This window comes from Notechis scutatus, chromosome 6 (assembly GCF_049901735.1).
Source record: "Notechis scutatus isolate UNSWTSFEM ecotype Mainland chromosome 6, rNotScu1.2, whole genome shotgun sequence".
NCBI lineage: Eukaryota > Metazoa > Chordata > Lepidosauria > Squamata > Elapidae > Notechis > Notechis scutatus.
In genome coordinates this window covers 51,293,340-51,437,518 of record NC_142014.1, presented here as the reverse complement: position 1 = coordinate 51,437,518, position 144,179 = coordinate 51,293,340, and the positions used below count along the sequence as shown (strand labels likewise).

At 38.1% G+C, this 144,179-nt stretch overlaps 3 protein-coding genes across 12 annotated transcripts in view; 2 read left to right on the top strand and 1 right to left on the bottom strand.

Moving 5' to 3' along the window:
* L3MBTL2 (L3MBTL histone methyl-lysine binding protein 2) overlaps positions 1–42,870 on the top strand; it is a 49,086-nt gene extending 6,216 nt beyond the window's left edge. Inside the window, exons 1-17 of one of the 2 annotated variants that reach the window (XM_087968272.1) lie at positions 6,753–6,876; positions 9,743–10,001; positions 12,433–12,566; positions 14,401–14,524; positions 15,941–16,020; positions 16,472–16,589; positions 21,982–22,116; positions 23,050–23,138; positions 27,405–27,636; positions 28,170–28,246; positions 29,646–29,750; positions 30,610–30,757; positions 32,841–32,923; positions 33,569–33,803; positions 37,685–37,750; positions 40,296–40,487; positions 41,461–42,870. In XM_087968272.1, the coding sequence (XP_087824398.1) occupies positions 9,785–10,001; positions 12,433–12,566; positions 14,401–14,524; positions 15,941–16,020; positions 16,472–16,589; positions 21,982–22,116; positions 23,050–23,138; positions 27,405–27,636; positions 28,170–28,246; positions 29,646–29,750; positions 30,610–30,757; positions 32,841–32,923; positions 33,569–33,803; positions 37,685–37,750; positions 40,296–40,487; positions 41,461–41,840 (2,415 nt within the window). In that variant the 5' untranslated portion in view covers positions 6,753–6,876; positions 9,743–9,784 and the 3' untranslated portion in view covers positions 41,841–42,870. Of the gene's footprint in view, positions 1–6,752; positions 6,877–9,742; positions 10,002–12,432; positions 12,567–14,400; positions 14,525–15,940; positions 16,021–16,471; positions 16,590–21,981; positions 22,117–23,049; positions 23,139–27,404; positions 27,637–28,169; positions 28,247–29,645; positions 29,751–30,609; positions 30,758–32,840; positions 32,924–33,568; positions 33,804–37,684; positions 37,751–40,295; positions 40,488–41,460 lie in introns of those variants that run through there. The other variant, XM_026694813.2, reaches the window with a different exon arrangement.
* A 19,416-nt stretch (positions 42,871–62,286) lies between these two features.
* RANGAP1 (Ran GTPase activating protein 1) lies at positions 62,287–81,022 on the bottom strand. 3 transcript variants are annotated; one of them, XM_026694805.2, is made up of 16 exons: positions 80,921–81,022; positions 78,509–78,664; positions 77,829–77,956; positions 77,277–77,336; positions 75,968–76,147; positions 75,385–75,519; positions 73,895–74,053; positions 73,279–73,392; positions 71,916–72,015; positions 71,008–71,092; positions 69,780–69,957; positions 68,541–68,660; positions 67,377–67,479; positions 66,658–66,746; positions 64,943–65,064; positions 62,287–63,078 (listed from the first exon to the last, which is right to left on the bottom strand). In XM_026694805.2, the coding sequence occupies exons 2-16, from the start codon at positions 78,618–78,620 to the stop codon at positions 63,009–63,011; spliced, it is 1,755 nt and encodes a 584-aa protein (XP_026550590.2). In that variant the 5' UTR covers positions 78,621–78,664; positions 80,921–81,022; the 3' UTR covers positions 62,287–63,008. The 3 variants fall into 3 exon arrangements, with proteins under 3 accessions (XP_026550590.2, XP_087824397.1, XP_026550592.2); XM_087968271.1 differs by lacking the exon at positions 80,921–81,022 and adding an exon at positions 80,430–80,917; XM_026694807.2 differs by lacking the exon at positions 80,921–81,022 and adding an exon at positions 80,488–80,616.
* On the top strand, positions 81,012–141,279 carry ZC3H7B (zinc finger CCCH-type containing 7B). 7 transcript variants are annotated; one of them, XM_087968270.1, is made up of 23 exons: positions 81,012–81,121; positions 97,400–97,459; positions 98,268–98,301; positions 100,714–100,911; positions 105,825–105,983; positions 110,742–110,822; positions 111,098–111,154; positions 113,192–113,228; positions 113,931–114,190; positions 115,848–116,196; positions 117,141–117,199; positions 118,046–118,211; positions 118,288–118,449; positions 119,962–120,167; positions 121,601–121,701; positions 122,514–122,695; positions 123,804–123,889; positions 131,013–131,146; positions 131,536–131,641; positions 136,289–136,397; positions 137,310–137,440; positions 138,473–138,636; positions 139,437–141,279. In XM_087968270.1, exons 2-23 carry the CDS (start codon positions 97,407–97,409, stop codon positions 139,627–139,629), a joined length of 3,027 nt encoding a protein of 1,008 aa, XP_087824396.1. In that variant the 5' UTR covers positions 81,012–81,121; positions 97,400–97,406; the 3' UTR covers positions 139,630–141,279. The 7 variants fall into 7 exon arrangements, with proteins under 7 accessions (XP_087824396.1, XP_087824393.1, XP_087824390.1 ...); XM_087968267.1 differs by lacking the exon at positions 81,012–81,121 and adding an exon at positions 81,158–81,224 and having other exon boundaries at positions 114,075–114,190; XM_087968264.1 differs by lacking the exon at positions 81,012–81,121 and adding an exon at positions 81,158–81,224.
* Positions 141,280–144,179: the final 2,900 nt, after the last annotated feature.

The window sequence follows — 144,179 nt, the reverse complement described above, 5'->3', positions numbered from 1 at the left end:
TCAAATCTTTTTATCTATAATAGTTTAAATCTTTCTTTCAGTTGTTCATATGTAAACCAATGGCAAATGAGGCCTTCTAATTCAAGCTCTTCCCTCGACTTTAGGGTAGGCTTCACCACCATTTCTTCTCTTTAAAAAAGAAGCTTCCTGAGGAGACACCCAAAGAGGCAACTTTGAGGAGAACTTATTTTATATTTATTCCAAACTCTTAATATGGCACGTCTAGCAAAGTTATTATTGAAATCAAAGTTGACGTTATTTTGTTGTACCATAGATAACCATGCTATCCAAAACTTTATAGCCCTCTAAATCAAGTAGCCTGGAGGTTCACCCACTCTTTTAACCAGGCCAGACAGCATGCATCAAAATACAATTTCAAATCTGGGAAACCCAAACCCCCTCTTTCCTTAGCATCTTGCAGTAACTTGTATCTAATTGTATCTAATGACATTTTGTTAGATGGGGCACAGTTTTCAAGTCTCTCAAGATCCTTTTGGATCGTGACCCTATTTTCTGAGGTGTTGGCTATTTCTGCCAGGTTGTTGTCACCTGCAAATTTGATGAATTCCCCCTTTATTCCCTCATCTAAATCATTTATGAAGAGTATTGGACCTAAAACAGAACCTTGGAGTGCCTCACTGCTTACTTCCCTCCATGTAGTTCCATTAAAGATTGCATGTTGAGTGGGGTTTGTCAGCCAGTTACAAAGCCATCTGGTGGTGGTGCTGTCTATCCCACATTTTCTAATTTACTAAGACGTATATTGTGGTCTACTTGTTAGATGCCTTACTGAATTCCAAGTACACTATGTCCACAGCATTTCACTGGTCTACTAATTTAGCCACTTTGTCAAAGATGAACTAAGTTTTGTTTGGCATGATCTGCTTTTGATAAATCCATGTTTGGCTTCTGGTTATAATTTTGCTTGCTTCTAGGTGTTCACAGATCTGTTGTTTGATTTCCAGGATCTTCCCAGGTATTGATGTCAGGCTAATTGGTCTGTAATTTCTCCCTTGTAAGGCTAAGACAGGTCAGGAGTGGGTGTTGCTCTTGTCCTATCTGCTTGGACTGAGTCTGTCTAAAAGTCAGTTATTAGCCTAACTCCACCCACTCATCCCAGCTTTTGACTCAGTCCTCAGCCAGGATGGACGCAAGTCACTGCCTCTCCTGCCTTTGGTTTTCCAAAGGCAGCCTTCCTCTATTCAATAGAAAAAAAGCCTTGAAAAGTGTGCTTTTTGAATCTTCGTGGCTCTACTTCTCAGCTGTTTTTTGGAGCCGTGCAACAGCTGAGAGCTACTCTGGGGGTTTGGAGCAGCCTGCAGAGGGCTGTGGGGCTGTTTGCGGCCCTCCGTGGCGAAGGGGAGGCCGTCATTCTACCAGACAGCCATTTTCGAGGGCGGGGGCTTCTGCCCTCTCTAACAAAGCCGCAAGGCCATTTTGGAGCCTCAAGGGCAAAGAAGGAAGCCGTGCTTCAAGTGGCCTTCCCAGGAGCTGCCCCTGCCATCCAGGGGCAAGTGAAAGACCAAGGCTCTCTCCTCAGGGCTCCCTGGTGAAGCAGGGAGCCTCATGGCCAGAAGCGGACATTTTGGAAGACCTCATGGCCGGGTGGCCATTTTGAAGACTTCCCAGGTTGGAGGTGGCCATTTTGAAGAGGCTCGGCCTGCTCCTCCAACCACCCCTGCACCTTGCCAGCACTAAGCCACTGGTCTATTGATGTTGCTGGCCAGAAGACACCGAAGGGTAGGCATTTTTAAATCAATTTTAATTCCGGTGAGGGGTTGGTTTCCCTGTCCTGAAGTAGACCAGTGCCTCCAGGCTCCAGGCTGGGCCTGGTCTATATTTGATAGCCTTATTAAGCCCAGGATGGTATGAGTCCCAGTAAGAAGTGTTAAAACATCCTACTGAAGATTGCATAGGGCTGAAGAAGAGTGGTTGTTGGAGGTCGGGGATTGGAAGGAAGATTTCCCCTGAAGTTCATATATAAATCCCTTCATGTGTTTCTCCTCCTTGCATAGGATTTCAGTCCAGAAAAGGCCTTTCTGCTTTTAAGATGGCTGAAGCCCCTAGGGACACCAGAGCACCTAGTGCAGCTAAATCTCACAGGGCAGCTCCTGCTGCTTCAAGTAACAAAGGAAAGCAGCCTGCTATGAAGGCCTTTAAGGCAGAGGAGAGAGATGCTTCCAGGCACCATCAGGCTTTAGAGAAGCATATTGCTAAGGTACAAAAAGCTCTACAAGCAGATCTCCAGAAAGAGACTCTTCTCCTGCTCTGCATGGATCTTCAGGAACTTGGACCTTTGAGGTGGATCTTCAGGAACTTGGACCTTCCTCCAGGGCCATTTTCCAAACTTGGTCCCCAGATGCAGCCGGAAGACAGGCCTCCCCTCATCTCTCAGAGGAGGGAAGTCATCAAGGTGACACCCATGGTAGAGTCAGGGCTGTACCTTGGCAGGAGCATGTGTGCAGTAGGCCTGGGGTGGAAGCCTCCTTTACCCCTACTGCAGCAGGACAAAGACCTGCTGAGCCTTCTGACCCAGATGCCCCAGTCAACTTGCAACTCTTGACTGACAAGGCCATCAGGAAGGGTATCTTTGAAGGTATGCAGAGATTTGCCCAACATTCTTCGGCAGCTTCTGAGATTTCAAAGAGAAAGTCCCTGGTTCAGGAACCAGTTTCTGTTTCTGCTTCAGCCTATGCGCCTGCAGTTGCTGCTGAGCAAGCCCTGGATGGTGAACCTGATAAGAGGGAATCTGATATGTCAGAAGATGAAGGGCCTTCCCATGAGATTCCAGTGTTCACGGGGTGTTTTAAGCATGCCGTATTCTCTCCCTTGGTGTACAAAGCAAGAAACATGGCCAACCTGAGGGATGCAGATGATGAAGAAGCAGCTGCCCAGCCTCCTGTGGAGTCGGATATCCTCTTCAACGAACCAGAGGTGAGGAAGGAAGTGGTTCCATCTCCCAGGCTCTTTCTGAAAGTTCGAAAACAGCTGGAGTCACCTGCCTCAGGGCCCAATCCCCTGTCTTCAGACCACAGGTTCTTCAATGTTGGCCCCGAGCTCACCAAGAGCCTTCAGGTGCCCTCGGTGGATGCACCAGTGGCAACTTTGGCCTCCACCTCTTCAGCCCCTTCAGATCCAGATGAGGTCCTCAAGGCAGAGGAAAAGTGAATCGAGCAATCACTCCAAAGGTCTCACCACATGGCTGCCTGGGCAGTCAAAGCTTCTACTGCAGCTTTGTTCTTCATCAGAACGTCGCTTAAATGGCTTAAACAATTGCAGGACAGGATCCCAACTACAGATATCTGGGCCCATCAGGACCTCAATAAAATTGTGGCTACAACAGAGTTCACGGCTGATGACACCCTTCATGGGGCTAGGTTTGCCACCAAAGCTATTGCTTCTTCTGTGGTGGCCAGACGCATGTGCTGGTTGTGCAATTGGCAGGCTGATGAAGAAGGAAGTGGAAGCTGGCCTCTACTCCAGTTCTAGGAGACAAGCCTTGGAACCATTCCTGGTCGAAACCAAAGATAAGAGGAAGGTGCTTCCATCCCTGGTCAAGGCACTGCACCCTTCGTTTAGAGGGGAATCCAGTTCCAGCTTCCAGCGCCCAGCCAAGGCCCCTTACCAGTGTCCTAAGTCTCCTCCAGATCGTTCAGGTAAGGGCAGACAGGCCAACAGCCTTTTCGAGGAGGAGGAAGTCGCCTGTACCATTGCCAACACTAGCATTGCCCATTGGAGGTCGCTTAGCGTGGTTTGCCGACAAATGGGGAGAGATTACTTCTGATGTCTGTGAGATCGGGTCTTTCACTTGAGTTCTATTCCACTCCTTCAAGGTTTTTCATCTCCTGCCTGGTTTCTAGGGATTTAGGGAGAAGAAGGCTCATGGAGTCAGCTATCCAGCACCTGCTGGAACTCAGAGCCATCCAAAAGGTCCCTCTTAACCAACAAGACGGGGTTTTACTCCAGGAGGGGTGGAGAACAATTCTTGACCTGAAATGACTCAATAAGTTTATTGTTTACAGGTGTTTTAAAACGCATTCCCTCCAGACCATTCTGGAGGGTGTTAGGCAGGGGGACTTCTTCACATCCATTGATTTGATGGAAGCTTACTTACACATTCACATCTGTTTCTCCCATGGGAAGTTCTTAAGGTTTTGTTATCAGGGACAACACTATCAATATAGAGCTCTCCCCTTTGGTTTATCTTCCACCCCTAGAGTTTTCACCAAAGTTTTGGCTCCCCTAGCAGTGCATCTTAGTTCCTTTCGGTGCGACTGCTATGTTATTTAGATCAGGGGTCCCCAACCACCGGTCCGCGGACCGGTCCCGGTCCGTGGAACAACTCCTACCGGGCCACGGCTTGCTGGGCGCCGCCATCTTTTTTCATGAAAAAGTGCTTCCGGTGAGCTTTTCCGGGTAGAAAGCTCACCGGAAGCACATTTTCATCAAAAAGATGGCGGCGCTAGCGCTTCCGTGAGCTTTTCCGGTAGAAAGCTCACCAGAAGCACGCTTTCATCAAAAAAGATGGCGGCGCCCAGCTGATGCCGGTACCGGGCCGCGGCGTCAAAAAGGTTGGGGATCACTGATTTAGATGACATTTTGATACTGTCTTCTTCTTTTCAAAGGGCTCAGTGGGACTTGCAGGCCACTCTCTCAGTGCTGCAGGATCTTGGTTTCTCTATTAACATTAAAAAGAGCCAGTTCACTCCGTCAACTCATCTACTTCATTTGGTGGCCCTCATTGACACGGGAGTGTGTCAGGTTTTCCTTTCTCAAGAAAGGCAGAACAGCCTGCAGGGGTTGGCCAAGAGCTTTCATAGTAGGGGTTCTATTCCTCTAGCTCATCTCTCCCAACTGTTGGTAAGATGATTTCTTGCATTGGTATTGTTCCCTGGGCCAGGCTTCATGCCAGGGCCCTTCAGTGGTTTTTATTGCCTCACCAGAAGACTGGTAAGAGTCATTCTTTAATAAAGGTGAGGTTGCTCAAGCAAGTATTACTTTCCTTTCATTGGTGGCTCTCCAGTGTCATCTCCAAGAGCCAGTCCTTCAGGTTGGAAGACAGGCTCATCCTCACGTTTGATGCCTCTTTATCAGGTTGGGGAGCTCACCTAGAGTCCCACATGACCCAAGGCTTATGGTCTGCTGAGGAACAGGTTCATAACATTAATTGGTTGGAGCTAAGAATGGTTCATTTAGCCCTTTCACATCTGGTCTCTGGCATGCATGTTCTTGTCATGACTGACAATCTGGCCACAAAAGCCCATATTAACAGATAGGGGGGGCACCAGGTCCAAATCCCTTATGGCAGAAGTGGAGGATTTGGGCAGATGGGCAGAGCGGCATCTTCTTCCATCCAAGCTGAACATATCTCTGGCTCGGATAATGTACAGGCAGACTGGCTCAGTCGAGCTACCATAGACCACACGGAATAGAGCCTGCATCCTTCGCTATTTACTCAGATTACTCAGAGGTTTGGGCTCTGTAGTAGATTTATCTGCTATTCCTCTCAATGCCCAGTTACCCAGATTCTTTACTAGATTTGCCACCCCTGGGGCGGAGGGGACCAATGCCTTTGGCCTCTGGGTTTGTTGTACGCTTTCTCTCCATTGCCTTTACTAGCGGCTGTGGTTCAAAAATTTTTGATGGAAAAAGCTGAAGTGGTATTAGTGGCCCCTTATTGGTCCCGGCACCCTTGGCTTGCTATTTTAATGGGTCTCTCAGTTGCCCAACCTTGGCGAATTCCTGAAGAGTATGTCTCTCTCCTTCAGGGGTCCCTTAAGCATCTGGAGCCCCAGTGGCTACATCTGACAGTTTGGCGATTGAGTGGGGCATGCTAAAACGTGCCCATCTCTCCAACAAAGTAATCAGGACCATTCAGGAGACCCTTGACCATCTGTATCTATGATGCTACATGACAAGCTTTTTCTAGCTAACATTCAACCCTTACAGGCCTCTGTGCCAAACGTTTTGGAATTTTTACAGGCAGGTCTGGATAGAGGCCTGTCCCCCAACACCCTTCGCTTGCAGGTGGCGGCTATTTCTTCGGTGTTGGCTTGTGGCAAAATGGAAACCTTAACTCGGCATCCTACAGTCTGTAGGTTTCTCAGAGGGGCGGCCAACCTTTGTCCTCCAGTGGTTCACAGATACCCTACATGGGATCTGTCCAGGGTTTTGCAGTCCCTTACGAAGGCTCCATTTGAGCCTCTTCGCCAGGCTAGTCTGCACCTTCTTACCCTGAAAGTGGCCTTCTTGGTGGCAGTCACTTCAGCCAGAAGAGTTTTGAAGTTGGTCACCCTCTCAGTTCGCCTGATCTCTGTATCTTACAACCTCTTCAGGTAATTTTGCGGTTGGACCCGGCATTTATCCCCAAGATCAATACTTTGTTCCACAGGTCTCAAGAGCTGGTTCTTCCAGATTTTTGTCCCCATCCAGTCCATGATTTGGAAAAGTCTTGGCACACCTTGGATGTGCGCAGGGCTCTGAAGGTATACATTAAACGGGCATCTGAATTCCATAGGACAGAATCCCTTTTTTGTTCCTTCCAACCTTCCTCGTTGGGTGACTCCTTCCACAGTCAGCAGGTAGATCAAGGCATGTATAGCCAGGGCTTATCGAGTCGGTTCCTCCTGGTACCCAGAGGCATTACGGCGCACTCCACTCGCAGCACTACGACGACCAGCCTGGGCAACACAAGCATCAGTGGAAGAGGTTTGCAAAGCATCCACGTGGACATCCCCATCGCCTTTCATTCACCACAACTAGCTGGACACCTTTGCTTCAGCAGATGCGGCGTTGGCAGACGGATCCTGCAACAAGTAGTCACGGAATGTGGGGACCAGGACCAATCTTAACCCTCCTGAGGACAACCCAGCTTTGGTATGTCCTACTCCTGACCTGTTGCAGCCTTACAAGGGAGAATGGGTGTTGGTTTACCTGAACACCTGTTCTCCTTGTAGGCCCTGCCCTGATGGAACTGGTCCTTCCAGGGGCCTATGGGAGAGGGGAACCGATAACAGTCTCTTTTGATTTTGTTTTTCTCAGAGGCAGTCCTGTCTGTCGTGATGACTTCGCAGAAAGCTGGGAGGAGCTACCCAAAGTGGGTGGAGCTAGGCTAATAAGCCTTTTAGACAGACTCAGTCCAAGCAGCTAAGACAAGAGCAACACCCATTCCTGACCTGTCTTGCTTACAAGGAGAACAGGTGTTCAGATAAACCAACACCCATTCCTAGATCCATTTTTCCTTTTTTTGAAGACAGGAACCACATCAGTTATTTTCCAGTCCTCAGGTAGTTCCCTGGTGTTCCAGGTTCTTTGAAAGATATGGTTCTGTGGTTCCAAGATCATGTTTGCCAACTCCTTCAGAACTCTGGGGTGCAATCCATCTGGTCCTGATAATCTGAACTCACCTAGAGTGGACACATGTTCTCTTGTAATTTTCTTGTCTATTTTAATTTGTATCCCTAGTCTACCTTTTATGGTTCTGTTTTTGGTAGGTTTGGGCTATTTTTTTCCTTTTGCATGAAAACTGAACACAAATAATACAAACATAATACATATAATTCTAGATACAAAAAAGGAAAAAAAATACAAATATTACAGTGCACCCTCACCCCCCCGAATCCATTTTACTTATATTTTTTCTTCTATAACAACTAAAAGATATACAATATATTCCAATTGTGCCCTTATCCCCTCTAAAACAACATATATTCTTGAATAGGTTTATTCCCTTTGCTTTCCACCAACACTGTTTTTATAAAATCTCACCATATTTCATTATAATTGTTTACTTTAATTATCCCTTTTTAAAATTTGATTTCTGTTGTTAATTTATAATTTGTTGCCATACTCCAGATTTCATTATAGCACTCATTTCTTTGAATATCCCAATTTTGTCCCCAATATTTAGCCATCACTAATCTAGCTGCCATTATCAAGTTTACAATCAATTCCTTTTTTGCTTCATTTATATCCTGTTTTTCCACCAGCAACAATAATGCAATCCTCGGTGACATATCTAAATTTACATTCAAAAGTGTTCAAATTTCTCTAAACACCATATCCCATATTTTTTGTGCACTATCACAATCCCACCACATATGTTTAGATGTTCCAACCTCTTTCTCACACCTCCAACAAATATTTGCATATTTAACATCTATTTGTTTTAATTTATGTGGTATTAGGTACCACCTCCATATCACTTTATATCCATTTTCCTTAACTCTAACTGACCTATTCTTATATACTCTTCTATTCCAAATATTTTTCCAATCATTATCTTTTATTTCTCCTAAATCTGATTCCCAGATTAATTTTAAACCTTTTGCCTGAGCTTCTAATTCAGTTAATATTCTATATATTTTCCCAATTCTTCCTTTACCTATATATTCTTCATTCACTTCACATTCTTATATGATCATTTCAAATTTTGTTAACTGTCTATCTTTCTCCTCAATTCTTTCCCCCATTTTTATCCATTTGTCTTAATTGTATTAAATTCAATCAATTTAATTTAATATCTGATAAAACATTTTTAGTTGTGTTATATTCTTTATCTTGTTTTTCCAGTGTTCCAATTTATATATCTGATTTTCTTTTAATTTACTAACCATTCTTTCAATTCAAGCTTAGGGAATTTCTCCATTTCCAGAAAGATTCATCTCTTGATACTAACCTATCCTGATCTAGAAACATTGATTAGCAATTATGTCTACCTTTGTGCCATTGATCTTTGCACAAAGCTTCTGATGTTTCTACTAACTTCTGTTATTTTTAGGCCCATGATTGACTAATCATAGATAATCATAATTATCTAACCTAATCATTATCTACTAATTTCAGGCAGTCAAATGCCTTCTTGTAATCCAACAATGCTTCATTCAAGTTGGTTTTCCTTCTCCTGCAGTTTTCCAAAATCATCTTATCAATTAGGAACTGATATTTTGTTCCTTTGATGTTTGAGCAATTTCCTTTCTAGAAAGAGCTTGTTTACAATTAGATGCTATTGGACTGTATCAGCTATAATATCAGTTAGTTGAACATTGTTAATAAGCAGATAATTGGTTTGTAGTTGCCCAGTATTGCCTCTTTTGTTCAATCTTTCATTATCAGTTAAGTTTTGCTAGATATTAACCAATTTTGGTGTCATCTCTTTGCAATATGTTGTTAAACTGCTTGGCAATGAGTGGATGTGGGCCAGTCAGATGTTTCAACAAAAACCATATAGTTCATTTTCACCTGACGCTAACCAATTCTTGATTTTCCTAATCCTTTTCTCGACCAATTTCTGCTATTACTTTATTGGGATGATATATAAAGTTTAATAAAATAATATTTTCACTGTCTACTTTTCTGTACACTATTTTTCTTTATTTCATGTCATGATTATCAATTGAAAGTAATTTTGTAATATGATATGTGTATTTATGTTTTTGTGTATGAGTGAATGAAAGAATGATCCACTTGGAGTTTCAAATTTATTAGGTGCACTACTGAAATATACTAATTTCTCCTTCTCCTCACCCTATGTTAGTTAGAAAATATCCATTTGTGATATATTTAATATATAGCTGGTTAGTGAAAAGTGAATACCCAACACTGGAAATTAATGTTGAGACTGTACTGTTCTTCTACAATCAGCAACAACTAGTGGAATAAAATACACAGGGACTTCTTTAACCTCCTCTAATCTGTCCTACCCTATGAATTATTTGTGATACTCTTGTCTGTTTTGTGATAGTTGGAATATCCAATCCACTGCAAGTCTTCATCTTTGGATCAGATGGCTGAGGAAGAAGAGGCAGATGACTTTGATCTGTATGGGGATTATGATAGCTTTCCACAATATAGCAGCAGTGATGAAAGTAGCAGCACTTCCTATCTAGATGATTCTAGTGAGAATGAAGTAGCAGATCATGAAGTTGGGGAAGTACCTTCATCCCCTTCACAGATCCAGACCCCCAGCATCCACATGCCAGATGATAATGGATCTGAGCCAGGTACCATAATTCTCTTCTGTTCCTATGGAAGGGTTCGTCTCATGGGACTTGAAGCAGCTCTCTTGTTGAATGCAGATGAAAACTGATGATAGAGAATGAGTTAAAAATATTTTTCCATTAGGGGGAAAAAGAGGAAAAAGTTCCACATTCTTGTAAAAATGATTTTACCAAGGCTGATGCATTTCAGAAATGAATTCCTTTCATTTCTTTCAAGGGCATCCAAAAAAACGAACACAGAAAAAAGGACAGTTTGTTACAAATGTTTTAAAACAGACAAAAAAACCAATATTACTAAAAATTGTTATTTTTCTGTTCAGCTTAATTACCACAAACAAGAATGCAAGAGGCACAAAAATATGAACCTTCCTAAAACACATTGCATGAATTTACTTCCAATGCATATAGACACAGTGAAAAGGCTTCCACAAAGTCAAAACGAGGCACTAAAATTGTTTTACCTTCTAAAATGTCTGTAAACTGATTGTTTACTATACTGTACAAAACTAAATGAGATTAAGAACAGTTACTGTAATTTATAGTGGAAAAGAATTTGGAGGGCAACGTTCTTAAAGGGAAAGACCCACTCTAAATGTAAATAAAAGTAGACACTGAAAGTTTCCATTAAGTATGAAACTATTTAGAAACAAACACTTTTAATAGTAAAACAGTCTCATTTTCACCTCATTGGTGTTCTAAGACCTACACAAACTAATTTGAGATGCAGTGTTTCTTATTTAAAAGTGTTTTTTTTAAGGGGATCTTATTCTGTACTTTCTTATATTACCTAAGTCAGGGGACCCTAATCCCCGGGCTGTGGCCTATTTGGAACAGGGCCGTGTGAGCAGCTGACTTACGCACATGCGCATGTGCACAACTGAATTTGCACATGTGGCGGGCCAGTTCTTCTCTCCCCCCTCCCACCGGGCGGCCAAGCTGTAAAGGATGGTGACCGCTGGCCTAAGCATTTTCTAATTCTAATCCTAAAATTTCTAATAGTTGTCCCCATATATGTTTTAGGATAGAGATCCTGTATTGCATATACAACATGAATGCTAGTAGAAGTAGTGAACATTTGCAGGAGTTACCTCTGTCCATTTTCAGGATTGGTGAAAAAAGTCCTTTTATGTATATATTTATAGCAAGTCTAATGGCCACAGTCGAGCCATGGCTGTTTCAGTAGTTAATGAATCAGGGTATTGAAACAGTTTAATTGAAATGACTAGATATTATATATCATTTTATATACTAATATTTGTAGTCTTTAAAGTGTCCTTGAATTAATAATTCATTTCCAAAATGTTCAGTTTCAGGAACAACTACCATAAAATTGTTTGATTAGCACTTGGATTCCTCACTTTTTCCTTTGGCATTATTTTCTATTTAGGGAAATACCTTCTGTGTCAAAAGAGGAAGGAGGGATAGAGATAAGAGAATGTGGCTGCTCTGCTGTATTCATGTAGGAGATAATATATACATAAATATATAGTTTGTATTTTTGTTTAGAAAACATTGGCACAAGTACTTTATGGAAAATTGTATACAGAAGAGGATTTCTATGCAATTATGTAATATGTGCTGTTTGCATAACTATTTTATAATAACTGAAATTGATACTGTGCATATGAACTTTTTAGTGTTATGACATTAGAGAAGTGTATTTATTGAGATCCATATTCTGGGGAGTAGAGCAATCTGATTAAAAATTCTGATATATAAGCAGTTAGATTAAATTCTACTCGAATCTTTACTTTAGATTATACATATATGGACTAGAGTATTTATTGCATTATATCTAACAGTTTCTCACAATCTGTAGTTCCAAAAAAAGCAATTTAATGCTAGTGGTATAGAGCTGGACTCATCATCATACATCCAGTTAATGCAAAATCCTGCACTTAATTAATCCCCACTTTTTAAAGGTAGAGTGGGTGGTCATAGAAACATTTCCTGATTCACTAGGTTGCAATTTGAATATCAACAATGCATCTAGGTTTAACTCCCCACAAAGGATGCTCTACTTAGCATTTTTGAATTGGTTATCTTCGGAGTAAATATTCATAAGCTAGTGTCTTCTTGGAACAACATTATGTAGAATTTTTTGAAATGAAGTAGAATGTTTTTGAGAAGCTTTTATGATAAAAATGACCCTAAGCCTCATTGCTAATTCATACTAGTGTGGTTTTTATTAGCAATAAGAGCAGAAACTTTTGTTTTCCTCCATGTTATTTGCCTCAGTTTTTAATCCTACTTAATAGTAGTATTAGGCCTAATTAAAATAATGGAAATTATGTGTTATAATGTGTATGTTTTTCATAGCTTTGTGAAGGATATTGTCATTAATTTATTTTAATATTCCCAGAATGTAGCCTTGTTTTTTCTTGATTAAACTAATTTCCTGCCATTGAATCTTACTGTATTTCTGTTTTCTCAGCTGTCTGTGAGATGTGTGGTATTGTGGGCACAAAAGATACCTTCTTCTCCAAGACCAAACGTTTCTGCAGTGTCTCGTGCTCCAGGAGTTACTCCTCAAATTCCAAGAAGGCTAGCATTCTGGCAAGGCTGCAGGTGATCAATAGCCTCTTAGTAGGACCACTAAATTAGATACCACTAAATATAAGGAAAACATTGGAAAGTGCTTTTTTCTGCAAACGCTAACTTTATTTGGATAGTTTATTTGGATAGTTTAGTGCCACCAATTTGGGAGGCACTAAAGGAGATTCAATAAATTCATGGAGGATAAGGCTACCAATGGTTACTAGTTATAATAGCTATCTATAACTTCTGAAACATAAATAATATTTCTCTATGAGAAATTCCATGAGTGTATGAGTGGAAACTATTATGACCATGTCCTATTGGCCTCTGATTGGCCACTAAGGGAACAAAATGCTAAGGTTAGATCTGAAACAGAATAACTATTATCCTCAGCAGTGTTCTCCTTCAAATGCCAACAAATGCACAATAAAAGGCCACACTTGATTCTTATAAATAAGTGAGAGTATATTTTGTTAGATAAAAAACAAAACAAAAAAAAAAAAACACACCCCCCCCCCCCCCCCCCCCCCCCCCCCCCCCCCCCCCCCCCCCCCCCCCCAACTAAAAGTTAGATACAGGAAGTTAAGGCTGAAAAACACTTGATCTCCCTTCACAATTATACCCTCATATGTATCAGTGCTAATTTCATATAGAAGAGCTGCCCTATTACTACAGATTCATATTTTATATCATATGGAACTTGTTTTTTCTGATCTTGTTCATGCTTTAATGGATAAATTTATAAAATCTGTTTTCTGTTATCTGAGCAGCATTGGGGAAACTAGGAGTAATCTCTATGCCAATTTGACTAAACAAATATAGGGGCATAACAGTAATCCATAATCAATCCATATTCGTTTATTTGACTCATACCCATGTTAGAAATGCTATATATATGCAGTCTCATTTGTTTTATTTTAAAATTAGAATAGAGAAAGGATGTAATATACACATTTCACTTACATTAGCATTTGAAAGAGATGATAAAGTTAGTAGGAAAATAATGAATCTATAATTTTCCCCTTCTCTCTTTTTTCTTTCTCTTTGGTTCCCCCGGAGATTGGGAGGGGTTCCTCCCCCCCCCCCCCCCGGTTCGTGGGGCCCCGCCGCCCCCCCCCCCCCCCCCCCCCCCGTTGAAAGAGGACAGTTTTAATTGCATTGTATAACTCAAGAATTGCCATATAGATATGAGAAGCATTTTTCCTTGCTAGAAGGATCATATAAAAGTATAATCATGAATAATTGTTCTACTGTTATTAATAGTTTTCTGTGTAATGATATGAGACATACTGTTGAAGAAGAGGATTCAACTTTTTTCTCTTGCTAACTAAAATCTTGCCACCCTTTCTGAAGTCATGGGTAGGAAAAACAAGTGCTGTTCTTCCTCTTATAAATGTAATAAGATCTGTATTGTATACATTTTATTGCCTAAGAGCTCCCGGGAGCTTTATACAATTTGCAAAGTTATTGTAATATTAACTTCTCATGGGCAGAAACAACATTGCCAGATCTATTAAAGCCCTAGCTCATAGGAATTCTACCTCTCTGGTTCATCTTATCAAATACTTCTAATAAAGTGACTTATAACTTTAGAAACCTATAACAAGACTGAATCCACATATTGTTCTAAACCATTGTTTGCTAACTCTGTTTCATTAAATGAACATAACAAATTATATCACACACTAAGCCAAAATCAAACATAAATGTTCATGATGAGATATTTACAATATAGCAAAGAATTACTCTTTAAGAAATGGTTCTTTTGATTTGATATCTTTACTGGATAAAGTCCCAAGGAAGAACTGGAAATCTACATGTTCTTTTGTGTGTGTGTATGTCTTGTTTTGATACATTTTCACAGGGTAAACCACCAACAAAAAAAGCTAAAGTCCTGCACAAAGCCGCCTGGTCTGCTAAAATTGGAGCATTTCTCCACATTCAGGGGACAGGGCAACTGGCAGATGGAACATCAACAGGTCAAGATGGTAAGTGAGATCAGCAGTTGGAGGAACTAAGATTGTAATTACTCCAAAATAAATAAGCATTCATCAGAGTTCTTGCAAAATACTCATGGATGAGCAACTTTTACCCAAAATCAGGCAAATCAGGCAGGCAGATCGAGTTGCTTGCAGAATCACAGATTCACTCACAGATCTACCTTTCTGCAATCTGCTGCCTGAGTCTGTGCTGAAAAATAGAAGCTTCGGTCCTAAGGAATGTTCAACTCTGCTCTCAGGCTACTCCTTCCCCCCCAACCCCCCGAATACCACCCTTGACTGGGCCTCAGGGAAGCCTCCTGGGTAAAGGCAAAGCAGTACAACAGCGATTTAGATTAGCTAGAAAGCAAGAAATCCAACAATTTCCTGCTTTCTAGCTAATCTAAATTGCGGGGCACAGCTGATAGTTGGGACAGCTGATTGTCAGGGAAAAAAAGGAAAAATAGCAACTTACCAAAAATTAGGTGAAGGCCACAATGCAGGCAAGTTGGATGGCATGCATGCGAGATAAGGAGTGACTGGGCGGGGCAGGGAGGGGCAGGTGGGGAGGGGAGGGGAGGGGCCAGCCAGTGGCATGATTTGCGAACTACACAGAATCGTCACAACTGGTTCTATAGAACCTCTATAGAAACTTCTATGATCCAGTCCGAACTGGTAGAATCCCAACCTTAGATGAGGAGTATGGGCTAAGTAAAGAGGAAACATGTCATCAAAATTAAACGCAATATGAAACGAATGACTGGATAGAAGAATCACCAACTCCTTTTTGTTTTTAGATTATTTCAAACTGAATATATTTCAAACTGAATATAGTTAACAAACTTTCTAATGTGTTCGACTCTACTTTCTCTCATGCTCTCAGTCTATACCCTGTTTGAGTATTTCAAGATAAGTTTATATAGGGAAGAAATTCGTCCTTCAGGATTGGACTTAAAAAACTTTGAATTACATTGCAGGTTTGGCTGATATTTATTTAAGCAATTATTGATGTTCCCCTGCATGAGAGAGATTACCTTGGTTTACTGATCTCATGTTCTTTGAGAGTGGAGCACAAATGTCTTGGGTGCATAGTATATGGACATTTGCTGTGTCGGTCTATTTTTGGAGCAATGAAGTTGGAGTAGAGAACCTCTTCTAATAGTTTACTTACATGTGTGTGATTGTTTGATGGGAGAAACAGACCCAGCAGTTTTCCTTTTTAGAATCTTTTTACACATTTGAAAATAGTTAGGATTGGAGTTAGTTTCTATAATTTGAGAACCTGCTTGCTTTTATGGAGCATAAAGCTGTGTCTGTGAACTTTATTGCCAAATCTTTTTGTTTACCTGTTGTGCTGCATCCGTTTTCCATCCTTAGGTTTCTCTATACTTAGAGAACCTGGTATCTCTTATTTTGCATTCCTAGCTCTCAATGTAGGCTTTGACTGGGGAACATATCTTGAGGACCATGAATATAAAGCTGCACCTGTTAGCAGTTTCAAACATGTGAGTACTCTGTTTTTTTCAACAAGTGTGTTACATTGTGGGAAGTCATGGGAGATAGTCCATTCCTCTAGAGCAGGGGTGTCAAACTCACGATGACACATTGTAGTCACGCGATGTGTTGCAACTTTTTTCCCCTTCACTAAACTGGGTGTGGGAGTGGCCAGCACATGATGCATCCGGCCCGTGAGTTTGACACCCCTGCTCTAAAGCAAGGATGGGAAAATGAAGGTGTATTTGGCAATCAGTTATATCTGGATATGTGTAGCTATGGGACATAGGGAAAAATTGATATCTAAGATAGACATTACACCACATCACATCACATTACATTACATTACATGTGCATACACCAACATAGATACATACAAACACAAATGAACATATATTTTTTTCTCTTCCCTGCTTTGCCATCAGTTATCTTATCTTGCTTCCACTCCCATTCTATTTGCAGGTTCCCCTTTATGATCAATGGGAAGATGTGATAAAAGGGCTGAAGGTTGAAGTATTGAACAGTGATGCTGTGCTTCCCAGTCGTGTGTATTGGATTGCTTCTGTTGTTAAGATTGCAGGTAGATTCTTTGAGGAGGAACATAGAAAAGATTATGAATTTTCATTAATTTTTTAAAATGTGTACTACTTCCGTCCAAAAAGTTGATATAAACAAGATAAAGTGTTAAACTAGTTACCCAGAAGTGGTGCCTTGCCCTCATTAGATATATTCAAATGGAAGTTGGAAACAAAACATGTCGCAAATTCTTTGTTTTAGCTTCCTACACCTGGCAGGTAATTAGACATGATGGCCTAAATGGCTGTCTTCAGTTGTATGTTAGTGTGCTTTTCTTTTTTATAAATATTTTATTTGGGTTTTCACAAAACATAATACAAGTAAAATTTCTTTTTTTTTTTAGAATAGCATGGTCCCGGGTTATCACTTTTCCATACAGACACAAATTCAATTTCATATTCATCTTTGTGTTCTATTCCATATCTTATTACTATTTTAACATTTTCTCAAAAATTTTCCCTTTCCTTAGTTTTCTCAGTCTTACTTTTAATTATCTCATTCCTTTCTAAATTCAATTATATATATCTTTTTCTAAGTTTCAATACCTTTCTAGTCATCATATTTATACTTTTGTCTGTCCTGTTTCAATTTCATATTTTCTTTTCTCATTAAACAAAATTTTCCCTGTAGTTACTAATTGGAGTATGACACCTTAGTATCTTTTAATTTTTATCCATTCAGCTCTTATTTAAACTTCAATTTATGCCTTTACAATTATAACATTCAATATAACACATAACTTCCAGTCGAATTCTGCTTGGTACATTCTTAAAATACGCACTAACTTTTTAAAGAGAATATATTTATATAACAATAATAAATAAAATACTTATTCTATTCCAATTCAGCTCTATCATTAATGTTAGTTATAATCTTTGACATCTTTAACATTTCTTTTCAATAGGATATCATACTTCTAGGAACACTTATAATATTTCCATATTTTTTCATGTTTCTTTCATATTCCTCTTCACTTAAATTTTTATAACACATTTATAATAATTAAAATGTTCCCCTCCTTTCCTAATTTCATTCTCTCATTCTCTTTATTTCATTTATTTATTAAACATTCCATTACATTACAATGAGTATTTTATCTATCATTTTAATCACATTTGTTTCATATTTTCCAAGTCCATTTCTATTTCTAATGTAACAATACTATCTTATGTACCCTTGCAGAATCCCCCTTTCAATTAAGTTTTCACCCATTATCTCTGTGTCTTGTACGTTTTCCCTGTTTCTCTATGTCCTGTTTCTGTCCTTTATAATTTCTTTTCCTTTCCCTCTTCTCCTTCTTCTTCTCCCTTCCCTTTTTGACCCCTTCTCTCTCTAATTCTGATTTTCTCTTCTGTAATCCTCTCTTCTGTTTCTTCCTAATGTTGTAATTACTTTTCAAATTATTCTTTTTTTGAGTTGTTTTTTCAGATCTTAAATTTTTCACTCTCTTTCCCCCCCCCTTTCCTTTCTTTTCCCCACATAGAAATCCTTGGTCATTGAAGATGGCTTCTTCTTTGTCCCGCCCTTCTTGTTCTACAGGCATTTCTTCTTGTTTCTCATAGTTCAGGATCTCCATTTCTAAAAATTGAAATATGAAGCCAAGAGAACCTCTTCCTTCTTGTGCATCTTCTTTCTGTTTTTTAAGTTCCACTCTCAATTCTTCCAGCTGTGATACCATTTTAAAAACTTTTAAACAACCACCCGATTAATTTTAGTCCTTTAAATCCAATAGCCAAAAATCCAAAAATCACCAAGTAATCCAAATAATCCAAAGCTGTTTTTTCTTGCTTCTTTTTTCCACTTTCTCTTCCTGGGGTTCTCTTATCTTGTTACAAAGTTTCAGTTAAAATGTATCTTTTAGGAATCTTGTTAAAGTTTCACTGTTAATTCCTTTCACTTCCAGGTGGTCTCCTCCATTTTTCCAGATCCCACCCTTTTGTTTTTTTTCCTTTTAAAAGTTTTTGAGAATCCAGAAATCTTTATTACCCCTTTGACATTTTATTTTCAGCTTAAATACCTGTTAATGTCAAAGTGGATTTTTGCCGTTTCTTGCTTAAATCTCTTAGTTGTCAATATAGGGAAGAAAAGAAAAAAAACCCAAATCCTTTCCCTTCCCTCTCTCATTCACTGCTTCAAAGTCTTCTTTGGGAACAATGTTGTTCTTTATAATTCAAATTCCAGGGTACCTTGTATTGTTGTTTTTCCAGTTCGACCTGGTCAGCTAAAACGTTTTCTTCTTATCTTGCTCCTGCACATTCTTTTCCAGTTGAGTTCTTCTTTGAGGTGGCCATTTCTGACCACCGCTGCAACCGCCTTCAGGAAAGGGAGTAAGGCCAGCTGGGGAGGAGAGATGCGACTCTCCTCGACCCTGCTGGCAGTCTCCCCCCTCTTCACCACCTCTACGGGGTGGCTTAGCCCTGAAACCATCTGGCTCGTGGTGCTCCAGCGGTGAGCACAGATCGAAACTCTGCATGATGTCAGATTTCAGTCTGTCGCCGAAGAAGCTCAAACCGGAAGTCTGTTAGTGTGTTTTTCTGACACTATCTAACCAACACAATAATGATATCTACCAGATCATCCCGTTAGACAAGTCAATATTCCACAGTTGATTATAAGATGGGCAATTATATAAATGTTATAAATGAATGAATGAATAAATAAATAAATAAATAAATAATCCACTTATACTTCTACTATAAGCACACTTTTTCATCCATTCATTCTCACAGTTCGGTTTAAAAATAGACCCTTTCCAAAGAATCTTTTCCTCTTTTTCTTGGAATGATAACCTGCTAAATGAAAATGTAGGAGTAACTAGAAACTGGGATGCTGCCATCGGAAGCGTAGTCTTCCATCAATGACTTTTCCGTGGGAGTGGGGTTGGTTGGTGGGTTGATTGGTTGGTGGAGTCGTTCAATTTGAAGGAGGCTTTACCATTTTTTAAAAATATTGTTGTAAATCTGTATATTGTCTTGGTTTTAAAATGGGAGCCAGAAACCTGAACATCTACAATTTTTATCCAGTGATACTAGATCTGGTCTAAGCATTAATTTAACCTCTGCCTTCATATCCCTATCCCAAATTTAAAAAATTCAGGACTTCTAAGAAATTCCCAATTAATCTTGAAAAAGAAACAATTCCCATAATTTTGTGACAACCCCTCAGCCAGAACTTTTGTACATTCTCTGCTATGTAGTATGTATTATGAATCTGCCTTATTCCATTCCTTGTAAAGCTTCAGCCAAAAAAGTTTTGATGAACTTTCCCACGTTTCCAAGATCAGGCTGTTAGCAGGAGATAGTTAACTAAGAACTGAAAAACAGTACTGAACTGACATCTCATAATCTATACCTATTAGAATTTCAGGTTGAATAGTGAAGTTAGTGTCAGGATTCCAGCAGTTACTCAATTAAATCATGAGCCTCTAGCCACACTCCCAAAACTAAAAAGGATTTATTAGAAATTAACATTCCAGCATTAGCCTGGGCATAGCCAACTCTGAGATACGTATTTCACTGTCACCCTTGATCCTGCCTTTCCCCCCATCCCTCTGGGTGTATCATCCAACAAAACACCTCCATAGCCAAGAGTCATCAATCTTGCTTCCAATTAAATTTTTGAGGGACAGAAGCTTCAGCCATCTAATCAGTCTCTGAAGAAAATATGAATGGAATGTACTTTTGATTCCACACTGCTGCCTGCTCTTTGAAACTCCCCCCACTTCTTTCTGTTGACAATTATAAATTGTGTATACAAACTGCTTTATGAGTTGACAGTTAGCACTGGTGATTAGATACAGGAAAACTATAAAAGTTGTTGGGTATCAGTTCATCAAACTATTTCAAAAGACAAAGTTCATTGGATATTTAATTGTTTCCATAACTGGTGGGAGCTCTGTGATCTAATGGTGCATACAACCTGAATGAATGGAGGTGATCTACAGGAACAACTGGTTAAGATAAATTATCATTGTTTAAAGATTTAATGATAGCTACATTGATAGGACAATGTGTATAGAGTGGAGAGCTCTCTTTCTCTCTCTCTGGTTCACTGTGGTGGCAGTTGTGGTGCTTGAGTGTCTGGGCCAACGGGGCACTCAGGTAAGCCGGTGCAGGGCATGGGGGGCAGCTTCGCACTCCCCACCTTGCTTTGTCCTCCACGGCCTCACTTTGTGGCCACCGCATCAGTGTGTTGCTCAGCCTTCTGCTCCATTACTGTGGCAAGCAAGGAGAAGAAGTGGCTAAGAACTAAGAATAAAGTGAGGCGGGGGTGTGTGGAGGACGAAGCAAGGCAGCGGATGTGGAGCTGTCCCACCCACCCTGCCCTGGTTTACCTGAGCGCCCTTCAGCCAGGCCACCAATGCCAACCCCTCTCCCCCTTCCCCAGGGCAGCCACATCCCCTCACTAACCTCTTTCCAGTTCCGTTCGCCACTGCCGCATGCAGGGCAACTAAAGTAGTCTGTGAGATTAAGGTAAAAAAAAAAGTTCAGACCTTTCAACTTCCCATGAAAAAAAATATCTCGAAGGTCTGAACTATTTTTTTTTACATTAGTCTCACAGACTACTTTAGTTGCCCTGCACATGGCGACAGAAAACTGGGCCTGTTAACAGCTGCAAGGATTTCGTACGCACAACTCTGGAAAGAAAAAGGGGTTCCACCAGAAGGCATGGTTATAAAAAAAATAATAGATTGTATAGAGATGGACAGGCTAATGATGAAAATAAATAACAGAGAAGATTCAATTTACTATAGGGCCTGGGATGCCTGGGATGAGTGGTTTAGAAAAATAAAATAAAATGGCAATTAGGAAAAGAATGAGGGAATATGTAAATATACCATAGAGAAGATTGATGTGTAAGGATAAAAGATATTGATTTATAGCAAGAGTAAGATGTAATGGTAAAGGAATAAGTAAATACATATACTGAAAAATGTGAGGAGATACAAAAGATGTCCTGATGTTGATAACAATGCATAAAGTTTTATTTTATGTCTTTTTTAAATTTGAAAACTTAATAAAATTTATTTTTTTTAAAAAAAGAAAAATGGGCCTGTACACACGCACGCATGCTGAGATGGCATGGGCTGGGCCAAAGAGATGCAGGCCGGCCCCTTACATTTTCCAGGATGGCCATGCAGGCCAGATCCGGCCTCATTGCAGACTGAATCTGGCCTGTGGTCCTTGAGTTTGACACCACTACTCTAGACCATGGTCACTAAACCCCGAAACCCAACAATATCCAGCAGATACTAGCCATGAAAGCCTATATCAATATTTTGTTGCTAGTAATTCCTGAGAATTCCAGATACACCCTGGAATCTCCAAAGACAATAATCTGTATTTTTGAGGGTGAGGATTGTTCTGTTCCTGTTTTCAAAACTTCAATTTTGGCAGGTTACAAGGCACTGCTGCGTTATGAAGGCTTTGAAAATGATTCCAGTCATGACTTCTGGGTCAACTTAGGTACTATGGAAGTGCATCCGGTTGGTTGGTGTGCCATTAACAGCAAAATTCTGGTGCCACCCCAAAGTAAGTATCTTAATTCTTGGTCAGCTATAGAACTTTACAAATGACAATTTCCTTTTCTTCTCTTATCTAAGAAAGTTACTTTATATGTATTTATGCTAGTGATTTATACTACTGTGGAACAAATTAGGCAAATTGAAAGCATCAATGTAGAATATTTAAGTTGCATGTTCTCTGGAGAATTTAAGGGAAAGACAAAAAATGGATATGGAGGTTGTATAGATAGCATGGAAATTTTCTTGGCCTGTACACTTACTGAAATCTGTTCAATACCATTATCTCATCCAAACCTTTTCCAATACTTCTTTTATAGCTATTTGTTTTAACTAACAATTTATATTTTTACAATACTGTTCCATTTTCATTTTTAGAGTCATTTGAAGGTGCTTTCTGAATATGTTGAACAACAACTTAATTTTGTCTGGATATTACAGGAGTTGTAATTCAGCACATGTGAAAAGCAGTGGTTTTAAGAAGATTGATTTATATGGTGTTTTGATCATCAAACAATGCAGTAATACTGCTAACATTTCTCTTGATACTTTAATCCCTTTTATGCTTTGTGAAAATTCTACCAAATAAATATAAAAATTTTGAAGCACCTTCTTGCTTGATCTGTTTTTCCACTTAACTAGCACAATGGGGAAAAGTGACAGTATATAATACTTTGCAATACAGTATATATTAAGATTGAAACAATTATCTGTTTAGAGAGATAATACCATTCTTGGAAAATTGAATACAGCAAGGTGTTGATGCTTAATCATTATTTTTAGACCCTCTGTTCATCGCTTTCTGTACTGATTCCAGAAAAATGTTCAACAGGGCAAATATAACCAAAAAGAATCTAACTAAGAAGGAGCTTGATTCAGTTCTATGTACTTCCACAGATACAAAAGGCATATTGCACTGACTTTCTTAAATCTTTCTATACAGCTATCCATTCAAAGTTTACAAACTGGAGAGGGTACCTTATGAAAAAATTGGTGGGGGCTCGGACAATCCCAGTTGATTTTCATTTAAAGGTAAGGACAACTACAAAATTATTCAACTAATCTAGTTTTCCAGTAGTTCATTCAAATAAGGTATAAGTGGCAAGTAACTTAATTCCCAGAGCTAATGCTTCATAGAATACTTGGAGAGAAGATTTATAACCAACATAGTGGTGAAAGAAGACCAGTCTAATGTAGTATGTATTTTAATATTGTTTAAGAGTAGCATATCATAATTAAAATTTTTATGAATATCTTATGCATCTAGTAGTTAAAACATGTCTTTAGTCTCTGAAGTTCATGCACTCTCTGAATACAGATAATCCTTGATTTATGACTATTCATTCATGAACTGTTGAAATTATGACAATGGTGAAAAAATGAACTTTTTTCTTTTTGGTGAGGGAGGCTGGGGCCAAATTATAGCAGTTACAGTGCAGTACAGTCATGTGACCAAAATTTGAAGGCTTGGCAACCCACCTGTCAAACTCAAAAAACCAAGAAATCTCTGCCAAACAGATTTCTTTATTGTACTACATCTGTAGACAGAATCTTGCCAAACTGAAGCAGACTACTACTTACATGAAGCGGATACGGTGGGAACCATTAGAAAGGGGCTGTCTTCACTCTTTTTCACTCACACAAGATATTTGAACTGAGTTGACTTTTACTCCTCTGGAATGCACCCCTTCCTCTTGTGAATCCAGCCCACTGCATTCCATCAAACTGCCGGCACTTGTGAACACAGGAGTGCTGCAACTTCCCCATCTGCCTATATTTCCCCCCCCCATTTAGCAAGCCTCAACAATCAGCAGCATTTGCTCAAACCCCAGCCTTCAAAAAAGGGCACTTATTCTAATAAAACATATTTTAAATCAAACAGTATATGTAAATTTATTTTTAAAAGACAATTCAGTTTCCATATTTTTCACATCAGTGTGAAAGATTGTGCATTAAGTTGTACTATTTGTACAGTGAACGTTAATGATCAAAATAATGGATAAAAGTGAGTTTTTGAAAAATAAACCTAAAGACCAGATTTCTGAAATAAAGGATTATCCTTTATAGTAAAGGGCATATGGTCACTATAACAAAACCTCTATCTGTCATTTTGCTACCTTGCTGCATTTGCTGCAGGAACAAGAAATTTTCCCCTGCTGGTGATCCTTGTGAAAGTATATTTTACCCCTCCAAAAAAGTTATTTCTTTGTAATCAATATGAAGTAATGAAATGCTGAATTTAAGGAAGAATTTTTGTGTTTAAATTTCTCAGTTGAAAATAAGATATGATCATTTTAAGGACTTACTGCTCAAAAAGTTTTATTTCAGTATAGTATAGCTATCAATTAAATCAGTTTATGTTCTCTAATGATATTAAATAATGTTATTATTCATTGAGAAGAGATAGGAGGACAACAATTTTTCTTTATGTTATTTCTCTTATATATTAAGATAACTATACTTTCATAGCCCTATTACTAGTTGAGAAATTCTAGAGTAAAATAAAGCAGAATTGGTCTTAAAACTGGGGGGAAAACAGTAAATTCTGCCCCACCTATGAAGAATTTAAACGAACTTGCAAGTATGTCATTATTATCCCATCATCTCAATTCAGTGCAGAAATAGTGAAACCAGCTGGCAACAAACTGTTTAGGGAGCTCATGATAGTTATTGCAGCACTTCCTGATTTGCAGATTATTACTAAATAACTCAATCCATAAATATGAATAGTGTTTACTTTTTCAGATTACACTGTGATCTAGTCCTGAATCCTGACTATTGTAGACATGAAGGGGAAACTTTAATTCCACTTTCACTCCCATTACCGTATATACTCGAGTATAAGTCGACCCGAATATAAGCCGAGGCACCTAATTTTACCACAGAAAACTGGGAAAACTTATTGACTCGAGTATAAGCCGAGGTGGGAAATGCAGCAGCTACTGGTAAATTTCAAAAATAAAAATAGATACCAATAAAAACTTTCACTAGGACAGTTGAGAATAAGTTTGATGTTCACAATTTCCTCTTTGAAAGAGACCAGTAAATAGGGAACAAGAAGATGAAGAAAAAGAAGTGTGTTTTTCACACTTTTCATACTGCAGTGAACAAAAATGGCATCGTAGGAACAGGCTTATTCTCAGTCCAAAGGTTTTTTGTGATTTCTTCCTGATTTAAGGAAATTTGGGAAACGATCTCACTATCATGAAAGGTTTAATTGATTCACTAACCCAAAAGAAGATGATAATGACAATGGGAGGCAGGAGTCACTCTCTCCCTTGCAAGAAAGAAGCAGCCATTCTTATGATCTCTCTCTCTCTCTCGTAATACAGTCAAGCCCTTTCCAGCACGCGCGATCTGCCGCCAGCTTTGTACCTTGCAAATGCAAAATCCCGGGTTTTTGCATTTGCAAGGCAAAGCGGCAGGGGCGGATCGCGCATGCTGGAAAGGGCTTGACTGTATTATGGGGAGAGAGAGAGATCATAAGAACGGCTCTTACTTTTTCGTGCAAGGGAGAGTGACCTGCCTCCCACTGTCATCAACATCTTCTTCTTTTGGGTTAGTGAATCAATTAATTTGGGAAATGATCTCACTATCATGAAAGTCAGTGTTCTCTGCCCGTGGGCGTTTGGAAGAAACGCCCTGCGGCATATCCACGCGCGTGTAAGGGGAATCAGAAATCCCCGCGTTCAACGCCTAGCACGCAGCTGTGAGCAAATACTGGGAAAACCTGATTGATCAGAAGGAAGGATGCAAAAGAGGGAGGGGTGGTGGTGGACGGAGGTCCCACTGGTATTTGTGAAACACTTGGTCGGCAGCGCTTAAAGTCAACGTCCTGGCTCCCACCCACCCACCCACCCAAAGCCACGCAGGTCCCCCAATCGCGCAGCCCAGAATCGCCTCCCCCTCGGGGCAGCAACGACGCCCGGTGTTTCCCGAGACAAGAAGCTCCGCCGTGCAATGAAAGCACCCTGGCTCTAGGCTCTAGGCTCAGAAAACAACGCGAGCCGAGGTCACTTCGGCTCCGCTCAACCGTTTCCTCAGCCCCAGCTGCTTTCAGTCCGCTCGGGGGAGGGGGAGGAGGTGGTGGCGGCGGCTCACGTTGTTTCTGAGCTCTGAGCTCGCGGGCTCATAAAACAGCGCGAGCCGAGGTCGCCCGGCTCCGCTCAGCTTCATTTCCTCAGCCCCAGCTGCTTTCAGTCCGCTCGGGAGGAGGAGGAGGAACGAAGCTGAGCGGGCAGCCGGCGACATCGGCTCGCGTTGTTTTCTGAGCCTGAGCCTAGAGCTTAGAGCCAGGGTGCTTTCATTGCACGGCGAAGCTTCTTGTCTCGGAAACACCGGGCGTCGTTGCTGCCCGAGGAGGGCGATTCTGGGCTGCGCGATTGGGGGACTTCGTGGCTTTGGGTGGGTGGGTGGGTGGAGTCAGGACGGACGGAGTCCGTGAAGTGGGGCTTGCCTGCCCTTGCTGGCTGCCTCTGCTTCCTTAGGGGTGGGGAAGGGGCTCATCTGGACCAAGGGTGAGTCTCCCCTCAGTTTCCCTGAAGGATCTTCCGTAGCTTTTGCCTTCTCCCTACATCTTCCCTCTGTTAAAAATCCCCTACACACACACACACTTATTTTCGGCGGATAGATTTCGTGTCTGAGCATTCTCACATGGCGGTGGGTCTTCCCCCCAAAAACAGTTAAAAAAGAAAAACAATATATCCTCATGCAAGAACTTTTCTGCTTCCGATTACCCCCATGCTTAAAAGTTGCAAAGGAAACACGGAAGCAGGGAAGCGGCTGCCCAACTCCGGAGCTCCACACCATTTTTTTTCAGAGGGGAATCTGACTCGAGTATAAGCTGAGGGGGTTTTTTCAGCACAAAAAATGGGCTGAAAAACTCGGCTTATACTTGAGTATATACGGTATTTAATAACATTTCTTTTCTTCTGCTGTTTTTTAAAATAATTGCAGCTGAAAAAGAATGGCTAACCCATAAGCCTAAGGGAAAAAATTAAGTTTCCTACTTTCTGCATCCAGTGGTTCTATTCCAGATCACTTCCCTATGTGTTTACTCTGAAGAAATAGAAGATGGTGGCATAACTTCACAATATGTACTTTTTTTAAATGACTAGGTTAGATCTTGGTTTTGGGATATAGTAATGTGCCAGTGTTTCCATTTTGCAGAGTGGTGGGGTTTTAATTCCTTTAATGGAAATTAATTTTTAAAACTCTGGTTTTGGCTCTGGAGTTGTGGCGTTTCCCAAAGAAAATAATAGATCATCCACCTCCATGTCCACTTTCTGGTTTACTCAGATGACTGAGAGCATGAAGTATCCTTTCCGCCAAGGCATGAGGGTAGAAGTAGTGAACAAGGCCTGCATTTCCCAAACACGAATGGCCATTGTGGATACTGTAATTGGTGGCCGGCTGAGGCTTCTCTATGAGGATGGAGACAGTGATGATGATTTCTGGTGCCATATGTGGAGTCCTCTAATCCATCCAATAGGCTGGTCCAGAAGGGTTGGCCATAGCATAAAAAAGACAGGTGAGTTTTCATATTGGATGCAAACAGCAATCAGTCAGGATTTTCAGGGATTAAAGCCAGAAGTTTATATTTACCAATTAGATAGCAGTGGCAATCCTTTCTTAGTACTTGTGAGCAAACCAGACAATTCTTACCTACTTTGGCTCACTGGATTTTGTCCTAAAACAATAGTTTCCAACCTTTTCAGATAGACAGGCAGACAGACAACCAAAGGACATATATATGTAAGTGTGTGTGTGTGTGTGTAAATTTATTTTTAAAAATAAATTTACTATAAATTAATATATTATAATATATTAATTTAATAAATTATTATATTATTATTAATTTAATAAATTAATATATTATATACACACACACAACACACACACACACACACACATTTATTGCATTATTTTGAAATTAGAAATAATTTAAGATTGCTAATGTCTGATTGTACTGTACTATTTTTCCCTTTTAAAGATTATGAATAGCTAGAAATTCCCTCTCCCCCAATTCTCACTGCTGTCTTTATATGTCTTTCCTAATGGAAGAAAATAATAATGATATGGCAAACCATCCTACCTTCCGGAAGATATACTGCGATGCTGTTCCATATCTCTTCAAAAAGGTAGGAAAGAGTCTGGTTCATAGTGCTGTCTTGAAGAGTTGGCTAAAAAGAATTTAAAAAATGTAATTTGGATATATTCTGTGAAACTATTGAAATCTTTCTTATGCAGTACAGGGAGATGGATTTGGTAATGTCTAAGAAACACAGTGTAAGAATTTGGCTGATGTAGGGTAAAGAAATTAATCTCTGGGAGCTAAAGGGAAGACTAAACAGAATAAACTTTTTCCAGAGAGACAGAACTGGCTTCTAATGATTAAGAAAAGAATCACTCTAAGACTAAGCCAGCCTTCCTCTGCTTCTCCAGGCCTGAGGGTGGCCTCCCAGGTCAAGTGCAACCCTTCTGCACAGCTGATTATTTTCCCCATCATTATCAAATATTCATACCATCATGCTTCTTTCCAACTTCTCCCATATCTGAGGAGAGAGAGAGAGGGAGGGAGGGAGGGAGGGAAAGAGAGACAGAGAGATATTGAAATTTGGGAAATAATTGAGATATAAGTAGATGTGCTCATAGAGTGGTGTGGTGCTCTAGTGGTGAAGACACTCACCTCCCACTTGGAAGGTTGACAGTTCAATCCTAGGTAGCGGCAGATATTTCTCTCCTAGGGGGCAAAGAAAAAATATCTGCTGCAAACTCCATGTGGCGTCACAAAGGGCATTAAGTAAACACTTAACTCCATCCAGTCACCCTGACTCTACCCCGAATTAAGGGATTACAGGTTCATAAAAAGGGAGTATAAGGAGATGAGATCATATTGTGTGTTAAATCTTTACATTAATTGTAAAAAATGATAATTCACTGAGATTTCATTTTCATCCCCACCCATTTTTAAAATAACTTTATATAATTCTATCCCACTTTTGCAGTTCCTAGCATACTATTTAGGGTATGAACTTGATATCTTGATATCTTGTTGAAATTCTCATTAGCCACAGCCAGAGTAACCCAACATGGCTTGGGATAACAGAAGAAAATGTGGTTAGAATTTAACATCTCAGGAACTGAGACAATATTCCTTCCTAATCATCCTCAGTAAGAGCCCTTCTTTTTATGTGCCAACTTTAGATCCAAATAGAAACATGACGAGTGATAGAAAATGTGAACTAAATGTGTATTTTTATATATATTTCCAGCTGAAATTATTCAACCTTTTGCATGTTTATTCTGTAGGCTTTTGCACTGTATTGTGATATTAAAGTGATCACTCTCATCTAATATCTAAGAAGTCAGAATGATAAGGGAGCAGCTTGATCAAAGATAATCAGTAAGCTTTATTTGAAAAGCAATTAAAACGTCCATTGGACTGAGTTGTTGATGAGTCCACTAATCTCAGCATCTTCCTATAGACATTCACATCTTTGATTTCCATTTATCACTTTCTTCTATCATCTATTATAGGTACTTGCTGTCTATCCAGCAGGCGGCTGGTTTGAAGAAGGCATGAAATTGGAAGCTATTGATCCTCTGAATCCTGGCAACATTTGTGTGGCTACCATCTGTAAGGTATTGTGAAGAAGCAAAAGTGACTGTAGTAATACAAATATTCCTCTTGCTATCCTTGGTCCTGATGGAATTGGGAATTACGTGCTTGCTGATAAAGCTTTTATTAGCTAATCAGCGTTATTGAGATATAGGTCATCCTTATATTTTACCTGGGAGAGAAAGAAAGACTGACCTTCCTCCTATGTTGTCATATAGCTTTTTCTGCTTTTTCATTTCTGGAAAAAAATATACTTGAATGAATAAAAAATGGATTAGCTCCACTATGGCTTTTTATTGATAGCTCTTGAGCCTTCTTTCTGGTTGCATTATTAGACTTCCAATTTATAATTCAGTAGAAGGAATGCAATATAACTCTGGTTATTTAAACTGTAGGGTGCACCAGACTTTGCCCCTTGACATGTGTAAGTAACCAAAATGTAACTGCAGTTAGTAAATCAAGCAAAACTGAGACAGGAGACTTTGGGGGATGTAAAAAGGGGTGCTGAGATTGTTGAACTCACCGCAAGAGAACTAACTTGTCTTGTTTTTGCAGTGAATTTTAGACACATTTTAATAGGTATTTAGAAGTCCAGGATTTTGTGTGTGTGTGTGTCAGAGAGAGAGAGGGAGAGGGAGAGAGAGGGGGGGGGACTAGGGAATCAATATTTTTAAAGTAGGCTTTAAAGTAAATTCTTCATTAAATTCTTTTGTTTTCGCCATGGAAGAAAAGCGAAGAATCAATTTCTATAAAATAAATGGGATCACATGGTAAGCTATCTAGCTTTGGCCTTTCCAATTATATGTCTGCTTCAGATTTCATTTGACTTTGGTGAGGTTGGGAATTGCTACCATAAAGTATGTCTTTATCTAATGTCTTTAGGTCCTTTTAGATGGTTATCTTATGCTTGGCATTGATGGCACAGCTTCTGAAAGTGATTCTGAATGGTTCTGCTATCATGGGTCCCTACATTCCATTTTCCCTGCTGGCTTCTGTAAGAACAACAATATAGAGCTGACTCCACCAAAAGGTGAGGTCCCTGATTTGCTTTTTCTTAGTTTGCTTCTATGGCAAAATCGACACAGTTCCTTTTTACAAGATAGTTTGGGGGGGGGGGAACCAGTGGTGATATTCTACTGGTTTGGCCCGGTTCTGCTGAGCCGGTAGCGGCAATGAGCAGCAGAGACCAAACCTGTTCACTCCGACACTCTGCAGTTGGGCCCACCTGCCCACCCGGGCTCCCATACTAACCTTTATGTCCTGCTTTTGAAGCGCAGCTGCTTTGCGTGGCAAGCAGATTGTTGCGCGGCAGCTGCTGAAGCAACAGGGAGAGGGCAGGATTGCAGGAGGTGAGTTGGAAAGCCTCCATGCATGTGCAAAGTGCACATTTGGCACCATGTGCACATGCAAAGTGTGTGTGTGCGCGCAAAGCACACCCACCAAGCCACACCCACCAAACCAGTGATAAAAAATTTTTGAAACGAACCACCGGGAAAAATCCTTGTCACATTGGACCAGCCTGTCTTAACCTAGTGTTTTTCATGGCAGAATTAGAGTCCCAACTTATTTGAATAGCAGAAGATTGGACAAGGCTGTTTCACATTTTATTTGGGGTTTTCTCCTTTTTGCATTAAAAACAGAATATGATGAGCTGCTCCTGTCCTTTCTTCTTGGAAGGTCAGGTTTGGTCAGAATCCTCTTCTTGTCTGTCCTCTGGTTGTTCTGAAGAAGAAATTTTCTTTTTTTTCTTTTCACCACTTTTTTATTGGAGATGGTTATGTAAATGCTTATGTTCATATTAATATTTCTCTTTGCTCTTTTAAATTATTATTTATTATTTAAAATTATAATATTTTAAATGAAAAATTTCACATATTAGAATATTTTATAAAATTATTTATAAATAAAATAATTTATTTTTTAAAACTTTATTAAATTTATTGACTACCCATCTTAGCACAAGGTAACTCTGGGAGGTTTCCAATATTAAAAAGAGAAAATAATACAAAATGTATACACAATAAAAAGTTAAATACTGAACCCTACCTAAAGGATGGGGAATGAGGGAGTAGGATGAGTGGGCAGGGGGTAGGTGCGATCCATTATTAATCTGTCCACATCCCCCTATTGGATCCCTAAGCCAGGGGAGCCGCAGCAGAGGGCTGAAAGAGCCGCATGTGGCTCCAGAGCTGCAGGTTGCAGACCCCTGCCCTAAGCCAACTGGCACAGCCAGATCTTTAAGCTTTTGCGGAAAGTCAGGAGGATTGGAACCAATCTCATTCCAAGGAGCAAGATATTCCAAAGGGCAGGCGCAATGGCATAGAAGGCTCTTCTCCTAGACACCATCCACCAGAATACCCAGTCCAATGGGACCCGCAGCATGCCTCCTCTGCTGGCACAGGTGGGGTGGGGCAAACTCATTGGGATGACACATCCCAGTAAATAGCTTCGACCCATGCTACAAAGGGCTTTAAAGGTGATTACCAACATCTTGAATTGCACCCAGAAACAAACCAGCAGTCAGTGTAGCTTGCGGACAAGGATATTAAATGGGCCACTCTTGGGACCCCCAAAATTGCCCATACCACCACACTCTGCACCAGCTGCAGCTTCCGAATGCTGTTCAAGGGTAACCCCATGTAGTGAGCATTGCAAACATGAGATGAATAACTGAGTGCAGGGATTCCTGATCCAGGTGATGCCGCAACTGGTGCACAATCTGAAGTTGTATAGTTACAAGTCCTAGGTGTGACTGCACCTGCTCTTTGAACAGGATTTGTGAGTCCAGAAGAACCCTCAAGTTGTGGACTGATCCATCTGGGCAGTTCCACCCCATCTAGAGCTAAAAATATCAAAGTTCTCGATCTTAGGGTTCCATATAATAAATTCCACAATTATTATTGTTAATATGTATTTTACAAAAACAGTTTACTCTATATTCCAACAGATTGTGTGTGGGTTTTTTTTTTGTCAATCATACCTATGAGGATGAAGCATTAATCTTGAAGGTTGCCACTATGTCTTCTTATAATGTCCATCTTATTTTGTTTTTGGTGGTATTAGTTTTTCCTTCTTCTTTCTCATGTCAGAAAACTCCCAATTTTATATTTTAGGATATGATGCTAAAATCTTCAGTTGGGCAAGCTATCTAGACAAGACTAAGTCAAAATCAGCACCTGCACGTCTTTTCAATGTGGTGAGTACCGTGTTCAGAGGAAAGGTGATAAAAACAAATCAGTCTCTATCCTGATAAATAGCAGATAATATTTAATAGAAAAATTTGTGTTACATCCCATCCCCTCATCCCACTTCTTTCTTTTTTTCATGCTGGATTCCATTTTAATTCACAGTACTAGTCCTTGTGAAGAAAAGTGAAATCAATAGTAATCAATTAAATACAAAATATAATTCATATTCTGTCACGAATGAGCCTCTATAGCAGGGCTGTCAAACTCGTGGCCCGTGGGCCAGATGTGCCACGTGCTGGCCATGCCCATGCCTAGTTTAGTGAAGGGGGAAAAAGTCACGATATATCACATGACAATGCCATGATGACGCAAGTGACACCCCTGCTCTATAGGATCTAGATAGATACAACTACTTCATGATCAAAATGTTTCCTGTTTAAACTTGAGCTCTGGAATTAGTGCGTGCCTATATTTGCATTTTAATTCTTCCTTTGATTCATTGAATATTTTGTGCCTAAACCATTTTATACTTTCCAAATCTCTTGATAAATTTTCACAATAAAATTTAATATAGAAACATTTTCACAAGGATTTAGATTGCCAGATTTAAATAAAGTATAACATGTATTATGTATTTGCTTTTTTCTTTTTAGGATTGTCCAAATCATGGGTTCAAAGTGGGTGCTAAAATAGAAGCAGTAGACCTGATGGAGCCAAGACTTATCTGTGTGGCAACAGTAAAAAGGATAGTCCATCGTCTCCTCAGAATTCACTTTGATGGCTGGGACAGTGAATATGACCAGTGGGTAGACTGTGAATCGCCAGATATTTATCCTGTGGGTTGGTGTGAATTGATAGGTTACCAGCTGCAGCCACCAGTGACTACAGGTGAGAAAAATAAATAGTTGCACTACTGGACAGGAGAGAGAAGCTTCAGCCCAATCCAAACCATATTCTTACTCTTCGTAAAAACTTTGATCCATATTGAGGGCCAAAGAGGTAGTTTAAGAGGAGCTGATGTTGGCAATCATTTTAATAGGAGCTTCCTTTGGGGTGGGGTGGATCCTTAACATTTTAATCCATAAACTCTGCTGCACCATCTCTATTTTGCCATGTATGCCAGGGCTTTGAATCCAATGTTATTTCCCAAACTTAATAAAAATGGCAGCGTGTTCTCTCCCCAGTGGAGCTACATTTAGTAGGGCCAGGAGGCTGTCCAGACAACCTGCTAAGGGGAGGGTGCCTGTTTCACCTTCAGTCATTTGTGTCCGTTCAACTAGGTAGACCAGACCAAGAAATCAACTCCAAGGAGGCTAAAACTACTTTTACTGTGATTGACAATATTAATAGAATATTGGAATTCTGGGCTCCACAAGACTATTTTTTTTCTTTACTTTTGTATGTCATTAGTTACCACTGTGCATTCAAGTAGGATGGTGTCATGTCCTACAAGTAGAGTGGTAGAGTCTCATGGTTTTTGGGCTTCTGGGTAACAGTTCAAAGCGGTGCTATCCTGTAAAATCAGCAGGGATTTATCCTGTTAAATCTTATATCTCTTTGATTCATTACAAGTTGTTTACCTGGACATCAATTTTCATCAGTTATTAACTTTCCAGTCTAAAATAAGTTAGATGCAAGTATCGGATAAAGAATTTGGCATTCTCCACATTCCAGAAAGTGGAATAATTTTGTGCATAATTTTTAAATTTAAGCAGTGTTTGTAGAAAAATACAATGGACTCTGGTTGGACTACAAGAGAGGTTGAGAGCAATATGTGCTTTTGCATCCTGATGCTCAAATGGTAATTTAATGGAAACTGCTGACTTTTTCCTTAGACTGTTTACTATTCTCTATAAATACTTCAGAAGAAATCTTATTACATCCACAGAATACTGCCCAGTGGTCCTGTTTAGGGTCACCCGGACTCTCCTCAGGAAGGGAAGTCCAGAGGCCCATCTACAGGGCAGTGTGGAGGAATTTCCCATGCATTTGGAGGACAAAATTGGTCAGATCTGTTCCCAGTTGGATAGCAAGCATAGTGCAAGTTCTGTAGAAATGCCAGAGGAGTGGACTTACCCAGTTATCAGGGAATGGCTTGATTTTGTTGGATCTGAGAAAGTAGATAGGCTCCCTACAAAATGTAAATGCCACCACCTGTGCATTAGATCCAGGCCCCTCTTGGCTAGTTAAGGCTGCCTGGGGGTGTGTGGGTGAGATGTGGATGGGTCCAAGCAGGGGTGGGATTCAAATTTTTTAACAACCGGTTCTGTGGGCGTGGCTGTTGGTGGACATGGCTTGGTGGTCATGTTATTGGCTGGGCGTGGCCAACTCAATATCACTCACATCGAGGCACGCATCTCCTCGCCTAGCCTCTCATGACTGTGGGGATGCTGCAACAGTCGTAAGTGTGAAAAATGGTCATAAGTCACTTTTTTCAGTGCCATTGTAACTTTGAATGGTCACTCCACACAAGCAAAGTACCAGCAAAGGAGTGGGGGGAAACTCCAGAGACGTTTCTGTAAGCAACACCAAAATGTTTCCTTCCTGCCTTCCTGACAGGATTAGGCCAGTAATTTCTTCTAACAACCGGTTCTCCGAACTGCTTAGAATGTTAACAACCGGTTCTAGCGAACAGGTGCAAACTGGTAGAATCCCACCCCTGGGTCGAAGCAATGGTGAATTCATCCTTGTTCGGGTGTATGTGTTTGTTTCAGGTTCCTTTTAAAGAAGTACTAATATGCCCCTACTCAAGACGCCATCATTGACCTCTATCGTTTTGGATAACTTTCCTCAGTCTCCCATCTCCCCTTTTAGGGAAGGTGGCTCAGAAAACATGGCATTGCAACTCCAGAGAATCACAGAATAAATTAATAGATTAACTGCACCCTTTTCAATCAGGTTTCATTGTGGATCATACAGGGCCAAAACAGCATTCAGTTCCACTCATGAATGATCCCTGGCAGGAGTGGGGTGGAGGTGGTGCATTCATCCTTGTTCTTCTTGACCTCCCGGCAGCTTTTGATACCATCAACCATGTTTTGGGATAACATAGAGAATTGGGGTGGGTGGTACATTTTTGTGCTGGTTTACCTCCTTCCACCAAAGCCAGTCCCAGTCAGTGTTAATAGAGAGAGGAAGAACTGTCCACTCACGGCCTCTGCTCTGTTCAGTGCTGTCTTTGCTCTTTTTTAACATCTGCATGAAACCACTTGGTGAGATCATCCATTGCCACAGGATGAGGTATCACTATTATACTGATGATATCCAGTTATACATCTCCATCCTGGGTGCAACAGTAGACTTCAGCTGAATCCTAGTATGACAGAGTAGCTGTGGGAGGGCCCCTCTGTATCCAGGAGTTTATAATCTTTGATCTTGAATGGGGTTATACTACCCCAGACAGACCAGATGTGTAACCTGGGGGCTCTTCTTGACTCATGGCTCATTCAAAGAGCAAGAGGCACCTATGGCACAGAGGGCCTTTGCTGGATTTCATGTTATGCAACACTTACGCCCTTTTCCTGGATGGGGAGACTCTCTATTCAGTCACTCATGACCTGGTCATCTCCTGTCTGGACTATAGCAATGCACTCTACAGGGAGTTACCCTTGAAAAATATCTAGAAGCTTCAACTGGTGCAGAATACAGCCACATGAACAATTCTAGGTATTCAAAGAAGAATAACACCTTTGCTCCGCAAACTATTGGGTGCCAATTTGTTTCTGGGTCCAATTCAAGATAGTGGTTGTGACCTATAAAGCCCTACATGATGTGTACATGACATGGAGCCAGGCTACCTATGGAATTGTTTTCATTCCATTACATCGGCCCATTCTACCCAGTCAGAGAGGAAAGATATGTTATAGATCCTGTCAGTTAAAGAATTCCAACTGGCAGACTATCACCCTGAGGAATATGCTACCTCTGGAGGTCAGGCCCCCACTCTCCCGGCCTTCCAAAAAGGAGTTAAAACATGGCTCTACAGCCTTGCATGGGGACCCAGAGGAATATGCAGCTATGGGGCTGGTTGCACCATGAGAGCCAGAGGTGGTATTCAGCAGGTTCTGACCACTTCTGGAGAACCCGTAGCGGAACTTTTGAGTAGTTTGGAGAACCAACAAATACCACCTCTGACTGGCCCCACCCCCATCTATTCTCTGCCTCCCAAGTCACAGCTGATTGGCTGGGTCTTCTTTTGTTGCCCTGCATAGGAGAATGGAGCTGGAAAGCAGGTTAATGGGGTGGGGAGGGAATGGGATTTTGCAGTAGCCTTCCCCCTGGAGTGGGAGGGAATGGAGTTTTTACAGTATCCTTCCTCTGCCATGCCCACCAAGCCACGCCCACCAAACCACACCTGCCAAGCCAAGCCAAGCCATGCTCACAGAACCGGTAGTAAAAAAAAATTGAATCCCACCACTGCCCTCCTTTTGCCTTTTAAACTAATTTTTAACAGAGAGGGAGGAGGGGGAAGGGAGAGGGAGGGGGAGACGGAGAGAGAGAGATATTAAAATCAAATTTAGTATACCAGATTTCAGAATGAAAATACACAAAGGAAGCAACTCTGGGCTATGACACAAAATAATACAGAAGCCTGTTCCTATTCTTCTCCCACAAGCTATTAAGTTCTTACACAAGTTCCAAACCCATTAAGTTGGGGCCTGATCCTAGTGATACAAGTGGTAGCTGTGTCTTTATATTTAGTTGCTGCTTCTTGCTTCTTGCATCCTGTACAACATATCATTCTGGATTTCTTCTTCTCTTGATAATAGAACCTGAATCGCCTGCATTTGCCAAGGAGGTTTCAAAAAAAAAGAGAAAACCATATGGAAAGAAAAGTAAGAAGCACGTTCACAAAGTATCTCTGTTTCATCTTAATAACAAGGCAAAATTTGTTAATTTGTTCTGCTGAATAGAGCAGGGACTGAAAGGAAAAACAAGAATCTACCTCAAGATAAATAAGATGGAATATTTCCCTGGGTCAATTTCTCTCTGTGTGATATTCATTGCAACATTAGTCAGTCAGGAAGTATTTAGCAGGATCTGGGATGCAATGCCTTGCAATTATAGTGAAGCCTTGTAAACTAAAGAGGAAAAGGGGCATGCATTAAAGTCCAGTGTCTATTAAAAGGCAAGAAGGGTTTTCAAGCCCAGAAATAATCAAACATGAGAAGAAAAGGAATTTGAACTGCTATGGAGCAATAGGCAGTGCAAGCTACATAAGTACTATGCTGAAATTGATGGCAAATTCAGCAACTGCAAGCAAGTCAAGTCAAAGCACTTAAAAAACCAAAGCTAAAAGGCCACATGGGGATTAAGGAACAAAATCGGGGGGGTACCAGTGCCAGAAAGTTCCCCTAGTTATATGGACTCATCCAGTCCAGGACTCAGAGGAATTGGTGGTAGACGTGAGCAGTGAACTGGGCACCAGGCAGTTGTGCCATCTAGTGCCTAGTCTGTTGTTTGAATCCACACTATGGATCCAGATTTGTCTATCAAATCTAAAGTAAGATAAACCAAGGTCTATTAGATCAAAGGTTTATTTTATCCAGGCTAATAACCTAACTAAGCCAAAAACATGCTTTTTTTCTGCCATGTCCTCATGATGTTGCCTTTATCTCATCCCCAGTCTATACCTGTTATAGTTAAAAGCTACCAGTCCCTATATTTAACTTACCCAGTAAATCACAAGTATGGACATTCCCACTTGTTGGTCTTATTTCTGTGGCAGGTTAAGGATTGTAAATGGAGGGGTTGAAGGATTGATGAATATCACTTGAACTCAGCCATGAGGCACAGTCTTTATATGTTTTTGTGAACCTTCTTAATGATTTTCTGAATCAAATTCCAAATTGGAAGGACTGTGTGTGTAAAGGGGTTTTTTCCCCATTCGTGGGGAGGCAGTGAGAGATGTACATGTTTTGCAGGCAAAGACTTCATGTTGAAACTTTGATATATCCAACTGATAGGAAAATTTCTGTAAGAAATTCTGGAAAAGAACTCAGGGTACCTGAACCATACCTGTTCTCATGCACATATTGCTAAACCACAATTCTTAACTTACCATGAACAATGGAGAGAGATGCTGAAAAAAATTAAGTACCATCCAAAATGCTATGCATTGGTCCCACTACTGATTCTGAACTTAATGTCAGACTTAGTGTGAAGCATTTTCTTATGCTATTCATCAGGATTCTTTTTGTAATTAGACTGAGAAATGTTTAAGTCACAAATTGCCTGTCATATAATAATTTATCCCTTCCACTACAGTTGTTACAGCAGCTTTGCTATTTGATAGACAATATCAAATTATATATTAATTGAGGTCTGCTAAAACTTTGTTGCTAAATTGATACTATGTGTAGCTTGGTTAGGTGGGAAATATGCATTCAAGATTGAAAGCATTTTTGTTCTGCAAGAGCATGCTAATTGCTTAACAACCACATATCAATGAGCATAAAATTATCAAGCTTTTCTCTGCAGTCTGATAACATTCACAAGATGCTTTACTATGACTCTTTCATGCTTAATTTTCTGATGGTCTTTGCTTTCAACTTGTGCATGTGTATCCTATGTCATGGCTAACTAGTTAATTTGTCTCTATCCCTCCCCATCAGCATACAAAGTGTCGGCTGGGAATGATATCTAGAAGAAAGAACCTTATTTCTTACAGCTGTAGATGCCACAAATTAAGTCCGGATCCTTATAGGTGTAAATGATAATTACTGTTTTACTATTATAATGTGCACTAGTTTTACATGCTTAAAGCCTCAGGTTGCTCCCACTCAAGAAGTATTTTAACTAAGCTACCTAGAGTCACCTTGTTGTAGGGGAAATGGATGCATAGAAATTTATGAACAAACAAACAAGTTGGAAGGACCTTGTACCCAAATTATAAGAGACATCTCCAAGGCAGTTGATAATATTGATGCTTCTGTTGAGTTACCCAGGCAGGTATATTAAATATACAGTATGTGTCAGTTTCTAGTAATTATAATTTTAAAATGACCTTCAATAAGATTTGTATCAATGTGATTAGTTTGGATGTATGATTACCTTAATACACCTGCTTCATTTGTCTCATAGCTGAGTTTAGATTATTAATCCTTATTGAGGTAATCAACCAGGATCTCATCTGTATCATTTCAGCTGCATTTTTGGGATCACTTCACATTGTTTGCTTAATATTTTTCCCCAAAACTGTACATTAGTTAGCCATGAAAAACAACCATGTTTTATGTGCAGATGTTTTACAGAAAAAAAATTGATATAAGTATCCTCACCCTGTATACAATTGTACAGCCCTGATACAAGTGAGCTGCTATGAGGCCTTTGGCAGAGTTGTGAGGTGGATATATGACTGTTTTTATTCCATTTGCTAAGGAAAAAAGATGACTGCTAAAGCCCGCTCCATCAAGGAGGCATCTAAGAAAGTGATCACTCCGAAAACAAAGGAAGAAAAAAAAGTTACCAAAAAGCTGCCTACTTCAAAATCAAAGGAGGGAACACCAACTGTTTCAAAAATGGAGGCAAGACAAGCTAAATCCAAGATTTCTTCAAAAGTACTGCCTGAAAGTAAGGAAAAGGATATAGTGCTTCATTTCTCCAATTTGTAAACATGAGCAGGAAGAGCGTAGTCTTAAGAAATTTGCTAACATGCACATTTTAACCTGCTTAACTGCATTTTTGAAAGATTTTCATGGACAGGTTTGCAATGTAACTTGTAAGAGCTACCATAATATAGATAGTTCTCAATTTATGATCGGTCACTTGGTAACTTCAAAATTACTACAGACCCTGATAATGGGATTTACGACCTAGATTCAAAGTTATGATATCCACCCTGCCCAGTGATCATGTGACTGCATTTTGGGTGATCAGCAACCAACCCACATTTATGGCCATTTGCAGGACCCTGTGGTCACATGACCATGACTTACAATACTTTTGCCAGAAACTGCTGTTTACTTCCAGTTTCCTGCAAAAAATGCCCCATAGCAAAGAATGGGCTTCCTTAACAATTGCAATGTTAGCTTAATGACTACAGCATTCACTTAATAACTACCACAAAAGAGTTCATAAAATGAAGAGCAGTCAATAGTGACTTCTTTTATGACTGTCAATAATAACTCCAAAATGCCTTCACTTTAAAGATTTACCTTGATTTCCTTATATGTGGACAATTTTGAAACCTGCGCTGTTGCAAAAATACAATTGCAAAAAAAATAAAACTTTCAATGTAGACTTTGAAAATAGACAGTATTACTTTAAAAGCAGCAGTTTGCTAAAACTTTTTGAAGAAAATATTGAAATCTTGTGGGGAGTTACTCATGGCATGATCTATAATTTTGTTTCTCTGGATAAATTGATAAACAATAAAATGTGAATCTAGAAATATTTTTGTTTGGTTTTTAATTTTCCTTATCCATATGTGAACAGTGACTATTCTTTTTAGGAATATAGGTTATCACTAGCATTTTGCTCACGTGTAAGACCTTTTAGATTTTTATTCTGTAATTGAACAATAGCCTTTTTCTGTGTTTCCCAGCCTTTGTTGCTGTGCAAGTGAAAGAAGTGCTTGAAGACCCAAAGGTGAGGCTTGAAACTCCACAACATTCAGTGCCAGTGAAGGATGAGGACATGGATCAAGAAGCTCCAGCACACTCTGTGATAATTGGCTGCCTAAAGGATGAAGGCATGGAATTAGAATCCCCAGAAATCTCTATAGCAGATGAGCAGGATGGCAGCATGGACGTTGAAGCTGCAACAAGCCTTGATACACAATGCTGCTTAAAGGATGGAGTTAAGGAACCAGTAACCCCAACAAACTCTATTGCAATTGCCTGCTTAAAAGAGGGGGACATGAAAACAGAAGCAACCGTGAGCCCAGTGCTCATTAGCTGTTTAAAAGATGAGGATGTGGACTAGAAGGTCAAGCAGCATAAATATCAATGATTCTGCACAGCACTCCTTCACGAATCAAGGAAGGTGAATTGCTGACCTCTTTGACTGTACTCTAGCTTTTTATGTGATGTGATCGGCCTATGAAACAATTATTAGAACATATATTCTATCCATCATGCAAAAAGGCAGGTCTACAATGCTGCTCTGCATACTACTATGAATGAATTTCTGCATTATAAAACTCTGTGGAAAGGCAGTGACATGTTACAGGGCATTTGAAATTTATCTGACCACGGTAATCATCACTATTTCAGTCAACCATGGACTGCCTTCGAAGCAAGTTATTGGGCTGGTACTCAAGAAAAGTTTTCTGCTGAAATAAATGGCAGATCAGGAAAATGGGTAAGAAAGCTGAGGAGCTCAGTGCCTTACTATGAAAGGGCATTTTTCCAGTAATGCATATTTAATATGAAAGGGGCCACATAGTTCACAATGTCTATCTCTGGGGAAAAGATCCACTAATCCCATTCAGGGGCAGGATTGTGTAGTGGAAAACTCTAAAAAGTATCAAGATTCAATAATTGATTTATTGTTTCAACAGTTGAAATAGCAGGATACAGCAATGGTCTCTTATGACCAGATTAGCCATGGGCAAATTTACCTAGAACTCACACAGAAGACAGTTTAAGCATGCACATCTATAAGGCCCCGACCCAGTAGACCCACTTTACATCTGATAAGGACACTAGATAAGATGGGTATCATTCAAAAGGCGATGATACTACCAGTAACATCCATTGAAATGTATTATCATGGCTTTGATATACAAGTGCCAAGAAATGAATTGTTATTCTAACAAGCCGGCCGTACATTTAATTGTGGAAGGAGAAAAAATAAGAAGTCAATCATTTTACATCCTTAAGCCTGAAATGTCAACAGCAGCATAAATTCTGAAAGTATTTGGGAACATGTACAAATAATTTATATAACTACAAAAAATTTTAAAATCCTACCATCTAATTGAATGAGTCATAAATACTCATCAACTCATAAATATTTGAGGCAGTGTTTTTTATTTCCTGAATGGAGGAGAGTTTCCCAAGACAAAATGGGGAGATCTTAACGACCGTCAACAGAAGAAGTTCTATGATGCCTCAAATTGTTTGGAAGAGTTTTTATGAGGCCATAATTTTAGTTTCACCACTCTGTGCTCTAGCCCTTTGATAATATTGCTTGCCTTTTCCTGTATTATTTCAGCTTTGCAATATGATATTTGTAGTGTTGTGACCAGAGCTATAGGTAACATTCCAATTTGGTTGTAGCATAGATTTACCCAAAGCATCATTCTTCTACACCGAAAAGAATCAGTTTCTGTGCTTGCTAGGGATTTTGGGAGTTGTAGTCTCAACATATCTAATTGGTACCCACTTGGAGAACAAGGCACAATTCAGAAACAGTATAAATACAGCACAAACTTCACGATTTTAATTGGTAAATCAGGTGTTTTTTTTAAAGCAAACATATGGAAAACATGTTTAAATCTTGCTTTCCAAATGGACTGGTCAATTTGTATTGCCCTACAATTACTGTAGCTAAATACTATATATAAAGGAAAATAAATGTACATATTTTCCAAATTATAATAGTTTATAGACAATAACTATACTATGCATAATTTTGAATGTACTTTGTTTTTCACATTACGGATTGATCATTGTAACTAGACAAATAATGTAGATCAACAGATAAAAGCATATACCAAGGTCTTCCTTTTCAAATTTCTTATCATTATGAGAAACTGAAAGTATGTTTACATCAAGGGACTTCTCATTCATGCTTTACTTTTCTTGTTTTCCTTCACTCCTGAACTCGGCACCTGCATCCCTCATTTGGAACGAGTTCCATCCCTGATTTCAGATACAGTTAAGCTGGCTTGTTTGACCTTCTGTATATTCCACCCTGGGCAACTTTGGAAGATGGTGACAAGCTTCACTTTTTGGCTATATACATTTGGTGGAGAGCCACAAGTAGCCCCTACTCTCAGATTCAAGTTATCAAGCCACCTGGAAAATACAGGAAAAGAAGAAACCTTATAATTTCACCAGATCTGAATCTATTTAAAGGTGGAGTTTTTGCAGGGGGAGGGGGTTGTGGGCATTTTTTTGTATGGTTTCACATTTGAGATATTAAGAAACTGTTCATTTGTGAAAACGGGAGCAGGAAAAATGCTGCTTGTTTATGATGTTTCCAAATATATTCTCAGTACAGAATTACTGTTTTCTAGGAAAAATGTGAACTATAGTTGATCAGCTTTACAACAGAAGGTTCATCCATCAAGTATAATCACTATTTGGCAATCAAAGTTTAGCCTAGGCTAACATTTTAGCATTTAAGATCTGTAATTCCTTCACTGAGAAAAGTAAATCAGAAGTCAGTTGTTAACAAGAAGCGATTGATGCATATTTGTAGTTTGATTTGCTATTCCATTTCTTCTCCCACCATCTACATTTTGCAGGAAAAAAAGTCAGTTAATAGCAATAGCACTTAGACTTACATACCGCTTTATAGTGCTCTACAGCCCTCTCTAAGAGGTTTACAGAGTCAGCATATTGCCCCCAACAATCTGGGTCCTCATTTTACCCACCTCAGAAGGATGGAAGGCTGAGTCAAGCTTGAGCCTGTGAGATTCGATCTGCCAAATTGCAGATAGCTGGCTGTAGCAGAAGTAGCTTGCAGTACTGCACTGCGTCACCAAGGCTCTTTTTAAATTTAAATCTTGAGATTTCTCTTTGGTATTGCTAGCCCAAACCAATTTTTCATTGTTCATGGCTATGAGATAAAATCCAGGTAAACAATCCCAGGTTTTCTGTTGTCTCAGCAAGGATATTGTACCACACCATCCAGTTATTATATTTATTCCAGCCATTCTACATACACAAACATTTGAAATTATATGCAACACAAAATTAAAATACACATTTAAAAACAATTATTCATATCACTAAAAGTCACAATTAAATTTGTATTTATTAGATTAATGAAATATATGTACTTTTAGTATTTTGGGGGGGGGGCAAAATATGTTTCTATGAGGGAACATTCTGTGACCTGATAATTACAAATAAGAATTATTCTGTTTACCAGATAGATAAGACTCTGGCAGGAGAGGCATCTTCAGTAGTCTGTTGTTGTAATTGAGGTGGGCTGACAGGCTCTAAGATGTTTTATATCTAGTACCTGAATAAAATCTGGTCTTTATTACAATCAAAGATCAGCATAAGAATGGAGTACAAAATATTAAAAAGTATAAAATAATTTTTAAAAATTAAAAGGGGTAAGAACATTAAATGGGTGGAGAAGAGCATGACAAATTAGACTTATCAAAAAACAGAGCAGCCCAGAATGGCAAACTTGGTGCTAATCAAAACTGGTTTATGGTACAAGTCATCTTCGGGTGGATTTTTAAGTGTTGCTGCATAGAACCTGACAACATGGCTCTGTAATATTGCCCCCAAATCCAAATTCAGCTGAACAAAAAAATAATAATGATCAATACTATCAAGTCACTAGAAAACCTGAATAACATAGTTGCAGTAATATCATTCAGTACTTAAGATACATCATCAAAAGATGAATAAAACTCTTTTAGTGCCATAGTTTGAGCCAAATCCCAACTGAAATCAATCTTGTCATCCAAATAAACTTGAAAATAGGAGGCCATCCCCTTCTCAATTATCTTACCACAAAATGAGTATTTGTGACTAAACTATAATTACGAAGATCTCAGTTCTTATAACTATTCCCTTTGAATACATACACATTCAATCATCAAGGATCTCTTTATCATGAAGCCATTTTTTTCTGTACCATATATTGCCAAACTGGTGGTCATTTTTCTCTGATTACCCTACCAGTTTCTCAAATTCCATGTAAACAAGAAAAAAATGATACTATCATGATTATTTACTTGGGACCTGCCCCAATACTGAATTATTCTTGGCTTCCTAATAAATCAAGGTATTAAGAAGGAAAAGAATATTTAGGATTATCCTCTAGATGAACTGGGACTACACCTGCAAATCACTAACCAGCATGTCAGAATTAAATTAGCAAAGTTGCAGACCAGCACATCTGGAGAGATTAGATTAGGGAAGATCTCAAATCAGGTGCAAATTCAATTGCTCAATCTAATTCTTCCAAACCTTTTGAGTTAACCCCTCCCCACCTCTACTTTTAAAAAGTTATTGATTTTAGAAAAATAATCTATTTAACAGAGATCTGATCACCAAGCACTTGTGTGATTTGTGCCAATAGTCTTGAATAATATATATTAATTACCATTTAGCTGATTCTGTATGAAAGTGCTAATAGGTGGTCATTAATATCTTTTCTTCATTCCAGCCTATATGAAAAAGGACAAATTTTCTATTTTAGAAGAGGAGTACTGGGAATTAATGACTTACTTGCATAATGGGAGAAGTCAACAATCACAGGAGAAAGGGATATCATTCAAGTTGATTATCTCCAGAGCAGTGAAGCCATGTAAATTAGGTAAATTGTACATTCTATTTTTCTCCAGATACAGACTTTTAATATTTGGACCCAACCAAGTGAAGGCACCAGGAGAAACCTGCCAACACAAGATGGTAATGATAAGTGCAGAAGGAATTTACAATTATCCCAATCTTCTGTTTCCACTGACACATTGTACAGTATGTGTCCAATATTTGTAAGAAAATTAGAGTATTTATAATAAATGGAGTGTATTTATAATAAAAACAGTCAACATTCTTGTTTAATTAAACAAAACTTACAGTTGAAGTATAAAACATTTATCAGAGCTGACTATAATCAGCCTCTATCGAAAGTATAGCTCAAAGTCTGCATACAGTCTCCAGATTCTTAAATGCAGCCACCTCAGCTGAACTAAATGTACCTGTAATACTTTTAATTGTCACTTGTAATATGTTTTCAGAAAGAAATTATTAAATACCCAGAGTATTTAATACCCAAATTCTAAGGACAGGATGTGACCTTTTAGGACATAATAGGATTAATCCACTATCATTAGAATAGCAAAAGATACCAGGCTCACTACATTGCACAACCCCCTGAGGCATTTCAAACAAAAAAAAAACCAGAAACCTATAAAGATCCATCCACTCATTCAGCCATTTTGTTGACTGTCCCAGAACTGCAGGCTGTGGTCGTACTCATCAATAAACAGATCCCTTCTTTCCAATCTGCCTCCATTTTATTTCCAGCCCCTTTCTCCTGGATTGGAACTGAACCAGATGGATTTTTCTTCCAACATTATAAATCAAGACAGAGAAATATGGCTACTTCTAGAAAAGCTTGGCAAAAGAGTGTATCAAAGTTGTATACTCTCCCTTTATTTTTTTTATTTTTCAGGCTAGAAGTTGAATCTATATCAAAGTAAATTGGATTTGAAGAAGATGAGCATGATTTTAAAAGTAGAGTAAGAAACCTCAATTATCTATACTATTCTGATAATATTACTCTGATAGCTGGAAATTCAAAGCAGCCTCGAGTAACACAAATCATGGATCACAGTGAAAAATGGGACTAAGTTTAAATATAAAGAAGATCAAACTAATGAAAACAGGTACAGCAAAGCAACTTTAGAATTCTAAGTTATCTTAGAATTAACAAATTAACACTTAAAGTAGTGAAAAGTGTTTGCCTTTAGAATCAACTATTAATATAAAAGGAACCATCAGTCAAGAAAAAGCTACAGATTAGCAGTTGGTGGAATAGCAATGAACTCCTTGGAAAAGATACTTCAATGCCATAAAGCCATGATGACCTATGGCACGCAGAGCCATTTGTGCAGGCACACGAGCCCCAGGCAAACTTATCTCACTGTGCATGCACGCACCTCCCAGCTGATTTTTTTGGCCTGTTTGAGGCCTTTTTTGGCCTCCCAAAAGCTTGAGGGAAGCCTCTGCAGCCTTTAGAGCAGTGGTCCCCAACCTTTTTGTACCAGGGACCGGTTTCAAGCAGAAACATTTTTCAAGGACCGGGGGGAGAGAGAATCCGAGTTTGGTAGTTGCTTGCAGACGTTTCATTACCTGACTAGGTAACATCTGATGTTGTTACCTAGTCGGGTAATAAACGCTCTGCCAGCAAACCACCAAGTTCAGGAGCGCCTCAGCCCTGCCTCCCTCAGCCCCATCCCTCAGGTGTCTCCTCCCTCCCTCCTCAGGTGTCTGCCTCGTTTCCTCTCTCAGTCACTCTATCGCTCCTCCAGCAGCCCAAGCCGGGGTGGCTTTTCCTATCGCCACAGCTTCCGGCGCCCGTTTCACCCCACACTTCGCCGCCATCGCCAGCGGCAGTTCAATCCACAGTGCTCTGTTTACCTGCCTGCCTGCCTGCCTTCTTCGCTTTCGGAGCAGCTTCGGCTGATAAAAAGAGGCGAATAGTTATTATTCTCAGCCGGCTGCTCCTAAACAACCAGACAGGCAGGCAGGCAGAACGGAGCACTGTGGATTGAACCGCGAGCGGCGGGCGGGTGGGGGTGAAACGGGCGCTCGGGAAGCTGCGGCGACAGGAAAGCCACTCCCCGGCTTCTTTTGAAGCAGTTTCTTCCTGGGCTGGTGGAGGAGCGAGAAAGCGACTGAGAGAGCTGAGCCAGAGAGCAGGACAGGCTTGGTTGCTTCCTCCCTCCCCTTCTTTCATTTGTGTCCTTGATCCCGATCCCAGCAGCATTCACCACAAGGCGAAGAAAGCCGCCATTTTTTTAATTTTTTTTCTTTGCGGCCCGGTAAAGAGTGCTCCACGTCCGGTACCGTCCGCGGCCCGGTGGTTGGGGACCCTGCTTTAGAGGGTCAAATCAAATCCTGTTCGCTGGATTTTTGGCCCATCATAGTTGTTCCTCAAAGTTTTATTTTTAATGGAAAATCAGGAAATTATGCTGTCACTCACCAAGACTGCTATGAGATAGATCATTTTTTAAAATGGTTTGTAATTAATCTACATTGCCAGGTAGTTGCTGGATATTAGAATTAAAAATTGTTTAAATCTTAATAGATTTTGGAAGCAGACAAACCAGCTAATACAAAGCAATTGCAAAATAGATTGAAGTAATTGTTCCGTTTGGTGTCATAGACTCACCTGAGGGATATTAACAGGCAGCTTAGTCAGATTCCTGTCTGAGCAAATGACTTGATGCTTGATGCTATGACAGGTACAGATTTGTGGGCAGTGATCAGCAATCAGACTTTCTGTAATCAAGGCGATCAGGAGAAAGTAATCAGGAGAAACTTGGCAGAAGTCCACATCCTGGAAAGGAAAAGACTTGGGAAAAGAAAGCTGTTCATTGGACTACATACAGGTTTTTCCCTACATACAAGGTTGAGCAATAGCAAACTTAAATTTCTGTAGTGTTTTAACAGCTTTCTACACACAGAACAGCAGTTCGAAGAAGTGTGAAAAAGGGAATACATAAGCGATAGAAAAAAGCAAAATCAGGTAACAAACAGCTTTTCTCGCATCTTTATTAGTTGCTATTTTAATATCAATACGTTGATTCGTTACCATTGAAAAAGTATTTTTCATATTTCCCACATTTTTGCCTTAAATTATAAGCAAAATTGGCAAACATAAAAGCAGTGGTGATAATTAAAGGCCAATGGTCAAAAGAAAAAGGAAGACAGAGTTACATTCTAAATGACCATATCTTTTGTCGCAAGCAATTTTTGGAGTTCTGTTTTTTTTTCCTATAAGTTCTATTAACTGTGTTTCAGTATAATATGTGTAGCTTGATTTTGGTTTGGAGTGTTCTAGGAATCTAGCCAATTGTAGTTTATTTAACAGACTAAGATTCCACACAGGCATGGGTAAGCAGATGTTTTTTCCCCACTACTAATTAGATGTTACAATTTCCTGCCATCTAAAGTTAGGAAATGCTAAAACATTGAAAGTTTTCAGTTGTTCAAAACTGAAAACAATAGCAAAACAATAACTCCTTCCTTTACTGAAATCAAGGGGAAAATGCATATCAGGGGCCCTCAGTGCTTGAGCTTGTTTTTTTTTTGTTGCAGAGGTTTCATTACCCAAACTATTTTATTTATTTATTTTTATTTGTCAATTGCTTACAAGATAATAGGTATAAGTAAAAACATAGTTATGAATACATGGATACATATAAGAAAAATAAATATATATATATATAAAAGAAACAATAGGACAGGGACGTAGGCACGTTGGTGCGCTTATGCACGCCCCCTACAGACCTCTTAGGAAAGGGGTGAGGTCAACAGTAGACAGTCTTTGGGGTTTGGGGAAGAAACCAGAGTCAGGTAGAGTATTCCAGACATTGACCACTCTGTTGCTGAAGTCGTATTTCCTGCAATCAAGTTGCGATTAACCTTGAGTTTGTATCTATTGTTTGCTCTTGTGTTGTTATGGTTGAAGCTGAAGTATTCATTGACAGGTAGAACATTGCAATGTATGATTTTATATACTATACTTAGATCGGACTGAAGGCAGCGTAGTTCTAGATTTTCTAGGTCTAGAATTTAGAGTCTGGTGGCATAAGGTATTCTGCAATGAGTAGAGGAGTGGATAACTCTTCTTGTGAAATATTTCTGGACTTTCTCAACTGTGTTAATATCAGATACGTAATGTGGGTTCCACACTGATGAGCTGTATTCGAGTATTGGTCCAGAAAATGTTTTGTATACTCTAGTTATTAATGTAATATTACCAGAGAAAAAGGTACGTAAAATTAGGTTAACAACTCTTAACGCCTTTTTGGCTATGTAGTTACAGTGGGCTCTAGCACTTAGGTCATTTGAGATGAGTACTCCACGATCCTTGACAGAATTTGGATCATCAACAAGGTCTCTAGGTAATATCATCAGTGTTATCCCAAAGATACTGGATGAATGACCTGTATGATTGAGAATCTCTACAGACTATCATCAATGCTAGTCATCCATATCCTTGTTTGACCCATTCTGCATCATAGATTCAACTAGTAACCTGAAAGTATTGATGCCCTGGCCATCAAATAAGTTTCATATAATGCACAAGCCTAGCACATTATATTTATTTACTCTATAACCACAGTGAGTGACCCCAGTATATTATATGCCAACATCCACCAATCAACCAATAATTTGTCAATTGAGTTAGCCAGTAGTAGCTGAATGGAAAGAATATCAATCAATCATTGCTTATTATTTCTGTCTCAAATTGACTAGTACCTAAATTAACTCTCCTGAGCTTCTGGGGTTCTGTGAATCAACATCAGCTTTTACCCCTTTTTTCAAAACAAGAAAAATATGTTTCCAGCATCTCCTTTACCTTACAGGAGGTAATGTAATACAGGTGGATATACTCTATATTCTTAATAAGCAACTCTTTAGATTGGACAATGGCAGTGCACTTTCTCAGATCTTGGATGGCAGGCCTACACTTGCATACAATCAACCACAAATTGATGCAGATTCTCACAAGGCTCACAGCAGGATCAATGCTAACATAGGAATCAGATCTTGCAACAACTGTCTTCTTTGCTCCCATCTAGCACTATTACAGTTCCCAAAAAGTAGATACACAAAGTTATAGGTAACTTCTCATGGTCTTCCTTTAATGTGATATATGCTATCATCCACCAGCAATGTCCCTTTGAGTGCTACGTAGGATAAGCAAGACAAACAAGATCAATGAACACAAGTTTGATATCAGGATTCAAAACATGGGCAAAGTAATATAAGAGCACTGCAACTTCCAGGACAATGCATGGAAGACCTCAGAATGTGGGTTTTGGAAAAAATGGACTTTAACAGCACCATTAATGAAGTGATTGCTGAACTCACATCAAAAAGGCAATCTCAGAAGATCTCAACAAATACAATGTTTTTGTTACTTGTAATCTGTCTCATATGTAAACTGCATAACTACAAACATCCTAGCTTCCCCGCAGCTTCACCCTGATTTAAATCTTACATCGATGTAGTCACTTTATATATCTGATGAAGTGAACTGCAACTCTGTAAAACTTGTGCCTTTTAGTAATTTAAATAACCCTAAACAGCATTTAATAGTTTTTCCTCCAAAGAGGCCATTTTATTTACTTTTTCCTAACTTACCTTTGTTCCACTAGGTTAAAGCCTGTAAAGATAAGGTTAAAATAAAGAAAATGCTGCATCAAAAGCTCTTCCCTGCTAGCTCCTAAAGTTATGTGAACTTTCCTGGAGCATTAGCAGAGCTGAATGAGCTCTTGTTCAGCAAGAATATTTTTTCCTCCCTCCCTCATTCCTCCTCCCTCCAATACACATCATCAATTTACTTTGATATCTGTGCCATTATGAAAATGGCACAATTATGTTAGAATCTTTCAGGCTGTCATTCATAGAAGCGTGGAAAGGGAATTTCACGAAGGCAGTAGTGTCACAAAAAACAGGAAAAGCCCAAGGGGAACATCAGGTCAGCTAGAAAACAAACTTACATAGGAAAAGGAATCAAATAAAAAGTATTAAAGAATCCCTATAGACAAAAGCCTAAGTAATTCAGAAAACTAGACAAATAGGAAAAGAAAGTTACACAATTCCAGTTAGCAGTAAATGTTACTTTACACACACATTGAAAACATAATTATGGAGTTTCCGGTTTGTCGGCTTCGCAGCGGTAGGGATTCGCGAAGCTGCGCGATCCCTGCCGCGCTAGCCGTTGTTAGGCTCCGACCGGACGGGTGCGGAGCAAGGCTGCCCTGCAGGGGTAGCTGAAGGTAAGGGGGATCCGGAGGAAGGGTTTGGGGTGTTGCAGACCCTCCCTGGCCGGGCAGAACCCCCTTTACCAGGGACGGTGCAGCGGCGGTCCGTAATGGCCGCCACAAAGAAGTTGACAGCCGGGCAAGTATGCGCAGGAGGAAGAAGAGAAAGTTATTGAAAGTGAAAGTTCTTCTTGGTTGACCCAGGGTTTTGAGATTTATCTAATTTAATTCCTGGAAAAGATGGTTTTTGATGATTTTTTCCACAAGAGAAAAAAAGCGGCTATTTTGAGGTGCTGAAGGGAAAGTTTACTCTCCCTCCCGACGGAATTAAGCCGGAAGGAGAGGATAAAGAAAATATATAAATTTGGATATTGTTGGAGGAGATGCCTTGAAGACTTGAGGACAGAAATATAATCTTAATAAGGCTTTAAAATATAAATTTGGACTCTTTTTTTTTATTTGTTTGATACCACCCCTGGAAGAGGAAGGGGGAATTTTGGCTTGCTTGGATTTATTGAGGATTGTGGATTTTGGGATTGTTTTGCCTTTCTCTCGGAATATTTGGTTGGTGTAAGAAGGAAGAGGAATAAAGAAAAGAAAAGATTTATTTATAATGGCTTTCCTTTTTGAAGACTTGAGGGATGAATATGAGCAAACAAAAGCAGCCTGCAAAGATGGCATGGAAAAAGCTTTTCTATTTCTAGAAATGGCGCTGGTCAATTACCAACAGACAATGGAACAGATGGAAACGGAAGAAGAACAACAAGGAAGAGACGAAGACGCCATCTTCATTGAATCCCAAAACTTATCTAAGGAAGAAGGAAGGAAGAGAGCAAGGAAAATGAAGGACTTAAGATTTAAAAAAACATTTGAGAAAGAGAAAAATATGATGCAAAATAAATATAATGATAACAAACAAGAGAAAAAGGGAACACAGCAGAGAAGGGATCCCAGCAAGGCAGAGGTTAGAAGAAGAAGGGGGGTAGGAAGATTTGGTGGGGGAAGAAAGAAAGGGGAAAGGCGGAGAAAAGCCTCAAAGCTTTAAAATTGGATGGGAGAAGAGGGATTTTTTTTAGAGACAAAGGATGAAATATAAATTTCTGTAAGAAAGATTCTGCTAAGGTACAGAAGATGGTATTGTAACATTTATATTTGAAATAGTAAATTAGAATGGTTTAAGATTTAATAAGAAATTAAAATGTTGAAGTTTAAAATTGAAATGTTGAAGTTTTTTAATAATGATTGATTTAATAATGATTGATTTTTGAAATGTAATAAAATATCGAAGAAAAGGAGGATACAATGTATTTAAACATTTTTGGTGGATAGAATGTACCAAGCAGAACCAAATTGGGTATTTGTTATGTTGAATTTTAATTTTACTAACTTAGGGGGAGGATAGAAAGGCATCATACTCTGATTAGTGATTTCAGGAGAAATTCTTTTTATTATAAGAAGAGATAGAGGGATAATGAATGGGCAAAAGATACAAATTTAATGATTTAATTAAGATGGATTAAATAAGATAGAATTGTGAAGAGTGATATGCGCTATTATTTTAGCCCATGCAAAGAGAGGTAACTGGGGCCAAGGTACTTTACTAAAAGATTTTTTTATGTTTGTTTGTGTTTGTTTGTGTTTTATGAGAATATTGGGGAAATTATTGTAGAAATACAGGGAAAGAATTAATATGTAATGATTTGTTTGTTGTTGAAACTTTTAATAAAACTTGTTTTAAAAAAAAAAGAAAACATAATTATGAATTGTTCACATTGAAAGTAAATAAATCCATGCGAAGAATATAACTTCACAGTATAACTCAAGTATTATGTGCCTGAATAAATATTCAACAAGACACAATTCCTTTTTATGTTCATAAACAGTTTCTGAAATTTTGGACTGATTTTCGTTTTAACAGCCCCATTTATTTTGGGGTGGGGTGGGGTAGCCATATTCATGGGCAAATCTATTTATTTATTTTTATTTATTTGATTTGCCAATTGTTTACAAGATAATAAGTATAAGTATATACATAGTTGTGAATACATGAAATGGGTACATATAAGAAAAATAAAAGAAGAATAAGAGAAACAATAGGACAGGGACGGTAGGCACGTTGGTGCGCTTTATGCACGCCCCCACAGACCTCTTAGGAAAGGGGTGAGGTCAATAGTAGACAGTCTAAGGTTAAAGTTTTTGGGGTTTGGGAAGAAACTACAGAGTCGGGTAGAGTATTCCAGACATTGACCACTCTATTGCTGAAGTCGTATTTCCTGCAATCAAGTTTGGTGCGGTTAACTTTGAGTTTGTATCTATTGTGTGCTCTTGTGTTGTTATGGTTGAAGCTGAAGTATTCATTGACAGGTAGGACATTGCAATGTATGATTTTATATACCATGCTTAAGTCAGACCGAAGACGGCGTAATTCAAGGTTTTCTAGTTCTAGAATTTCAAGTCTGGTGGCATAAGGTAATCCTCCAATATTATTTTCATTTGTGCGTTAAAATGATTAAGATTAGACTAAATTAATAGAAATTGAACTAAATAAATGCGATCTACTATTGCCATGCCTAGATTTTCTAGTTTTTCAGTAAAAGAACTTGACAGACGAAGCTCCTTTCCAGCAACCCTCCTCCCTTCCCCCACCCTGCCTCTAAACTACTTCCTGAGCTAGGAACATGAGATCCTAGCTTCGGAGACAAACAGAAGTATCACGTGACAGATGACCGTGTACGTCGAAAATTAGAAAAGGTGGCTTAATTTGCATACCCATCATACATCTGCATTGTATATGCAGATGTTTGTCCTTAATTTTAAGGTTTTGATTGATATTCTTTGCAGGACAACTGTGATTTTTCACCTCTTCGTCATGATATTACATTTGGCATTTTAGTTTGATATGAAATTGATATTCACTGTCACAAAATGATCTGCTGAATGTTGCCCCCCTCATAGCAAAGCTTCTCCCGGTTTTTTACGGGATGGCACTGAAGCTTATGGATCTCATGTGGATTGTGCCAAGGAGAATTTTACTTGTGGCTAATTTTTACTGTGGTAGAGCTACAATAGGCTTTCCGGAAGTTATCTGGGTGTTCCTACTTGATTGTTGCTTAATAGATAAAAATTTCTGCAGAGCAGTATTTGGGGGGGAAATGCAGTTATAGGTGGTTCTTTTCAATTCAAAGGGTATGAGTACCTTGAAGTGTCTTCTGCTTGATAAAAATTATTTTTAATTTACCATTCATGTTTCCTTAACTAATTTATTTTTCCTATTTTTGTTTTACTATAAAAGACAGGAGAATTCATCAGTTTTTCAAGTCTTTGTTATATTCAATACAACTTAGGACAACTGAGCCCAAAATTTATGTTACTAAATAAGACAGTTAAGTAAATTTTGCCCCATTTTACAACCTTTCTTGCCACAGTTAAATGAATCACTGCAGTTGTTAAGTTAATAATAGTTGTTAAGTGAATCTGGCTTCCCCATTGACTTTCCTTGTCAGGTTGATTGAGGGAAACTACAACCCTCATAAATATGAACCAGTTGCCAAGCACCTGAAATTTTGATCACAATTTTGATGCTCCCCATGGAGTTGTGTGAAAAAAGATCATATGTCACTTTTTTTCAGTGTCGTAACTTTGGTCACTAAATATTAAACTGTTGTAAGTCAAGGACTGCCCATATATTGTTTTTAATTATCAAATTGAATGCAAGCTACAATTCTGGCATCTAGCATCACAAATTACCAGGATTAAACAATAAAAATAATAAAAAAATAATTTGATCAAAACCAAAGAATAATACCAACAACAATTAACACAAGACAACAAAGATTTTGCTTCCTAAACATTTTTGAGTGTATCTTACAGATTTTTTGGCTGAGAGTATTTGCACCAAGACAAATTCCTTGTATGTCCAACCACACTTGGCCAATAAAGAATTCTATTCTATTCTATTCTATTCTATTCTATTCTATTCTATTCTATTCTATTCTATTCTATTCTATTCTATTCTATTCTATTAAAATATCCTGTAATTTTAACCTGTCACATACCTTTTTATAGAAATCTGGTTTTGCAGTTTCTTATCTTTTACGTTTACTAAATTTGCTTGAATTATAGGAAGCTTTGTGTTGCTGATACATGTACTGCACGTATGCATTCAGGGCATGTTGTATAAATTTGTGAAACAAGTAAAATTTGGACATGCCTAGGCATGCTTAGGTAGGATGGGTCCTGGAAAGCAGCTCACATGAACAAATGCTATTCATTTTGTTGATATCAGTTTCCATGTATTTTGGTGATTGTTTCAAGGCATAGCATTGCCAATGTACATATAATTTAAATAACAAGTAACCCAGTTATAGATTTGCTGTAGGATTATTGGTGACAGCAGAAATGTCTTGCTAATGTTGGAAGAGCCATGATACGTTCTGCTACATATGTAGCAAGTACATGGTTAATCCTCAAACATGCATCATGAATAAACTTAAGAAAGCATATGAAGTTGGGTTGTAAGAATGGTAATTAAGAAAAGGTCTGGGCTCCTCTCATTTGTTGCGCAAGATATGTTGTTCAGACTTAGCGCTTGGCTTAGAGGAACTTGGAAGTCAATGCCTCTTTGCTGTCCTGATGATATGGTGGGAACAAAATGATAATATGATAGACTTACTCCTGACTAAAGTTGCGGGTTTCTTTGCTAAAAATCTGAAATCAGTTAAATATCCCAATCTGCCATGAGATCAGTTCCACATGACAATTTGTCACTACCGAAGCCACCAGAGACAAGGGAGCTTACAGATGCTGCAATGCACCAGCCAGGCATGGACAGTTACAGTTATTTGGATTATGAACTGTTGACCCTCATCTCATAACTCATTCAAAATTAAATGACCTGGTCAGAGATTCTAAAGCAAAACTCCTGGGTTCGAACTGCAAAGGTGGGATTTGTTATCAACCAGATACGAAATATATGTCTTTTGAAACTGCCAAGATGATTTAACAAATTTATTTGCGCAAGTTTGACAATTTTGTTTTCTGTACTGACATTTTTTTTCACAGTTTTGCATTATGAGCATGACCCACTAGAATGGCATCTCTTTATTGCTTCATCATTGTTAACCCTCAAGGCTGTCTCATTACACCAGGGGCCAAATTTGGCAACTTTAAGACTTGTGGACTTCAACTCCCAGCATTCTTCAGCCAACTATGCTGGCTGGAGAATGCTGGGAGTTGAAGTCCACAAGTCTTAAAGTTGCCAAGTTTGGAGATCTCTGCATTACACAATGACAATATACAACGTTCAGTACCTGTCGACTATGTGGCACACATGAAAGAAGTATATGAAAACATGGAACTGTTATTGAAGCAGATCCAGTACATTGAGTAAACTGGAATGTAGGTGATCTAAAAGTAATGGCTCTGTTGCTTGAAATGCAGCCCAGATATACCAAGTACAGTTAGTCCTCGACTTACAACCACAATTGAGCCAAAATGTTTTTTGCTCACTGAGACATTTGTTATTTTTGTTCCATTCTACGTCCTTTCACAGTTGTTAAGTGAATCACTGCAGTTTTTAAGCTAGTAATATGTTTGTTAAGTGAATCTGGTTTTGTTGTGGTTCGCCGGCAGCAGGTGCAGACGGCTGAGGACTCGGAGAGCGAGGACTCAGATGATGGGCCTGCGTGTGAGGCAGGGAAGGAGCCAGGACCATCAGGGAGTGGAATGCTGCCTTCAGAGATTGTAGAGGCTGGCAGCAGTGATAAAGAAGTTCCCGAAGAGTCTATGCCCAGTGCGCATGCGCACAAGGCTGCTTGAAGGAAAGAGCAGCTGCAGCAGCACAGGCGACTTGGGAGTAAGGCTGCCCCTCCCTCAAGAGATAAAAGCCAGCTGAGAAACCAGAGTTCTTTGCAGGAAGCAAAAAAGTTTTTGCACTCAAGCCTTGTGGATGTTCAGAATATCTTGGTTGGTATTTGGAAACTCCTTGTGTTTGAAATATTTCTTAGTAAGTTTATCTAGTGTTCTTGGCAGCTGTGCACAACCTTGACAAGGCTCGTTCTTATCAAAGATAATTCATTTGAAACAGTCTTTTAACTGAGAAGGAACAAAATTCGTAAAGAATCATTAAAAGGTTTTGCTGTTACCTCTGTTTCGTGTTTCTTTCCTTGGATCAAGGTTTGGGTCAGAACTGGTTTCCCCATTGACTTTAACAGAGTAACATGAGATGGAAGGGAACTTGGACATCATTGGAGGTTAGTAACTTCTTCTATTCATGAACTGTTTAATTAGGATTAGAATTGGAATTTTTTTATTGGCCAAGTGTGATTGGACCCACAAGGAATTTGTCTTGGTGCAAATGCTCTCAGTATACATCAAAGAAAAGATACATTCATCAAGAATCAAGGTACAACATAAGGTACATACACTTAATGATAGTCATAGGGTACAATAAGCAATCAAATCATACTAGGAAACAGTCAATATAAATTGTAAGGATACAAGCGACAAAGTTACAGTCATACAGTCACAAGTGGGAGGGGATGGGTGATAAGGAGTGATTAGAACATTAATAGTAATAGTAGTGCAGTCTTTGTAAATAGTTGGACAGTATTGAGAGAATTATTTGTTTAGCAGAGTGATGGCATTTGAGAAAAAAACTGTTCTTGTGTCTAGTTGTTCTGGTGTGCAGTGCTCTATAGCGTCGTTTTGAGGGAAGGAGTTGAAACAGTTTATTTCCGGGATGTGAGGGGTCTGTAAATATTTTCACAGCCCTCTTTTTGACTCGTGCAGTATACAGGTCCTCAACTGAAGGCAGGTGGGTAGTAATTGTTTTTTCTGCAGTCCTAATTATCCTCTGAACTCTGCGTCTGTCCTGTTGGGTTGCAGAACTAAACCAGACAGTTAATAGAGGTGCAGATGATAGACTCAATAATTTCTCTGTAGAACTGTATCAGCAGCTCCTTGGGCAGTTTGAGCTTTCTGAGTTGGCGCAGAAAGAACATTCTTTGTTGTGCTTTTTTGATGATGTTTTTGATGTTAGGTGTCCATTTTAGGTCATGTGATATAGTAGAACCTAGAAATTTGAAGGTCTCTACCATTGATACTGTGTTGCCTAGTATTGTAAGAGGTGGTAGTATGGGAGGGTTTCTTCTAAAGTCTACCCACCATTTCTATGGTTTTGAGTGTGTTCAGTTCCAGATTGTTCCGGTTACACCAGGAGGCAAGTTGTACAGCCGACTGTCTGTATGAGGATTCATCTTTGTTTGAAATGGGGGTTGTGGAGATAGGTGGCTGTAGTTTCCTTTCAAACCTGCAGTAAAACACACTCAGGTCATCTGCTAGTTGTTGATTTCCTTCTGCCTGGGAAGGTTTGCTGTAGCCAGTGAGGTTTTTAAGAGTTTTCCACGTTTGCTGGTTCATTTGTTGAGAACTGATTCCTTAACTTTTCAGAGTCGCTTCTTTTTGCTACTCTGATCTCTCGTTAATATGTTTCTGGCCTAATTACATAGCACTCTGTCACCTTTTCTGTAGGCTTCCTTTTTGGAATGATGTAGCTGCTTAAGTTTAGCTGTGAACCAAGGTTTATTGTTACTATATATTTGCAGGTTCCTTGTTGGTACACATAAGTCTTCACAGAAGCTGACATATGATGTTACAGTATATTTATTTATTTATTTATTTATTTATTTGATTTGCCAATTGTTTACAAGATAATAAGTATAAATGTATACATAGTTGTGAATACATGAAATGGTTACATATAAGAAAAATAAAAGAATAAGAGAAACAATAGGACAGGGACGGTAGGCACGTTGGTGCGCTTATGCACGCCCCTATATCTGTGAACTCATCTAGGTCTGCAGAGGTATCTTCAAAAGCATTCCAATCAGTGCAATCAAGGCAAGCCTGGAGCTTCAGCTTTGCCTCATCCGACCAAGTTTTCACTGATTTAATTGTTGGTTTCATGGTTTTGTCTGTAGGCAGGTGCAAGGTGAATCATGCAGTCATCAGAGTGTCCCACAGCTGCTTGTGGTAAAGACCTATAAGTATCTTTTACTGTTGTGTAGCAGTGGTCTAAAGTATTTTTGCCTCTGGTGGGACAATTTACATGCTGGAAATATTTTGGGAGCTCTTTCCTTATATTTATTTGATTGAAATCTCCTAAAATGATGGGAAGGCAATATGGGTGTTTGGCTACAGCCTCCATAATTTGATCAGCTAAAGTTCATAATAGCTTGTTTATACAAGCTTGTGGAGGAACATACACAGCTATTAGGAGAAATGAGAACTCACATGGAGAATAAAATGGCTGGCAATTGATATGTAAAGACTCTAAATTTTCATCACAGAATTTATATATTATAGTTATATCCTGAGACCAGCTGTTGTTGATATATAAACATAATCCTCCACCCTTTGTTTTACCTGGTGTCTCTTCAATTCTGTCTGATCTAAAATGGGTGAGAGATCTAAATATTTAGATCTAAATATCTAAATATGGTATCTGATCTAAATATGGATGGGAGAGGGAAAGAAGCTGTCATATTACTTGAATAGAACAAAGTTTGTTGATTGTAACAATCAGTGAGTAATTTAATGTTTCCATCAAAAGCTAAGTTTATTGTAGATGGGTAATAATAGAAAAATGCCATTGCTGTTTTCTTTTCAATCTATTTGTCTAGCCTAAACCTCTGGAATTATCCTGGTAGACTTCCATTTAAGTATTCAGAATCTCACTTAGCTTTTTCAAGGTTGACTATAGTTGACTAGCTACTGCCATCTAGGTAGGAAACCAAATGTAAACACCAAATGAAAAACAACCATTTTCTCTAACGATAAAAATTACAAATGGAAAGGGAAAAAATTAGAGCATTTTGAAAAATTAGCATTTGCAGTATAGTATATACACCAGTAAACACCATTTATGGAAGTACAATACCTTACTTCCAAATACTCTTATTCAGATAGCCTAGTCAGAACAGGACAACGTGCAAGTTTTCAAGAAATGACCAATAACTGACTAATTTTATTGTTTTCATGGAAATTTGCTTAGAGATTTGTCTTTTAATTTTAATAAGCAAATAAACACCCATTAATCAAGGACAATTTGCAAAATGATCTTCCCTGATCAGGCTTTGAAACAACTCATAAAATAGAAGAACACAAGTGGGGAAATACTATGATTTTGTAATATAAAAAGGAAAAGTCAATGGAGGATAATAGGAGCTTATTAGACTTACAGGGTACAAGAAATCCTTGACTTACTACCACAATTTATCCCAAAGTGAGAAATTTGTTAAGTGAGTTTGCCCCATTTTACCACTTTTGTCACATTTGTTAATTGAATCATTGCAGTTGTTAAATTAGAAAAAAGGATATTAAGTGAACCTGGTTTCCCCGTTGACTCTGTTTATCAGAAGTTTGCAAAACCTGGGACACTGCAAATGTCATACATGTGAGTCATTTGTCAAGCATCTGAATGTAAATTATGTGACCAGGGGGATGCTTCAATGGTCATAAGTGTGAAAAATGTTCATAAGTCACTTTTTGTGCCATTGTCACTTCTAATGGTCACTAAATGAACAGTTGTAAATTGAGGACTACCTGTATTAACTAGCACAACAGAAAAGTAGAGCATTTGATAAAGTATCTCTTCTTCATCTTCACCTTTTTTTCCCCATTTGAAAAGGACCAGGAAGAAAAAGAGCGGGAAATAAAACCCAAGGCCAGTCAAAATTGATTACGTTTATTCTGAACTACTATTTTAATTTATATTTGTAAGGCAGTTATCACTAAAAGTCATTTGCAGGCCACCAGTAATTGTCTTTTTAATGGAAATGCCAATGAGTAACGATGAAGGATTCCACATAAATATTCTTGGTCAAAAAATATATTACATTGCCACAGAATAGCCTGAAACTAAAAAAGCAAGAAGTAATAAAAATAGTAATATTGTTTTATGTCTTGTGATGGCCTATATCTGGAGGAAAACAATCTCCCCACTAGGTTCATAGCATAATGCACTTGCAAGGAAGCTTCAGACCTTTGCTGTTATCTCCGAAGAGTAGTCCAAGAAATATATCTGGAGATCTTAGGTAAGTTCTTAACCTTGAGAACAACGAATGAGAAACAGAAGCCCCAGATTAAAAAAAAGTAATCTGAGACAAAACCAACAGAGAAAAACAAAACAAAAATATTGAAGAAAGGAAAAAGATTCCTGGGAAGGCAGAGTTGATTTTGGAAACAGACAGCTTAATAACAACAAACGGCAACATAAAAAGTACATGGCAAAGTTCCTCTAAGTTTGTAATGGTAGAAATGCAGCCAAGACATCCTATGCCGCAGTGACCAAGTAGGCATATTTTCCCCTGAAGGTTCTGAAGCCTTTGCTCTCCATCTCAACCTGTTCTCCTGATAGTCTTTGGGTGAGAGAGAGCACCATGGCCTGTATGTTACAGCTGGTGGAGAGTCTGTAATAGTGAGTGTCGAGCAAAAGAGCAGGAATCCAAAGCACGGTTAGGCCTATGGAGATAAAATGGAAATGATGAGGGGGGAAAAACTTTTTCTTCAAAATTTCTTAAACTGCATTGAGTCAACAGATACTTAAAGACAGAGTACAAACTGTCATTCTGCCCAAGAAGAATTCTGAAACTTTTCATAGACAATTATCAAATATTTTAAAAAAGAAATATTGAAGATTTATATAACATCAAGGGAAACAGTGTACTTATTTTCTACTTTACAGGAGAAGGCTGCTCTGGACAGGAAAAATGCTGAGAGTTTAAAATGTTGATATGAAGTGCAATATCAAATTTGTGCAGCAAAAGTAAGAATTTATAGCAAAAGAAAATATATCCAATGCATTCATATTTCAAGTAGCATGTATTATACAAGCAGAGACTAATAATACTGTTCGATTAATTTCACATTAGAAATAATCTACATTATAGATTATTAAGGAAAATAAAATTTTCAATATTTTTTCTGCATCAATCAAGAAACCCTCCTCAATATTTCACTGGAAGATTTTTCACTTTTTCTATCTACTTTTGGATTGAAAAGAAAATGTAGGATCATAGAATATATATTCAGCACATAGTGTAAAAGAGAAGCATAGGTAGTCCTTGACTTACAACCATTCATTTCAATGGCACTGAAAAAGTGACTTATGACTGTCATGTGATTAAAATTCAGTTGCTTGGCAACTTGCATGTATTTATGACAGTTGCAATGTACCAGGATCATGTGATCACCCTTTGCAACCTTCTGACAAGCAGTGTTAATGGAGAAGCCAGATTCACTTAACAATCATCTTACTAACTTTTTACAACAGTGATTCACTTAATAACAGTGGTAAGAGAAGTCATAAATTGGGGCAAAAATCACTTAGCAACTGTCTTGCTTAGCAATAGAAATTTTGGACTCAATTGCGGTCATAGATCGAGGACTATCTGTTAACAACTTAATGTAAAAATGCCATATTGTATCCAGTTTTTTTATTTATTGTAGTTAAGGCCAAAGATTGATATGATCTGAAGAAAAATTAGAGAATTTAATTGGCATATAACTGTAATAAAGATTTGATTTGATTAGTATCTTAAATATAGAAGTGTGTTAATTTTAATTAAACAGAACAGTTACTACAGTAGAGTACCCCAAAATTTAACAAATTAGCTATTTCTATACTCTGATTATACAAGCTTATAATTTTGTAGATTTCCTTCCATTGTAAAGGATCTTCCCAGTAAAACATCAAGCAATATTTACTTCTAAAACCCAAAACTGTTTTTATTTATATATATTTTATACTGCTTAATTCTGAAGGCTCCAATAAGTATACTATTAAAGCAATATAGTAATAAACATTAATATCACAATAAATCAATAGCTTCATCTTAAAAAAACAGCACAAAATATGACAAACACTACTCGTAAATGTTCCTCTGGGAAAGCCATCTTTTTACAAGTCTTTGGGAGGCCATGGAAACAGTCTCACTGTGGGGAAGAAGTTATTCCACAGGAGGGGAAGCCCTACATAGTAAAAGCCCTCCCACTTCACCTTTTCATAGGTAGAGCCCCTTAGCAGGCTTTTGTATGTGGTTGGTTTCAGCAGGCAGACTCTAAATGGGAAAAGCGTTCTTGTAGATATAGCCCCCAAGTCTGATCCTAAGTCACAGAGAATTTAACAAATAATAACATTTAGACAATCCTTGGGAACAAGTGCAGCTCCTATAAAAGCACAATTCTTTCTTTGACAGTGTCAATATTGCCCATTACCTTTACTCATCAATAGGTTCAGGAACACTAATTCATGTGAACTGGTAGGAAAGTATTGGATTCCCCCCCCATGTATTGCTAATATTTCCACTGAGATCACAATACTCACTTTGTAACAAAGGCCAAGAGAATAGGGGCAAGGGACTTGGGAAAATAATCCTGCTGGACCATATGGTTCAGTGTCATCAGAGGGCCATAAAGGCTCGGAACAGCCCTGATCTTCTCTTCACTCTGAAAGGTAAAAGGAAAAAGGAAGATTAAAAAGAAAGTTACTATATCTAGAGGGACCAGCAACATTTACACAGCATTGTCCCCCCCACCTCCCACAACCACACAGAATCCATTTTGTTCCATTCTGCAACCATTCCAGCAATCCTTCAGCAACCTTTCTAAACTCAGACACTGAACTGGAATATCCCCATATTCCTTTTATTTTTCTCTTGCCTCCCAGAAAGGTATGGTGTGATGCCATCATATTTATTCCATTTTCATAAAGATTGATAGAAGATAGAATTTTGCATTAAATTATTGCTTGAACATACCAAGAGGTGATCTTTGCCTTTCCAAATATAAATACAAATAGACCTCAACATACAACTATTTTATTTAATGACCGTTCAGTTACAAGGGCACTGAAAAAAAGTGACATATGACCCATCCTTATACTTATGAGTGTTGATTCATTCCCACAGTCACATGATCAAGCTTTGGGTACTTTTTAATTTTTTTAAAATCTTTTAATATAAATAGAAGGAGCAACATATTGAATATCCATATAAACAGTGTGTTGTCTGTTTACAATTCTTTTGAGTAATACTCATCAAAGTAATAATAATATTCTCCAGTAGTAATCTCGTAATAACAGTGCTTTTCCCTCATAATATTAATACATATTATTAATACTAATCAAAATTAATAAGTTACAACAATCAACCCTAATAATGAAAGTAATTTATTTCTCTTGTGATTTTACAAATTCTAACTTCTGTTTCTCTTATGTAACCATCGATAGAACAGATCCCATATCTCAAAATACTCTGTGTTAATTTCAAGTGTTAGTTTATTCATTTCTGCACATTCTAAGATTTTTGTTATTATCTTTTGTTCTGTAGGGTTCCCCTCGCATTTCCAATGTTGTGCAAACACGATTCTGGCCACTGTTAACACATGTTCTATTAAATATACATTCCTTTTACTGTATTTTTCTGGTATTATGACAAACAGAAATATTACCGATTTTAAATCTATATGTTCCTTTATCATTTTTTCTATCCAGGTATGTATTTTAGTCCATTTTTTTTGTTTTCAGGCATGTCCACATATGGTAGTATGAGCCCAGGATGTGGTTGCACTTCCAGCACTTGGCAGACATATTCTTAAACATTCTAGCTAATCTTGCTGGAGGAAAGTGCCAACTATAAAACATTTTGTATAGGTTTCCTTTATATGCAGTGGATATGGTCAATTTATAATTTGTATCCCACAACTTTTGCCATTTGTCCAATTCTATAGAATACCCAAATTTTTTAGCCCATGCTATCATGGTTTCTTTTACTTGCTCCTCTTCCATTCTAACAGTCAATAGATAATTATAGAATCTTTTAATTAATTTATCCTCCGGTCCCATTAAAACCTTTGGGTACTTTTCAACTGGCATGTATTTACAATGGTCGCATGAAGTTCCAAGATCCCTTCCAACTCTATCATTCTGTAATTTATTACATGTGCCATCATACCTGGTATTCACCTACTGAGCGTTTTGGAATAGAAAATATACAATCAAACCTGATAGCTATCAAAAATCACCTGCCTCTGTCTACTTACCTTTAGCAATCCCATGTGAATCAAAAGACTTGTTATGAAAGCATCAGAATTGAAGTTGGCTGATGAAAAAGCTTCTCTCATCAAAGCATCTAAAAAAATCCAACTGTATTAGAAACATGGAAACCCCAATCCTTAGGGAAATATTATTTGATTTTGATCTACCTATGTCCTGTAGTCTAAGGAAAGACAACACATTTAGCATCATAGTCTTAGCTAACAATTTCAAATATTTAAAAATAAACCTAAAGGAAAAAATAACTCCCATTACTATGCACATTATTTCAGGATCCAGGAGCATGAATTAAGTTCCTATAGTGAAAGGCAGCATTTTTTAAACAGAAATAAGAAAAACTAACTTTAAATTGACCTCTTTTGTAAAATAGTACATAAAAAGGAACATTCAAAAACTAATGTCTGGCCCAATCTCTATACATTTGATCTCCTGAGCTACAGGATAGTAGAAATTGTCAAAAAAGAGAGGTTATTAAGAATTTGATGGCAACTCTATCTAATAGATTTTACAGACATGGATCTGCTTATATCAGGGCTGTCAAACTCCCAGCCAGCAGGCCAGATGCATCATGCACTGGCCATGCCCACACCCAGTTTAGTGAAGGGGGGGAAAGTCCTGATATCTCACATGAGGCCACCATGACATCATGAGTTTGACACTCCCTCATCAACATTGTACTGATTAAAACCTTTAAAAAAGGACATACCTGTTGTTTCACACACTGCTGTTTTTACTACTGTCTCATCTTTGAAGACAGAAGAGATCTTAAGGAAAACAGTAACAACTTTCTCTGTGTCAGATGTGTCTGTCTAAAAGAAATATAATATCAAAATTAAACTTGCTACAATAGTTTATCACTAGAAAGAGAACAGGTGGCCTGTGCTATTACTTATGGCATCTCAACCTCATAAAAACTGTTCTGCAATAGAACTAGGTCAGTGATGGTTAACCTTTTTGGTGCAGAGTGCCCAAAGCACACGTGAATGCATGTGCGCATGCCCCAAAATGCAGTGCGAGCTACCCCCGTGCATGTCCCCCCCCCCGGTCCCATTTTGGCTTCCAGGTTGGTGCAGGCTGCTTTTCAGGCCCAAAATAGGGCACGGGGGGGACCTCGTGATCTCTGCAGTTTCTTCCCCCAGTGCGCCCTAGTTTTCTCCTCCATTTCTGCCATGGAGAGGCACCTGCAGAGATTGGGGAAGGCCCGGGCGGCAGAAATGCAGGAGAAAGCTAGGGCATGCTAGGGGGAGAAAGCTAGGGTGTGCTGAGGGGAAAACTGCAGAGACTGGGGAAGGCCCTGTCCCCACTCATGCACGGCAGTGACCTGAAGACCAGCTGGCTGGCGGGAGGCACGCACAAATGTGTGGTGGAGCTGGGCTGGGGCGACGGCTGGCGTGCCCGCAGAGAGGGTTCTGCGAGCCACTTGTGGCACGCGTGCCATACGTTCACCATCACAGATCTAGGCAATTATTATGATTGCAGTACTTTGACTTGATTCTAAAGCAGTGTTTAAGTAGGCAGAGACCTATAAACAGAACATTGGCACACAATTCCATAGAATAACTGCATGTTTTTCCAAATTCCCAGGGCACGCCTTGATGACCTTTCTGGAGTCAGATCTAAAGTGCTGCATAGCCCTGCCATTTCTTATTTCTCCAAAGAAATAACAATTTTAACTAATTTAAATAGCTTGCAAAGCTGCTATGTGATATTGGGTTTAATACACATTAGAATTCTAATATTTGGTAAGTTTCCAAGTAAAGCAATGTGTAAAGTAGAAGAGAGGAGACACCAGTCAATAAGAACAGAACTACTGAGCAACTAGGCATGGTGCCCAGAAAAGTGTGTTTTGTAAAATATTAGCAATGTTTACCTGTTGCATTATCAAAGTCGAACACTTGGGGCCAAGTCGCAACAATTTCTCTGGCGATGGGAAAGCTAGAAAGGTGCCAACATCAACAGGAGGAAGAGGAGAGGATAATGGTGTAGAATCCTGGAAGAAATCCTGAAAATTAATCTTTTTCCAGAAAATACAGAAACAATAGAAGCTGTGTAGCAGATGAGAAATGATGGAATGGGTAATGCAGTAATGTGGATTCATTTAGGCAGAAGTAGTATAGCTTGTTCCAAGTTTATTGGGAGATAAATATCCTTTAAGATCTTGTTGTCACCACTCCAAGATGATAAGAATTTTAATCTTGTGGTCTGATTTTTATACTGATATTGTCATCTCTTTTATTTCTGCTAGTATAATATATTAGATGAGAAATATAATCTTTTGCTCATTCACTAGTTTTATTTAACAATAACTTTGTAGAGCAAATGATATGACCAGCTGCCTGTTTTCTCTGCTTTATTACAGAAAAGTTGTTCAGCTAGTCACTTTCCTTTAGATTTTGATATAATTATGTTTCCTTTTCCTGTTTTTATTCTGTTGAATTGTCAGTTGCTACTTTTTCTCTTCTTGTCCCCCATCTCTAAATTCTGTTTGCTTTTTGTCTGTACTCCTAAAACAGTAATAGGTTATTTCTATTACTTAAAATATGCAGGCAGTTTTAAAACAAAACAGCCAGCTTGGCCTGGATATGAATTCAGGAATACACTCCAGGAACATTTGCAGGAATCTAGTATATATGGCTACATTTACCAGGAAATTTAAATGTACATCATATTAATTTTACATACTTACAAAACACTGTAGCCAAGTGTCTTAACAGGAAAAAACATGAAATGTAATCAAGTGAATAAATAATTTGTAAATTTTATTTTTGTCTACAGTATTTTGGAAACAATAATTTGGAAGTGTACATTTTAAAATGTTAAGTTTCAAGGGGAAAAGCAGCAAAGCAATATTAAACAGGAGTAGGTGTATGCATTTGTTTTCATTAGGCAGGTACACTTAATTCCTTAAGGATAATTATTTGAAAAAGTCAGCAGCTATAAAACTAATAAATTTGTCCAGCAATGTATTACTTTAGTTTGTTAAATAATTTTATATAAGCAAAAACGGACAATAAATAGCTACAACAGCTTTCCAACTGATACCACCAGGCATATCAACTGCAGCAGTTGTTGTTCTTGTTTAAAAGAGGAAAGGTATGCTTATACCTACATGTTCCTCTAAGATTTTTTTAGGTGTAAGGGGTTCTTGTTCTTCTTGCCCCCTCTCCTGCACCTGAAGTGGCTCTTCTTCCTCTTCCTCCTCCTCCTCCTCTTCTTCTTCCTCCTCTTCCTCCTCTTCCTCCTCCTCCTCCTCCTCCTCCTCTTCGTCATCATCTCCATCATCATCACTAAATGAATACAAGAATATAATTATACATACTATTGGGAGACATATGCAGATATTTATTTCTAGTCAGCTTGTATTCACCATTATAAAATTGTAAACACATACGAATAAAAAAATTGGATATCCAAAACACAGTAAGTAACCATATTGTCCACAAGGTCACATCCATATTCATAACAAGATATGATATTAAATCTAACCCAACTCCTCCTAGTGTGGGTAATAGAAATACTAAGTCTTAGCTGCAAAAATCTAGCTGATCCTAGTTAGGAGCAATGAATTTGAATTTTCTGCATTTGTTGCCACCTAGTCCTCCAGATTTTTGCAACACAAAATCTAGTAGACCTAGTTCAAGAATAACAATAATTTATAGAAATAAATGGAAGAATCAAAGATAATAAATGCAACTTGTCAAATATCAAATCTTTGAAAAAAAGACAAGATTTTGACTGTTCCAATTCAAGAATTTGGCAGGGAGGGAGGGAGGGGGAGGTGAAACACAACAGTGTTTTTTTTTTTAATTTCCAAAGCTCAAATTTTCTTAGTGCAAATTGGGAAGAATTGTGGCAGCAGTTGGAACAAAATGGTTTCCAACAGCCCTGGATCATAGCTCAGACTGCCTGCACCTTGAAGGCTGGAGAAAAGGCAGAAGAACAATTACAACAACGTGCATATGTATTTCTCCACTTCTGCCAAAGCCACAGTACAAATTACATATTACACAACAGTATGCACAGTATACTTTCATTTTTGCTACTGAGGATTTGCTGAAAGGCTCTTAAATGAGTCTTGCAGCCATGAATATCCATTATATTAAACAAATCATTTCAAGACTGTGTATATAATACATATATCTAAGAACCAAACATCCAGGGCAATTAAAAATACTATTTTCTGGCTTAATAATGAGTTCTGCAGTGAAATTTATCAAATTAACAAAGTGTTAGTGTACATTGAACTTAATTGATGCTGAATAAGTACCTATTTCACACATTAAAAATAATTTAGAAATTGAAATAGCCAATTATTGGAGGCTCCATTAATATCTTACCTCAGGGAGCCTAGGACCTCTCCCATATTGAAGCCTTCAAGGATATCCTGGAGCTGTTCACAGCCTTCTTCTCCAAAGCAATTGCCTATGACAAGGATAAAAGCATATATAAGGAGAAGTATATATTTTTAAAGGATAGTTTGAAAAGCTCTATGTGCCTATGTGGAGAACTGGATAAAACCACCAGCTTTAATATCATATCTGAATAAAAAAAATGCTATACTGCAATTAAAGATGATCACTGTAAAGTCTTTGAAATCAATTGACTCAGATAGGATGGGCAATTTGTGGCCTACTCGTCCTTGCGATCTTTCGATCTCCAGAGTCTATGCTGCCAAGATGGCATATGTATGGTTTCCTACCAATACTCAGATTAAAAACCAAAAGATGTGAAAGTTTTCTGGTGTCTTTAACACACCTACAAAGGTTTTTAAAACTCAAGGCCTCTGACCCTTAACACCCATAGGAATCTATTCATCATGATGTTTGGCTGCAGAAAAGAAACTTATTCTGGGCTATGCTTGGGTTTGCACAAACACTGTAAGTGCCCACAAAATATAGGTATCAAATTAAAACTGTTGCCTATCCAGCTTCTGAGAAAGTCAGTAAATTTACCTAGCAATAAGATTTGCATAATCTTAAAAACTACAGTGAATCCTGTGGTCCATTATTACTGAGATTGCAGATTTGAGGAAACTAGAAGACCAGGCATCATCCAATGTCAATTGGTAAAAGGAAGATAGGGAATAGATAATGAACTGAAAATCTGTGGAAAGCTAATTGAAAGGGAATGAACTTGAGAAAGAGAAGGGAATTTAGACTAATGTACACATTAACTCAACAGTTTGGTTGCAGATTTTAGGAACGATAAACAGCATTATCAATCATAGCACAATCACATACAGTACCATTGAGATCTAACTTCTCCAGCTCTGATTTGTCCTCAGTAGCCCCAGCAATTATAAGGGCAGCATCTATCTTGATCTCACAGAAGGCTAAGTTGAGTTCCTAGAAAGCAGAAAGTAAAGTTCATAAGAATACTTGGGTTAGGAAGAATACACGAAATATTTTTAAGTGGGCTCATGGCATCTATAATTCATATCATCCAGAGTCCTAAAGAACAATTCAGAAACAATAGGGGCAGTGACAAGGTGCCTGGATTACAAATAATTATTTCTGAAGATTGCAGTTAATGCTTAATTGACAGCTTGGGTTGATTTCATTTTTGATTCACTGCTTTTTAAGTTCATGGATGAATAGATTACGTTCCTGGATGATATGTGACACATAAACCGTGGCTGCCGGGAACCCCATTCTTCTCACTAGCTATCAGGAAATGTATTTTTTTCCTGTTGTTTTTATGACAGAAAATTAAACAATCTGTGGTTCACAATGCTTACTGTGAATTGCTGAGGCTCTGATATATGCATATAAATATGCTACCCTAGCCCGGCAAATTATTCAACTTTAGGATTTAAGAAGTTACCCATCCACATTTTAGAATAATATGTGGGCCTTCATTCCAATTTAATATAAACAAATTTTACATTTATCTTAAACCAAATATACACAACTCTCTAACTTCATCATGTAGCTTGACAAAACTGAAATGTTCTTGGTGTTTTTAATTTGACTTTCAACTCATGACTATCTTTAGCTGTAAGGTGGATGGTAACATAATTTTAAGATTTAGAAAACCAGTGTTCTCCAAGTAGTTTCTTAAAATACAAATCTGTATGTATTTCATATTTATATGATCTCTAATACCAAAACTTTTACTTACAGAAGCAGAAGTTATGCTCTGGTCCTGCCCTAGCCAAACAAATTTAGGAAATTAACTGGTTCCACTGCAATAGTCTGGGCTACAGCTTCAGAGAAGGATTATTCTTTATTTTTCTTCACTGTCTGCTGAGCACAACTAAAGATCCTCAATAAATCCTCATATTATTTTTTTTCTTTTAACGACCCCGTAATCCCTTGAGGGGTGGAGTCGGGACAACTGAATGGAGCTGAGTGTTTACTGGCCAGATGCCCTTCCTGTCACCAATGCAGAGATTTTGCCGCAGATATATTCTCATTATGCCCAGAGAGAGAAATATCTGCCTCTACCGATGATTGAACTCACAGCCTCCTGATTGTGAGGCAAGAACTCCACCTCTAGGCCACCACACCACTTACCCAATAAGCATATTCATGTCAGCCATAATTTAGTTTGTCTCATCGCATACATAGCAATATACAAAATAGGATTAAAGTATGGCTGGCCAATACCTTTAGTTTATGAAGGCCTTCACTAACAGCTTCAGCAATAGCAATAGCGCCTTCTGAACGCACCAGGCAATCCCCAAAGTTGATTGTTTCCACTTGACGGAGTTTCTTAAGGGCCTGAATAAAATAAAGAAAACAATGCAGACTGTTCAACCTTGACAGAAGTGCTTCCTTTTAAAAATATAAGAGCTGTATTGAATCAGACCTGTTGCATCCAGCATTTCAGAGAAGCTCATAAACAATTCCCAAGTGCATGTGAGATTACTCATCTAGGTTCTGCCAGAAATTTAGAGGCACACTGCTATTATAGATAAAATGGTACCCTTACTCTTCATGAATTTCTCTAATCCCATTTTGAATTCTTCCCAGGGATGTCAATGTTGTATTTTACATTAGCAAATTCCCAACCTCTTACCACCCCACCAATTGCTATCTCACATGCATTGACATATAAGCAAACTTAATGTACACTGGCAAAAATTCAGATTGTTTTCTCTTCTCTAAATAATTAATCCATTTTACTTCACAACTGCTGTTCTAGATTTGAATCCAAATCACTATTAATGTGGAAATCAGTATTAATATAAAATGTAAGACAAAATTATTGAAAAGTGCTTACTTCTGCCATAGCCACAGCTCCCTTCTCAGTGAAAGTGTTATCATTCAAATTAATCACTCTCAGCAAGGGATTGACAGCAAAGGCCTCAGCTAAGGCTGTAATTCCTGGATGATTAATTCCATTCTGCGGCATATGAACGTCTTCCAAAGTCCCAATAACCTGAGGATCAAGATAGCACAGAAAGCCATTGTTCAAACAGAAGTAAAATCATTTTTTCCTAATAATTTAAACTCTTCATACACAAGAAGGCAAATATCACTTATTTTAATCTAAAATAGCAGAGTGTAGAAGCTATTTCAAGCCCTAGAGTTTGTTACTACTACCACGTAGAGATTCACCAAATGGAGTGCAATGCATGGTATTTTTAATAAAATTATTTTCAAAAACATTAAGTACAACACTTAGCTTCTTTTTCTCATGTACCTTGTATAACGTTACTTACAACAAAAATGATAGGTTAGACATCTTTGTATACTCAGCCCTACTTCTTAAATACACTCAGATTTATCAATTGAGGACCCTATTTACCAAAAGTGATTTTAAAATGTTTCAAGGACCCTTTTGTTGTAAAGCTCAATTTGTCAATCTATCTCAGAAGTTCATGTGCCCATAAAATAAGAATCTAAAACAGTCTAAAGACCATATGTCCCAACAAAATGTATTAAGACAACATTTACTAGGGTCACTTTTATCTTTCTACCGGTATTACATTTCCCCTACAATTGCTTGAATACAACTGCTAGTAGGTTACAATGGCAGTTGGGATCAGAATTTCTGCTGATTAGCAATGAAGTTGTAAAGTGTGACATCACATGACATTGCTTAGCTACAGCAATTTGGACAATCAGAGTTGCCAACATGACCTCAGAACTATGGGTCATTAAATGAGGACCTCACATGATCACAACTTTGAATTTCCTGCCATTTTTCCCAATGACTTTGCTTATGAGAAGTTGGCAGGAAACATAAAAATTGCAATCAGGTGACTATGGAGATGCTGCAATGGCCAGAACACTAGGATTGATCATATGTACCATTTGTTAAATGCTGTCATAATCTTTGAATAGTTGCTGAACAAATGGTTGGAACCAAGGGACTATCGGTAAGTTGAAATATGACACAGAACAATGGGTTTCTATTTATGTAGGGCAGCTGGGCCAAACTTGTTGCACTACAATGATCAATCTATACTGCAATGATGGTACTGTTTTATTAATATGATGTCTCAATTTGTTGAATCCTTCAAACACATTCAGGAAGTGGCTGTTTCTCTGAAGAAATTGACTACTATTACAAAAGCCATCAGCAGCAGCCATCAGTAGCACCAACAGCCATCAGCTAGTAAGAACACAATGTACAACAAATCAGAACTGGATAAAAAGAATATTCATGTTTTTATAACACATCTGACCAAAGCTCAGATTTTCCCTTCCTATTTGCCAATTACATGTAACTGTTTAATGGGATACAACTCTAATTCTTATACTCACTGTGAATGCCTCAGCTAGAGCAGTTGCACCATCATTTTCCAGACGGTTCCTGCCAGCCATAAATACTTTCAGAGCCAACGGCTTGCCTTGAGCAGTTGATTTCCTGTGACATTCTTTCAGAGCTCCTGCTAAGATCTTAAGAAAAAACAATGTTTGCTAAGGTGTCAATTCACTATGCCTACATGGAACAAATTATTTAAATTGCAGTTTTATATACATGATAATGGACACTCTGCTAGTAACTTTGTGCATTAGTAACATTTCCAATTGTAACATAAAAAAGAGTAATTTTGGTCATGAAATTGGCATGAATGCATGTACTCAACTTAGATTTCTCTGTGGGATACAGGGTGGCAGATTCTTTATCTCTTAACTAGAGTTCCTTTAGAACATTCTAGGGCAGACCAAGAATAAGCCACTATATTTTTCATTAGAGTAAATGATGTTGACTTCTCCATCAATTTGGGAGGCTTCCTAAGGCAACAATCTATAGCAATACATCATGTGTGTAGAAACAAATCACAAGGGAAGCTGGAAATCATTCCAGTCTCTACTTCAGAAAGATCCAGGAAATGTTTTTTACCTTGCCACCACCGATACCCATGCCACAGTTGTTTAGCTTGAGTTCCTGCAGAGTAAAACAGGTAGGGCTCTTCAACAATGCCTCAAATCCACTGACTCCATCTGGTCCAAAGGCATTATCACTCAGATCCAACTCCACAAGTTGGCAGCCAGCAGAAATGAGGGCTTCTCCAAGAGAAATCTGACAAATGATAAAAGGTAGAACAAAATCCTCCTTTTACAGAAGAAAAATATTTTGCTCAAAGCCAATACTATTTTTTTTTTTTTTTGCTTCATGATGTATCGTTTCAATTTATGAAAAGTGGAACATACTTTGTACAGTATCCCTAAACTTTTCACATAAGACTCATAAACTCATATATAGTATGTGATAAAGAGAAAAAAAACTGCTAGTAAATTATCTTAGGTATTTTTATACAGGTATAAGCTCCAAATGAACTTTCATTTGAGTAAGCATTCCTAAAAATAGACTGGATTTGTGAATGACTTCACTTATCAGCAGCTGAGCTGAAGGCAAAATTTAAAAAATATGGAATAACAAATCACAACTTACTATAATGCTGTAAGTTCAGCCTTTCTCTCACACACATCCATGACAACCTACTTCAGTTTTAATTTAAAACATATATTCACTTATTTTCTTAACTTAGTGAAAGAAGGCAATTCCTTCAGTCTATAACAATGTTTCTTAAAAGTATGACCCGTGACACTGCCTTGAACTGAATTAGACTGTTATTTGTTTACCTTAGCATGACCTACTCTGATTAGCAGCAGTGTCAGCCAATGATCTTCTTTGCCTTTCTACTGAGAAATGTCTTAACTGGAAATAACAATAAAGAACTGAACCTGAGATTTTTTCACAGGTTCTTATATACTACCAGGGTCCCCACCACGGCCGACCGTCCGACAAGTCCTACCGCCCCCCCCCCCCTCCCCGGGGGCCCCCCCCGCGAAAGCCACCGCACTTTCACAAAGATGAGGGAGCGCTCGGTGAGCCCGGGAAAGCCACAACTCAGAGCGCTGCGCCGCACACCAAAACGCGCCCAGGATGCCGGGATGGGCCCGGGGCGCCCAGCGACCGGGTACCGGGTCCCAAAAAAAAAGGTGGGATCACTGTACTACTGTATATTACTGATTTGTCATTAGTCTCCAAATGTTCTTTTGATTGGTCCTTGCTTCCATCTAAAGCTCTGTAAAAAAAATCAGCATACTGCTGTCATTTTGATCACTAACCTCAGATGATACTCCCACACTGTAACATTAGAAAAATCTCATGTTAATAATAGTTAACAGTTACATATTTCACGTACCAAAGCAGGGGGAATCTCAGATCTCAGTCTCCCAGTGAACATATCACTCCAATGACACCTCTAGAATAATATATTATAAACATTGGTAAAAATCATAGAAGATACATAATAGTTTATTTCTCTATGATGTCCTTAGTGAACAATATGCATAATTGCAAAAATTACTGTATGTGAATAATAACCGTTCCATAATAACATAATAACCAAGCTCCAAAGAGTGCATTTATTTATTTACCCTGTTTGCTCAAATATGAAATACCAATTTACTTTATTTTATCAAGAGTTGAAGCTAATTTCAGAGAAGGATTGAACACTAATCCTCCAAAACATAATATTTCTACGACATAAAGTAGCGGGTATGAGAGAGAGATATATGACAAAGTATGCAAGGTTGAGAGTTAATGTTATTCAGAATGTGAAAATAATTAAGATCCTATAAAATGTTTCTTATGCTTGTCATCCGAAATATTCTTCAAACACATCGTCAAAATTATAATAAATTTAAAGTACAATTCCATCGTTATACAGAATAATCAGACATCAAAATCTCACCTTTAGCTGAGATTTCTTCTCCAGTGCCTTGGCAATGACTTTTGCTGCTTCAACTCCCACAGTATTTCCTTCCAAACGCAGGGCTTCTAGCCCATCAAACTCTTCAATCTCTTTGATCACATCTTCAGCTGCAGAGACAGGCAGAATATTTCTGAACTCTAACCCAAACTACATTTATCCTCATTATAATTCCATCTCAAGTCCTATTGCCTCTCCACCAATCATGCTTTCCTTTCTTTTTAAAATTTTGCACTCTTTACCAAGATGACTTAAAGCAAAATAACAGATTCCTGATTGCTGTTTCACATTATTCATATAGTTATCCACCATCAGATCTGTAATCAATCTCTAGAAGTCATGTTGTAGACAGTTAGGCAGCAGCCCACTACTAGGCCGTGGCCTATTTCAAACTGAGCCGCATGAAAGGTGGGCTGGCACACACAGGTGTGCAGCTCAACTCATCCAAGCAGCGAGCCAACACATATGTGCTCGCAAGGCCCAGTTCTCCTCTCCCCTGTCAGCTGGGTCTAGCCACAAAGTTTGGGGACCACCGATTTAGGATTCAGCCTATTTGGGGGTATTATAATATATGCTTTTATTTTATATAAATGAGCTCTGCAAAAATAATACATCTACTCAATGAAACACTCATAATCAACAGCAACAGCATATCCTCTTACCATCTTCTGCAGTATTGAGTTTCAGACTTTTGCCTTTAAAGCTCAGCAGCCCTCCACCCACTTGGGTTTTAGCAAGTGATTCTGCAAGCTTAGTTATATCTTCTGATGCCATTTTTTAACTGTGCCAACTGTTGCCAATATCAGATGGGAAAGATGCTGGAAAAGAGAAGAGAAATAACTAAGTATGTGAGAGATAAAAATTAGCCTCTTTGACTCCCTCTCCTGTTCTCTTCTTTTGGTACAGAAAGAATAACAAGAGGAAACTACAGATTGTTATTGTATTGGCTCTATGGCTTCATAGTTATTGAATTTTTTGCTACCTCAGAAAAAGAAAGTGAAGAGCAACTGTTCTTGTAGTAATCTATAAAACTGTCAAGTGTACTAGACTAATAATTTCTAATTACCTTGCATGATAATATGCCACTGAACTAGGCTGAAAGCTTGCTGTGAAGACAGCAATGTTTGCTCTATTCTGACAAAACCAGCTAGGCCATTTCACCCAAATATTACTCAGCTTATCATAACATGTTACCTAGCATCATTTTATAGCAAATGCTACCATCCTGCTTCTGCATAAATTAGAATTAACACATTTCAAGCAAGGATGGATAGTGCAGGGCAGAGGATGCACTAAGGCAAGGAAGGCTTCAAACAGATTAGTTGGATAGCCAAAGTCATCATCCAGAAAAGTCCAGATCCACCTTTCTTAAAAAAGTAAATTCTGCTTTCATTTCATAAAAAGTAATTCTTTCTTATTTCTAGTTTCTATCCATCCTATTTTATATACAAACCTGAGCAACAAATGATTCATGAGAATAAAAAGTAAATTTAACTGTCAATAGATTTCCTTCTTTTTTTTCAATAAAAAAAGCATTTCCTAGCCATATATTCTAATTCCCAACTGTTCTGTTCCAGCCACAGGTGAACCTCCAAAGAACTGAACATAGCACTGACAGAGCTACATTACAACCATTTGTTTAGTAACAGTTTGTACCACACTGAAAAGGTGATTTATGAGTGTTTTTCACACTTATGACAGTTGCAGCATCCCCATGGTTACATGATTAAAATTTAGATGTTTGGTGATTGATTCATTTATGATGGTTGCAGTGTCCTGGGATCATATGATCCCCCTTTGTGACCTTTTGACAAGCACAATCAATTGGGAAGCCAGATTCACTTAACAACTGTGTTAGTAACTTAACAACTGCAGTGATTCACTGAACAACTGTGGCAAGAAAGTTGTAAAATGGGGCAAAACTCACTTAATATATCATTTAGCAACAGAAATTTTGGCCTAAATTGCGGTCATTAAGTCCAGGATTACCTGTATTTTATAACACTGCCTTATTTGCCATTACATAAATATAAAAGAGTGACTGAATAGTAACAAAGGAACAAACCACAGACATTGCAATACTTTTGTTATTAGATTTTATCCCTTTATTTTTTATAAGTAATTCAATGCAGCAAACATATCTAATACTTCTTTCTGTTCTTATTTTCTCCACAACAACTAGTTATACTACTAAGGACCTTAATTTTCCTATTATTTTGGGAAAAAAATATAAGTTATTTTCTATTTCTATATTTTCCTTACTAATGTCATCTGTATCTTCTGACCAACACAAATCTTTTGGATTGTAGTAACCTGGCAGTATTAATCTGTATTTTAGAAAGTTTCCTTTTTTGATGTTTTGCCATCAGTTCTTTTCCACTTCTGGAACAAAATATTTTTTTAGAGGTCAGCTAAAGAATGCCATCTTTTTTTAGAAAAAACCCAAAAGGGGCTAAATAGAGAACTCTTGGTTGCTCTATCCTTATTATTCTTCAACGTGACAGAACTCCTTATGCATTTCATACAGGTACACGTTATAATTTTGCTAATTAATCGCAAACCAGCTCAATGTTTTCCCCTCACCCTTCTATAAGCAAAATCCAACAACGTAAACACAATAGCGACGGAGATGAAAACGCACTCGGTTACCGAACTCCTCCTCCTGAAAGCCCCAGTTCAGACGTGCGCGCAGAATTTACATAACCCAATCTAATCTGGCCTCACTCGTAAAGAGCAACGAGGGCATGACGTCACACAGGGGCGAGAACAAGCAGGTTTTGGCAGGAAAACCTCTCGGTATGAAGGAGGTTTTGACCGGCAGTCACGTCCAATTGCCCGATAGTGCTTTTCGTTCGCAACCCCATTCACCAGCAACACGTCTACACGTGTGCATACCCCTAACATGTGCAGCCCAGGAAGCAAGACAGTAGCGCCTTCCTCCTCCCACAAAATACGGCTCCTTCCGTGTCCCGGCAGGCGTAGTCAGAACCGCTGAGGAGGAGCGAACCTTCCCTCAATTTACTAACGACCTCGAATAAATCAGGCTAATCAACTGTCCGCCCTGCGGCGCCTACCTGGCGCGTCGGTTCTCCCTGTCACGTTGAAGCCACTCCGGCCACCGCAGCCACCCAAGATGATGGCGTTGAGGGAGGCGGAGGATTTGAAAGCCGGCAGTTTTGTTTCCCGGGTTGTGATTCGCTCCGTGGCCGCTTGCGTTTGCTCGGGGCGGCTTTCTTGGCCTCTTTACGCTCCTCCTTCCTTGCAACGACTCTGAGGTAATTGTAGTGAAAGGGCGGTGATGGTGAAAAGAGGTCATAATTTTATGTTGCACAATGCAGCTTGCCCACTCGCTCGGCACCGCAGAGTATCCTGGGAATTGTAGTTTGTTTTTTTACATTAAGGTGTATTGGGAGATGTTGGTATTTTTCTTTCATGGAGCAGTTTGTTGCTAGAAGCAGTGAGATAAATGTGTCTAGAAGAGAGTTGGGTTAGCAAAGTAGTTTTTGTCAAAAGTTATCTGTTCTCTGGCTTATCTCCATCTGTGTAATATGTAGAAATGTTACAGCCTGATTTCTATGTCTGCAAATACATTACATTCTTACTGCTTATATGCAATCGTTAAAAATATTCGATGAATTTTGAAACGTGTTGTGAGAAAGTAAGGACATTCGTTGAAATTTCCTAAAGTAAATACTTTAAATTACGGATTATATTTAATGGAGTGTGAAAAATAAGAACAGTTTGGGATTGAAGTAAAGCGTTTGTGTTAGTTAATAGAATGTTTAAAGAATGGTTGAGCAGTGAGCAAGGAAAAAGAATATGCAATGGAAAAATGATTAGAGACAAACGTGTGTACAATATCTTCTGGGTGCAGACAATAATGTGCTCTTAGCGGTGAACCAAAATTATTTGCAGTAAAGGTTTGAACAGTGAGGAATATGGTTGTGAAAAACTGCATTGAAGAATAAAGTAGTTTTATGTTTGACAGGGAAAATAGAGTGATGAATAATACAAGCTATACATAAATGATATAAAACTAGAGGAAGTAAAATGAATTTGCTTATCTCGATGCACAGAATTAGAAAGCAATGGATAGAACGTGGTCTAGTTCAAGGAATGAAACAGAAATGTCTGTATAAGATTTTTCTGCCCATTTGTTCTATGAGAGTTGGGTATGAAAGGAGAAATGAAGTTGAATACAATAGTTTTCTTTGCCCAACCATGGCTTCTTGTGTTCTATTTCTTTTACTCTTTTATTCATTTAGGAAGGCAACTGTTTAATTCGTTGGTCAGTCACTGCAATAAATATATATCTATCTAGAATACAATACCAAACAATTACTTTATTATATAGTTAACAATAGGTAATGAATAAATATAGGTTGAATATAAAAGTGTGGCCAGTTAAAAAAAAAAAGTACTGGAAGGTGGAAGAGTACTGGAAAAGTGAATAGACTGAGAAGAGCAAGAAAGTTGCCAGTGTATAATCGAGCTGTCCAATCCCATTTGGGCTTCCAAGTAAGGAGAATCAGAGCTGGTCAATATTTTTATGAGTGACCAATGGTAAATACCAGACCTGTAGTTTGTACTGAAAAAGTAAAACAAAAACAAAAACAGACTGAGTTAGGTGAGGACATAAACGTTTCATATATATGTCAGGAGAGATACAAAGACAGCTTCATAAATTCAACCAGGAACTGTATATAGTTTCAAGCCATTGTAAAATGCCATTTTCTACCTGTCATCCCTTGCTCGTTAGTCTGCATTATCTGCCTAAAAATCCTACTGAAATGCATCACTCAGTTTGGAGATGCATCTATTACAATTGTTCTGAAAGACAACTATATAGAGTGGGGTTTGTGAGATTCTACAAAACAAAATTATGAGTGTGTTCATATTATTTGCCAAGTATCCTTGAACATATATTGTGTTCTGTTGGATTATTGATATCCAAGTGCAGCATCATTGTCATTTAGCGCTATAATATATGAGCTGCATGGCAGCATTATGGTTCAATAGTTAAAAACAGTGAGCTTGTCAGCTGGTAACCTGGCAGCCCAGGTTGGAAACCCCAGCACTGCACAACAGGGTAAGCTTCCATAACCTGCCCCACCAGCTCCTGCCAACCTAGAAGTTCGGAAGCATGCAAAGGTTACGGTATTCCGTGGGAAGGTTACAGTATTCCGTGTACCTCAGCATATAGTTATGATGACCACAAGGCCATGGCAGGATCTTTGGACAACACTGGCTCCCTTGGCTAAGAAACAGAGACGAGCTCTATCTTCTACAGTCAGACTCAACTGGACAGGAGAAAGTTACCTTTATATGAGTTGCAGAAATCCAAATAAGCATTAGACAACTGAAAATACTTTTCTGTATCTCTTTGCTATTTTCTCATTTTCATTACATCAGCCAGTCTATACATTCATCTTGGAATATCTCACTGAACTATTTTATCAGAAAATGTGTCCTCATCCATTTTACATTTCAAAATTGTGAAGATTTCATCCAGTTCTCTGTCCAGCTAAAGATAAGAAAAACTTTTGTGAATTAGTCGCATCTTAATAACATAAAATATAACTTGTATTATTCAAAATTCTTAGCCACACATTTCTTAATTGAAAAAAAAATAAAACGCTGTTGTATATGGACAGAATTGGAACAGCTTGCCTTCAGAAGTTGTGGGTGTTCCATCATTGCGGGCTTTTTAGAAGAGGCTGGATTCCTGATTGAGCAGGGGGTTGGACTAGAAAACCTCCTTTCCAGCTGTTATTCTGTTAATTATTAAATCCTGTCATATAACACCCATATTTTAGCTTAGATAAATTTAATGGGTTCTGTCGTCCTATAGAAAATTTCTTAATGCTTTATTGCTTAAAATAATAATTCTAACATGGAAAATTGTGTTAAATAAATGTATAAATCTTATGCTAATGTTATTTTGTCCCATAAATTCCACATAATTTTAATAATTATTTAACTCCATTTTTATTTGAGAAGGAAAGTAGAATACATTTACCTCCATAAAAATGTTTCCTTGAATAATTACTTAATTTTATTAAAATAACAGCAATAATAGCAATATAACAGTATTAATATTATAATTGTCTAAAAAAATTCAACAAGTAAAATCCCACATTTTATAAATGTTCATGATGCGTTGCTGGTCCCACTGCAGGGATGGGGAGTCAGCTGGCAGCCCACGCCCGGACCGACTGCCCGGACGGGCTTCTCTCGCAGATGCAATGATGACAAAGACACAAAGGCATGTCCTTGGGGGAGAGGAAGCCCCGAGCAAACTTTGCTCCTCTCTTTTATTGTGCAAGTTTAGGTGGGGTTTAGGGTGTATGAGGAAACATTCCTTTTGGGTACATTTGACCATATAAGGCTATGTATTTGCATAGTTGACCATATAAGGTAACTGACCATATAAGGCATACTGACCATATAAGGTAATACCTATGTTGACCAATCATAGCTTTACACATGTTGTTGGTTGTTTTGTTACCTGGCTGACTATGTTGACCAATCATAGCTTTACACGTTGTTGTTAGTTGTTTTGTTACCTGGCTGACTATGTTGACCAATCATAGCTTTACACGTTACCTGGCAGGTATGGTATCATTGGATCATTGGGTGATATCGCAACATCTCCTCTGTTTTTATTTTATTTTAAGGGCTATATACTCACCATCCTCACTATTATGTCCAGTCTAGGTCCTCCGACTCATCCTGTCATAGGTTCATGAGAATTCGTGGTTCCCCTTTAGCAGCATCTTTGGTGAACTCGTTATCAGAGTTATCGAATCCGAGGAGAATTGTAAGAGGGCCTTTTTCTCTATTAGCGCATTAATTTGTTTTTGTTTTGAGTTTAAATCCGAATCAATTTGGCCAAATTTTCTTTTAAGGATTTCTAAGAATTTACCTATCACACATGGTCCAATGGTACATACCAATAAGAGAAGGATAAGTGGACCAGCTATAGCAGATAACAATGTTGTTAACCATGGGGAAAGGTTAAATAGTCCTTGATACCAGGTATGTTGTGAAGCTCGTTCCCTTTCTCTTTCCTTTAATCTGGTGTCTAGTTCTTTCATGGAGTCTAGGACAACTCCTGAGCTATCAGCATAGAAACAACACTCTTCTTTAAGAGCAGCACATAGTCCCCCTTGTTTTAAAAACAAGAGGTCTAGGCCTCTGCGGTTTTGCAAGACCACCTCAGATAAAGAGGTAAGAGAAGTTTGCAAGGCAAGAATGGATTTTTCGACCCTTCTAAGATCTTCATCTATGGTGGCACTTAACTGTGTTATGCTTTTATCATTTACAACCAAAGCTGATATGCCTGTTGCTGCACCTGTAGCACCTAAACCTAGCAGCACAGATAAGGTAAGAGCTGTGACAACTTCTCGCTTAGCTCGTAGGTGGTATTGTTGAGGTTCTAAAATGGAAACAAAATCTTCAGAATCATATACATCAATTTTTGGCAACAGCTGGACCTGAATACAGAATGATTTTTTTGCTAATAATACATCTCCGTGGACACATGCAGTTAAACCTGTAGAGCAAGCCCAAACAGAGTTATTTCCAGGAATAAAAAATTGGCCTTGGAGGCGTTTTGTGATATTGCCACCAGATGTGGTGAATACCTGGTTGTAACCTCCAATTGAAAGGCCGGTTCTTTCTTTGGGTAGATAAAGTTCACATTTGTGTCTGTGGGTGGCATTAAGGCAGTATTGTGAATAATTAGTAGGTATGTGGCCAAGACAGCAACCTTGACCAGTGATGGCCGTGATAGTGAGAGAGCTATTCCTCCATCGGCAATTATTATCAGAAGTAGAATTGGAAATAGGTTGGGAAGAGCCGATGGCTTCATAAAAGGGGGGTTTGAAGACAAGCAAAGCCAACAGTGCTGAGAAATGGAGGAATCTTGAGAGTGATTCAATAATGCGTGAGCAGAAGCAATGAGGGATACCAGTGGGTTCTGGGCATTTGTTAGGGGTTTCAAAAATCCAGATTGGATTTGGTTAGCATTGGGTCCTATAGATAGGGATGGGGAAACATGAACATGGCGTTGTATATAGAAGACATTCCCATAATGATATCCAGGCCACCTGGCATAAATGCGACCTCCCACTTTGCCCCAGTGTCCCAAATGTTACTGCTTTCCTTCGGCCGTAAAGGAGACAGTCACTGGATTACATTTGGACCATTTGTTTTTGTCTGCCGTACATCGTATATCCTGGGTGGTTCTGGTAAGTGTGATGAGATCATTGTTCAAAGGAGGTGTCCAAGAGATGTAACCAGTTGAAACACAGGACCAGGATTTACAATAGTAATCAGAAATTCCTCCACAGGTGTAAATATGTTCTGCATCAGCAATATGTCCTGGGCATACATACAGGTAATGGTATTTAACAACACTGTGGCTAGGGGTAGGGGCATCAGTGAGACGAGAGTAGGCAATCTTACCTAGAATCATTTCAGCAAAATCAAAATGTAATTTAGGAAAATAGGAAAAAATCATAGTGTAGTTAGTTGTGGAGCTGAGTATTTGTCCATAAGCGTCCTTGATTGTCCATGTAATGTTGTAGGGGCGATGAGCGTTGTCATGAGATGATGAAAGTATGACTTCAGGAAGGAAGCAGCAGCAAAGAAGCAAGAGGATCTTCATCCTGGTCAGTGGAGGCGCCTTTTGGAGAGGAAGTGGAGAGCGAGGGGTCACGGTGGTAGGGACGAACACACCTGGCAGGGATCCAGAGTACTGCTCAGGAGTTGGACAGCGGCGTAGCCTCGTCCCCAGGTGATCAGCTCAGCAGGTCCCTTCCACGCAGGATCAGGCAATTGCCTATAATAAACAAGTGGTCTCGAAGCGGGAACAGGTGGTTTAGTAAAATGTCGAGATGCAGCAGACAGGGGAGGGGTGCCAGTGAGATTGAGGAAGTTAAGTGTATACAGACAAACATTCAAAACATTTTGTAATGCCGGGAGGCTAGGGGGGCCTCTAAGGCCTTTTGACCCCATGTATCGTTGTAATGCCAATTTTAAGGTTTGATTACCTCTTTCCACGATAGCTTGCGCTTGGCTGTTGAATGGAATCCCAAACTTATGGATAATGGACCAATGATGGCAAAATTCAGAGAATTGAGAGCTGATATAGGCTGGTCCATTATCTGTTTTTAGAATTTTTGGCGATCCCAGCACTACGAAGGTCCGAATACAATGATTAATAACATGCTTTGACGCCTCTCCCCTTTGAGGGGTGGCCATAATAAACCCTGAATAGGTGTCAACAGACACATGAAGGTATTTCCAGGGTGCAAAAGGCTGAAATTGCGTGACATCCATTTGCCAGGTGTCACAAGCATCAGTCCCTCTAGGGTTGATACCTTGGGGGTAGTTCTTTGCTTGAAGACTACATGTGGGACATTGTTGTATAATTGCTGTCGCTTCTGCCAAAGAAATGCCAAATTGTTTTACCAGAGCCTTTTTGTTTTGATGAAAGTAACTATGACTTTCCCCTGCAGTTAGAGGGGAAGGTTGGGGTGACTTAACAGTGATAGGAAGTAATTTACAGCAGCATCAGCTACCTGGTTTCCTTCTGAAAGGAAACCCGGAAGCTGCTGGTGACTGCGTATGTGGGCCACGAATAGGGGGTGCGCTCTGGATTGAATGAGTGTTTGCAGTTGAAGTAACAGTGTCATTAATGATGGTTGTAGAGAAGGAGACAGATATGCTTCAAAAATATGCAAAACCAATTGGGAGACATATAAACTATCCGTTATGATATTGATTGGTTGAGTGGGAAATGACTCTAAGGCTAAGTTGAAGGCAGCCAATTCAGCTTGCTGTGCTGATGATTGTGGCTTAGTCAATTGTTTGTGCCAGGTAGTTTGATCGAACCAGACACAAGCACCATGAGTTTTAGAGCCATCAGTAAAAACTGTGATGGCTTGAATTAGTGGAAAAGCAACTACTGGAGAGGAAAAGGTAATAGGTACCGTTTTTAATTAGCTGTAAACGGGGTCAGAAGGGAGATGGCAAGAGATGGGACCAATCCAATTCTCCAGAGCGTCCTGCAATACATCTGACGCCTGAAAAAGGGGGTCCCATTGAGAGAGTTTGAAAGGAATGTGTATAGCTTGAAGATCATGACCGAGCAAAGCCTTGGCTCGGTGACGTCCCTTGATACAAAGCAGAGCGAGCTGAAGTGAACCAGAGTGGGTTGAGAAGGTAAAGACAGAGAGTTTTACTCAGAAAAGCGATGGGCTGGTATGGCCCCTCCCTTTCTCTAGTATTTTGGTGAAATCAATCTATGTTCTCTGGAAAGGCCAGCCCACTAGGGGTCGCCCTCCCATTTCTTTTTTCCTTGCTGCTTTCTTAGAGTTTACTTTTCAAACATCCAGAATTCCCTCATTGCATTCACAGACACACACATCCTTCTCAATTTGCACACACATCTTTCCTCTTCCAACTCATCTTTCTCTTTTCCTCAGGTTTCCAATCCTATTCTCTTCTATTTCTAGCAAGGGAATTGATGCCATTACCAGCTCTATTTCCCTGTAGCTTTCCAGATTGTCACATCAATCCCTTCAGCTAACTCCAGAGGCCTCTTCAAAGCCTCTTTCCTTCCTCCAAACAACACATCCACAAACCATCTCTCTACTTCCTTCTTCCACCTTTATCATCAAATCTACATGCAACAAACAATCTTAGCTTCCCACTCCTGTCTTCTCAAGTACACCAGAAATTGTGGAAAAGCAGAACAATAGGGTAGCAAGACATTATTTACATAGTGTTAACACATGGTAGAGTTTTAGCAAAAGATTCCATTAATCAATAATGAGTTTTGTGTTAAGTTGAGACATAAGATCACGGTCCCACAGGTTAGTATGTAATGGAAGAGCCAAGGGTTGGAGGTAGGCAGTCCCCAATGGCTGGGGCAGTTTCCAAAGGCCAATCGTCCGCCACTCAGCCGTTCGGAGGACACCTACGTCAGAGACCGAAAAGACTTTGTTACAGATTGTGAATTGTAACAGAGATGTTAGGAGCATAGAAGCCATCATTTGCCATTCAGAGAAAAGAATATTATGATTATTAGAAATGTTTTCTAACAAGGCTCTAACATAGGGTGCCTTAAGGCCATATTTGGCAGTGGCAAATTTGAGTTCTTTCATGAGATCCCATTCCATAGGGACATACTGAGGGGCAGGATTTCCCCCTCCTGCCGCTGGGACTTGAAGGATCATGGGGAAGCAAGAAAGATCTTCAGCATTAATCTTCCCATTAGCTAAAGCTTCCTGAAAGGTGTTACGGGCAAGGGGAGGGGTATTAGAGGGGATGGAGTCAGGTTTTGTAAGGGAAGATTTTGAGGCTGAAAGGCTGTAGGGAGGGGAGGGGGAGGAGGGGAAGAAGAGAATGCGAGGAATGTAAGGCAGGATATAAGGTTTTTGTTGAAGGGGAGGAGGGAGTGGGGGAGAAGAGGAGATGGGTGAAATTTCTGCTGGAAGAGGAGAGGGGGAATTAAGGGGGAGGAATGAGAGGAATGTAAGGTTTTGTTGAAGGGGAGGAGGGAGGGGGGAGGGGGGAGCATTTGAAGACAAAGAAGAGGTGGGTGAAATTTCTGCTGAAAGAGCAGGGGGGAATTAGAAGGCAAAGGAGGAGGAGGGAGAGAATCCTGTTGATTCGAAGTTGAATCAGAAGGATAAAAAATGTCGATCGCAGCCATGAGCGCTCTCCAGGTACAGAGAATATGTGGCGCTGCCCGAGGAGGTTGATGGATCCATTTCCCAATTTTCTCCCATGTGGAGCGTTTAAGAGTGCCATCCTCGGAGTAGGCTGGGCAATGTTTTTGAAGATAGAGGAGGAAAGATATTATAGCTTTCCTTGAAAGAGGAAAGACTGTCATGCCATTAGTTCTTTGCAGAGCATTGGCCTTCCTGACTAAAAAATGAAGTTCATCCACATGCTTGGACAGAACTTTGGAAATTGGAGAGCCCATACTTACAAATGCGCTTTACCGTTGCCCGGTGTTGTAGTACAGGAGTCAGGGCAACGCCTCCCTAGAAAAGGGCGCGTTGTGAAGGGGACGTATCGTAGAAGCGATCACGTCGGGTCACCAGTTTGATGCGTTGCTGGTCCCACTGCAGGGATGGGGAGTCAGCTGGCAGCCCACGCCCGGACCGACTGCCCGGACGGGCTTCTCTCGCAGATGCAATGATGACAAAGACACAAAGGCATGTCCTTGGGGAGAGGAAGCCCGAGCAAACTTTGCTCCTCTCTTTTATTGTGCAAGTTTAGGGTGGGGTTTAGGGTGTATGAGGAAACATTCCTTTTGGGTACATTTGACCATATAAGGCTATGTATTTGCATAGTTGACCATATAAGGTAACTGACCATATAAGGCATACTGACCATATAAGGTAATACCTATGTTGACCAATCATAGCTTTACACATGTTGTTGGTTGTTTTGTTACCTGGCTGACTATGTTGACCAATCATAGCTTTACACGTTGTTGTTAGTTGTTTTGTTACCTGGCTGACTATGTTGACCAATCATAGCTTTACACGTTACCTGGCAGGTATGGTATCATTGGATCATTGGGTGATATCGCAACATGTTCATATGTTAGAACTTAAAAGAAATATAACAATCTTACTCCAATGAACTGAATAACCTGATACGTAAATTAACAAATATAAAACTGTTTGGTATATGCATGTACTTTTCAATCATTATTGACATATAATAACAGCTCACAGTAATTACTGTAAGAATATTTTCCAAGCCAATAGTTATGGCAATATCTCCAATAGCAAAAGTAGGAGAGAAAGAACATTCTTGATGAATTCTGCAAGACCTCTGGCTAAAGAGATAATTTCATATGTATTAGCCATTTCAAAAGGAGTGGGTAGCTATATTTTGGTCCAAGTAAAAAAGGAAGAAATCCAAATTTTTAAAATGGCACTGCTCCATATTATTAAAGTTTTCTGAATTCAACAAGTTCACCATTGCAGATTTTAGTTTTTTTTAAATACACAACCGGACTATAAATTGAAAAGTTATCACATCTTGATGCACTTCTGTTACTTATTTTATCTTATGCAAGAGAGATGGCCACAGACCATAATTACACAAAGATGGCCTTTTGAGGAACTTAAGAACATCACACAGACTCAAAAACATTTTGTTTTTCACAATGGCGAACCAGTTCCTATTACGGTACTCACAAGCAGAAAACAGCCATAGTTTTTCTGTCATTGTTCCCCTACAAGTGTATGGAATTATGTTGCTCCTATTTACATAATTTTCAAGATTAATGGCCCTGGATAGATTTGACCTCCATAAAGTTATCCATTCCTCTTTTAAAGCTATCCAAATTAGTAGCCACATCACTATATTTTTTGTAATTAATTCCACAGGTTAATTATATGGTAAGTGAAGAACTGCTTCTTTTATTTACACAAAGCCTCCTTTCAATTACTGGGTATCTTAGTATTTCGAGTAAGGAAAAAAAACTTCCTGTTCATATTCTCTGGGTATGATTTTAAACAATTCATGTCTATTGTCATGAATTTTTCAAGTTAAAGAGTCCTAAGCATCCTGATATTTACTTGAACAGAAAATAGCCAAGCCTTCTAATAATTCAATTATGTTCTGATCTTTCTCACTCTGTTATTCCTTCCAAAGATGGTGACATAAACTGTACTTCAGATGCTGATGTATTATGGATGTTATAATGGCAGCATCTTTGTTTCTTATCCTGCTATTCATCTCTAACATGGAACTTACTTTTTTTTCCTAGTTGCCAGACACTGTGTCTTCAGTAAACTACCCACTTTGACCCCAGGATTTATTCTGATTAGTTCAAACTTCAGTTTTAATTTGGGTCACTTTACACTTAGTTTAAGTCACCTTTCTCCTATAATTGACAGAACATTGTTTTGCAACTTTTTATTGCAAATTGCAGTTTAGATGACAGTATTATAAATTGGTGTCTGTCAGCTTGGGAGGCTCTTGCCTTGAAAAGCTGCATCTGACATAAAAAACATTCTTCCAAATGTATATGCCTGAAAGTAAGTAGCATAGAATTTCAGGCTGGTTTACTGAGAAATCTCACTGAATTAATTAGCTTATTCCATTGATCTGTTTCTCCCCCCCAATATATATCTTCTGGGTTGTTGTTTTTTTGCAAATCCAGCACTACATATTTTCATTTCCTACGTTTTAAGTGTGATATTTCAAAAGTCTGGGAATAAATACAGTAATAGATTTATTAGCTGGGTTGCTGGAGTCAAGTTCAATTTGAAGGAGGCTTTAGAATTTTTTTTTAATACTGTTGTACTCTGTGGGTGGGTGTATCGAGTACCTATGGTGAGGAACAGGTGGTCGTTAGGACCTGGAGGGATCCCAAGGAAGCATTTTGCCTGGCTGGTAAGGCTGTGTTAGGGAGACCTGGAAATGAAAGTAAAAAAGACGAAGAGGCACATGGAGGGAACAGCAGGGGCAGCAGCAGAAGCTGCTCTAGGATCAGAATGCTGCCTTCTGCAATGAAGTAATAGTGACTAATTATTTATAATACCTCTAGTACTACCATACCATTAATCAAGGCAAGTAACCATAGTGAAAATTTCCAAGCAGAAGGGGTGAGTAGGTTAATTTTTTTCTTTGGTAAGGAAATTAAAAAAAAAAGGATGGAGGGAGAAAGATGTGAGAAATGCCCCCTCCAGCAATATTACATAGATTCGCAGAACAGTGACAAACATCGTAATTGCAAATATAGCCAAATCTTCCCCAATCAAAAAGCCTCGGTCTTTCTTTAAAAGCACAGCTGGGAGCAAATTGGTAAAGACGATTTTTCCCGAACGAGATGGGGTAACGGAGAGCTGGCAGGAATTTGGGAGTGAATGGCGGACCCAGTGCCCTTTTGGAGCGATCGGGACTTCCTACTATTTCTACCCGGTTGGGCGAGGGGATTTTTTTTTTTTTTACTAAAAACATTAATTACCTGCAATTTCAGTGAAAGAAAAACTGCCAACGCGTATGAGTGGGTCCTGCTTAAAGATAGCTTTTACTTCTGCAGGATCTGGCAAAGTTACCCGTGTAACAGCATGGAAATGGTTTCCTGTGTAGTGTATAAATCTTTTTCTATATGTCACAAACATCTTTCTCCCGTCGTGGGGCTATTTTAGTTTGGAAATAACCGTGACAGCTTGCTATGAGTTTGAGAAGAGAGTGCCTGTAATAATACTGTGGGTCTTTTCCATTTACTTCCGCCATAGAGATATATCTAATGCCGGTTCGCTTTAACTAAGCGAGGCCGCGGCTTGGAGGCCTTGGATTAATAGGGGTAGGACGGTTTTATTCCAGCGGAATTTGAACTAAAAATCGTGTTTTTTAATGAGGGCAAAGTAAGGACAACGGTTTGAAGAAGCCAAGTAATGTAAAATGAAAAACAGTTACTGTACATATTGTGCTGTAATCTGAATACCAAAGGCTTCCTAATATTTGTTAATATAAACAAACTACAATTCATTCATTAATGTGTGCGTGTTGCATTAATTTATTAGGTTAAGCAAGTTATGTTATGGAAAATGCATAGTAGAATGTCAAATGTGTTTAAATTGCTACTGAGAATGCAGCATTTTATTCTGCATGACTAGGGGAAAGTGAGTGAGTGCCAGGAACAAAATTAGGCATTATAACTTCCAGGTTGGTGGGATATATTATAGTAGTGTATGGCTAGTGTTTGTTTAAGCCTTTGGGATATCTATATTATTCTGTTTTTTGCTCATTTTAAGTAAACTTTGCCTAAATTGTGAAAGTTTGTTATATTTTGTCAAAAATATTTGAATAAAAAAGTTACTACACTACTTTTCACAACTTTTCAAAACAATGCTAACCATCTGTATCATCTTTAATATTATATTGGAGGGGTAGGTGATTTGTGACTTGTAGCTCATATGTGGCTTGCCATTGTTTGTTATTAGGAGTTTAGTAATCTCCAAATTTGAAAAAAAAAGCCTCTAATCTTTCTAATATGCAATTAAGATTCTTAAAATTGCTAAAAAAATGGGAATTAGGCAAACTAATCATCCATCCATATAGTTTTCAGGGTTTTCAACCTGATCTTCCCCTACTTCTGTCTCCATGTGATGTATATGTGCATGCAAAGAGAAAGAATATAAATATAATTTGCAAATATAACTGTTGAATTAATGAACATAGCATACAAACATAGTTATTGTATAGAAATATTTTTCTTAGCCAGTGCTTTTTAAATTTCAGATTGGTAAATTTCAGATTTTAAAAAGTGTAACTGAAAAGTGTAAGTACCTTATAAAAATGGCAAATAGGCCTTTGGTCTAAAAGTCTTACATTAAAGCTTACATTAAAAGAATTCAGGAAAGGTGGAAAAGCAGATAGGGTGTAATAAAGGCAATTATTATACTTTGCATTTAATGTAAGCAGTTAATAACAGTATTAAGCTGAATATAGGTAAGGATATTATGGCAAAATTAGAACATTCTTACATAATAGTTAGAAAATATTAAGGTGAACAGGAAGGGATGGTTCAAATGAGCTTCATCACTGGAGGCTTTAAAGAAGAGATTGGACTGCCATTTGTCAGAAATGAGTCTCCTCTTTGGGGGTGGTGGTGGTGGTTTGGGCTAGATGACCTACAAGGTCCCTTCCCTTCTGTTAATCTGTTAAATGCGCAATTTGGTTCTGTGCTTTGAATTAGCTGCTATATAAGGATTTCAAACCTATACTTAAAACTGAGTAATTGAAACATTCAGACTTTATAGTGCAGCAAAGGCAATTAAGAATAGATTTTCCTATTTTTATAATTTGAAATATCAGAACCTCAGCTGGTAGTTCTGTACTATATTCTGATTTTTCTTCTGAAATTTTTTTTCCTCTTTTTCTGCTCCTTGTCGTACCATAAAAGTTTACTTTTGTTTACTTTGCAAACATCTTACACACCCACACAAATATTTTATTTACAAGGTACCATGTAGAAAGGTACCATTCTGAGTGTCAGGGTTCCAGTTAACACACCCAACAGAATCAAAATTCTAAGGCAAACATGTTCCTCAAAGTATAGATTTATTAGGCATGTCATATTGGCACGTCTGGGGAAAACCCAACTCTGAAGGACTCAAGGTTTTCCCCACCCAAATCAAACCCCAAAGTTCTTTCCCTCAGGTCACACGTCTGTCACATGATCCAACCAGGACACAGACACTATCCTGGCTGGCATTGATCCATGCCTCTCCAACACCTGGTAGAGTGTCCTTGGCTCCCACATGAAAGAATGTTGTTTTGTCTACATATCTCCAGTTATCTCTATCTACCACTTTAGGTTCTCACAGCGGCCTTGCTGTGGTAGCCCTGAAGATGCACCCAAAATGGCTCCAGCTTAAAAATGGTTTCAGGGCTGAGAGTAGGATTTTAAATGTTTTTTAAAAACAACATTGACAATATTTTTCAAGTACATAGTTTTAATTAACGGACTGTATCATTAAAGGCCAGTTGGGAGGCAGCAAAGATATAACTTTTTTAAAATTTGAACAATAGACTGTGCAGGTAGTCCTCGACTTAAGACCACAATTAAGTCCAAAATTTCCATTGCTAAACAAGATGCTTATTGAGTTTTGCCCTATTTCACAATCTTTCTTGCCACAGCTGTTAAGTGAATCACTGCAGTTGTTAGGCTAATAACATGGTTATTAAATTAATCTGGCCCCAGGACACTGCAACCATCATATATACTTTACATACCCAGTTGCCAAGTGTCTGAATTTTGTTCACATGACCATCGGGATATGGCTGCAACAATTGTGTAAAAACCTGTCCTATCACTTTTTTCAGTATCGTAACTTCAAACAGTCACTAAAAGAATATTTGTAAATTGAGATCTAGCAGTAAACTTGTACAATGCACAGGTCTGTTGATTGCTATCAATGTAATGGGCTACTCCAAGGCTCTGTGCTCTTCCAACATCTTCATCAATAATTTGGATGAAGGAATAGATGGAAAACTCATCAAATTTGCAGACAACACCAAATTGGCAGGAATAGCCAACACTCCAGAAGATAGGCTCAAGATTCAGAAGGATCTCAAAAGACTTGTATATTGGGCCCTATCCAACAAAATGTAATTCAGTAATGGGAAAAGTAAGGTTTTACATTTAGACAAGAAAAACCAAGTGCACAGGTATAGTATAGGTGGTACCTGACTCAATAGTAGTAACTGTGAGAGGGATCTTGGAGTCCTAGTGGACAATCACTTAAATATGAGCCAGCAGTGTGCTGCAGCTGCCAAATAAGCCAACACAGGGATAGATAGAATCAAAGTCATGTCAAGTGTTAATCCCACTTTATAATGCCTTGGTAAGGCCACACTTGAAATACGGCATCCAGTTTTGATTGCCACGATGTAAAAAAGATGTTGAGACTCTAGAAAGAGTGCAGAGAAGAACAACAAAGATGATTAGGGGACTAGAGGCTAAAACCTAAAGATGCTGGAATTGGATATGTCTAGTTTAATGAAAAGAAGGACTGGGGGTGACATAATAGCTGTGTTCCAATATCTCAGGGGCTACCACAAAGAAGATAGAGTCAAGCTAGTAACCAAAGTACCTGAAAGCAGGACAAGAAGCTAATGAAGGAGAGAAGCAACCTAGAACAAAGGAAAAATTTCCTGACAGAACAATTAATCAATGGAACAATCTGCCTCCAGAAATTGTGAATGCTCTAATATTGGAAGTTTTAAACAAGAGATTGGACAACCGTTTGTCTGAAATAGTATAGGGTTTTTTGCCTGAGCTGGGGGTTGGACTAGAAGACCTCCAAGGTCCCTTCCAACTCCGTTGTTCTGTTCTATTTGAGGCCTTCTGACAAAGTCCATGGAGAAACCAGATTCACTTAACAACCATGTTACTAAACAATTGCAGTGATTCACTTAACAACTATGACAAGAAAGGCCATTAAGTGAGGCAAAATTATCTTAATAACTGTCTTGCTTAGCAACAGAAATTTGGAGCACAATTGTGGTCATAAGTGGAAGACTACCTGTAGTCTGCTCACCAATAGATTTCATACTTCCTTAATCGTCACTACAATTATTTAAACATTTGTCTTACATGTAAATTTCTCTTAAAGTCATATAGAGTCTTTAGAATAATTCCAAGGATTTCCAGGGTGTTGAGAAAGGTTAAAAGTTATTGAATTTTTTTCTTTCTATTCCTCTGCTCTCCTTAGAAATCTTGTATAAACTTTTGAGAAGCATAATGAAGTAAGCATAATGAAATAAGCTTTCACTTTTTCTGTATTTTTAGGAAGGGAAGTTGTTGGAATTTATTTACTCACAATTTACAGATAATATATTGCTAAGTGCTTACATTTTTTATTTATTTGAGGATGGAAAGAAAATATTAAATATTAACGTATTTGGGAAAGAAATATAATAGTGTTGTGTCCATGTTAAAATTTGAACTGAATAGATTTGTACAACTGTAAAATATTAAAACATTCTTTTTACTATTGTAGTGATGCAATGGAAAGACAAAAAAGAAAAGAAGAGATAGAGAAAGGTCTTCAGTTCATCCAGTAAGTAACCATATTTTGTGGCGGTGTTTCTGTTTTCACTTATTTGTAATATAACATTCTACTTTGCTCAACATATCAGCAAATATCCAAACAAGAATCCAATTACATTATGGTTGCATCAGTGTAAAAATATGGCAGTGCCCAAGAAGTTACTTGTTGGATCTATATGACCTAATTTAAACATATTACCCTTGTGGAATTTGGAACCTAGAAATATTAGACTTCCATCAATGTATTTTAATTAACATACTTCTAAAGGAGAATGTCTGAGACCAAGGAAGAATATTACTTCTTAGATTTTTATTTATCTTTTTCTTTTGTTAATTCAATCTGTAAATTTGAGGTGATATTCTTCTGCTGATTTATTCTATTGATTGACTTTTTAGGAAAGTTATCAAATTGAGAGTTTAAGGCTTATATTTAATTTTTGTTGGCTTCAGCTTTATATGACTATAATTTTCCAGTACAGAGGAGTTGAACTTTGTCATACAAACTTTCCTATACATGTGGGCCATGGATACTAGCCACAAATTTTCCTTCTTCCATTTGGGGAGAGTTTACTGAATTTTTTTCCTATTAAAATTGCTCAAAGTTCTAGACAAACACCAATGTATCAGTCAGCCTATAATGTTGGTACCTAATAATACTGTCCTTCTGGAAAACTGGGATATCTATTTTACTGTGGAAATTTCCTATCTCTGATTAAATTATACATGTAATAAACATGTCTTTATGCATGTTAGATCGATGTACACATTTCATGACTGTTTTACTCTTTCTTAACTGTTTCATTCATTCTTCATTCTAGGTCTACATTACCTTTAAGCCAAGAAGATTATGAGGTAATTTTAAGATTTCACATTCTTATTTTAAAGTATTTAATGGTATTGTGTAAATTCAACTTAACCTGTTGTCATAGATAATGTTGGGGAACAGAAGAATAGTATTAGTTTTCTAGAGTGGTTAGGTGAGCATAGTTTTATATGGAAAAATCAGCAATCCTCAGCTCTATCTGAATCTTCAGCAGTGTTTCACTAAGGAAAGTTGTGTTTATTTATAACATTTTACAGTTTTTGATTATCATAAAAATAATCTCCAAACTGGCCTTGCACTTTATTTTTACAGGAGACCATGTTTGTATATTTTATTTATTATAAATATTTTATTCAGGTTTACTCATTATTACAACATCTACAGAAATAACAATGAATTAAAATATACTGTTAAACACAACAATCTTAACTGCAGAACAAAAAATACACAGTAGTGAAGCAGATATGAAGTGTAGGATCAGTAATGAGATGGCCCTACTGAAGAAAAGTTTTTGCATTTTTGGAAATACAGCAGAGAAAAGAGTGTCTAGACCTCTCAGGAAGAAGCATTAAAATATAGAGGCAGATACTAAGAATTTCTTGCTGTTTAGGTTAAGTTATTATTAACTGGATTGGATCCTCTGGCTTACCTGAACTGAGAATTGTTGACTTTTCTGACAAGGATTTTTTTCATTCAGCCTAGTACGAAAAATAGAAAAGGAAGCTTTGGATCTTCCTATTCAAAGTCAGCAATTTAGAATGTAACAATTATTGTGCCCATCCCTGAAATGAAAAAGATCAGAATGAAGATGGTTTTAATGTGGAATCTTTGGTGCTGTTTGATCTTAGTTGTTTGCTTGCAGTGTTTTGTTACCTGATTAAATAACTTCAATGCTAGTGAGCGTCAGGTTTGTTCCGTGCTTATATACAGTAGCTTGCCCTGCCAGTGCTGGCTTCTTGATTAGATTTTCTGCTTGATTCATCCCTGAGCTACACATATTCTCTTCTATTGGATGATTTTAATGAGAATTTCCATTTTTAAACCAATGATGCCACTTTAAATACAACCAACCCTCGACTTAGAATGGCAATTGGGACTGGAATTTCCATTACAAAGTGATATGGTTTTAAAGTGACGGCAATCCAGCAGGAAAGGTCACAAATGATGGTGGTTGTAACCATGGTGGTAAGTGCAAGCTGATTGCCAAGCACCAGATTGCGATGTGGGATGAAGGAGTGCTAGGAGAGCTGGAGTTCCAAGAATTTGTCATAACTACGATTTGTTCAACACCATTGTAACTTCAAATGGTTGTAGGATTAGGGTTAACCCCCAGTCCATGGACCGGCACTGGTCTGCAACATGCCAGAAACTGGGCCATGGAAACAAGTGAAGCCCCATCGGTGGGCAGCACATGAAACAAGACCCCCTCCAGTCCATGGAAAAACCTCTCTCCATGGAACTGGTCCCTGGTGCTCAAAAGGTTGGGGGTCACTGGGTAAGACTATTATATTTGGAAAATAAGACAGCTATCAAACAGCCAGTATTTTGAAAAATCAGATCAGTCAACTAAAGCAAACAAGTTCCTATCGGTTGAAGAAAACATTGAGTTCAGTATATGTTAGAAGCTGAATGCTCAATGCAGAGAAGATGGCTTCACCTGGGCCTTCTGTTTGAATATTGTTAGGCAGACCCTATGTATTCCTGCCCCTTGTTTTTTTCTTTCTCTTAAGCCACTGTCCTCATCCTTTTATAAAACGTGAAGAATAATTGAAACCCAGTATCAATTGAAACCCAGTATCAAATCAGCAGGGCTGTCAAGCTCAAGGCCCACAGGCTGGATGCGTCACGTGTTGGCCATGCCCACGCCTGGTTTAGCGAAGGGGGAAAAAGTCCCAATATGTCATGTGACGCCACCGTGATGACTTGAGTTTGACACCCCGATATGCAGTATGGAGACTGCTCGGTGCTTCAATCAGTCAAGCAAAATACGCCAGTTTTTAAGTCAGAAATTTGTTTGTTAGAGGAACCCATTTTCCTAATGGCCCTGAGGTTCAAGTGACATGTATATCAACTAGTTTTCAACCACTGTACCATGTTTTTAAAAATAAATAAATCAAGAGGCTTTTTGAACAACCAAAGTGATTTCTGTCTAATCATATCTCTCAGGATGTAGATGGTTTATGAAATGATTTTAATAGCAGTAGTGTGCCATATTAAAAATTAGGATTTGTTACATCTGGTCTTTATTGTGTAATAAAAGCATCATGTTAAAAAAAAAAGATAGATCTACAACAGACTTTAATAGTATAATTTATTATTTAGTGCTATTGAGCCATTACTGCAAAGAATAATATGTTAAAATGTTGTGGAGGGAACCATAAGTGAAAGATTGAAAGTAATTATTAAGTTTTGAGTCCTACTCTTCACATTCTTCCCTATAGGCTTTTTTACAAAAATTGGTGCAAAACTTACTTGCAGAGGGCAATGATTTATTCAGAGAGAAGGATTATAAATTGGCACTGGTGCAGTATGTTGAAGGGTTGAATGTGTCTGAATATGCAGCTTCCGATGAAGTGAACATTCCTGCAGATCTTTTATGCAAACTACATGTCAATCGAGCTGCCTGCTATTTTGCTATGGTGAGTACCCCTTTGACTGTCATATATCTGTGTCACAGATACTTGTGGCTTACTGACTGCAATTGGAACCATCAACTCTGATACTAAGCAACACCATTATAAAATAAAATGTCACGTGACTGCACCTGACTTACAACATCAGTTTGTCAGTTCTAGTTGTGGTTATTAAGTGAATCACTGTGGATCATTAAGTGCAATATCACGTGACTGATTTGTGACTTCCTCTCAATTTCCCCATTGACTGCTTGTCAGAAACAGTGAAGATTGCAAATGGCAATCAGGTGACCCTGAGACTCTGCAAACATTGCAAATGTGTACCCATTAACAAGTGTCCAAAGTATAATCGCATGACCACAGGGTAGCTGCAGAAGCTGTAATTTTGAGGACAAATTATGTACATCAAGTGGTCACTGAATGAGTGGTCGGTAAGCAAGGGGTACTTAATAACTTGATAAATCCAACTTTCACATCCATAGAATGTCACAGAGAAAATTAGTGCATGCATGATTTGGACCTTTAGAAGATAGAAGAAGGGGAGGCCACTTTTGCACATTCATAGTCAAAGCCACAAAACTTGAAAGCAAAGAGGAAGATAATTTGATCAAAGCAAATGGCAAGGTGACATCGTAAATTTTTCTCTTGGGTCTTTGTAAGATGGAAGGTCTATACAGACCTCGACTTACAACCATTCATTTAGTGATCATTTGAAGTTAATAATGGCAATCCAAAAAGTGGCTTTTGACCATTTTTTACACTTAACTGTTACAGCATCCCCATGATCACATAATCAAAATTCGGATGTTTGGCCACTGGTTCTTATTTATGAACAGTGTTGCCGTGTCATGTGTTCACCTATTGCAACCTTCTGACCAGCAAAGTAAATGGGGAAGCCGGATTTACTTAATGACCAAGTTACTAACTTAACAACTGCAGTGATTCACTTAACAACTGTGGCAAGAAAGGTCATAAAATAGGACAAAACTCACTTTGCAATTGTCTCGCTTACCAACAGCAATTTTGGGCTCAGTTGTCATCAGTCGAGGACTACATGTACTTACATGTACTGTACTGTGTTTGTGAGAGAAATATACAGCTAGTATGCCAAAGCTGCTTTTCTTTTCTTTCTTTTTTTAATAAAGTTTTATTGAGTTTTAACAAAACAAATAAAACATCTTATTTGAGTACAGCATCGTTCCGGGTTATCATATTTCCATACAGACACAATTTCATATGCATATTCATCTTATGTATTCAACTTCATATCTTATTACTCTTTTTTCAACTTCTCACTATTTCTCCCTTTACTTCTCTTAATTTTCTTTTATGGTTATCTCATTTTCTTCTTATTCAGTTGTATTTATTTTACCTAAATTTCTATATCTTTTTATTCATTGTACTTATACTTTCGTCTGCCTTGTTTGCAATTTCATATGTTCTCTTCCAACATTCTTAAGAAGCAAAATTCCCCCTATGATTGCCAATCGAAGTGCAACACCTTTAAATCTTATTGTTATTGTCATATGAAATCTCATTAAACATTGAATTTGTGCATTCTAAAATTATAACATTCAAATTTCTAATACCTATTTTATATCATGTAGAGCTCATCATTCAGACTCTGCTTGGTACTTCCCCTTGAAAATATAAAAAGAAAAATTCTAAAAACAGCAAAAACAATATATATATATAAACATTAGTAAACAAAATAGTTATTCAAAATCATTCTAGTACTGGTATGAACCTTGTAAATCTTTCACGTTTCTTTTCAATATCTATCAATCTTTGAGAACAGTTGAAATGTTTCCCTCCCTTCTTCATTATTACTTAACTGTTAATAAGCATACTATTGGATAGTCATACAGTTTTATCTTATTTAATTATTTACTATTAATAAGCAAAATAATTATTCAAATTCATTCTGATAACTGGTATAAATTTCCTTATAAATCTTTCACATTTCTTTTCAATATTTTGAAAAGCCAAAGCTGCTTTTCCAGGAGGCAACTGGGCTTTCTTGTTTTCTTTGAAGACTTTTCACTTCTCATCCATGAAACTCTTCAGCTCTGACAGGATAGTGGGGAATGGAAGGATTTATATTTATTGCAGACAGCTGTCATGTGCATTCTTTTAGAGAGACCTTGAGGTCACTTGGAAGTTTATCTATGTCCTCAGGGTCACCTGAGTAGTGCAAATGGGTGTGGAGCCTTCTTGGCTGCAGGATGTTTTCTGCCCTGTGTCCCTTTCCTGTTGAAGACAGGCACAGGCTGTTGGGATGAGTTGGTGTTGTTTGCATCTCAAACTGAAGCACAAATGGTTCCTGCAGTCTGCAATTTTTCTGGAAATCTGTTCATACTCCCTCACAATTTGAAGGATGTTCATCCCAAAGTGCCTAGCTAAATGTCTATGGAGTTCTCAGTCATCCAGGTCATGGCTATCCCAAAGGTGTTTTTCAGGAGGCAATGGGACAACCATGACCTGGATGACTGAGAATCTCCATTGATATTTAGCTATGTACTTCGGGATGAACACCCATCAAACGGTGCAGGAGTAAGAATGGATTTCCAGAAAAAAACTAGTTTCTAAAAGAATGCAAATGACCAGCTGTCTGCAAGGAATATAAATCCTTCCATTCTCCACTATCCAGTCAGAGCTGAAAAAGTTTTTTGATGAGATGTGAAACGTCTTCAAAGAAAAACAAGAAAGTCCAGTTGCCTCTTGAAAAAGCACCTTTGGGAAAACCATGACCTAGATGACTGAGAATCTCCATAGACATACTATCAATTACTGTCTATTACCTGGTTTCAAGTTTTTTATTTTATTTTGTAATATATCCACATCAATGTGTGAACAGTGTGGCACCTGGGTGCCATACATTTTAGTACAAATAAAAATAGCTATATTAATCATATTTGTTACATTACTCAAGCTTATGTAGTGCTAGTGTTAATACACATATTTGTATTAAATTATAGAGTTTCATTATTTAGTTATTTAATGTTTCAATAAGTTATTCCAATGCCAAACACAATATTGTTTAAACATACATAATAATACCATCTTTCAATTTCTAATCTTCTCTTTTATCATTAGTTTTGTCTTATTGTATAAAAATGTATATACTAATATCCCCCCGTCTTATTTCTATCCCTATTCTAACTTTTAATCATTTCACCATTATATTTAAAAACAAATCCTTTCTATCCGTCATCTCTTTTTTGCTTTAAAGCTTTAATTGTTCGTTTTTTAACTTGCCTCCCATATTCTCTCTTGGATCTTTATTTCTATCTGCATCTACGTCTTGACTATTTATTTTAAACATTTCTCCCATCTCTGCCCTTTTCCATTGTCTAGCTTTTAAAATATCTACCCATGCCCGTATCTCCCTTTCAAAAATGTCTTCCTACATCTACAGTTCCCTTTTTAAATCTCCTAAAATGTTTTCCCCTTGATTTCATCAGTCATTGTTGTTTTTGTTATTGTCTCCTTATCGTCTTGTTTTGTTTGCTGGTTAATCTGTTCTGCTTTTTCATCTGCTCTTTCAACTGGCTCCTCCTTTTCCTGGGCATCTTGGTCACTCATTGTCCATTGTATAATATCTACCAGTTTTTTTGTCTATGCCGTGCATTAAGCTCTTAATCTCCTTGTGGTTTCTTATCAGAATGTCCTTGATGCTTTGAAACATTGATGCCATTTCTTCCCAAGTTCCACTTAATTCCTCCTGATGGAGCATCTTGTCTTATTTTAATAAGTCCCGCTCTTGTCCAGTGATCCAAAAACGATATATTCAAGCTTAAAGTCACTCCCCCCAAAAAATTCAATGTTCACAAATTTTGTATTCCATAGTTAATCAATCTGTTCCTTTAGATAGTCCCAGAAGCTTTCCAGAACCTCCTTAAATCCCCTTTATGCATTCAGTCTTGTATTATGCCATTCAGGGATGTCTTTAATGAAGATATCTTCCTTATTATCTTATTTAAATCTCCCGTAGTCATGTCCTAGATGCATAAAACATATCCTTGTCAAAATTTTCTAGGATTTAAGAATATGTTATACTTTCCTTTCATCAGCAGATGGCACTCTCAGTTTAGATTTCAATGTTAACTAGGTTTAGTCAAATAATAAGTCAACATTTAGAAACAAAGTTAGTTTTTTAGTTTTAATTCCAATATTTTTAAAAAGCCTTTCCAAAACAACACCTGCTCAGTTTAAAAGTCCAATTTTATGTATTTTTAACAGGGTGTTTTTTTTTTTTTTTTTTTGGCTTTTCTCCCCTTGATTTTTTTCTTTCAATTCTGAAGTTTTTCTCAAAGTGCTTGGTCACTGCTTTAGCAAATAGTTGTGAGCCTCTCTTTTCCTGGATTTTTTTTTCCTTTTGGGGGTTAAGTTTTAAATAGAAAAGAATCATCTCACCCAGTTGCAGACACTGTTCACTAACTCCACTCCAGCACCAGTCTTAGGTGTTCCTTGGCTGCCCCAACTTTGTGGCAGCCATCTTTAGACTGCCTTTTCTCCTCATCGTGGTTGAGAGGGAAGGAAAACCTTGGGTCCAGCAGAAGAGTTGCAACTCTCTGTGGTCTCCTAGGCCGCCCCTCTTTGCTTTGCCGCCCCTACAGGGCGGCTTTGGCTCCTTTTGGAGCCTACCAATGGGGAGAATTTGGCATGGGAGTGCGGAGACCCACTCTTTGTGTCCAGTCTCACAGTGACATCAGCTGGGAGTTCCCTACCTGAAAGCCATATTGTTAGATGCTTCTGATAGAACCCTCATCTATTTAGGATTTTCTTTGCTCCTTTTCCCCTTACCAAGAGTCCATAAGAATAGTGAATTAATTCACTTTTTTTGGGGGGGGGTAGGACATATGAGAGTTCTGTTTGTGTTAAAGTTCTCATGATCACATTTATTGATTATCTAAAAGGGTTTATATGAAAAAGCTTTAGAAGATAGTGAGAAGGCTCTGGGATTCAACAAGGAGAACATCCGTGCTCTCTTTCGGAAGGCCCACTGCTTAAGTGAGCTAGGAAGACACAAGGAAGCTTATGAATGTAACAGCCGCTGTTTGCTCTCACTCCCACATGTAAGTAGTAATTTCCTCTTTTCTAAATAATATTGTATTATTAATAGAAAAACAGGTGAATGTTTTAAATGACTAAAATGATTATAGCATATTTTACAGGTAGTCCTTTAATTTCAACAGCGTTTATGACCAGAATTGCCATTACTGAGTGATGTGGTTGTAAAGCACAATATCATGTGACTGCCTCACTAACAATGACACTCTGGGTCGTCTCATTTGTCATCGTAACCAAAAAAACATATGGGTCATTAAGTGAGAAGGAGGGAGGGAGTCTCAGACAAGGAGTGTGGGAGGGTAGGCCCAGTCAGGCTGGGTGAACTCAGAGAGGCTGGGAAAGAGGGTGGGGGGCATGTACCTGTATGCAAATGCAGGGAGCCATAGGGAAGGAAGGTGCTGGTGGCCACGTGTCTTGTGTATGAGCCTGTGGAGGCAGATGGAGGTCAATGGTGGGTGGATGCCTATGCATGAACACAGGGAGACTAGAGAAGGAGGGCACAAGTGGGTGCAGAGGGAAGAAGGGTGGCAGTATGTGAATGTGAAAGGCTGGTGGGAAGACTTACCTGAGTGACTGGTAATATTTCCTCTGCCTTCCCCATTGACTTTTATTGTGGAAAACCAGAATGTTGGCAATGGCTATCACAGGACTGTAGGATGCTGCAAGCAGTCACAAGTGCGCATTGTTTATCAAGTGTTTGAACTTTGTTCACAAGACTGCTGATGCACTGCAACAGCTAGAACTTTGATGTGTTTTTGTTCAGTGGTAATGTGATCATGATTTGTAGCCTTCACTGCCAGCTGCCAATAAGCAAAGTCAGTGGGGAAGTTGGCAGGAGATTGTAAGGTCCCCACTTATGCTACATCTGGGTAGTCTTCACCAAATGATGGCGACTGGGACTGCTGGAACTACAGTTATGAAACATCATGCCATGTAACTGCATTACTTAGCAATGGAGTTTCTGGTCCCAATTACTGTTGCATTAGCAAATGTATTGTAAATATTTATAACAATGTTACATCTTTTATGCCTGCAGTATTAAGTTTAAAAAAGTCTGAAATCTGGTTCCAATGAATAAACTCTGTTATTACGATTACACTCTATATTGATCATGAAATTAGAATAGAATAGAATAGAATAGAATAGAATAGAATAGAATAGAATAGAATAGAATAGAATAGAATAGAATTCTTTATTGGCCAAGTGTGATTTGACACACAAGGAATTTGTCTTTGGTGCATATGCTCCCAGTGTATATAAGAAGAAGAAAAATACATTCATCAAGAATCATAAGATACAACACACTGATAGTCATAGGTTACTAATAAATAAGCAGTCAAATCATACTAGGAAACAAATGAAACAATATAAATCGTAGAGATACAAGCAAAAAGGTTATAGTCATAAGTGGAAGGAGATAGGTAATAGGAAGGATGAGAAACATTTTTTGTCCAGGATGTGAGGGGTCTGCAGATATTTTCAATAGCCCTCTTTTTCACTTGTGCAGTATATACAGGTCCTTAATTGAAGGTTGGTTGGTTGGTAGCAATTGTTTTTTCTGCAGTTCTAATTATCCGTTGAAGTCTGTGTCTGTCTTGTTTGGTTGCAAAACCAAACCAGACAGTTAATAGAGGTGCAGATGACAGACTCAATAATTCTTCTGTAAAACTGAATCAGCAGCTCCTTGGCCAGTTTGAGCTTTCTGAGTTGGTGCAGAAAGAACATTCTTTGTTGTGCTTTTTTGATGACATTTTTGATGATGTCCATTTTAAGTTTTGAGATATGGTAGAACCTAGAAACTTGAAGGTCTCTACTGTTGATACTGTGTTGTCAAGTATTGTAAGAGGCAGTAGTATAGGAGGTTTTCTCCTAAAATTTACCACCGTTTCTACGGTTTTGAGTGTGTTTAGTTCAAGATTGTTCCAGTCACACCACTAGGCTAGTTGTTCAACAACAACAACAACAACAACAACAACAACAACACCCCGTGTCTGTATGCAGATTCATCGTTGTCTGGAATGAGACCAATCACTGTTGTATTATCTGAAAACTTCAGTACTTTAACAGTACTTTTACTTTGCTGCTTCCTATCTGTTAGGAAGCTTATGATCCATTTACAAGTGTGGTCAGGTACAGCTAGCTGATTTAGTTTAGTTAAAAGAATGTCTGGAATGATGGTATTAAATGCTGAGCTGAAGTCTACAAAGTGGACCCTTACATAGGTCTTTGGAAATTCAAGATGCTGTATGATGTTGTGAAAAGCCATATAAAAAGCATCATCATCCTAACAGGATCTGGGATGGTTTTCAGATAATGAAATATTTGGAGCAAAAAAAAAATCTGTTGATGACATACTTTATTTATTTTATTTATTTATTTATTTGATTTGTCAATTGCTTACAAGATAATAGGTATAAGTATATACATAGTTATGAATACATGAAATGGGTACATATAAGAAAAATAAAAGAAACAATAGGACAGGGACGGTAGGCACATTGGTGTGCTTATGCACGCCCCCTACAGACCTCTTAGGAAAGGGGTGAGGTCAATAGTAGACAGTATAAGGTTAAAGTTTTTGGGGTTTGGGGAAGAAACCACAGAGTCAGGTAGAGTATTCCAGACATTGACCACACTGTTGCTGAAGTCGTATTTCCTGCAATCAAGTTTGGTGCGATTAACCTTGAGTTTGTATCTATTGTGTGCTCTTGTATTATTTTGGTTGAAGCTGAAGTATTCATTGACAGGTAGGACATTGCAATGTATGATTTTGTATTCTATACTTAGATCGGACTGAAGGCTGCATAGTTCTAGGTTTTCTAGGTCTAGCATTTCGTGTCTGGTGGCATAAGGTATTCTGCAACGAGTAGCGGAGTGTAGAACTCTTCTTGTGAAATATTTCTGGACTTTCTCAACTGTGCTAATATCAGATACGTAATGTGGGTTCCAGACTGATGAGCTGTATTCGAGTATTGGTCTAGCAAATGTTTTGTATGCTCTAGTTAGTAGTGTGATACTACCAGAGAAAAAGCTATGTAGGATTAGGCTAAAACTCTTAATGCCTTTTTAGCTATGTAGTTACAGTGGACTCTAGCACTTAGATCATTAGAGATAAGTATTTCAAGGTCCTTTACAGAGCTTGGATCATCAACAAGGTCTTGACTATTGTATTGTATTTTATTTTCTGATTTTTTTCTTGCCAATATGTAAGACAGAGCTTTTATTTGTTGAGATTTGAAGTTGTTGCCATTTGTTTGACCATTCTGATACATAGTCAAGATCTTTTTGAAGGGTAGCAGTATTGTCTGTGGTATTGAACAGCTTTACATCATCAGCAAAGAAAACACAGTTGCTCTTAATATGATCACAGTGGTCATTTATGTAGAGTATGAAGAGAGTTGGTCCTAGAACACTGCCTTGGGGGACACCATTATTGACAGGTACAGAATTTGATGGGACACTCCCAATTTTGATCACTTGTTGTCTGTTTGACAGGAATGCTTCTATCCAGTTATTCAGTTGTCCAGAGATACCATAAGATTTTAGTTTTAGGAGTAGTTTGTCATGTACCACTGAATCAAAAGCTTTACAGAAGTCTATGTAGATTGCGTCTATTGTTTTGCCCTGATCGAGTTGTGTAGTCTATATGTTTTTGCAGTGTAAGAGTTGCAGATTACATGATAGTTTTTTTTCTGAAACCAAATTGTTTATTGGAAAGTAGGTTGTTTGTCTCTAAGTGGAGGATAATGAATTGGTTAATAATTGATTCCATGACTTTACAGGTGACGCAGCATAAAGAGATTGGTCTGTAATTTTCAACTAGGCTGGGGTCTCCCTTTTTGAAGATGGGGATGACCGTGGCTTGTGACCATAGTTTTGGCAAGGAGCTGGTCCTGAAAGATTTCTCAAAGATTATGCTTAGAGGTTCGGCTATGGCAGTGGGTAGCTTTTTTAAGAAGTAGGCACATATTCCGTCCTGTCCAATAGATAGAGATGGTTTTAGATTGCATTGTGCTTTTTCAACCATTATAACTTTTGTACCTATTACAATTTCTAATTAATTTTACAGTGTGTCAGAGATTCATTTCATAAGAATGCAAAGATTTTTTTTTATGGTGATAAAAAATGTTAATAGGAGCTACCTAACAGTTCAGTTGAATTAAAAGAACAAAAGATAGAACAATTCAAAATTAGGTAAAACTTGTTTCACTGTGTATGCTATGAGCTTTGTTTAAAAAAAACCAATCATAATTATTGCAAATAATACAAGATTAAATTATTTACTTTTTGTACTTTTCACTGCCAATAAAATAGATGACATCAGTTTCGTATTATCTGTGACCACCATATCTGGAAATAATGGTAATCCTCAACTTACAACCACCATTGGGATCAGAATTTCACTGTTAAGCAAGGCCAGCTAATGAGTCACACCTATTTTGCTATGGTTGTTAAGTGAATAATGTATTTGTTAACCAAATCCAGCTCCCTCGTCCTCTATTGACTCTCTTTGTCGAAAGCTTACTGGTAAAGTTGCAAATGGCAATGACATAACCTCAGGACACTTCAGTCATTGTGAATACATGCTGCTTGCCAAGCACCTGAATTTTGATCACACATCCTTAGAAATGCTGCGATTGGTTATGAGGACTGGTCCAAGTCACTTACTGGTTGTAAGCTGATGCCATTGTAATTTTAGTTGCAAAACGAATAATTGCAAGTTGAGGACTATCTGTAATCTGTAATTGTTTTCTCTACTGAAGGATGAAAGTGTGGTCCAGTTGGGTCAGGACCTTGCACAGAAGTTGGGATTAAGAGTCCGGAAAGCATATAAGAGGCCTCAGGTATGATATTTGTATCCTGCTTCTCATGACAGTACACATACTTTATTTTCCCTCCAATCCTGAAGCTTGAATCTTTTATATCATTTTATACCTACAGAGTCCAATATTAGCTGAAAGTATTTGGTCTGTCGGCATTATATATGGGTACAGCCAAACTAGACTACCTGTATATCTCATATAGTTTTTCCTTCTTAAAGGTGATCTTTCTTTGAAAATGTGTCACTTATTCTTTTAAGTGTCTTAAATGTCTGCTACTTCCTCTCTCTTTGCATCAGGATTCAGAAACATTTTCTGTACTGAGTAATGGCCTGACATCTGCCTTACCAAATCAGGTATATCTTTATTGTTTAAACAGTTTCAATAGAATTGATGTAATGGATAACATGTTTTCCTGCTTATGTGAACATAATTTGTTATGTAAAGTTCTTTAAAATGTGGTTTAAAAAGGGCAAGAGGTAGCTATAGCAAAATGTTGTGTTGATGAAGTGCTGCATCATCCACCTGAAGAGCATCTTAATGTTCCCCATTTATAACTATGCAGCTAGCCAAAATTTCCAGACATCCTTGTGGACAAAAATCTCAGAGGGAGAGTGAGCTATGTTTATTTTTTTTATTTAAAACAATTACGTCCACTCATTTTAAAAGTAGTCTCTAGGAAACTCAACCAAATATATATAACTGTGTATATCTGCATTTTAATTTTCTAAATAATTTCTGAAGATTTTTAAATTTTTAAAAGTTATTAAAAGTAAAGATATTTAAGAGATGGATAACACCATCTCAGTCTTTATAAGATTAACTCTGTCTTATATGATTTGAACAAAAAAAAATCCTTTTAAGAGCTGCCTTTTTGCTTTTCACTTTTTCAGTTCTTGATTACTGTAGGGAGTTCTTGACTTATGACCATTCAGTTGGCACTGAAAAAGTGACTTATGACTGATCCTTGCGCTGAACAACTGTCACAACAATCCTGTGGTCACATGACCAAAATTCAGATGTCCTAGGGTAACATGATTGTGAATTGCAACCTTTCCAGGGGGCTTACAGCAAACAAATACATTGAGAGAAGCCAGATTCACATAATGAGCATGGTGATTTGATTAACAACCATAACAACAAAAGGGTGTAGATCAGAAGTGACTTGCGGAATGACTGCATTACTTAGCAACTGAAGTTCTGGTCCCATGTGTGGTCATAAGTTGAGGACTACCTGTAGATCTTACAGCAATAGAGTAAATTGGGAAGAATTCTATTGTTTTTAATGAGAATTTGTTATGATTACTAAAGGCTTGTTTTCAAGGCACAGTCTAGAATACATGAATTATTAAGTAGCTTTGAGTTTAATTGAGATGCAAATGGGAAATCTTTGAGAACTGAGTATCTGCTGTCCTAAATGAAAGCTGGATAAAATGAAATAGTAAAATAGACTTAACTTTGTAACAATAAGCTTACCTTGAAAAGGTGGAAGTTTCAGATCTGGCTTTTTAAAAACCTACTTACGTAGTTTATACAACATGGCTCTATCTATTGTCCCTTGGGTAGTAGCTTGGTAGATTTCACTGCCACCAGTCTTCCAGAACGTGTTCATTCCCATAATATTAATGTGTAAAAGAGATGGGCCTTCCATGTGATTGTCGTTTCTGGTAAATTAGGGTTAAAAATGGAAATAATTAAATAATTTATGTAGTGCAATCTTTGCCCTTTTAGCATAAAAGCATAGAATTAGTGTTTGGCTGTTCTTCTCTTTGAGAGAGAAATAAATTTTGTAAGAGAGAAAAGATTTTCTGCTTTCTAAGAATTATTGACTACTGGTGACAGTCAGAACAAATTCCTGCGGTTTTCTAGGTAATATTTTCAAAGTTGATTGGCTACTGCCTTCTTCCTAGGGCTGAGGGAGACCTAAATGTCAGTGGTTGAAAGCATACAGCCCTGCCCTATTTGAAAGCTGGCAGCCTCATATATTAAAAACAAAATAATTTTTTTGTGGGTAATCGAAATGAAAAGATAACAAAGGATGTATCTCAGCAAACATAATTCAAGTGTTAAGAACCTATGAAAGCCCACATCTATTAGGTAGACATATAATCTTTCTCCAGAGAGGTTAAGAATAAGTAATTATTGCTGTTTTCAGAAGAAGGTGGTTACATGGAATGGTGACAGCTGTCTATTATTACAATAAAAAAATCGGTTCTGCAGAATTATTAATTAGCATAAGATCCAGCCAATCACAATGGTACAACTCTCATTCTGAAGTATTTTTCATAGAGCATCCAATTTTGCATTTCTATAGATCTGGATTAGTTCTTTGTAAAAATTGGAAAAAGAAACTGAATTTGATCAAGAGAATTGATTTTTTTTCCCCGTTGCAGACCAATGGATTAGGCTCCATAGATGACATTGAAACAGGTAATGAATGCATTTATGCTTCTTCAATTCATAGTTATTCCCACCACCATCCTCAAACAGAACAAGAGGTTTTACTTTCAGAAAGAATTCTTCAAAATATTTGGTTGTCAGTTTAATTTGTCACTAAGGCATCTAAAGGAATAGCAGGAAATACCTGGGAAAAGACAAATCCTTTCTTTTTGAGAAGTCAACACAGTTCTTTCAATTGTTCTCACTGATGCAACCAATACAGGCTGAAGTTTATAAATGTGAATAGTGACAATGATAAAGCCACTGCTAGAAACATCTGACCACCCTGATCACATCCATATAAGAATGGTTTGTAATTCTGAAAAGTGTGTTAGAATTGGACATTGTGAGGCAGTTTCTAAGAGTATAATTCTAGCAAATAGGCTAATGAAGAATCTTTTCACAAAGATGAACAGCTTGTTTTGAAGATGAGAGAGATTATTAGTTGAGCAGTAGAGGAAATACTCTGCATTCAGAATGTTCTGTGTTCTGACTCTGGGCTCTTTGGCTTTTTTTTTAAAAAAGATGATACAAGCATCTCTCTCTCAGACTCTGGAGAGAGCTACTACTCAGAATAGTCAATGCTAAGATATGCAAATATATTACTATTTTACACTTGCTTTGTATTTTCTCTCTTGAATGCGATGTATGTAAGGGTAACCGTTAGCTGTAATCCCATACGTCATCTTCCAGATAGCTCTGTGGTCCTTCAGTGCATCGTCACTCCTAGTGTTCCTTCTGTCACTGCCAACGAAGCCAATGCCTTTCCATCAATTGACTTGGATACGAAAAGCCTGCCAACATCACTCCCTGCAACTAACCTGCTCCCTTCTACAGATGTGGCATCTATACCAGAGTCTGACAATGTGGACGACTTCACAGAAGGAGAAGTTCTTGGAGATGAACTGGACTCATTCCTGGATTCCATTGCAGATGGATCCCAGTACCCGCTAGTAAGAGTGGCTTTTGTAGATGCTCCTCTGTTTTAGTCACTGCTCTCTTACCTCTTCATCTTAATAATTGCAGGGTTTATTTAGTACATTCCATGCTCAACCCTCCATCACTGCTTTTTAAACTTCTCCCTTCTAAGTAATGAAGGACATTTGTGATATGTGTTATGTAATGAATTGTTCGTTATCTCAGAGAAAGAACTAGTACAATCTTAATATTTGCAATAGTCTAAATAAGGATAAACAATTGGAGACTTTTAAGATTATACAGTTCCTCTCCTTAGCTCCCACTTTTTTGAGTGTGCAATTAATCTTATGATCACAATTGGCCCCAGAGCTTCTGTCACTAACTGGTACAACCTCAGCGAGACCTGAGAAAGAGGGTGTGAGAGGCTGGGGAAAGAATATGCTTCTTGGCTGCCACACCCTGGGAAGTCTCAGCAGCACAGTGCTAACTAGCCCCACCCAGGAAGCACAGAGGAGCTTTTTGGCATGCTGTGGCTCTTGTAAGAAGTCCCTGAGCTGCAATGCAGTGTCATTCATGAGACTGTAAAAGAATGGACATAGCTGGTTAAAGGTTACTAGGGCTTCCTAGTAACATTTTCCCCATTTCCCAAATTGTATTTAAAAGGGAGCTCTGATGTCTGGGATAGGGAAAATAATCACTTAATGATAGAGCGCACCTGCATTTGCATACACAAATTGCATGTTTCGGTCCCTAACGCATCTCAGCCATTATTAAAAGTAGTAAAATTTGGACAAATGTAATAGGTTAGTTAGCTAAGTCTTTTGGAGCTCAATCTCAACAGTTTTTCTCTCATAGCCAAAAAGGCAGCCATAATAGTGATTGTTTTCCTTACATTCTTCTTCATTAGAGCTGTTCTGTCTCCAGTCTATTGCGGTTCTTATAAAAATGATCTGGAGTAGCTTACTGGTTGGATAGATGTTCAAGCTAATTGTTTTTCTGCTGGTCTTTTCTGCTTGCTTTACTATGATTTTCCAAAGCTTCTGTTCCCACTGGGATAGTTGGGCTATTGTGTACTTGGTTCCCTTTGTTCAGTTATGCTACTTATTTCAAGGTTGCTCTGAATACCTAGTTAGCTTTAATCATGGTTAAAATTAATGCCAGCATAAGCATAACCTTTTGTAGAACTGCACTTTGTATTCAGAGACAAAAGAGATTTCAGACTGTGCAGGATCATGAATGTAGCATTAGTCTGCAATTCTTTAAAGCAGCTGTACTTTTTTTAATCGAATAACAACCTTTCATAGGTGTTCCTCCATCCTTAGAAAAAGATACAGCTGGATAAGGAGTTACAAGCAGGTTATGCTCATACATTCTGAAACATGCTTTTGCCTTGAGTCCAAAGTGTTGGTTGCACACCCTAAGTCTTAAATAGCATTTCAGAAGCATTTGCTTAGTCAGTGCTTGATGTTCCTGCCACATTGGAAAAAGTAATTGTGGACTGATTTTAGAGCGAACTGGTTCCCTGTGACATTTTGTCTATCTGGCCACATCTTATCTTGCTTCACAGAGATGGTAGTGTAGAGGTGAATCTGTCACAATGTTCAATGTGTCTGGAAACGTGGAGTAGGAAAGTCTGAAACAATGTTTTAACTTCTCCCCTTTAATCATAACACATTTTATTTTTCCCCCAAGTCTCTTGTCCGTGGTGCCATTCCTACCAATCTGCCGAGTGAGGTGCCCCAGCTCATCCCTGTGTTTCCAGGGGGTTCTCCACTTCTTCCTCCTGTGGTGACCACTAACATTCCAGTCTCCACCCCGCTGCCACCTGCTTCCTTTGGCCTAGTGATGGAGGCTACAAAGCAACTCTCTTCTTCATCTGTTCTGGATACCTTTGAAGCGCCAGTGGGGGGCAGTGGCATGTCTCCTTTGGATTCCCTGGATTCACTAGATCTGCTCCCTTACACAGAGTCTCGGCTGGATATGTTAGATGCTTTTGGAACCAGTAGGGGATCATTGGATGCTTTAGATACCTTTATTGTTGGTAGGTATGGAGACTATTTAAGTAATGTTAGCTTGTGACACGGGAAAAGCCAGTTCAGTGTAGTGATTAAAGCGCTTGCCTAGAAACCAGGAAACTCTGAATTCATGTATGACAGAGGTCTCCTACCTTTCTGGCTTTGTGGACCAGCGTGCGGGGGTGTGGGGGAAGAGGGTTTAGTGTGCGTTCACACACTGCTTTCACAAGTGCAGCACTTGCCCACCAGTTCCACAGACCAGGGTTGGGGACCTCTGAGGTAAGACAAATGGAGCTTCATGCCTGCCTGCTGCTGCACAACCCAGTTCCCGATGGGCTGAGGATTGGGGGTTTGGAACCCTTGCTTTATATTTATAGACAAATCTGAAAAAAAATGCATGGTTTATAGCAGGAATGAATTGTCCTGAAAACATTAATATTTAAGGCAGGCTATATCTCCCAGGATTGTCTACCATTGACCATGCTGACTAGAATGCTAGTTGTTGTTCAGCAGTTTCACTCAAAGCATGGCAATAAATTTCTCTATAGAACTGAGCCACCAACAGTAGAAGAATCAAGGCCAAAACTTGGATAAATAAATTGCTCTTCTGTCAGATAAAAGAAAGCCTAATAATGAAGATAAGCCATTGATGATTCTAACAGTCCACCCCACTATATGTGAGAAAATTTTAATATTACAACTCCTACCCCCACTGTTACGTGGAAATAGATTTCCTGCCATTCACTTTTTGGACTTGGATATGAAAGTCGTTGCATTCTTTTCATTGTGGTCCCTTCTAGTTTCATGCTGTTGGGTTCCAGAATTGGATTTCAGCCCTAAAAATATGTGAAATTTGAGAAGTACAAAGAAAGGGCTTGTGTGTAGTACTGCTTCCATAATTAATAGGACATTGCATAATTGACATTCACATAAATCTTAAATTGTTTTTTTTTTTTCTCCCACTCTTTAGAAGAAACCAGCACCCAAGAACCACGCCAACCTGCTGGAATTCAAAAGTCACTACCATTGGTGAGTAACCTTTTCACTTAATTGAGAAGAAGAGAAATGCCTATTAACTGTTTATATCCAGGTCCTCAATTTGATTAGCAAAATATTGCTATACTTCCATTTTTTAAAGTCACTTCCCAATCTATTCAAAATGTGTTGGAATGATCATAAATTGTCTTGAGTGATTTGACATTGGCTCAGTAAAGGAACAATTTCCTTTTGGGTCTAAACCATTTTATGACTAAACAAATGAACTTCGAAACCTTGCAGAAGGGGAATGTATATCTCTTGCTACTTAGTATTTGCTAATACTTTCATAATAAATAAAAGCTCCTTTTCTGTGACATACTACATGTTGAAAATGAAGCAGGTTAAGTTGCTCATTATTGCTACAGGCAGTCTTTGACTTACAACAGTTCATTTACTAACCATTTGAAGTTACAACAGCATTGAAAAAACGACTTATAACAATTTTTCACACTTACAATCGTTGCAGCATCCCTGTGGTCATATGATCAAAATTCAGATGCTTGGCAACTGGTTCATATTAAGGTTGCAGTGTCTCAGGGCCATGTGATCACATTTTATGACATTCTGCCAAGCAAATTGAATGGGGAAGATAGATTCACTTAATCGTGTTACTAACAACAACTGCTGTGATTCACTTAATAACCATGGCAAGAAAGGTGTAAATTGAGGCAAAACTTAACTGTCTTGTTTAGCAACAGAAATTTTGGGTTCAATTGCAATCGTAAGTCAAAGATTACCTATATTTTTGTTCATTTGAAAAATGAAGAATCCTGAGGAATGGTAAATGTAGTAGATGTTGCTGATCTCTAAGGAAGCTTATTTTATTGTCTTTTTCAGGCGAACCAAACTGGGCCAAGCACCTACACCACAGTACCCAAAGTTGTAGAGCTGCTTATGTCTCAGCCAGAATTGGTGATGTCGAACACAACTCTGCTTGTGAAGAATCCCTTGGTGTCCACTCACATCTTCAAACAGGCCTGTCACATCTGCTATCCCAAAACAGGTCATCTGCTTATGATGAAGATGGCCTCAAATATTTAGCAAAATTGGACTCTTGTTAATATTGTCCTTTTTTATAGGTCCTAAAGCTGGTGATTATACTTATCGAGAAGGCATGGAACATAAGTGCAAGCGAGATATACTGCTGGGCAGGCGTCGTATATCAGAAGATAAAACCTGGAAGAGAATTCGCCCACGTCCAACCAAGACAAACTTTGTGGGATCCTATTATCTATGCAAAGGTGAATTGAAGAAAGAGGAAAATGTAATAAAATGCAGACTGTTTCATGAAGGAAGAAAAGTTCTGTGCAGGGTGGGCTGAAGAATGTGAGGAATTAACAGACAACATTGTTAATTCTTGTCTACTTACTTAATCACTATGTTTACTGATTGTAGAGAATTTATAAAACTCCCTTAAAATTTCCAGGTATTAAAACATTTAAAACTTAAATTTGAAAGCAAAAAAAATATTCATGCTAGTGGTAAAATTGAAACATGCATAATTTGGGAAATATTCCACTGACCGTTCATCTAATGATGATGGTGAGATTTTCTTCCCACTGAAAGTAAATGCAAACAATAATAAATAGTCAATACTTTGTTGCCCTTGCATGATGATGCAAGGACTGACATTGGTGAAGTGGAAATCAATAATTCTTAGGTCTGACAGAACCATTGTAAGTATTGAACAGGGACCTCCCAATCAAAAGACTAGGAAAAGAACGACCAAAAGTCTGACTCAAAAGATGAGAGGAAAAGTCTTAGGATTTAAACCCTAAGGTCTGACACATGTGTATAGGACTTGATTTCTGTGTTCTGTGGTACTTTTAATTTATTTATTTGTATCCTGCCTTTAATATTTTTACAAATAACTCAAGGTGGAAAACACAATATCCCTCCCTCCTCCTATTTGCCTCCACAGCAACAGCCCTGTGAGGCGGGTTGAACTGAGAGAAAATGACCAACCCAAGGTCACCCAGCTGCGTTTCATGGCTAAGATCGGATTTGAACTCATGGTCTCCCAGTTTCTAGTCTGGTGCCTTAATCATTAGACCCAACTAGTTCTACTGTACAGATCATCTGTTTGTATAAACTGTATTTCTTGTTTGCAGTGAAACAGCTTCTCTACATGGGTGAAGTCAGCTTCTGCTGTTAGCAGCTACTCAGTGCAAGATTGAGTTCCAGGAGAACAAAGGTTTATTCCTGTGATTGATATGAGATCTACATTTGCCTGAAGCAGCCAATTAGTATGTCTCAGTGTAGGGCAGGCTCTGTTACCATTAAATCCGTTCTTGCTTAATCAAGCTGAATACAGGTAGACCTCGACTTACAACCATTTGTTTAGTGACCATCCAAAGTTACAACGACATTGAAAAAAAAGACATGACCATTTTACAAACTTATGACTTGCAGCATCCCCATTGTCATGTGATTAAGCAAAGTCAATGGAGAAGCCAGATTCACTTAAGAACCATGTTAATAACTTAACAACTGCAATGATTCACTTAACGACTATGACAACTATCTTGCTTAACGATAGAAATTCTGGGCTCAATTGTGATCGTAAATCGAGGATTATCTGTACTAATATCTTCAGTAAATTTCATCAGGGTCTTCTTTCATGAACTTTTCAATTTCTCTTTATCTATTTGTGAAGCTTGGGAGGGAGAGAAAGAAACAGTATAAGGAGTAGCAACAGTTCTGATTCTAGCATCCACTCCATGTATGGTGTTCTGATGTTTGTTGCTTTGTAGATATGCTTAACAAGCAGGATTGTAAGTATGGGGATAACTGCACCTTCGCGTACCACCAGGAGGAGATCGATGTGTGGACAGAGGAGCGAAAGGGGACACTCAATCGTGACCTCTTGTTTGATCCCCTGGGTGGGATCAAGCGAGGTAGCCTGACTATTACCAAGATCCTGAAAGAACACCAGGGCATATTCACCTTTCTTTGTGAGGTATGAAATAGGCAATGCAGGCCTGCAAGATTGTATTTTCATGATATTGTCCACTGTGCCTTTACTAATTGTTTACTGGATTACTGGAAAACTGTCCAATGCTAGTTTTGGACATAAGGGTTTTGAAGATAATCATCACAAGCTCACTCACTGTCACATATCAATTGAGCTATGAACAGAAAATGCTGATATGAGAATGAGTGACGTTATTTCTTTCCATAAAAGTTTATGGGCAGCCTAGAAAAGCAATCAGTTGAAAGCTTTTTTAGTTTACATGTGGAACAAGCATGTATTTGTTTTTAAGTAACTGGTCAGAGAATCATTAAGTAGTTCATGCATTGCAGTAAATTACAGCTTGCTGAATAAACCGGTTGGAAAAACATACCACGTGATATAGCTGTATTTTCACAACACACTTAACACATTACTAAATCCCAAACAAATAATGCCTTGAAATTGAGTGTTATATTTAGCTTCATAAGACTTGTTGTTTTTTTATTGTGAAGCTGTTTGGAGCTATCATGTTTGCAGATGACACAGAATTAGAAAAGATATAGCTAATACTCAGAAGATAGGAATAACAATCAAAGTAATAGATAAATTGATTTAAAATAATGATATTTGGTAGAATCAAATGCAAAGTATTTTGCTTAGAAAATAAAAAAAAATGTATCACTATAAAAAGAGGATTCTTGGGTTAGTAATAGTACTTTTGAAAAATTCCTGAAGCCCCAATTTCCAAAGTAATAAATGGTTCTGCTATTTGGTATTCATCAAACCTTACCTCCTGTATTATGATAATTCTAGTCATTGCATTTTAAAGGATTTAGACAAAACGGGAGAGGTTCAGGCAGCAGCAATGAGAAAGAACAAAAGCTTATAAGACATATGAAAAGAGTAAGAATTCAGAATGCTTAACCTTGGGAAGAGAAATGTGGAAAAGGATGAGGTGGTGCTCTTCAAATATCTTAAAAGAGGTCACATACAAAAAGGGTCAAGACATGTATAAATTATTCTGGAATTCAAAATATAAAATAATAGACTAAAGTGATAGAAAAGCAAATTTTGACTGTTAGAAAAGAGAGAAGGGATGAAATTTCCTTTTGGATGTGTTCAAGTAAGTAGAAGGTAGACATCTCTTAGAGATACTGAGCAAAATCTACTGTCAATGACGAGTGACTCTGATTCTGAGCTAGAGCTTCCAAGTGTATATTTTTGTATGTAAAATAATCTATAATCAAGAATTGGAGGGAAATGTATATTCTTGTAGGCAAAAATGGAAGTATATTGAAAGAAAATGTCATTGTCTTTCTTATAAATGTCAGAGCAAATAAGTCTAAACTCTATTTTTATATATACGTTATATTTACTTATATTACTTTATTATACTTATATATATTTATATATGTGTGTATGTGTGTGTGTGTTTGCAGATCTGCTTTGATAGCAAACCTCGAATAATCAGCAAAGGGCTCAAGGACTCTCCAGCAGTGTGCTCCAACCTAGCTGCAAAACATAGTTTTTATGATAATAAGTAAGTGGGTTGGACCTGTCTTCAGCCAGTAATATGTAACTATTTATAAAAGGCAAACTGAGCCACAATGTCACAATTATATTTCTTCTATAAAAAGAACCGTGTTATGCTACTTTGTAGGAATGTTGAAAAGATTACTCATTCCTGATCCCACAGGCATTATTCAATGGTTATATTGAGCTGCTCTCATTACTAGCTGGTAGTTTGAAGTAGCTCCATACAGCTATGCCTATTTTAATCATCACACTAAACAGTTTTAATATTTCATTTGCTTCCAGTGCATTTTCTCACCATCTATTTTTTAGTACCCTGAAACAAATAATTTGTAGTTTAAATTGTCATTTTGTTTAAGGGAATAAAACCAACAGCAACTCTAAAAAAACAACTCTCGATGTACAATATAATTGAAACAAAACCGGCAATTACAGGGCTGGGAGTTGAGAGGTACCAGGCCAACATTTAAAGCATCTTTTTTCTTTGTATTAATAATGTAAATGTTATTATGCTAATACCCATCATAACACTTGGAGAACTTAATACAAATACAAGTACTAATATAACCTGGTTTAAAGATGTATACAAGGAATTGATTTCTGGAGAGATGGCGTAGGGAGCAAGAGTCGATTCACAGCATCTGGATGATAGCTATTAAGATTGAATTAACCTACTCATCCATCACTATGCCCACCATAAGTATCTGATGAGTGAAAGTTACAAACTGAAAAAAGGCTGGTTTTGTCTCAGTCTACCATTGTTCTTAGTAACTGGCTTTTTAATGAAGATTAACATGAAAGAATCTCTCTTTTTTGCAGGTGTCTGGTTCACATTGTTCGTTCCACCTCTCTAAAATACTCTAAAATCCGCCAGTTTCAGGAGCATTTTCAGTTTGATGTCTGCAGGCATGAAGTGCGTTATGGCTGCTTACGTGAAGATAGTTGCCATTTTGCTCATAGCTTTATAGAGCTTAAAATTTGGCTGCTGCAGCAGTATTCTGGTAAGTAGTCACTTGCCTGGGACTGTGTAGAGGACTGCAGGGAGGTTAGTTTCAGACTTCAATGTGTGCACTGTTTCTCTGAGCTCCCACTGAGAATGTCATCTGGAAATTGAAGAAAGGCAAAATAAAATAAAATAAAATAAAATATGTTTTAAAAATTATATGTATAATACTCTTGGTTATAGAACTGCCTGTGTCCTCTAACAAAATTGATTGGGTCCAATGGGGCAACCTTAATTAATGTCCTACATGCATGATTATATAATGGGGAGGATTTGAAGGAAGAGTTTTAGTTATGAATATTGCAAACTTTGCAAAAAGTATTTGCTCTAAATTGGGTCCCTGATGAGAATAACTGGGGATCGAAGATCAAGAGGGAAGGCTGAGAGTAAGACTGTGTTTGGGACATTTGGCTTGTGTGCCTTGCAATAACCCTTTTGCAACAATTGTGCAGAAATGAATAAGCAACAGAACCATTTTCCTCACCCTATGTTTGTAGCCTTGAACACACAATATTTTGGCCATTGTTGAATGAAGAGTGCAAACCTTTAGTATTCCATCCAGTTCTCTCTGGATGTAGAAATCAACAGTTGCAGACAGTGGCTTTGAATGAATTTGTGTATGTAGTAAAAGAGAAGGTAGACTTTATTTCAGTTCTTAAATTTGCACACAAAAGTAGTAGGACCTTAGAACAATTATTATAAGTGATAATAAACATAATCCTTGACTAATTTGTGTCTTCTGTAGAACATTGTAGAATGTGTTTGGGGAATTTGTTGGAACTGAATTGTTAGAATCCTTTACTATAGTGAGACAATGCTCATCCAGTTACTCGCTAAGGGCAATAATTCCAATATTAAATGTTTATTTTTAAATTTTAGGTGGAAGATATATTGTACAACCTTTTACGTACACTTCTGAACATTTTGTTACTATGAAGTGTCACTTTCTTCAATATTTGCAAATATATAGTGGATTCTGATTAAATTCAGGAAAAGAAGTATCTCAGAAATACTTGCTTCCTCACTGATAGGACAAAGCAATGAAAGAGTTTTTACTATGTTATAATATTCTGTTAAATCTCTGGAGCTGCTTTTTGTCATCCTAGGAATGACCCATGAAGATATTGTACAAGAATCTAAAAAATTTTGGCAGCAAATGGAGGCACATGCTGGCAAAGCAAACAACAATATGGTAACCTATCTAGTTATATTTTAATCCTCATATAAAGCAGAATTACATGAATAAATTAAAGAAGTTAAAAGTTTTAAATGAATAAAATAGTCAGGACATAAAAATATAAGAAGCCTATGTAAAAGACATTATTCTAGTGAAAGCTTAAAAATAAACTATCAAAATCTAAAGTACTTCAGGGAACAGTAGTGTATATGTGGTGCCTAAAGGAAGTATCAGGGTATTCCCTGTGGAAAGGTGTTCCAACTGAGTAGTCCCTTCCCCTTACGCTATTCAAGTAAGGGACAAAAAATATTTTATGTAATCTGGCTCCAAGCCAACCAAGAGTTTAACATTAATCACTGTTTGAATTTGATCTGGAAATGGAATGGCAACCAGTATGGCTGACAAAGAATTTTTAGGATGACACAATTGTAGTAATCAATCCCATAACTGAGATAGAGCCTCTTTTGGATTAACTAAAATTCTGAACCATCTTCACAGATAGCTTAGTATGTAACTCAAGTGATAGGTGAGAAGTGCTTGTATTAGAGATTCTATTTGTCATCTGATATAAAACCCAATAGCCCCCCTGGCAAAAACAGGAATACATTAACTGCAGGCCTGGAACCAGTCAGGTTTCAAGTACTTTCTGATCCCTAGTAGAGAGGGCCCTGCCCTTATCTAGTGTATGGGAATGTGTTCTTCCAAAAGGTGTTGAAAAAGTTGTCTTCAGAACTGGAGTGAGAGAAAAAGCTTGTCTTGGACAACTCTGCTTTTTTTCTGTTTTTTATCTGAGGTAGCAGCACACAATGCATGTTTTCAAAAACTGGATTAATTCTGAAAATAATTTCTGGATGTATTTTCAACAAATGTTCCTTGTGGTTAGCTTCCCTTCAACTGCTAGTCATGTGTTAGTTGTTGTGCTTTGAGAATTTCTTGCAAATAAGCGTATTTGAAAATAGTCATCAGTGGGAGTACATTGACAAATTCTGATGGAGATTGGCTAAAACAAAGACAGGAGAAGATTACAAGAACTTTATATGTCCTTATATCTAAATAAAGCTGCCTCATATCTCTCTAGAAAGCTTACATCAAGGTAGACCAGTGATCTATCTTGTCAGTATTAAAATGTCTGCATTGCTAAGACTGCATTTAAAAATCATTTTGAATCTTACTTGAAGATTCAAATATGAGTTAACAATTTTCATGTATATTAATTATGAACTCAGGGCTACAAGAAAGTGGTATCAGCATGCTAGGGGAAAATTAAGATTTGCAAGAATAATGTAAAATATTTGGGGGGAAATCAAAGGAGCAAAAATAATACAAATGGAATATGTTCATTGACCATAAAACTCATGATCTTTTGGAGGAAAAGAAAGCAAACTGGGAGAGGGATGTAAAGAAAACATGGATGAATGGGAAAAAACAGGACTACTTCATACAATGTTAGAAGTGCTAGTAATGTGCTATATCACTTCGCTCCATGCTCTACCCTTTCTTTCAAGTGTGCTTCTTGCTTTATTTGGAGTAACAAATCTAGACTTTGCTGAGACAGAACTTTTAATCCTGTACTTGGTACAGTTTAATTACTAACTTATAATGTACTCTTGGCCTCATAACAGCAGATGCTGCTCTTCCCTCATGCCTTTTGGGCTCAATTAATCTACCTCACAGTTAGTGACTTCTAATTTCTAGATAACATTGTTATGAAGTTAGTCAGTCTGCTGTGTATTTTTTCAAATACAATCATGTCCACTAAATGTCTTCATACTTAATATCTTTCTCATGTGTAAACACAGTTTTATCTGGTAAAAGGTTATATTGTGCAAAGCAAAGACTGCTTACCTTAAAGCTCCTGTTCAGTTGATGTTGTATTAAACTCTTGAAAAAGCCAGTTGAAAATAGTGATGGATTAAAATAACTATTCAAGCACTATTCAAGGCATATTTTCCTAGGCAGTTTCAAGCCACAAAGGCTATGTTAATTTAAATGTTAATCATTGTTAATATAAATAATAAAACTAAAGTTAGTATTAAAGGTAAATGTCAAACGAATAATAATGATATAATACACATTTGTAATAAAATTATTTATTGATACTGCAATTTGGAGGCCATCCAACTCCTGATGATTGTGCAGGTTGTAGTTTAAAAAGAAAAGAAAAATTCATAGTCTGAAGACAAGTAAATAAATTAAAAACCCATCCAACAGGGGCCCCACTCAAAATCAACCCCAAGGCCTGGATGCTTTCTGAATGTTTTCAGATTGGGAACTATCCAGATATTGGGGGGAAGGAACAGTGTTGTTCCGAATGATAGGAACCCTGACAGAAAAGATCTGCCTTCTAAGTCGACACTAGGGACCCTGAAGTATGCCCACTGTACCAAATCTCAAGAGCAGAAACAGTTAGAAATAGGCAGTCCTCCAAATCCTTGGCCTGTGATGGTGAACCTATGGCACACGTGCCAGAAGTGGCATGCAGAGCCACTTCTGCTGGCACGCAAGAGATCGCCTAAAAGAGCCCCACTGCGCACGCGTGTGCACGATGACTCCCAACAACTGATTGTCGGGTATCTGTTGCGCATGTGCGGGGGGTGCGCAGGGGGATCGCACGCACATGCGCAGAGATGCACGGCGCGTGTGGGAGGGTCACGTGTGCATGTGCAGGGGATATGGGGGGACCAGCACACTTTGCCTTCTGGGTGCTGGTATGTGAGCACAAGAGCACGCCCAATTTTCAGCACAGGAGCCGAAAAAGTTTAGCCACCCCTGTCCTAGGCTAACTAGAGGCTGCCCATTCTTGTATCAACAATGCTTATGTTCTGAAACCAGGCAAGGCCAGCCTTATAGCAAGTTTTTCTAAATTACACCTTTGAGATATGAACTATAATCCCTGGAATTCCCAACTACACTATTGATCAGGGAATTCTAGAACTAAGTTTCAGCATATCTGGAGGATGGGAGATTGAAGAAAGCTGGCATAAAGTTATATACTTCTAGATGAGCTTTTGCCATCCTGAAATCCCATTGGATGTACTGCTCAATATTGTTCAGTGGAGCATAGAGACCTCTTCTAGGCCAATATAGTGTTGATTAAAAAAGAAGGTACAGACCAGACAAGAATTCAAAATTACAGGCCAATATCTCTCTTAAATACAGATTATAAAATATTTTCAACAATTATTGTTGAAAGATTTAAAAATTATTTAAATGAATTCATACATAGTGATTCAAATGGCTTCCTCCCAAATAGACAAACAAAATATATTGTGAGAATAGTCTTAGACGCTCTTGAATTCTATGAAGAACATAACGATCGACAGGCAGCCTTATTATTTCTAGATGCCCAGAAAGCCTTTGACAACATAAATTGGCCCTTTCTAATGAAACAGTTAAAACACATGGATATTGGTGAAAAGTTTTTAAAGATAATTATGTTAATATATACACAACAAGAAGCAAAAATAATAATAAATGGAGAATTGTCAGATAATGTCTACATACAAAAAGGTACAAGACAAGGCTGCTGTCATGCCCTTGGTAGAGTCGGACTCTGAGGGAGAGGAGGAACAGCTGACAGGGAGTGGAAGTGTGGCTCCGGAGGCTGAGGAGGAGGCTGGGGAAGGGCAGAGGCTGGCTGGGCAGTCAGAGGAAGAACCAGGCCATCCCCTATGCATCCTAGGACACGCAGGGAGGAACGGAGAAGGCAACAACTTGGCTTATGAGAGAGGAAGCGGCCATGATTCTCCTCATTGGTTGCAGCTGGGGAGACTAGTATATAAGAGAGACGATAACAACACAGCGTTGCCAGAAACAAAGCATGTGTTATTTTGGGCTGAAGTTATCTTGGTTGGCGTCCTTCCAACAAACTCTGCCTTGTTATCTCCTTGAATTTGGTAATTACTTATCCTGGTCCATTGTGAAATTTCGTCATTGTAGTTTGGTTTTTTTATTTCCCCTCTATCTGCTCATTAAATTCGGACTGTATTGTTTTCCTTTGAAGACTATTTTTGAGTACGTTTTATCTCCAACTGAGAATAATTGAACAGTGGGGCCAAGTTGGAGGCATTAAAGGACATTTATTTATGTTTTGGATTTTGTTACGTTTGTGTTATGCTCTGGGTCATCACAGCTGCCCTCTGTCCCCGTTACTATTCATATATACATTAGAGGTCCTAACGAGAATAATTAGGCAAGAAGCACAGATCAAAAGATTGGAAATTAAAAAAGAAAATTTTAAATTACAAGCATATGCCGATGACTTAGTATTTTTCTTGGAAGACCCTGAACAAACAGATCCGATATTATTAGAAAAACTTGAAGAATACGGAGAAGTAGCTGGTTTGAAAATAAATAAAGAAAAAACAAAAATCATAACTAAGAATATGACCAGCAAACAAAGAGAAAACCTTGTTAAGCTATTAGATATTCAAATAGTACAAAAAATAAAATACCTAGGAATTAATATTTTGGCACGCTGTTCAACAATTAAGGAGGATAATTGTGAGAATCTATTGAGAAAAATTAAAACAGATTTAGAAAATTGGAATAATCTTCAACTATCATTAATAGGCAGAATTTTAGCAATTAAAATGAACATAGTACCCAAAATTTTGTTTTTATTCCAAAATATACCGATTAAATTAGGGAAAAATTTCTTTAAAGATCTGAATAAAATAATGTTAAATTTTGTGTGGCAGGGTAAAAGACCAAGAATCAAATTAAAACATTTACAAGATGCAAAAGAAAGAGGGGGATTAGGTTTTCCGTTTTGGGAACTGTATTATCAAGTGGCCGCTTTAACATGGATTAAGGATTGGATAAACTTGGAAAATAAAACACTTACTTTTAGAAGGGCACGATCTATAACAAAGCTGGCATGCATATCTGTGCCCAGTAGACATATGACACACCAATATTTTTTGAGACATAAAATCAGAGAAGCCTTAATCTCAATCTGGAATAAAATAAGATCGCAAAACTATATGGAAATTCCAAGTTGGCTTTCCCCCTTAGAAACTATATCATATCTGAATCTCTACAACCAGAAAAAGGCAATCACATATAAAGATATCCTAACAGATGAAGGAAGATTAAAACAAAGACTGGAACTTAACCAGCAGGGCTTAACGTTGGAATGGTGGGCATATCTCCAAGTACAATCCAGATATGAACGGGATAAAAAAGAATGGGGAATAAATTATCAAAATACAATACTAGATAAAATATTATTAGGATCAGAGAAGAAACAAATAAAGAAATTGTATAACTTTACTAGATTATAAGATGTATTGAGGAGCAAGTGAAAGAACCAATGTTAACTTGGGCTAGAAATTTCGGCCATAACATAAATTTGGATCAATGGCAGCAAATTTGGGATCGGAATAAAAAGATTACATTAGCCACATCCTGCAAACAAAGCCTGTTCAAGATGTTTTATAGATGGCATCTCCCACCTACCAGGTTAGCCAAAATGTATAGCCTATATGCTGGAAATGTCTGAAAAAATGGGGCACCTATTATCACATGTGATGGGATGCAAGAAAATACAAGAATTTTGGCACAAAATATGGCAATGGTTAGAAGAAATGTTGGACCTAAAAATAAATTATATACCAGAAATGTTTTTATTGGGAAGAATAAATGAGAATTTCAAAAAAGCAGATATATAGCTAATCATTCATGTTATTACAGCTGCAAGATTATCAATTACCGTATATGCCGGCGTATAAGACGACCCGGCGTATAAGACGACCCCCCAACATTTACTCAAAATATAGTTTGTTATATACTGGCCCCTCTTCCGCACGCCTTCCACTTTTGCACTTTTTTTTTTTTTTTGAGGCACTTTTGTCTACCGTGGAAGCGATCCCGTGAAGCTGAAAGGAGCAGCCAGCCTTCTCCCAGCTCCCAAGGAAGCGAGGCTCGCACCGCCCGGGCTCCGCTGAGGTATCCGGCTGGGGCTGTCAGGAGTTGTTACCGCTGGCGCGGCTCCGCGCGCTCCAGTCCCGCGTTGCCTCGGGAAGGGAAAGGCAAAAGGAAAAGCCGCGGCGGCGCTTTGCAATGGCAGCAGCGGCTCCTGGTTTTGCCTTTCCTTCCCGAGGCAACGCGGACTGGAGCCGCGCGAGCCGCGCCAGCGGTAACAACTCCTGACAGCCCCAGCCGGATACCTCAGCGGAGCTCGGCGGTGCGAGCCTCGCTTCCTTGGGAGCTGGGAGAAGGCTGGCTGCTCCTTCGGCTTCACGGGATCGCTTCCACGGTGCTAAAAGATGCCTCAGCCGCTGGCAGCCGCAATGCTTCCCAATTACTATTTGCCGGCGTATAAGATGACCCGGCATATAAGACGACCCCCCCCAATTGGAGGCATCTTTTTCAGGGCAAAAAAGTCGTCTTATACGCCGGCAAATACGGTACCCAAACATGGAAGTTAAAAGGAATACCAAACGATGAAGCAATAATAGAAAAAAAAAATCAGTGCGCTGAGTTAAATAGTATGACGTTAGAACTGAAGGAGCAAGACACTTCAGAATTCTATGCAATATGGGAAATATAAATGGAGGGATATGGAAGGAAGTCTAAAAATGTGAAATAGAATTTAAGAAGATTATATTGCAACATAATATCTAAGATAGAAATTGATACAAAGATTACAATGTAAATATATGGCTGTATATATTTATATAAATGTTTATACTGTTTGATGATATTTCGCTCATATAACAATGAAAAGACTGAGATATATATGTCAAAAAGATCACCACGTTCAATGTTTTTAAAATCTAATTTTCAATAAAAATTTAAAAAAAAAAAGAGACCTCTTGTGTCAGGAAATGCTATTGATACAAAGAGCATTTTGTGCATTAAGTATCCTAAAGAGAATAGCTTTGCTTTGTATGTGCGTGTGTGTGTGCGCGCACATACACAGTACATGCAGTATGTGATACTGTGAATATTTTCAGTCCTCTATGTACAGTCTCTTTCAGCTTCTCATTTGGCGATGATGGGAAATTAGCAACAAGGATTCTTATTGGATGTTTTTATAGCTGTGTTTTGTTGTTTGCTTTTTCCATAAAATAATATATCTTAGAACACAGCACAGGTTTCACTGTTAACTTCGTTTTCTCCTTCCTGATTTTAGGCATCTGTCAGAACTCCCATTTCCAATACTTTTGACCTCCAGATGAAATTTGTGTGTGGCCAATGTTGGAGAAATGGACAAGTTGTGGAACCAGACAAAGACCTCAAATACTGTAGTGCCAAAGCACACCATTGGTAGGCATCTTTTCCTTATCTGTTTCCTCTTCTCCCTGTGATGTAGAACTTCTTCCTGTGATTATTTTGGTATCTTATATTGAAATAACTGATCAGTTTTATTTTTAGTGCAGTCTATAAATATTCATGACTAGATATGCTGCTGACAGCTTATGTGCTCCTGCAGTTTTGTTGCTCAGTTAATATTGATGAAAAATGCACGTCCCATTGTCATAGCTTTTTCCTTGGTGGGATTATGGTTATGGTTCATCTGTTTGGACCCTTCCTTGGTTGCCATGAAAACTGAACTTAGTAAGAATAATCATTTTTAATGTTCCATTATTGTGATGTAAAGTTTTTATAGCATTTGTTTTTTGCCTGCCTATTTTTTTGCAACATGCTTCCTCCAGTTGGACCAAGGAGCGCCGTGTCCTGCTAGTGATGTCCAAAGCAAAAAAAAAGTGGGTATCTGTTCGACCCCTGCCGTCTATCCGCAATTTCCCTCAGCAATATGATGTAAGTAATGCTCTCCTTTGCACAACACTGCCTATCCTATCTTGCCTTCCATCCTGCCGAGGTTGGTAAAATGAGGACCCAGATTGTTCGGGGCAATATGCTGACTCTGTAAACCGCTTAGAGGGGGCTGTAAGCACTGTAAAGCGGTAAATAAGCCTAAGCGCTGTTGCTGTTGCTTGAGGGTCTCCATGCAGGAAAATGGGAGCAAGAGCTCATATGGTGAAGGAGATGCTCAGTAGTCAGTACTGAAATTCAAAGGTATCTGCCGTTCAATATTGAGTGAATATTTGATACCTATTGACATATGCATTCAACTTACTTTGATTGTAGTGTTTCAGAATTGTTTGGTTCCAAAAGTGACAAATATATCTTACATTTCTTTCTTTCTTTTATGCAGACTATAGGTAGAGCAACAGGTATAAAAAGCTTGATATTCTTCTAGAAAAGATGTAACATATTCTGTCATTTGAAAAGCTGAATAGTTAGTCAAACATTTGTTTTAAAAGGAAGTTTAAAAAAATAAATACAACACTTAAAAATGAAAACAACACAGTCACAGTTGAAACTATTGCCTTTGGGGATTACTTTTTTGTAGACGAATAGGACTAGAAATAACATTTTATATAAATAGATGAAAAAGTACACGTTGATGCATGCAGTGAGATATGTATTTGCATAAACTTTATGTGTATCCTTGAGCAAATGCTTCCCGAGAATTCTAATATGCTCTATTTTCTTTGGGGAAAAAATCCACAAAATTTAAGTCTGGTATGAAAGGAAATGTTGTTATTCCACCTAATTGTGTCTTTGTTGATTGGTAAAATTATGTGCAGATTTTTTGGTATTTTTGGAAATATCAGCTCAATCTGTTTCTAATTGGAATGTCTGCCTCTTTCCTTTGAACAAAAAGCCAATATATTTTGTTTGCATATGTGAGTGATGAGTAAGAACAAGGGAGGGAGATATAAACAGATAATTCTTCTAATATACATGAATGGTTTTAATTATAGAATGGAAATTGGAAACTCCAATATATCTTTAGGGCATGGTCTTTAAAGAACTGTAAAAGATTTTTTTCACCGAAATCTTTCTTCAAGTTCTCTTAGGATGTGTGATTACATTTTGTGCCCAAAGAGGTCAAACTTTAAGGAAATCTCTGGGGAGAGAATTCCAAAGTCAGGATGCCATTTCTGAATATCCTATCTCCAGGCACTATCTATCTGCCCAACTCATTTTAGTTGCAGTGGGACTTGGAAAAAGATCTCTGAGATTGAACTTAAAAATTTGGCTGGATTATGTAAAAGAAGTTAGCCCTTAACATGTCTGGATTCTATGCCACGTAAGGCTTTCTGAATTTGAAAAAGCAATCGGAAGATGCATTTTATTTTGGAATAGCTGCAAAGCTGCAGCTTATGTACTATATATTAATCAGAGACAATGTCCTTATGTAGTATATATTCATTGTTAATTGATCAAGTAATTTCTGCTGAGGAGTTGTATCCAACCCATGAAGTCTAAAACTTATGTGAAAACTTATGTAAAAGGCTTTCTAAAAACATAGGAACCATTTGGGCTTAAAACCTTCACCTTCATACTACACAACTGTGTCTTTTGCAAGGTTTCATAGTCGTATTTCATGTTCCAATCAAAATAGTGTCTTCCTTGCCTTGGAAAATAAATAATATGATTGCTTGGAGATGACGTGGCAACTCTGTGTTTTGAATATTTATTTTAGTGAGCATTAATTTAATTTTAAGGGAAAAGAAGCACTTAAGCGAAGTGAAGAAGCTGTTATGTAATGGCAAGTTTCAATACAACAGATGTTAAGTGACAATGGCTTGTTACTTATTCTTCTCAGCTATAGATGCAATTCTCAAAAGGTAGAACTGGTATATGAGGCTGGATTAGATCCGCTTTGGGAATCTAGCCTTATTTGTATCCATTTCCTGAAGAGAGATGTGATTTGGTACAGAGCTACTTTCTGATATGACAAGAGAGTTGGCAAATGGGCCTCCAGAACCTTTATCTAAACTTTGTCATGGATGTTTTTTCTTAAACAATGACCATAGCATTTTGAGGCTGATACAATAGATCCACACCCTGAAATACCCCAATCAGGTTTTTTTCTGTTTCATTTTAAAGATAATATATGGAAAGGAGGGTAAAACATTAAAGTTTGAAGACCTTACCTAGATGATTGAGTACTGTGTAAGGGGAACATAATGTTGAGGCAATGCAGGACCATAGAAATATTATCTAATTAATATAAGAAAAGTATTTGTCAAATTAGTTTAATATCTCTACAGTGGCCAGCCAGATCCCTATGTTAATCTTATAGGTGAAACTGAAGACTATAACTGTCATACTGCTGGTTTCAAGCATCTGCATGACAGATCCAACTTTGCATTGCCGGTGAGATTTTAACAGATAATCAGAGTTGGAAGGGACCTTGCAGGTCATCTAGTCCAACCCACTGGCCAAGCGGGAGACCCTACACCATTTCTGACAAATGGCAGTCCAATCTCTTCTTGAAAGCCTCAAGTGGGGAGGGAGAGTGACACATTGATGGAGGCATGGCCTTCAGAGATAGCAAACTTTCAGGAGACAGGAAAAGGGATTTGTCATGGCTATAAGGCAATGGAGCTTAAAGGAGAAGCAAGCTTCCCTTATCTTGGCTTTCTTTAAGCAGAAGACGACTCAAGGAAAGGTAAAGGCAAACAGGTGATCTGCATAGCCAGAGATAAAGGAAAAGCAGATGCTATGGAGAAAAAGAGAAGAGCTTAGTGATATCGATTGTTCTGGAGACTGCTGCATATTGTTTATTTCTAACAACTTATAAAGAAAAGAGTCATCCCTGCAGGATCCAATCTGGGTCGGCCACCAGTATTCTGAGCTTTCAGACTTGTGCCGAACTTTAGGGAACTTCTCTGACATATTCTGATAGAGAGAAGTTCCCTGTGGATGGGCTCTAGCCTGAGTCTGAAAATTTGGAAAACTAAACCTCCTGTCCCAAGGACTGACTCTGTTTGGATCCTACAGCATTATCCTGGGACAGGTATATTTGCCTTCATCCTTGAGAGTCATTCTTGCATATTTTTGAAGGTAGAATGTGGTTCTGTTACTCTGGAAGAGAAGAAGGCAGGAAACTGTCCATAGATTCAAGCCCTATAATAGCAATACCACTTAGACTTATATACCGCTTTATAATGTTTTACAGCCCTCTCTAAGCAATTTACAGAGTCAGCATATTGGCCCCAACAATCTGGGTCTTCATTTTACCCACCCCGGAAGGATGGAAGGCTGAGTCAACCTTGAGCCTGGTGGGATTCGATCTGCCAAATTGTAGGCAGCCGGCTGCAGCAGAAGTAGCTTGCAGTACTGCACTCTAATCACTGCGCCACAGAGGCTCCTTTATAATGCAGGGAGTATGCCATTGTATTCTGCACTATAATAGATTTTTTTGCACACTTTGTGCCATATTAATCCTGTTATTCCCTGTACAGGTAGCCCACAACTTAACAACAGTTGGCTTCGTAACCATTCACAGTTACAACGGCACTGAAAAAAGTGACTTATGACCATTTTTCACACGACCATTGCAGCATCTCCTTGGTAGTGATCAGAATTCAGGTGCTTGACAGCTGGCTCATATTTATGACGTTTACAGCATCCCGAGGTCATGTGATCCCCTTTTGCGACCTTTTGATAAGCAAAGTCAGTGGGGAAGGCAGATTCACTTAACAACCTTTTTACTAACTTAAGAACTACAGTGATTCACTTAATAACTATGGCAAGAGAAGTCATAAAATGGGGCAAAACTCACTTAACAAATGTCTCACTTAGCAACAGAAATTTTAGGCTCAATTGTAGTTGTAAGTTGAGGACTACCTGTATATCTTTTGTATCTATTAATGATCAGAATGTTGAGATTGGCTGAGCCCTGAGGCATGTGGATATCAGGCACACATTGAATATGTGTACTCCATGTGGTAAAGCCTCCAACTAAAAGCCCTTAACAAAAACCAACCTCAGGAAAATATAGAATTTTAGCACATGGTGCAGAAATACTTCCGCATGAGATTTTCTAGATGCCATCTTGAAGATTTGCAATAACTGGCTATGCATATGACCAAAGGTATTACTTTTATCACCTTTCCCCCCTCTTTTCTGGCATGAAAATGTGCTTCCATCATCACAGTACATAGGGCTGAGGAAGCTTACATTTTCCCATCCGGTATGCTGAAGAACATTATTCTTCTCTTGCATTCATCAACAAGTATGTAGGCGGGAAAAAGGAAGAGACGTTGAGATTGTTAAATCTCCTACCTGCCTGCATAAGCAAGCAGTTGGAGAGCTGAATGTAACGTACAGTCATCTAATGGGAAATGGGATGCTGATGCTGTTTGTTGTGTTTTCCAGTGAATCGTGTTCAAAGTGGCAAACAGAGTAGCAGCAGCTTTGAAACTTGTAGCTTGCACTCCTCCAAGAAACTATATTATGGGCAGTAGGTTGCCCCCATAGAAGCAATACCGAATGTGTAATGAATTCACAAAACTTGGCATATCTTTTCCTTATTTGATTTTTGCCAGCTTAATTCTCATGAGAAAGAAATTTCTGAAGGCTATAAATTTTGCTGTCTCTTCCCAGCTCTGTATTCATGCCCAAAATGGTAGGAAATGCCAGTATGTTGGAAATTGCTCCTTTGCCCATAGCCCTGAAGAGAGAGAGATGTGGACCTTCATGAAAGAAAATAAGAGTGAGTGGAATATTTAAATATGTATCTTTACATATATTTGGGAGCTACAGATTTATTCGTGTGTTTGTTTGCCTGCCTTCTGGTTTCTCCCTCTCGTCCCCATCTCCAAGTACTCATTGACAATAATAAACGCTCAGTGTCAATATAACTGGCTTCTGGTAAAATATAGTGTGCAAGCTGACAAAGTTTAACTAAGATTTAACATTATATGAATATTAAGTATTTAGTAAGTCATTATAATCTCAAGTTGGGGATTTATGTTTTGGAATGAATATGCAGATTCTGGTTTCCTGAATTCATGATTATCACCAGAATAAATACCCTCTTGAAAATGTCCAGGTGCTACAAAGCAGTTTTAAATTAGCTTCCACTGATATTAATGAAAGGTATTTGAACTTCATTACATTAGAGTGGAAGTTGGCAATGTAATGAAAAGGAAAGTTAGCTCTACCTTTTCAATAGTGGCTGCCTTTGAAAATGTCCCAGGATGTGGGGATTAGGCCAGATCCAGGACCTGAAAAGGGCTTGGTTGAAGCAGGATCTGGGCTGAATTGTGCAACTGTTTCATAGCAGCAGGTTTCAGTGTTCAAAAGGAGCTACATTCCTTCTACTTCATTGATAAAATATATTAGACTGGCACCTATTCTAGGCCAGTCTTCAGATACTGTAGCCGAATGACAGCATGCGTACCTTGCATGGAAAAGATCCCCAGAGTTCAGTCCCTGGAATCCTGAAGCAGGGCTGAGGGAGGCTGTTTGTCCGACCTCTGAAGAGTGCTGTGCGAAATTGAGTAAGATCTGACTTGGTAAGAAAAAGCTTTTGATGTTGGCAGCCAAACATTCCTGTTTAGAACTATTGTGTTGGTAGGGTGCAAAAGTCTCTTCAGCTGATCCATCTGCTGTATTGTTGCAGTTTTGGATATGCAGCAGACTTACGACATGTGGCTGAAAAAGCACAACCCTGGAAAGCCTGGAGAGGGAACACCTCTAACATCACGAGAAGGAGAAAAGCAGATCCAGATGCCCACTGACTATGCGGATATGGTAGTGCCACATTCTAGATAATGTGATACTTATTTTTATTTTGCACATGAATATTTTTATGATAAAAGTGCTACAAAAGGAAAACCATGTCAGCAACTTGCATCTTCAGGGAAGCTTTATACATGCTCAGCTGCTGCTGGCTTTGCCATCATTTTGCAAAATAGGATGGCACATCACAAGCGTCATCCCCAAGAGCCGTTCTCATTATCTCCAACGCCCAGACACAGCTACTTGATGATGTGATGAGGTGGTTGTCAGCTCATCAACTTATGAAAGCAATGCGAAGAAAAGAATCCTCCCTATCTTGTATACTCTTGCTTTAAATCATGGTTCTTCCCCATGTGCTCTGCTGGAGATAATGATGCTCTGATCTCATTACACAGGGAAGGAAGTTTAGACTGTCACATTATGCGTTATCACAGCTAGAATGATGGTTTATGCTGGAATAGAAGGCTGATGGCCCCTTAATAAATTACATGTTTTCCTAAGAAGCTCTGGAGATCTCAGAAGCCATTCAGTGTATACATTTTACTAACATAAGATTTGTTCACCAGTAAGATACAGAGTTAGGTCATTCTACATTTATTGATTATATTTAGATGAGGATCACACTCGTAGGATTTTTTTGCAGAACAAATCCTCCCTGTTCCATCAATCAACATATCAATTGCAGCATGAACCTAGAAAATGCTTAATAATTCATACTTTTGGTGATCCATCCAGCAGGTCTTGCTCTGTCAAGTAACCAACTGGAAACAGAAAAATATGTGCCGCTTTTGGCAGAATCATTATCTTGGGCTCCTGAGTATTTTTCAATCCCTAGGAAACTTGACTATTTTAATGGTAGAAAATCTTTTGTTGATACTCAGTTCTGTTAACAAATCAGTATGAATCCTCAAAAGAACAATGGATTTAGCCATGGAAAAGTAGTTTTATTCGACATTAAAGGACTCATCAGCCATTTTTAGAGCAGTTATCAGTGCAACCTAGTAAAGGCATAGGACTGTGTTCTCTTGTTTTTCTGCTGGCTAGATGGGTTACCATTGCTGGCTTTGTGGGAAGAACAGCAACAGTAAGAAACAGTGGCAGCAGCACATCCAGTCTGAGAAGCATAAAGAGAAAGTCTTTACATCTGACAATGATTCTAGCTGCTGGAATTACCGTTTCCCAATGGGAGAGTTCCGGCTGTGTGAAAGGTACAACCCATAATATTTTCCCTCTTTTAGGTCATGTACTCCTGCAGAGTAGAGGGAGTATGTGAATTTTTTGCTGTAGTTTAACTACAGTTTAAAGGAAATTATCTCCGCTAAGTCTGTGACTCACATTGAGATATCTTTCATGGCTGCAGATAAGTCTTTAAATCAGTATTTCTCAGTCTTGGCAATTTAAAGATATATGGATGGCAACCCCCAGAATTCCCCAGTATGCTGGCTAGGGAATTCTGGGAGTTGAAATCCATACAAGATTTTATGGTTGTATGCCAAGGTTGAGAAACGTTAACTTAAATGCAGAATTTTTCTTGTAAAGATGGGATTAAATATGCATTCAGATATAATATACTCATGTCCTTGTTTACCAACGAAAGAAATAGTGTTTTTAAAGCAAATTAGTACCTTATATTCTTACAAAAGATATAGGAACTGTGTTTATTCCTGGGCTGATGATTTCAGAAGCTCTTAAAATCTTGATCTATAGTTTCTCTCTTCTAATATTGATTCTATAGTTAATCTTCATAATTGATTATACCAGTTTTCATGTGGTTCGTTTGAAAGTAGCCACTTTGTCAGCAGAACATTTTGTTAACTGATCTAGATTCCCATGTGCTAGAATCTGGATTGTTTGCTGAAAAATCTGTCCCTTTCATGTGTGGGCCCTGAGACTTTAGAGAAAGATCTTTCTACAATTTAAAATTAACTTTCTGAGTTCAAATACTAGAGAATTAAAGAAGAGAAATTCCTATTTAAAATATTGACAGTTGTGTACTGCCCTCCTACAGGTTCCAGAAAACAAAAGGCTGTCCTGAAGGAGAGAAATGTAACTTTGCTCATGGACAAGATGAGTTGACCGAATGGCTTGATCGGAGGGAAGTAATGAAGCAGAAACTGGCTAAAGCTCGAAAAGATATGCTGTTGTGCCCTCGAGATGATGACTTTGGCAAATACAACTTTCTATTACGTGATAGTATATAATTCTGGGTTGTGGTGGAAATGAGCAGACTTTTCAGAACTGGAGTAAGATAAAGCTTGGGCAGTTACAAAGAGCCTGAAAATTGTTCCAATACCGTGGCTTTGATTTTAAGATAATCAAAATGATTCACTAGTCTTGAAAGAAATTAAGGATTGAATCATCTGTAGCCAGTGGACACAATGCTTCTATCATTTTGTTTTCCATTTTTTTTTGTCAATTACCAGCTTCTTTTTCTCTTTTTCTTTCATAAAAGAGAAGATTTTTTTCTTTTTTAATTTTCCAACCAGATTCTTATTTTGAGCATTTAATTTTTGATGGGATATTGTGGTATTAAAGAAGCAAGCATAGAGCGAGGAGATATGTCAAAGATTCAGGGTTTTGTTCAAGCTAGACATTTGTGTCGGGTCTTTCTGGTCACAAACCATAGTGTTGAAATTAACAATACAAAATGTTAAATATGAATAAGATATAAGCTTCCCCCACTTCAATCTGGTTCTAAAACGTTCAGATTATTCTGGTGGTTGCTTTTAAATAATAGTAGTAAAGTATTTACTATTTAATACTACTAAGTGGTAATTAAAGAAATACTAGTAAAGAATACATTATGTCTTTTTCTCCTTATAGCCAGAATTCCATCACAGATGAAAGCAAAGAATTTTAATCCTGTCACATGACATTAGAAAGGCCATTGGCTGCCTTTGGAAGCAATTAGTTTTTTTCATATTAAAGATTATTGAAAATACAATAGATATTTGATTGATTTAGGCCTTGTATGAATATGCATAAGTCAAAGATAACGTTTATTTCTGAAGATATGTCAGCAATCACAACCATTAATTTTTGCTTCTTTAGAGAGAACTTTAAAGATATCTGAGAATTTTCATGTTCAGGAACATGTTAATATGTTTGGGTTTCTGCAGAGAACCTGCTTGTTGAAAAAGAATAGTTACCCACTATACATGTAGTCTTGTCTTTAGTAGGTACAGTTCTGGTAGCTGTGAAAAAACAGTAATGATGGAAATGAGATGAAAGGATTTAGTTTGTTATCCAGGAGTGGCTTTTATAAATCTGAATGTGCCAAAGAATCAGGTTTGTAAACTTTCTTTGGCATTAATAATTTAGCACTAATTATAAAAGTATCTTGATAATTTTGATTTCAAGGAGGAAAAGAAATTAAACATTTTCAAAATAAATTTTAAAAATGCATGTGTTTAAATTGCAAATAAGAGACTTGCAATTGAATGTTTTGTATCTCAAACCAAGAAGTTAAATATAAGACTGGAACATTAACTTTCTTTCCCTTTTCTTAAATAAAGAACAAGAAAATTTTCTTACATTAAATTTCCAATATTTAATGTATATGTGAAAAGAACTTCAAGAGTCTCTAATTTAAAGCATCTTTACTAGGAATTAAGTTCTACTAACTTAGTGGTCAATTGAGCAATAAAGTCAGAAAAATATGATAGTAACATTTCACATAATTATTATAACAGATTGTAGGAAAAAAAGTCACATTGTTTGATGTGATAGGAGGAAACAAATGATTCACAGTGTATGGATTTTGCAACTGTAACCAAAAAAACCCCTCAGCATTTTTAGTGCAATTATCTTTATTGGTCTGATAGGGAAGTACATGTATGTTTTGGATATATGGTGCTACAAAATTGGCTTTTATACTTTTGCAAAGTGGATGAAGGCATGGTGTAACCTGGATGTCAAGGTTTCATGTAAAGATATCTATCTAGAATCTATGGGCTTGCTTACAAAATGCTTTTCTCTTAAGTGTGAATGCTATAGAATGTTATACTTTCTTCTTTTGAAGTAATATCAGTCAAGATGATCTACCCTTATTCATATGAAGAAGAAAAATTATAATTATAAAATGTATAATAATTATAAAGGAAATGCAGTTAGTAGGAAGAACATGTCAGTCTCTTTTTCTGCTATTAATTACATAGATGGATTATTAACTCACACTTGTCTGATAACTTTAATTACTCATTTCCACCCATCACAAATTTTGGTCTAAAATAATCTGTTCCCTTAATAAAAGCAAGTATTTTGGGTTTATTTTTATGATGCAAAGATCAGCCTTTCCTGAAAAAAGTTTGGATGCTTTTTTCTAAATTTTGAAGAAGAATATCTTAGCATCATGCACCTGATGCCCTCCAAATGTGTTAAATTGCTACCTCCATCATAAATACTGAACATGGTAATTGACTGTGCTGACCTTCAATGAAATAAATTGTTCATCTAGAGGGTGCCTGAGCAGGGAAATTTGTGTATGGGGTAGAGAATCTTTGTATTTCTAAATCGTTTTGAAGTACTTACGTTCTCCAATTGTCATCCTGTTGTGGAACCCATACATATCAGGGTTAAAAATTGTCTAAACCAGCCTCTCCTCAGTTTGATTGTTATAGAACTTGCAACAAGACTTTTCAGATTCTGTTATACGCTTTCCATTATCCTAGACGTTATTTTTATAAAAAGAGTACATTTTTGTCTCTTGCCTCACTAATTAAATACTGTAGTCTTAATTATTGATTCTGGATTAAATGAAGTCACAGGACTCCAGTTGCAATTAAATGAGCCAGATGCATTCCCTCTTCCCATGCATAGATGTGTTGAGTAAGTTACACAATACACTATTATCTGTTCAATTTGTTGATCCTATTTCTCTAAGAAAAATGGAGGTAAATAAAAGATGGGATGCTTAACATACTAAACTGTCTGTTGAATCTAGAAATATAACCATATACTGTGTCAACCCAAGATATGTGCATTTATTTAGATTATAGAGCTAAATAATATGTTTCCTGAAAAAGTAATTAAAATTAGTTGTAGCCTTTTTATACCTTCTTCAGTACAGCTGTGCTGGAGGGAAAAAAGGCTTGTGGATTATAATGTTAGAGCACGGTGGGTGCACGTATTCCGGGCATTGCAGTGGAAATTTTCATTTTATTTCCTGATATGATAATCTGGTATGTGGTGTTGCAGTATTTTGTTACCAGACTTGTTCTAGTGTGTATATATGTACTCCTTTCATAAGACATATATACACAGGTATTAAATATATCACTTTATATAATATATATGTGTGTGGTATAAGGAATCTTTATTGAGAGTTAAGGAAAAGGACTCAAGTCAAGGAATATAGCATCTCTCATTGAAAGAAAGAAGTTGGGGAGAGGATGAATATTTATCTGGGATTCAATAGAGCATTATCATCCCCATCAGTCACAAATGTACTGTTTTGTAAAAGCCTGTAAATCTTATTCACCGAAGTAAATATTCAGCTAATGAGGAAGTAAAATCTGTTTATTGTTTTGAGGAAGGAGATACCAGACAGGAGTAGGGGTTCTCCTTTGACATTTTGTTTCCTTTTCTTTTGTCAACTCAGAGGTGACAGGGATCATCAGTTTCTGCTATTATTACATCTTGCTGTATCCTGCAGCATTTAAATCCAGTACTTTGAACAGCTGAATTAAAGCTATTAACTAACATTTGATAGATTGACAAGGAAAGGATCTGAGAATGATGAAATTTATTGTATTTATTAATAAATACAAAATGTGCTTCTGAAATCTTGGAATGTCCTATTCTATATATAAAAGTGATTTCATAGAAGATGCCAAGGAGAAAAAAAAAAAAGCTGATATGCTCCTTTCCTTGACCTAAAAATGGAGCTAGATAAATTCGAATGGGATGCTGGTTAACCAAGCTTTTTACCAGATTGTCCCTTAGAAATGTGACAAGAGAGGAAAGCGAATGAAGGGAGATGCTTTATTTCTAAGCTGGGTTTGTAATAAGCTCGAGAGTCCTTCAAAATATCTATTAATATATTTTAAGAATACCACACTTTACTATTAAAGAGTAATAATATCTTTCACAAAGTCCAGTAATCAAATAATACTATAGATGTCCAAATAACATTCTTGTTAATAAATTTGTTCCTTTAAGCCTTTGTAATAGAAAATAAAAGTGTGCACTTTAAACCTTCATCCTGTGCTTTGTATACTGATGTTACCCTTCAAGTAAAAATATTAACTTTGCCCTCTGTCTCTTATTATTGAACGTAGCAGAAGTGGGCCTCCTGTACCTGGAGTGGGGGTGGGGAGACACAACTGAAAAATAAGCCCTAGTGCTTATTTTGGAACCCAAAAGAAAATAAGACCCGGTCTTATTTTCGGGGAAACACACTAGCAAAGCCAGGTCTTCAGAGCCTTACGGAAGTTTGGAAAGGTGGAAGCCACTTTCACCTTGGGGGGTTAGGATGTTCCAAAGACAGGAACCATGGTAGAGAAGGATCTTCTGGACCTTCCAGAATTCCTTCTGACCTTCCAGCCAAAATTCTCTGATTGATGGGGCCCACGGCATGCCCCCTCTGCCAGTGGGGTGGGTGGGCCAGTCCCATGGGGGTGAGATGGTTCCTCAAGTAACCTCGGTCCATGCCATGCATGGCTTTAAAAGTGATAACCAACATACTGAATTGCACCCAGAAGCAAACTGGCAACCAATACAGCCTGCAGAGCAATAGTGTGACATGGGCCAC

Excerpts from the sequence above, each read along its gene's own strand:
- RANGAP1 (XM_026694805.2), bottom strand. The coding sequence starts at position 78,620 with ATGGCATCAGAAGATATAACTAAGCTTGCAGAATCACTTGCTAAAACC. Across the intron at positions 76,148-77,276 it reads CTGAGATTCCCCCTGCTTTG|ATTTCTCTTGGAGAAGCCCT; the intron begins GTACGTGAAATA and ends ATCATTTGTCAG. Across the intron at positions 69,958-71,007 it reads GAGGTCCTAGGCTCCCTGAG|TGATGATGATGGAGATGATG; the intron begins GTAAGATATTAA and ends GTATTCATTTAG.
- ZC3H7B (XM_087968264.1), top strand. The coding sequence starts at position 81,169 with ATGTTGCACAATGCAGCTTGCCCACTCGCTCGGCACCGCAGAGTATCC. Across the intron at positions 120,168-121,600 it reads TATTCACCTTTCTTTGTGAG|ATCTGCTTTGATAGCAAACC; the intron begins GTATGAAATAGG and ends GTGTGTTTGCAG. Across the intron at positions 131,642-136,288 it reads ATTTCCCTCAGCAATATGAT|CTCTGTATTCATGCCCAAAA; the intron begins GTAAGTAATGCT and ends GTCTCTTCCCAG.